The 144179-nt window shown below is 40.4% G+C and overlaps 1 protein-coding gene across 4 annotated transcripts; it reads right to left on the reverse strand.

Moving 5' to 3' along the window:
- Nucleotides 1–9414: 9414 nt before the first annotated feature.
- LOC131237127 (serine/threonine-protein kinase STY46-like) lies at nt 9415–63774 on the reverse strand. 4 transcript variants are annotated; one of them, XM_058234787.1, is made up of 17 exons: nt 63444–63773; nt 62714–62828; nt 58915–59015; nt 58609–58728; nt 43978–44032; nt 43701–43811; nt 43126–43176; nt 41493–41668; nt 41306–41413; nt 21950–22023; nt 21648–21823; nt 21005–21100; nt 18422–18502; nt 18267–18320; nt 11454–11543; nt 10196–10330; nt 9415–9782 (listed from the first exon to the last, which is right to left on the reverse strand). In XM_058234787.1, exons 1-17 carry the CDS (start codon nt 63644–63646, stop codon nt 9705–9707), a joined length of 1824 nt encoding a protein of 607 aa, XP_058090770.1. In that variant the 5' UTR covers nt 63647–63773; the 3' UTR covers nt 9415–9704. The 4 variants fall into 4 exon arrangements, with proteins under 4 accessions (XP_058090770.1, XP_058090771.1, XP_058090772.1 ...); XM_058234788.1 differs by lacking the exon at nt 11454–11543 and having other exon boundaries at nt 63444–63771; XM_058234790.1 differs by lacking the exons at nt 9415–9782; nt 10196–10330; nt 11454–11543 and adding an exon at nt 11582–11620 and having other exon boundaries at nt 63444–63774.
- Between the last annotated feature and the right edge of the window lie 80405 nt (nt 63775–144179).

Genomic DNA, 144179 nt, shown 5'->3' on the forward strand with positions numbered 1-144179 from the left:
CAAACAATAGACTGTTCAAGATTAAACAAGTTAAACAACTAGTCTATGACGAATCGTGTATATGAGTTTGTGTGGGATGTGATTCCTATCAGTTCTAATCATTCAAATAATCATGCATCATTGTAAGCATTCAAGATAGACATTATCAAAAGACTATGCAAACAGCAATCCCAAACACAATCATATATCGTGGGTCGGCTATGCGCATACTCTACTCCCGGCGGATGCACTCAACCCTTGACTGTACCGGATATCACTAACGGAGTTTTCAAATTAGGTTCACCTCAAACCTATACAACCTACACAAGGTTGACATCGGGACCTATATAAGGTTCCTAAGGATGCCTACACAAGGCAAATCGTCCTACACAAGGACTGAATAGTTTATGCCCTACACAAAGAACCTAGGTTTAGTCCACACAGGCAAGGTTCTACACAAAGAACATATGTTTAGGCCACACAGGCCAAGGTTCTACACAAAAAACCTATGTTTAGGCCACATAGGCCAAGGTCCTACACAAGGGCCTAGGTTTAGGCCACACAAGCCAAGGTTCTACACAAAGAACCTAGGTTTAGGCCACATAGGCCAAGGTCCTAACAAGGGCTTAGGTTTAGGCCACACAGGCCAAGGTTCTATATAAAGAACCTAGGTTTAGGCCACACAGGCCAAGGTCCTACACAAGGGCTTAGGTTTAGGCCACACAGGCCAAGGTTCTACACAAAGAACCTATGTTTAGGCCACACAGACCAAGGTCTTATACAAGGGCCTAGGTTCAAGCCACATAGGCCAAGGTTTTACACAAAGAACCTAGGTTTAAGCCACACAGACCAAGGTTCTACGTAAAGAACCTAAATGTACTCTCCCATCGGAGGCCTCCACTGAAGGCTTGGTAAGTTTGAGATACAACCTGCGACCCAATCCTACTCAAGGAATGATCTACAGGATCTCTGGACTTTAATGACTTACTTGTAAGTAAATGAGCCCCATTCAACACCTGATGAAGATGATCTCCCTTGACGACAGAGATTCTTCAACTCCCTTGAACCGCAACACTTGAAGATGCTCTAATATAAGTAGTCGGGGTTGGGTCAAGGTATTTTGTGGAATCTACTCTAATGAATGTTGATCATTTAAGAGACAGAGAGATTCTAGAGTTTATGCATTCAAGAGATTCCAGCTTAATGACATGCCATTAAGAAAGTAGCTGGAGAATCCTTGAATGGCGAAGTTCATTCTTCAATCCAATCTATTGAGTATCAATGATTAAGAGAGGATTGAAGAATGAACACCCATGAGAAAAAGGTAAAGGATGTTGGATAACCAACAACTCTCTCATAACTCACTCTTTTTCTCAATACAGCAACCAGAACCAAGCTCCTCATTATAAAGGTAAAAAGCCCAACGGTAACATAATAGTCAAAATCTGACTACGTTCAATGTCATCGAGTGTAGACTTTGATCGCATCGAGTGTCAGTTCGATGACACGGAATTTACTGATAAAGTTTGATGGACACTTTTTGACTTATGAATGATGTCATCGAACTTGATTCGATGTCATCGAAATTTGAATTACGATGTCATCGAATCTAATTCGATCCCTCGAATTTATGCGTGATTTTTCACCAGAGTTTGTTGGACGATTTTGTGTCCTTCTTTAATGACATCGAACCTGATTCGATGTCATCAAGGTTTCAATCTCGATGTCATTGAATCCAGTTCGATTCCTCAAACTTTTTAGAAGATTTTCCTTGAAAGCTCGCTAGACATATTCTTGTCCTTTTTCAATGACATCGAATCGAACCTGGTTCGATGTCATCGAAGTTTGAATTCCGATGACATAGAGTCTAGTTCGATTCCTCGAAATTTCATAAGGTTTTCCTTTGGAAGCTTGCTGGACATTTTCTTATCCTTTTTCGATGTCATCGAATCTGGTTCGATGTCATCGGAGTTTGAATCTCGATGACATCGAAACTAGTTCGATTCCTCGAGCATTTCCAGAATATTTTCCAAGAAGCTTGCTAGACAAAACTCTAAGTTCTTCGATATCCTCGAATCACCATCGATATCATCGAACACACATGTTCAATGTCATCGAAGTTATGTTCGATGAATCGAATTTTCTGTCCAAATATATATGTGGTTGCTGGACATATGAGGATCACTTTTCCATGTCATCAAACAAGAGTGTTCGATGTCATCGACCCAAGCTCGATGACTTGAAGTGACATGCAAAAAACTTTAAAAAATTACCTATTTGTACCAAGTTTTCAAGCATTGAATTCCTTTGTTGTTCTACGAATTTTAAAGGGAATTATATACCTTGGTGTTTTAGACATGGGTTGTGAGGTTTAATTTACCTTTGACGTTCCTGAATCACCCATTCGGTTGAGACAGCAGCTTATATATTCTTCATATGGGGCTCATTTGACTTACTGACTCAACCGTTATGCTAATTGACAAACAAGGGCACTTTCACGAACAGGTTCTCGAGTCATCAAAAAACGTCTTCAATTTGTCCAGCGACCAACTCGATTTTCCTTCATAAATTCGATGTCATTGACCTATGTTCGATGTCATTGAATGTGTCCTCGATGTCATCGAACGGTGTTCGATGACACAGTCAATGTGTATTCTGCACTTGTTCTTTCGGCTTTGTTCCTTCTCCACTTGGTTCCCATAAATCTTAGGACCTTGAAATCTTCAATCTTTGCCTCCTAAGATCCATTCTTTGCCTTGGTGATCTTTGAGCATCAAATCCATGATTTTAGCACCTTTTTCCAATCCAAGCTCTTAAATTCACCTCGCAACACAAACATGAGTAAAATATGACATTAAACAGTATCATGTTCATAAAACCAATATATAAATGGGGTCCAATATGCAATATTTGACCATCAATAGTTGTTTCCACCTACAATAACTCTCCGTGAACTGAAGAGCTCTTCTACGTTTGAATATTTTTTAGCTTAGTTAAGTAGGTCAGCGAGAGTAGTCAGGGGGTTCTTACCAATTGAGAAGAGTAACTTCCCTATTTAAGATCAGCTACCATAGCAGCAAGAACTATCTGATCGGAGTAACCGTCAACTAGAACTGCTTCAGCATTGAAGCGAATGATGTAATCTCTTAGCAACTCATCCTCTCTTTGAGTAATTATGAGAAGGTGAGTTGCGAGCTTTCTCCTGTCTTTCCCGCCAATGAACTAAGCGATGAATCCCTTGTAGAGCTGAGTGAAGGAACTAATGGACATCGGATTCAAGTGTCTGTACCATTTCCGCGTAGCTCTTGACAAGGTCATGGAGAATACTCTACACATCACGGGTCTAATCAGATATCCCTATCCTGTGTAGGGGGTAATTTGGGACATCCGGAACCTGGATGGTAGCTGGGATCTCATGATGTCATCTATAAACAGGGGCTCAGCTTCCTCAAGCAAAGCATCAACGAAGGTAGGGGCTTTCGCCCAGCACGTTTGTTGGATATCTCCAAGCTGATCTCGGATTTCCTTTAGCTCTGCCTCCCATGGAACTTCGCTTTCTGCTATAACCTCGGAAAATTTTTCACGCCTTCTCTTTTCAAGACTGTGACACAAATCAGACTCACCAAGCTCGGTCATTCCCATGGTTTGTGTGGGGACACACCTGCTTCTTGTTGGTCAATCTTTTACAACATATGAGTCGTGAGGTGCTTGCAGAGGTCGAGATTGCTTGGTTGTAGCCCCCGATTCTACACGTTGGTTGGGGAGGGGATGTTGTCTTTCCAATATCTGCATAATTTGATCAACATTACCAGCCAAAGCCTCAACTTGGTTCTCTAGAGAGACGAGCCAACCCCCTATTCCGAGATCTTTGTGCGACTGCTGGGGAAGGGGGATCAGGTTGAGGATCTGACTGCGGTGCCTAAAGGCTCTCAGGCTGTTCTTCTGGCATTGGGATTGGCTCACTAATTGTGGTCAAAGCCCTTCTTTTACCCTTAGCCATCACAGAGTGAAGGGAAAACACGGATGAATTTCCTTATCGTAGGGGGAACTTCTGAATGGCTTTGTTGTCATTCCAATAGACGATGCCAAAACTATTGTTACTCAAATCTGGTCGATCTAGCCTCACCTCCTGCAAGTCACTAGGTACCTGCAATTTAATAGAGAACAAGGAGACACTAAGGGTGCTGATTGTGATCGGGGACCCTCCGATGCTTTAGTTAGATGTATGGACTCACAGTCGGAGTAGTAGAATCGAGATAGTTATGTGTGTATCTTTTCCTTGAAGAGGGTGATGTATTTATAGGTGTTCTTAGGCAATTTCCTTATCTGAGTAGATCTACAAGATACGCTTGAGGGGCCTGTACTAAAATTGGAATTTGTTCTCGAATATTTCTCTTATTATGCCTCGATTGGCATGATCATCTATTGAGATCTTGCTAGGCAACCCTGCCCATATATGGTGAAGGATTCTCTCTAGATGTTTCTAGTTCCAAGCTTGAGGTTGGCATATGAGGTCGAGATCGATATCTGACCTTGAGATAGGCATTCGAGGTCGAGGTCGATGATTATAGTCAAGATCGAGGTCGGTCAATGAGTCTTGTTTCCAAAACCGGTTTAATTGTTTCAACTCAACCATTGAGTCTTCTTGCTCAACTCATCTTCTCTAGCCTCTTGGTAGTTCAGAGGTTCTGTTCTAATGGTCTTGTCGATACGTGTCTCATACATCAGGTCAGCTTAATTTTACCCATAATAGATACAATTAAAGACGTTCATGTCACTATGAGGAGGAGGAAGCTGACATAATTTTAGAATTATTTTGCATAATTTTCATTCAACGTCAACACAGTGGGCAGTCAATGACATATAACCCTTTATTTAATTTGAAGTTGTCCATAAATCCAATGTGCAACTAACTCGCGACACTGATGCTAGAAGATTCTTCAACTTCATTTTTTTTCTAACTCATATATTTTCATATATTCCATATTTACTGTTATACGGGAGATTTTCTCACATTTAGGATTAAAAGATTTGCATAATCCCATGAAAACATTGCTTTCTATCATTCTGAATAGTTTCTCCTCGACGATTACAAGTCTGGCAAATTACTCTTTTAATTTTTCTTTGTCAAAATTGTAGTTAGAGAGATTGGCTTGATACTTGTTCCCTTCAGATGGGGTAAAAGAAAGTGTTTATTAGCCTTTCCCCGGGTTCCTAAGTTTCATTTTACAAATCTTAAGATGTCTAATTAAATGACTCATTACCCCATTTGCATACAAACTTTTGCAATGTACATATTTAATCTTCACAACACCCTAAATGGTGATTTCCTCAAATCTAGCCATACTGACGATCTTTTCTTTGTGATTTCACTTTGTTCTAAATCTTCAGTCACACTATTTCTAATTATGTCATCTCCTTGTACATCAAGAGGAGAGGTAACTAATACACCGGAACCGGGGGTTTGGACGTCCTCGCTAGCCATCTATTCATTTAAAGTGAAGTAAGGTAAGGACATTTAAATACAAAACATGTCGAATCGTAAAGAAAATGTAAGGCATTCATTTTAATTATAAAGAAAATGTAATGTTATAATAAGAAAGGAATCAACACCGACAAGGATAAGATAAAGAGTGTTATATGTAGTGGTCGATAATTTCATTATCAAGTTTGTTATAATGGGTAGCTAAGTGCTTCTCCGCAAGTGTCAATCCAACTGCATTAACAATACTCTGACCAAGAGGGCCTACGGAGAAGAATAGAATAAAAAAGGAAAAAAAAAATACAAATAGAATTAATACCCATATAATAAAAAGGAAAAAATCAAAATAGCTACACATCTGCTGAAAATAGCTACACATCATAAGACCATTTCTTCTTCATTCCAAATTTTTTTATTTACTTTTGCTGATTTAAAGCAATCAATTCTTAAAAGGTGATTTTGCAAGTACACAGAAATATACATGATCTATAGAAGTCAACATGATCCCTCTTTCATTGGCATATGATAGTAAAGTATATTCTTTTGACAACATGCGTGATTGAAAATTGACTGTTACGTGGACAAAAAATTCATATAACACTCCATTTTTTCAACTAATCCAAATTCGAAGAACATTACAATCGATTATTTTATCAAAAATCAAAGAAAATTTAGAAGGAGATGCACCCACATGAGATTTCTTTCTAGACAACATAAAGTAATTTGTAATAAAATATAAACGGATGTAAAAGAAAGATTTAAAGAGTATAAACCTCATGATTGCACTCCCGGATGCCTTGAGAGAGAGAGAGAGAGGGAATGCAGCTGACGGTTGTGTGGGAAACAAAAAGGGACTAAGAAAATCGCCCTGAGAGAGAGAGAGAGAGAGAGAGAGGAAGGGAGGGAGAGAGCGAGCGACCGGGCGAGCGGATGTGTGTGGGAAGCCAAAAGTCTAGTTTTGGCCTTTTGGGGATTTTTTGCGGAGACTCGAAGAGTCGGATTCATAGTGACCCTCGAATATCGGGCTCGGTACTAGTCAGTCCCCAATATAATGTATATGTTTTATCCACTCCGTCCATTTACTTTACAATATAGTTTGAGTGGATAGACCCAAAAATGAGACAGATCAAATATCAGGTGGACCACGCCACAGGACAGTGGTGATTACCTACCATTAAAAATTGTCTGGGGAGCTATAAAAGTTCTGGATCCAACTGATATTTGTGTTTTCCCTTCATCTAGGTCCATGTGACTTAATCAACAGATTGGATGGCAAATAAACATTACAGTGGGCCCAGAATGTTTTTAACGATAGGCGTTCAATCTCTAATGCATCCTCTGGTGTGGTGCACCGTAGACTCAGATCTATCTCATTTTGGGATCACTCTCAAAAATGAGGTCGCAAAGTGAATGAACAAATTGGATAAAACATATACATCAAGGTGGGGCCCACACATCTTTTCCATCACCGACCAACTAAATCCAAGTCCGCTTGGACTAGTTCTGTTTGGATTTTTCTATGGGCCCACCTAAATGTATGTGTTGTATATCAATGTCGCCCATCCGTTTTTCCTGACCATTTTGGGACATGGGCCCAAAAAATGAAGCAGTTTTAAATCTCATACCACAAGAAATAATGATCATTCAACGACCACCATTACAACTTTCCTTGTGTCTATTCACTATTCGAATTGCTGATAATGTTACACAGACGTGGATAAAGGCGATTGACCATGAAATATTTTGTGTGGGTCACAAAAGTTTTGGATCAAGCGGATATTGACACTGATGATTTCAATAGCGGTCCTTCAATGATCGATGTTTCATGTGGTATGGCCCACCTGATATTTGGATCTTCTTCATTTTTTGGCCTGTGCCATACGATGAGCTGGAAAATGGATGGGCGGTGTGGTTATGCATCACATAAATTGAGGTGGGCCCCACCATAGGAAAATAGTATTGATATGAACTTATGTCCCCCAACAAGTTTGGATCCGTTGTTCTGATCTACCAGAGGTTTGGATCTTCCTTATTTTTGGTTTCATACTGTCAAATGAGCTGGAAATTTTGATAGACGGCTGGATAAAACATGTATCATGTTGGGGCTCACAGAGTTTTGGCACCAGCTATGTAGCAGTTGTTGAGGTCATCGGCCAATTTGAATCCCACTTTAGCTTACTGAGTAAACTTTGTGGGCCCACCGTCATGTATATGTATTATTCACACCGTTCATTTATTTTTACATATCATTTTAGGATATGATCCAAAATTAAATCATATCCAAAGCTCAAGTGGACCAAACCACAGGAAACAATATGCATTCATGTATATGTATTATGTATTATCCATGTCGTCATGTATATGAATTATCCACACCATCCATCTGTTTTTACCTATCATTTTAGCACATGATCCCAAAATTAAATCATATCCAAAGCTCAAGTGGATCACACCACAAGAAACAGTTTGTATACAATCTACAAGACGAATTGAATCAAGTCGAGCTGAGCTGATACTGCCCTGGTTTGAGCAGAGCTTTCGAGCTGGCTTTTTTTGTGTCCAGCTCTTGATGTCTATTGTTTCTTTTTTATTTATTTTATTTTGGTAAGGCCTTACTGCGATGATGTCCGTGTGACATCACTCAACCTATCAGTTTCTCCAGCTCATGTTAGGATGTCATCCCAGAGATGAGGCAGATGCAAAACTCAGGTGGGCCACACCACGAGATTGAATGCTTGTGGCCCACAGAAGTTTTGTATCAGGCGGCTGATAAGGGTCTTCCCTGTGTACTGACGGGAATCACTTTATGAAAGGGTGGGATGTCATATAAACATCATAGTGGGCCCCAATAACGTTTCAATGGTGGAGGATCAATCCCCACTTTCTTCTTCTGGTGTGGCTTAAATGAGTATTGGATCTGCCTCATTTTTGGGAACACCACATCCTAACATGAGCTGGAGAAACTAGTGGACAGAATGGATGTTACATGTACATCGCAGCAAGCCCCACAGAGCTCCGTGTTAACACAACAGATGTCCGTTTGAGAAGGGGTTTTGGGCTAGAGTTGGATGCATAGTAAGCTAATTTGTAAGGGCGATATGGGTTGTAGATGGGCATCGGTAAAAATCAATGTTGGATAAGGATGCCTACACCACTTGGAAGGAATGGTGACCAAGATGGTAATGGAGATGGTAACACGAGCTCAGTTTGCCGTGGTGTTTGGACAGCTAGTAACTCACTTGTCTTTTGCAAAATGAATCCTGCTTCAATCCAATCTTGCCAACATCGAAAACATACGTTTTCCAACAGCACATTTATCCTGAACTAATGGACACCATATCCAGCAGCTCGCAGCTTCGTGAATACTTGCCGAAACAAGGTTCCAGTTAAAACTGGCTGGCCCACAAGTCAGGTAGCTACGCTATAGGCCACGGGTTGGCCACAGGCCTGATTTTGAAGGCTAATTCATAAACGGGTTAGACCCAAAGGAATTCACTCAAACATGCACCGACTTAGGATATGTGCTATGAATCACCCCTTCTTCACGTTTGAGTGAATTGCTCACTGCAATTTTACAGAGGAACCCCATAATCAACATCATGCATCATAGCAGCATTATTGATTTTCAGAATGTTACCTCTATGCCTGAAAAGTTTCAGCGAACAGAATATCATAGCCATAACAATCTTTGGCCTTTGATTAGCCAAGAATGAACCATTCCTGTACTCCTTACCATCAATTGGCATGCCACAAATCCAAGGGGTTAGGAATTTACCATTGTTTCCATGGAGGAGATTCAAATGGCATGGTTAAACAACTTTGGGGCCCGTAATAGCAGATGATCCCGATCATCAAACTACTTTCCCATTTGTACGAACGGAGGGTTTGGAGTTGTTATAACTCCCTAGCATAACGAATAGGAGTACATACTGCATTGAGCAACTCACATCAACTATAAAAAGTGAATAATCAACTGGTTAAAAAAATTTGATCAGTAACTGTGGCCCAGTATGAATTCCTTCACTATGTTACATCACATGTCCACCCACATACATAAATGATTGGTAGATGAACAAGGTTGAAAAAGAGATGGGTGAGATGAAAAGCATTTAAAAAAAAAAAAAAAAAAACCCACCTAAATTTAGGGAACCAACCACTGTACACTACAGATTAAGTGTACCTTAGATGGGAAATGGCCCATAGATGAGAGCATGCATACACACTATAAACAGAAATTCTTCCTTCAGTGGCCGCGCCTAAGGACTGAAAGGAAACCACCTGATGACTTCTCCTTGCGTCGTTCCTCTCCCTCATCTCCAACCTGTTAGAAGAATGTATCAGAATGTGTCAAGCAGCTGACATAGAAATAGCAAGGGAGGCCAGACATATTAAGCCTTGTTTAAGGATGCCAATGGTCTGCCAGTTTAATTTAGCGGTCCGGTGAAACTGGTGAAATTTGGATGACATCAGATCCGGATTTGAGCCATAGAATCTGATTAGTAATCAGGTGATACAACCCAATACAACAGACCTAGAAAGAATAAGGTTTTCAATGGATTGGGCTGACCAACTGTGCTGGCTGACCTGGGTTTGGAGTCAAATTCAGAGTCTGTCAGGTCAGATACAGGTCTAGATATTGGGATAAAGTGAATAACCATAACCTGATCTGATCTGGGTTAATATTGATCTGACCCAGATCAGATCCATTTACAATCTTAGTTCTGGATGCTATACCTCCTTGGCAATAAGCTGTAGGATCTCTATAATTTCAGAGAAGTCAGGTCTTAAAGTAGGGTCTTGCTGCCAGCATCTTTCAAGCAGTTCGTTAACCTTTGGATGAGTGTGCTTCGGAACTGTAGGTCGTAGGCCCTGAAAACCAAAGGAATGATGACAGATTTGTAAGTAGAAAGGTATGCAATAATTTAGAACTTCAACATGCAGTAATGTAGAAAGAGTGTAAGAATATGAAACAGAACACATCATCAATTTGTACACTCAAAGAGGGATGTACCCACAAATCAACATTGGATCAGTTATGGTGAGGTGGGCTAACCATTTGGGGGGAGCAGTCTGCATCTCAAATGGGGTGCATTTCTCCCCAATTTGATAGTGAATTGCAGGGAGCACATCCCATTCACCCTAAAATGTACAAAGACCTATATAGGCCCCAAAACTAATATGAGTATGTTATGACATGATATTACCTACAAGATGATGGGGTTCAAAAACCAAGGTTCTATATGAACTTGGTTGGGTATGAGTCAACTCGAGACGCAGATAATTCTTTTTGCTCTTTAATACTTTAATGTTGAAAATAATGATCACCACAATTTTGCTATGTGGTAGAGATGATGTGCATGTAACATAATAAAATAGATCTATAATCAGACAGTCAACAGAGAATAGGGGAATAAGGTGGGGACTTCCACATGGAAATTTAAATAAGAATAAAATCAATAGAGAATAATTGATGATGATAAAAATGAATAAAAAGGGTGACTCACAAATACAAGGTAATTACTTAATCCAATTGTAACATCACACACATAAAATGATGATCTAGGACAGAATAGATTAAGCCCCAACCTGGACTTGAACAAGTTGTGCAGGGTATAGATCAGGGTAACAACTATTTTTTACACTTCTTTAGACCAAATCCCAGAGGTTCACACACCGATGCCCAAGCCCATTGATTCATCTGATTAGGAATTAGGGAAATATCATCATACCCTTAGGATTGCCATTTGGTAATGTAATGTAAATGTGTAGTAATCATTAAACTACAACACCATTTGGGAAGAAATCAATAAAAAATGAATCCGTCACCGGTTTATGCAGACAGTTTGTCAGAGTAACTGAGATATTTACAGCCCAATCCTATTGTTGGATTTCATTGTGATACACTGCTTTTTGAAACAATCATTCATAAAAGGTGGTCTGCTGGTGCATGGCCTTAAATACACATGCAACCCTCATTAAATACACCACTCACCCATTTCTTAAGTCGACTCTTCGTCTTCTTCTCCATCTTCATTTCCCTTGCTGGTGCATGGCCTTGAAGTGAAATTGCTGACGCCCAAGGCTGCATATTCACATCAACAGAGAGCAGTTCTCTATCATGAGGGGAAATAGCATTCATAGAGGTTCTCCATCTGCTTGCTGCAATGCAGGCGAACAACTGGTGACGACATATTCATCCTCATTCACCTCCATATCTTTCCATGTAGTGGATTGGTTGGTTATTGATACATTGCTTTGCTTCCTACGACGCTGGTTACAATTTGATTTCGAGGACGGGATCATCACCCGTGGGCAGCACCATGCATGTAGTCAAATGTTTCCTCTCTAGGCCTATGTGCTGAAAGTTTGTCTCCTCTGATGTACCATACTTGTAAACCACACAAACTAGTGCTCCTTAGGACCAAAATACTTAAAAGATAAGGTTTGTAATTAAAAGGGAGCTGTTTGTTTCTTTATTTGTAATAAGGCTGTATTATAAGAAGGGACAAATCCCTCTGTTTCTTCAATGCAATGATAATCATTGTCTATTGTCCGAATCTCTCTTCTGCCCTATTTCTTCCTCCAATCATATGCTTCATCATCTTCAAGATGGTATCAGTGCTTAGATCCACTAAACTGCCGACCGTACAATTGCTGTTGAAGAGTGGGGCACACTTATGTTGATTGACTAAGCGATTTGAAGGAGACAAACTTTCAGTACTCCCTTTTCGCTAATCCAATACTCGGTACCCTCATTGGATGAAAAAATCCAATGGATGGAAAGATAAAGACTGGTTTTTTATTGCTACAATTGTCAAGCACGTTAGGCCTCGTTCAAGCAATACTCCACACAGACAAGGTGTTGAATATAGGTATCAGGTGGCATATCCAATGTTGTCACATGCAATCACATAAGTGATTATACCATCGTAAATGCCATTTTGGACCAGTTGACTGCTTATGCGATGGGAGCATTTACAGTTATTGTGCCATTGGGGCTTATGTGGTCGCATAGAGAAATATGCGACCACACGAGTCATAGTTATGTGGTTATGCCATCATGTGCACAGTATGCAATGGCATAACCTCCCAATGGTTAAATTTCTGACTGGTGGGTCATTTTTTCTCACTTTGTTTCCCACTCCCCCCTGTTTTTACAACTCTATTACTCTCTTACTTGTACTCTCACTCTTATACTCTCATCTCTCAATCTTTTAACTCTCTTACTCTCTCACACTACTCTCATTCTCTCCTCAAATGACATGAATAAATTTTACATGTTGCTTTTCACATTTTTTAGTATATGCATTCATTTAAGTAATTGTTAGTTGACTTGTTATAGTCTAATAGTCTGATAAAACTATATAAATAATGAAAAATAAAAATAAATTTCCCTACATGTGTAGTACTTTTACATCTTTAATATATTTTTTTGTTGAATTTTTTTCTTATTTTTTTCAAAAAAAAAAAAAGTTTGGGGGTTGTACCATTGCATAAGCGCACAGCCCCTTTCAATCACATGGGATCGCTTATGCCATTTGACAACATTGGGCGTATCAATTGGGACAAAAAAATGATAGAATATGTGAGATCCATGTCAACCGTTTTTCTTTTCAATTTTTTTTTTTTGAAAAATTGTAAGGAATATTGAAAAAATGTAAATAATCAGAATCGGATTTTTTTTTTTTTTTTTTTTTTTTACAATGTTTTTAACATGTATTCAATGGTGTATCATACCATTATTTGATAAGAATGTTGTTGTTGGCTTGACTTGCTTAAAATCAATTGAATAGGCCCTAATCGAACACAAATCAAGCATGATTTTAGAGACTTAAGGTCCAATATTTAAATACAAAACCATGTTGAGAAACTAAAAAAATTGATAGTTTTCACCTTCTTCTAATTTTTCCCAAAGTGGTTAATTCCGCTTTTCGATCCTTGTGTTTTGATCCCTAAAATAGGCCCAAATCTAGTATAAAATGAGTTAACAAACTTCCACCATGGTTCAATGAAGAAACAAGTGGGGAAAAAAAAAAGGAAGTGAAGTTAGAATTTTTCCGAAAGTGGCCATTATCACTATATTGGCATGTATTTGTCCCATATACGTACCAAAACAGTGTATTGGCCTGTATCAGCCAATACATGCCAATTTGGCCTCTCTTCTTTTTGTGTTGAAATTGACAGGTTCACAATTCAATACAACTGTATTGTAACGGATATTAAAAATCATGAAAAAGGGTTTATCATGTAGCACTAGGAACCCAAGGCCAATTTGAATTGGGAACATTTTCCCTTCTTTCCATCCATGGACTTGAAAATTCATATCTTATTGGCCGATTCTCCATATTGGCGTCCATGTAAATGCAATAGATGCAAGACTAGGAGTTAAAGTGCCCAACTCGTATGACATTAATAAAATAAATTTTGAGATGTACTAAGAAATGCAGGTTATGTGCGATCATTTAGGAGGACATGGGTAAGCAATAGATGCACCATAATGTGTGATGGTTGAACTAGCCCCTCATTATGATAAATTTAATGCTCTACTCTAAGATTAGCATGGTATTTATTAGAGCCATTGATGCATCAAACTAGGTGAAAGATGTATCATATAATTGTAGCCTGATGGAAAGAATGCTGAAAATGATTGATGAGACCGATGTTGTGCAAATTGTTCCTGACAACAAGGCATTCTACAAGGCAGAAGGAAAGATGTTGATGGAGAAGAGAAATCATCCATTTTGGTTACTTTGTGCTGCCCATTGCATCAACCTCAAGGATATTCGGAAGAAAAAACAAGATTGGTTGAAAAGGAAAGGTTATCACAACATACATGTATAATTATAGCTGAATAATTGTCCTAGTGAAGAAGTTTATGAATGTGTAAAAGTTATTAAGGCCAACGCGACCAAATTTACCACAAATTTTATCACCATGGAGAGTATATACACTCATTTGTGTGTGTGTGTGTGTGGGGGGGGTTGGTTTATGGAAAGGTGACAAGTGCCACACGGTGAAAATAACCATAGTTATAAGAGACAAGTGTAAAGAGAAAGTTCACTAAGTTGTGGAAGTGATGGAACCTGTGGTTAAGGTTCTTCAGCTCATAAAAGCTGAGAGAAGGCCGTCAATGGTCTTTATTTATGCAACCACTAATAGAACAAAGTAACACATCTGATGCGACTATTAAACAAGGTGTTCCGTATCCGTTACAAGTGCCACACGGTGGAAATAACCATAGTTATAAGAGACAAGTGTAAGGAGAAAGTTCACTAAGTTGTGGAAGTGATGGAACCTGTGGTTAAGGTTCTTCAGCTCATAAAAGTTGAGAAGAGGCCGTCAATGGTCTTTATTTATGCAACCACGAATAGAACAAAGTAACACATCTGATGCGACTGTCAAACAAGATGTTCTGTATCCATTACGATACGCCCGTAAAGGCCGATACATATAGGTAACGGCCATGATCATTACGCGATACGGGGGTGAAACAGGGCATTTGGCTTTTTGGGACCGTATCGGCCGTTATGGTGGCTGTAAAGGCCATTACTGGGCAAAACAACTATTACCCTTGCAACGGTCGAAAAACAACAACTTTTTTCCTTATTTAAATCTTTTTCTTCTCTTTTTTCACTTTCTCATTTCAAAATCTCTTCTAAATCATTTTACAAGAGATTTCGACCACTCTTACTATAATTTTTAAGATTAAAACCGTAGATTGAAGTGATTTCAGAGAATAGAAACTCCGAGGGCCGTCTTTTTAAAAGATTGAAAAAATAGTATTTATACCTTTTTTCTAGTTCTAATACTTGATTGTGATGTGTAAGCATTAGATACATATTAATCATGTTCACAAATTCACTAGACAGCCTGATGCAACACTCTCACCAAATAGTGGACCGTTACACTCATAAACATGTTCAAAACAAAAAATGAATACATATTTGAAATATTTACATTATTCTAAAATTTCTAGATATTTTTTCAGAATTTTTTGGGCAAAAGAAAATTTTCAACCGTTACGGGGGTTGTAACGGTCGTTACGCCCCCGTATCAGCCGATACCCGTATCGGTAATGGTGGTGACCGTTACGGCCACTGTTACCGATACAGAATACATTGCTGTCAAAACTACAACTACTGGAAGTTGATAAACAGACATTGTTACAATTAGCTTTACCATCAGATAAAAAATGTTATGGCTTCTTAGTGACTTTTTAGTTACCGTTATGAGTTACTTGTGAGTCTTATGATTTATGTGGCTTTTTGAGATGATATCTTTTCTAATAATTGTAAGATACTTTTAAACCTATATGGAGGTACATTTAGGAAGATGATGAGTTCTGTACTGAGCTAAAAATGTTCTAAAGAGCTTGGAGCCAGACATCAATCGAAAAATCGACGCCATTAATGAAGTTAAGCAATTAGAATTTCAAATGCATTGTATATATGTTTATTTAATTTATTATTTTATCTTTCACAGATGGATACATATGCACTTCTGATTCATAGTTTTGCAAATCTAGTTGCACAACACGCTTTAGAGGGAACCATTGCAAGGTTGGTTTAGGAACTTAGGGATGGAATATAGAAACAACATTTATGTTTTTAGCAAACTTATACAAGTTATTTGATATCCATGCAATGATTGACTGGTTGGTCAACTATGGAGAGTGCAGTTAATCTCAAAAAGCTTGTCATAAAAATTCTCAATTAGATGACATCATCCGCCAGTTGTGAGAGGAACTAGAGCACATTCTCACTCGTCCATTTGAAGTAATGAAATATGCTAAAAGCCCTAGAGTTGGAGCAGTTGGAGTTAGGATCAGTTTAAGGAATATGATGAAGGTGAGACGGGTAGTGATACCCAATCACAATACTGTCCAATAAATCTGGACAAATATTTTTACAGAAGACAACCAACTTTTGCCATGGTTGGACACATGGAGGACGAGGTAACTGAAAATGAGGAACAAGAATACGGAGATCTCATCAAGACTTATGCTCAGTAGACCTGAGGTCAGAGTCATCCAAAGATTTTATTTTATTTTTAAGGTAGAGTCATCCAAAAAAGATTGTTGAAGATGTTAAAGAAGGACGCAATAGCAATACTACTGAGCTTGAAGATCCTGGATAAAGCTGTATTCAACATGGTGGTGGAGATGGTGATAGCACAAGTGGTGGTGAGACAACAATGCCTAGCACTTCTCCCCATGATGACATCGCACATGCACGCCACACCAGATCAAAATCATAGAAAGAGACCACTTAGAAGTGCGACAATCGATGAGGATCCTGGGCTGGAAGAAAGTGCAGAAGGTGGTGGTGGCAACAGTGGTAGTGGACAGAAGACACCTGCTAATGATGACCAGCCTGTGCCTGGCTATCAGATGTAGTCTCCATGGTCAAACCAGACCCAGAACCCATACAGTTGAAACTGTTATGTGGAAACCAGTTTTTCCATAGGAACCTACATTTCCTCTGTTTGGTCATGAGAACAATTGGAAATTAGATTTCCAAATCAGAGGGCAAACCCAAGCCTCCCCCTTCCTCATCTCTTTCTCATCTTATCTCAGAGTTGGCAATCAAAGATGGGCCCCACATCATGGGCGGTCCAAATAAGTGACTGAACTATCTCGCTCCATTCATCCTAGCCACTGATTGGATGGATGGTTAGGATCACCTAATCAAAGTAATTTTTAGAAGGGATTGACAAAGAAAGATGGACCCCACATGATAGATGGCCTAGATCACTGATTGGACATTTTCAATTATAATAAATATGGACCATCTACTTTCTAGCCATTGAAGGAATGGTTAGCATTACCTTATCAAAGTAACTTTTTATGAGGAAAACGTAATCAAAGGTAATGCAGGGGCATTTTCACATCAAGCTCGAGTGGGGTGGCCTGTGGGATGCAAGGGCACACTTGGGGTGGGTGGCCCATGTGAGGCGGGTGGCTCGTGTGAAGCGAAACCCATGTGAAGTGGGGCCCACTAGGGGGGTTCGGCCGAGGTCCTAACTCATGCGATGTGGGGCCTGGGCTATGAGATAAAGGGATTGATTCGCCGTGCTCTATCAGTTCAAGCTTTTAGAGCAAGTAGTTAATTGTCCTACATCAAAGTGGTATCAGAGCAGGAGGTCTCGTATTCGAGACTCCTTACCAGGGATGATTAATGCAGGGGCATTTTCATACCAGGCTCAAATGGGGTGGCATGTGGTATGCAGGGCCATCCACATAAATGATCAGACCTCTTTTATAATCAACGGGAACCATTCATTCCTTTACATTGATTAGATAGTTAGGATCACCAAATTAAAGCATTTTTTTTGGGAAGGATTATAACTATAGAGAGCTTCATGAGACGAATGGTCTTGTAATAAACTATGGACCATCCCATTTCCTAAACATTGATCATATGGGTAGGATCGCCCATTCAAGCTGATTTTTGGGATGGATCAGTGAGCAAAAGTGGCCCCAAATGGACAGTCCAAATCAAAGGTGTAGTGGCGGTTTTAGTGGTAATGGAAGGGGATACAAGCATATTCCCAAACTTTGTTACAAAAACAGAGGAAAACAGTTTTCCTTTGTTACAAAAGGTCCATGTCTTTGTAGACATGTACTCCTTGGCTAATGAACTTGGGACCATTGTATTTGCAGTTATATCCACATACGTGTTTGCCATTGAAACAATGCTCAGCTCTCTCATCTCATGAAAAAACTAGAAGTAAAATGACTCCTCAGAATTGGACATGTATATGCATTTTGAATTATTTACAAGAGAATATTGAAAATGATACAAACCTTTTGAACCACGCCTACAGCTGCTTGTAGTGGGGTCAAGTACTCGTAGGGAATCTAAGAAAGCATGAAACCAGTCATAGCATAAAAGGAAGTCAGCTTTGTGGTATGAATGATGCCACCACAATATAATAAAAGTGACAAGTGAAGGCTTTGACCTTTCCCGTGAGTAGCTCCCACAGAACAATTCCGAAACTGAAAACATCTGCCTTGTGATCATAGGGCTTGTGTTCTATTACCTTCAGTGCATAATCATAGTCATAATAAAACATCACAAAAGGCCAACCTTGTATGGAACACAGTTCAAGACAAATATTTAAAAAACGAGGCAATCATATCTAGAAATTCTGAATGAAAGGAAACTGAAATCACTCATTTCATTGAGAACATCTTTTAAAAGGAAAATTAATTCCACCGTCTATTATTATACATTTTCATCTCTACTTATGGAAATCAAGTGGGAGTGGTGAATCTACAATCCCTCGCCCATTAAAAGGAAAAAAAAAAAAAAAAGTTCAGTCCCTGTCTTTGCTCCATCACAAAGGCTACAGTGCGATCGATAAAGAAAGGTGTTCGCAAATAAGATTTACCCTCCTCTCAACATTGGCAAACAAAATGCCTGGCCTTGAAATTAAATCCCATATTTCGTCAAATATAATAGACAATCTCCAGGGGTGGGTAAGTCCATGTGGATTTGAGACCAAGGTATAGTTTGGTTCTTATTACTATCTGCTTGTATTATTTGTGTTTTATTGCTTGTATTGTATGACATTTGAATGATATGAACTCATTTTGAATAAAATTACATCACTTATGGCCAACAAATACATAGTTTTGTCCACTAAACAATGGAAAACTATTGTGCATAATTTTTTTATAATGTTCTGAGTTCAGGGGCATGGAATCATGTGTCTTTTAACATCTCCTGAAGTTTCACTGAAAAATTCCACCACTTTCCTAGAATTTTTCCAATGTTTCCCTCAGACTGCAATACATTACATGATGCGTCTGATATTCCTGATGTTTCCCACAATATAACATAACCCAAGACTAAGATACAATGAAAGATACTGATAATTAAAACATTGGTAAGTGTAGTTAGTGCATATTATTTGAGCAAAGTTTTTAAATGACTTGGTGTATCATGGGTTTCTTCAAGGTAAGGTCAATATAATGGTGGAAAGGGGGTTTCTTCTAGCTTATAGGTCCTTTGGAAACTACTTCCCCTAGACACTCTTTGGGGGATCTAGAAAAAAAGGAAGCAGTGCATTTCTGATGATAATGTGAAGAATGAGATAGGAGTGGTAGAGAGCATCAAAGGAAACATTGCCGAGCAGGAGATCCCAGATAGTATGAAAAGTTGGGTTCTTGATGTTGAGGCTTGGGATTATAGAGGTTGGTAGAGTGCTGGGTTCCTATTGCTCATCTCGAGGCACGACATTTCATTATCCTTGATTCAAGACATGATATGTATCGCATACAGATATGTGCTGGTAATCTCCTTTCTTTTCCTTCTAACAAAATCTCATAATTAATAATAATAAAAATGATGAGGAATGATTACTGCATCTGATGAATAAACCTAAAAGATAATTTGACAGGGAAAATAAAAAAGGATAACAAAAACACTGGCTTTGATTTGTTCTATTTGATGAAACATAGGTTCATTATTAGCTCCAAGCACTGGCATGCATGATGCGATATAGAGCCTTAGTTTTGGTACACATCAAGGTTGTACTTTTATCATACATGTCAACTTAGTATTAATAATTTTCTCAAGTTTTGCGAGGACAACTCCCAACAGAAGATCTAGCATTTTACCCTTTCATATTTGCGGCAAAGAGTGCATCCAGAGGGCCTTTTTATGTCTCATCAGTCATCATTTTTGTCATTCCTAATGGCTTAAGACTTACAGAAAAAAACATACTCTCACATGCTATTGTTTCTCTCATCTACGATCTACCTAATGAGAATCTTCTGAATCTATTGCAGTTAAAGCCCAATATGAAACCCTGCAGACTTGAAAGCACCAAGACCTCTGTGACTGCTCATCTGTCTTCTTATAGTCTGAACAGGTTAAAATAAAAAATTATACATATATAAACATGTCAAAACCCACAGAAAATCTATCATGCTCTCATCCTCTCATAGCATGAGTCCTTTCTCAGCAACAAATCTATCAAGCATCAATAGAAGACATTGCCATGAAGAATTGAAGATACCAACAATTTCAATCCACTTAGGAGCAGATTCCAAAAGGCTCGGTGCTGGAATTTCCTATTCTCAGACCATGCTTATGTGCAAAGTAGACAAAGAAGTTGCTGATAATGCAAGCAGTGAAAGAATGAATCATCCCAATTAGGAAGAAAATGAGGTGGAAGAAACAGCAAAAAGACAGGAACCTAATAATAAGAGGTGAAATATTCCAACGAATAGTAAGTGGGAAATATTCCAAAAAATAAACATATACTTGTAAATTAACATGAATATTTAATATAGGGGAATGATGAAGTAACACTATGAGAGAGAACATGTAGAGGAAGCATCATCTAAGAAATGTGCCTGCATTCCAGAACAAAATGCAAAGGGAAATATCTTAATTACCAAACATTCATTTTGATCAGCATGAGTTACCTCAAAAAACTTCAATGCATTTTACATTTCAGAGTTGTTTAGGTTGCAACAAAGAATCTATTGAAACTAATCAAGTTACCAAAATAAAATTTCAACAAAACACCCACCTCAGGAGCCATCCAACGATATGTTCCAGTTTCTGCAGTCATAACTCCAGACTGAGCTTGCACCCTGGCAACTCCGAAATCAGCAACTTTGACAACCTGCAACCCGAAGCTAAGAATGTTTCAATAAAAATAAACTGGATAAAAGGTCATAGTCATTGATCCACACCACCAAATAAGGTGGAACGAATACAGGAACACACACATGCATGCACGCGCGCGCGCGTGCACCACACACATGGGCACACCCATGCACATATGGGCAGCATTTAGATATTTCCAATGGTCTTGTGTTTAACACTATCTCGCTGAGACATGTTCATGAAAAATCCAGAGTCATTAATCACAAAGACTTGACAACTGCCTCGACCAACTAAAATGTAAAACCCGTTTTTCAGTTTTTAAACCTCATTTTACTAGAACCCATCTGGAGTTCCACCAAATGCAGATGGGAGCATGCATCCACTGCTCTGATGACAATGGGATGATGAAGGGTGCAACATGTTACAATTGCATCAAGAGTACTTAATTGGCTCATAGCAAATGCTTTTCTTGACACTTAATGTGTATATGACAAAGCAGAATGATAAACTACTGAAATACTGAAAGGGATTGATAACTTATAGCACGAATGGATCTTGCTTACCTCATTTTCATCCATTAGAAGATTGGCAGCTTTCAGGTCCCTGTGTATTATATTATTCTGGTGCAAGTAGTTCATGCCCTTAGAAACATCAATTGCTACTCTGATTATGGATGGAAGTTTAAAAACACCTTTTTGTTTATGCAGGAAATCATATACACTCCCACCAGACATGTACTCTGTAGAATAAAAGAACAAGACACCAAAACTAATCATCACCAAAGTACATCATCGAACTCATTCCAAAAATGACAGTTTTTGAGTGTAGTGCTAGAGATTTCCAAGAAGTCTTTTGATTGTCACACCTGTCACAATGCATAAGGTTGGAGGCATGGTGCATGCGCCAATGAATTGTACAACATTCTTGTGACGAACCTTTCTGCAAATAGGGAAAAAGAGTTGAAATATGAAAAGGAGAAATCTCTGGCATGAAGTGGAAAGAGAAACTTCTAATATAGAGAGCCTGATCCCCTGTCAAAAGGAATTAGTAAGTAGCTGTGTCACCAAATGTCATTAACATTCACAAACTATATTTGTACTCCCATTGAAGTTTGGCAAATAGAAAAGAAAACTACAATTAGTTACTTGGCACTCCGATTTTCAACTCAATAACAATTATACACAGAGAATAATCTGTTGAACTAGCAATTTGGTATAATTCAACCAGGTTAAGTTTCAAAAAATTTGGCAAGCAGTCCCAAACAAGGATTTAAATCGGTATCTCTGTATCGGCACAGTACAATATGTGATCGCTCCATATCAGCCCATGTAAAAAAAAAAAAAAAAAACGATATGTATCGCACTGTTACGCCGTACCTGTATCAGTCAGACTGATACAGGCATAAATAGCCCCAGCTGACCTCTTTCTTCTTTTTTTAACCCTTTCTGTCTCCTTTTGAAAAAAATTTAAGTAAAGGATTGTTTTAGACCCATTTCCGACCAGATCTCCAATAGATTTGAATATCAAAAAAGTTTTTTTTTTTTCGCATTGGGGAAATAATTGATATATGTTGTGCGGACCTAAATTATTTGAAAATAGACTTACATTTTATAAGCTGTAATTTTATATTTAGCATATTTTCACTTTTTTGGCAATTTTCAAATTTTTATGTTTTTTTTTTTTTTTCAAAAATCAGATTGGAGAAATGAAAGATATTGTTGTTTGAACATATATCTATGCTGTTTGGACATAGATCTATGAGCTGCTTTTTTTTATGTATTTTTGATAATTTCATAATTTTTTGCATTTTTTAAAATCAATTTGGGGATACGAAAATATTTATCAAAGTGGTAAGATGAATACATTCATCTTCACCTTTTCTTTGTGATATATGATATCAATTATGACATATATCAACAATTTATACCCAAAAGACTCAACCTTACATCTTATTGGAGGTCAACTCAGCATATAGCCTTATCAAAGAATGGTCCGGTACACCATCGAATATATGGTCAAAACACACACACACACACACACACACACACACACACACAAAAAAAAACAAACAAATAGATTCTTGGATATCTCATTTTTTCCTATTTTTCTAATAATTTTCCTTTTCCTTTTCCTTTTTCTTTTTTTTTTTTTCTAAAACAATTGTCCAGTTCGGGCTGATACCAATATGTGACACCATATTGAATCGGCTTTTGGCCAAGCTGATACGCCCACTGATTCTGATATTTAGAACTGTGGTCCCAAACTCAACCACGTTTAACACAGTAGCTAAAAATGAATACCAATTTGCCCTCAAATCAGCAATTTCTTTGATTCCTTCTTAAACTTAACCAAGGTGAAACTTGCCAAGTCAATAATCACCTTGTCTAAGTTCCCAAAGCACTCACCCAATTCATGATTGAATCTGCATGTATTTAAACAATGAATGAGTTTTCAAAGGTAAAAATCCAAAGTTTTAACTACAAAGAATGCAAAGTGGTGTATTTAATAGTGTGTATTTATCTTTTTTCTGCATGTACAGTTGTACACAGTGTTGTGTGCTCATGAGGAGTATGTATGTGTTTCTAGCAATATAATAAACAGTTTGTTAGGGCTTGGAGCTCTATAACACAACAAAGTCTCTCTCAAAACTCTTTCTTCTCTCACATTTGTCCTTCTCTTCACTTCACCCATTCTCTTCCTTCCACTTCCCAAACTGAAATCAACTTGGTATCATAGTAAGAACCTTCACATTGATTGGTGCTACTTGAATCTGCTGACGTCATACGGCTGGCGTTGGCAACTATACATATCATACAATCTGTTTTTTTTTTTTTTTTTTTGAAAAAAAACATGGTTTGATGCATCTCAATTTCAGAAGATTTACAGTGATTTTTGTGAAAATTTTGGAGCTCATCTTTAGGTATGTTTGGACCATTTTTCTCATCCAATGGAAAAACCACAAATTTCTAATTTTCTTCCATTCCGCTCAAATCAGTAGTTGTTTGATGCAGGACAATAAACCACTTGCTCTAAAAGCAAGAACTAATAGAGCATGGCGAATTAATCCCTTGATCTCATAGCCCAGGCCCCAAATCCATAGGTTAGGTCGTCGGCCAAACCCTACTCGTGGCATCCAAATCCATGGGTTCCGCGGGCTGCCCACCCCGAGTGTGCCCTTACATCCCACAGGCCACCCCACTCAGAGCTCGGTGTGAAAATGTCCCTGTATTAATCACCCCTGATGAGGAGTCTTGAACACGAGACCTCCCACTCTGATACCAATTTGATGCAAGACAATTAACCACTTTCTCTAAAAGCTCGAACTAATAGAGCATAGTGAATTAATACCTTTATCTCATAGCCCGGGCCCTAAATCCATGGGTTAGATTATCAGCCGAACCCTCCTCATGGGTCCCAAATTCATGGGTTCCGCCCCCTCGTGACCCCAAATCCATGGGTTCTGCCTCACACGGACCCCAAATCCATCGGTTCCACGAGCCAGCCACCCCGAATGTGCCCCTGCATCCCACAACCACCCCACTCGAGCCCGGTGTGAAAAATGCCCCTGCGTTACTGTTTTTGTGTGTTTCTTCACATGGTGAATTGAATCCACCGCATATAACTCCTCGTGGAGCTTTTTCTGAATGAGAGTGATTTAGAGGTGAGGTGAAGCCAAATTATGGACTGGTGGTGCCATCTTTAGGTCCTGGTGGCCTAACTGTACACCGAAGCTCATGGTGTATGTCCTGGTGCTTGATCTTCTTTTGTAAGGCACTGCTTATACTTGATTTTCCTTCTTTAGCTATTTCTAGACCACCATGCCACCATTTGGAACCCAAAGTCCTGTAAATTTGTGGCTATTCCTATAATGTGTCCCCCTCCTTGAGTTGGTTGTTCTTGGATTTCGTGTTTGTAGACCCTTATGGAGGATAAGTTCTCTTTGGGATTTGGTGTGGGATCTTCGGAATCCCATCCCTCATAAATCACAATAGTAAAGTTGAATGGCAACAATTATTTGCAGTGGGCTCAATTAGTGAAGTTGTTTTTTGGGAGAAGAGATGAGCTTTCTTACATATTGGATGAAACTCCGAATCTTATAGATTGGAATTTTAAGACTTGGACTAAGGAGAAGTACCAAGTCATGGCTTGGCTGATTAACAGTATGGAACTTACTGTGAGTAATTTTGTCATGTTTCTGACCTCAACAAAAAGGTTACGAGACACCCTTCATAATATTTATTCAGAAGCTTAGAATATCTCCAGAATTTTCAAGTTAATCTCAAACATCGGGAGATTTCAACAAGATTCAAGATCCCTAAAGGAGTACTTTTCAACTCTTTGGGGTATGTGGGATGAGTTGGATCCCTATCATCCCCTTCCCTCCAACTATATAATGGACTATGATTGGATCTAATTCTGTTGGAATTGTGTGCTCTTGCTAGAGTTTGAACTTTATTGTTGATTTCCTTTCAACCAAAAGTTGCTCATAAATTGTGTTAATACCGTTGAAATTACATAAGAGTCATTGGGTCCCCTTAAAACACTACACCAAACCACATTAGTAATCATAGGTGGAGCACAAATGATGGATTTACCATCATTAATAGCTCAATTATAATTGATATGGACTATTTATTTCACTGGCAATCAATCCACAATGGTTAGGATTTGATCAAAGTGGTCTTGAACAACCCAATGTGGAATCCACATAATGAACTATCCAAATTGATTATTTGCCTTATTTTGCTATATTTGATCAGGATTGAACATTTTTGTCACCATCGATCTAATGCTCACAATCATCCAATTGAATCAATTGTTGAGGGCATGTGCAATCAACATTGGGTCACACATGATGCATGGCTCTTAACATTCACTGGACCATTATATCTTAAAATTGCAAGGTTCTGATATATAGCACCTGCCCTTTTGGCTGAAAGACAAATAACACCCTCCCTTACATGTTTTCCCAAAAACACTTTTAGGTTTCAATATTCAGTCAAAAGAACCCTGTGGTTAACATCTGTCAACAAAATGTGACAGAACCATGTCAGAGTCGTTATAGTTGACTAATTACCATAAAAAATACCTTTTTACCCCTGGTTTGGTAGAAGTTATGAGTTTGGGTTTGCTAACCTTTGCCTAGATAGTTCTTTCCATCCAAAAGATTAACGCCAAGGTGTTTTTTACTATATTCGGAAAACAGAAGGTGTTATTAGGGAAAATGGGTAAGGGAAGGTCTTATTTGTCTTTGAGTGAAAAGGGAGGGAACTATATGCCAAAACTTCTAAAAATCAATTTGGACTTTAATGGCCATTGATTGGATGGTTCGGATTGTCTAATCAAAGGGATCCATAAAGCACAGAAAAGATTGGTGTGGATCTCTTTCAAAATCAGTGTTTTAAATAGCATTAGCATGTTGCGTAGCGTCTAGCCCTCTATAGTGTGTAGCGTAAATAGCATAGCACGAGCTACACAATACTTCTTTTTAATTCAAAATTAGGGAAAACATGATAAATAGTATTATTTATAATAATGAAAAAAAGTAAAAAATATAAATATGCCTAAAAGATTATTTATTTTTCAAGTATAAGCATGTTCAAAAAAATTATTAATTATCACTTATCAAAAAGCAATCCAGATATATAAAGTTATAAACCAAATCAAATAATTACCACGTCAACAACTTTCTAAGCAAACCACTTTAATTAATAGTCTAATTGAAACTAAAAGTCACAACTCACAGGTATGAAAAAGAAATAAAAATCACACAGGTTAAGTCTTAAGAGTATTAAGTATAATACAAACGTCATCAATACATTCAAAACCCTTTTCTTTTAAGTTTAGTTTTAAAGGTTTTTTAATGTATGAGTTTCACACCAACTTTAGCAAAGGATCACCACCATTTTAAGTGAAAGTTTAAAATTTAAATATATATATATATATATATATATATATATATATATATATATATTTTAAAATGTTTGATTTTAACTTTACATTTTAAGTTTTTCATGATGTGATGTGAGTTTTACACCATTTTTAACAAACAAAGCAAAAAAAAAAAAAAAAAAAAAGCATTGTAGTGTAAGCTACAAATGCTACGTGCTATGTAGTTGTAGCTTGCGCTACGACCCCTAGGCAACGCTATAGGCGATTTACGCTATTTAACTACGCTACGTAGCGTACACTACCACAACGCTAGGAGCACTATTTGAAACACTGCTTGAAATATAAGTTTAGTAGGGCTAACCAAAAAAAAAAAATTGCAAATCACGAACTTCGACAGAGAAATAGACAAACAAAATACTGCCCAATCATAAACTTCCAAGCTCATGAAGGTAACAATTAGTAGGCTAATTTGAAAAGTGGATAATCTGATACATCCAAATGGACCCACTATATCATCACTTGACAACCAAGAAAATCCAACATTTTCAATTGCTATAAACTTTGTGAACCATGCCCAGGAAGCTTGCTTTAGCTTCTGCATAGCCTTCTTCAGATGACATACAAAATGCCCTGAATATAGAAGACCAGCTGAGTCAGAAGGTGGGCTCATGTACACCTTTGATTATAGAAACCATTTTTCACATCGAGTCAGTAGAGAGGTCGTTGTTTAAATACAAAAATCAAGAGAATGCTCCCAAGTCCTAACAGTCATAATTTTGACAACAGATGCATGGGCTTCTGCAAAATCAATTCCCATGTTCTTGTCATTGGGTATGCTTCATACCCTCCAATTGATCCATCTACCCACAATTACACCTTACAGAACCATTTGCAATCTAACCAGTTCTTTCCACTTGGAAACTCCATGACATCATAGGTTTAATTATCTTCTAGCCTACTCAATTCTTTCCTTCATAAATTATTGATGTAGGAAAGGGCTAAGAGGAGTGGTTCCCTAATGGAATGAACAATGAGAACAAAATATTTATGTGAAGGTGGCAAGGATGCGTTATGAATTTTTTTTTTAGCAAATTCTCAATACAACCGAATCCATGGGCACCATACCATTTCAATTCCAGTTCAAGGAAGTCGTGATTTTTGGAACTAAGAGAGAAGAAGGATGATGAATGAGGTCTTCTTCTAATTAGAGCTGGGCATCGGACTGAGTCGAATCAGATTGGGCCCAACTCAATTCGGTCCGAAATCTACATGGGTTGACCCGAACTCGATCCGATCCGGGACCGATTCTGGGACATATGACTCGAACCGATCTGATGCACGGTTGGCCTGACCCGAACCGAGTCCAACTCGGTCAGGGAAACTGAGTCAGATCGGGTTGGGTAGGGTTCGGATCGGGTTGGGTCTGTGGGTCAAATTATGCGGTATGTGTTATATCCAATCCGTCCATCCATTTGGAGAGCTCGTCTTAAGGCTTGAGCTGAAAAATAAGACAGATCTAAAGATCAGTTGGACCACACTGCAAAAAAACAGTTGGGGATTGAACGTTTACCATTGAAACCTTCTTGGAGATCACAGAAGTTTCGGAACAATATGAAATTTGTTTTTCCTATTCACCCATGGATTTTTAGCCTTATTAACATATTAGATGGAAAATAAACGTTATGGTGGGGCCCCTGTAACTTTGCTCTCATTTGAGTCGTTCGTACAACTCGGAGCTCGAGGCGCATCAGGGCTCATCTTTGCACGACACGTATCTACACCAGCCGTATCGTTGGCGTGTCTCACACGGGAATTAGATTGCGTACCGAGTTACTCAGTACGCTCTTATCGTACTGAGTAAACTCTGTTAGGCCCACCATGAATGTACGTGGTTTATCCACGCCGTCCATCAGTTTTGACAGATCATTTTAGGTGTTGAGCCCAAAATTGAAGCATATACACAGTTCAAGTGGACCATACCACAGGAAACAATGGAACTATTAATTTCCACCGTTGAAACATTTCCAAGGCCCACAGTGATGTTTATTTGTCATCCAACATGTTAATAAGATCAAGCAGATATGGATGAATGGAAAACACAAATATCATCTTGATCTAAAACTTCTGTGGCCCCCAATAACTTTTGAACGGTAGAAATTCAATTCACACTGTTTCCGTTGGTGTGGTCCACTTGAGCTTTGGATATACTTAACTTTTGGGCTAAATCTCTAAAACTATCTATTAAAATGGATGGATGGAGTGGATAAAATGCATGAATGATGGTGGACCCCACAGAGTTTACTCGTACAACTGGGAGCTTGAGGCTGTCTCCACTCGTCTTTGCACGACGCGTATCTACACACTAGCTGTGTTGTAGTGCCATGCAAGAAATTGCATTGCGTGTGTAGTCCACAGATTTCCTGCAAAAGCCTGCACCGGGAAGCCAGGTGGGACCCACTGTGATGTTTGTGAGAAATCCTCCCTGTCCATCAGTTTTGTGAGTTCATTTTAAGACATCATGCCAAAAAATGAACCGTATCCAATGCTCAAGTGGACTGAAAACGTGATAATTGAACATCTACAGCTGAAATATTCGTGGGGCCACAGAAGTTTTCAATCATCCTAATATTTGTGTTTCCAATTCATCCCAGTAGGAATGACGTTATTAACAGCATGGATGGCATATAAACATCACTGTCGAGCCCAAGGAGGTTTCAACCGTAGGAATTTCCCTAACCATCTTTTCCTTTATTACGACCCACTTAAGCATTGGATACGGTTCATTTTTGGCATCATGTCCTAAAATGAAATCAAAAAATGGATGAACGGGGATGATTTCTCCAAAACATCACAGTGGGCCCCACCTGGGTTCCCATCGCAGTAACTTCCTACGAAAGGCTTTCGCAGGAAATCCACGTCTGCTTGTGCAATAGTGGGCTCTTATCAACGTACTGAGTAAACTCTGTTGGGGCCCACCGTGAATGCATGTGGTTTATCTACGCCATCCATTTGTTTTTCCAGATCATTTTAGTGGTTGAACCCAAAATTGATGCATATCCAAAGCTCAAGTGGACCATACCACAGAAAAAAGTAGAAGTGTTGATAAGAATCACTCCGGATCGGATCGGATCGGTCCGGATTGACCACGACCCGATCTTAATCTGAAAAAATGTCGGATCTGAATGGCCCTACTCGATCCACACCGATCCAGGCCGTCGGTTCGGTTCGGAACGGGTCTGATCGGGTCGGATCCACCAGATCAGGTCAGACATGCCCAACTCTACTTTTGATTTAGTGATGCCAACATACAACTTGAGAGCAAGAACACTCCACATCTCAATGAAACCAAAAGTGGACAGACAACAAAGGATCAACAAAAAATTGTGAAGGATCAAAATCTTATAATTCCTCCATGTGTGCTGATGGAATCACTCCTTACCTTCTAGATATCAACTCTAGAGATGAAATTCAACAAGGAGAAATCACTACAACCATATTAGGAAATCAGGATGGTTGTTATTTGATATTTTATCCACTTACGAAAGAACATATTCTCATAGAAGGTTATATTATCATCATCATCTTTGCCTTACCCCAAAATTCATGGTTAGCCTTTTCAAAGGTAGATTCAATAATTGTTTATAATTGACTTCCCACCGGAGGTCAACCTTTCTCTTTACCTAGGATCTTGGAAACTAAACATGGAAAAGGCTCACATTGACAACAGTAGCATGCCCCCACCATCCCACCATCACTAATCCCAGCTCAACAATTGAACGCCCACCCCAAAAAGCAAGCAAGCAAAGAAGGGCCATTGAGGACAGGAAGAGAATTTGCAAACGTACTGCTGAGCACGAGCATCAACTCACTAATAACCTTTGTGATAGGAGAACACCTAATGAAAATGAAATGAAAGGAATGGAGATGGAACTTATTTTACCATATGCCAATAGGTGAAATGAAACATAGGCATCAAAACACACAAAGATGATCCTGACAAGGCATGGTAAATTGAAGCATTCAGAGAAGAAGCGCAGGTGTAATCATGTAGTCAAACATGGCCACATAACTGCGTTAAAATCTAAAATGCCTACTAGTACTTGACATGGCATAGCAAAGAAAATAGTTTCTTTCTAATTTTAGACTTAGCTTATAATTTAAAATTTTAAAAGAATCTCTATAACCAACATTCACTGCTCCAACATAAGGTGCAATGGTTCCACAGGATAATCGTTACTTGACAAAAACAAAACAATAGAAGAAAAAAAGGCTTTTACATAATAGTTTTAGAAATTCACAAGAATGTTATTCCAAAATCATTTAGCCTGGAAAAAAAAAAAAAAAAAAAACTGTACAGAATATCTCTAGAAATTCAGAAGAATGTTATTCCAAAATCGTTTATCATCCTTGGAAGATAATGATATTGTTTCATAAGTAGAAGAACAGATACAAGAAAACCATTTTCTTTGCATGAAGGACACAAACTGACAATTATTCAAACCCGATAGGAGCTAACTCTTTGGGGATGTTCATCCACATTTACATAACCATTGACCATTGACATAATTCAATGCATCGCTTCTTGATATATTTTTTTATATTTTATAATCTCATGAACTAACATTTTAGGTTGTTTGGTGCAGGAGAAATTTCTCAACTAATTATCTACTCCAAAACAGGGCTTCATGTTGAAACACCAAAAGAAATGAGTTCTGTTAATCAATAATCAAAAGCTTCTATTACATGTCCCTTTTAAGGAAACCAAACCGTAATTTCCAAACAAATTAGTAAACTAGATAAAACTAGAACTAAAAATGACTCTTAATAGAATTACAAACCTGTTATGACCAATTAAACACAAACCCAAAACCTACCAAACTAAAAAAAGAAAAAAAAAATTGAAAAATTGTCTTTGATCATCATTATTATGATGCAGGACAATTAACCACTTGCTCTAAAAGCTCGAACTGCTAGAGTATGGCGAATTAATCCCTTTTATCTCATAGCCCAGGCTCCACATCTCATGGGTTAGGACCTCGGCCGAACCCCCTTCGTGGGCCCCAAATCACATGGGCCGCCCACCCTAGGTGTGTCCCCGCATCCCACGAGCTACCCCACTCGAGCCCAGTGTGAAATGCGTATTAATCACCCCTAGTAAGGAGTCTCGAACACGAGACATCCCACGTGGGCCCCAAATCGTATGGGTCACCCACCCCGAGTGTGCCCCTGCATCCCACAGGCGACCCCACTCAAGCCATGTGAAAATGCCCCTGCATTAATCACCCCCGGTGAGGAGTCTCGAACACGAGACCTCCCACTCTGATACCAATTTGATGCGGGACAATTAACCACTTGCTCTAAAAGCTCAAACTACTAGAGTATAGCAAATTAATCCCTTTATCTCATAGCCCAGGCCCCACATCTCATGGGTTAGGACCTCGACCGAACCCCCTTCGTGGGCCCCAAATCACATAGGCCGCCCACCCTGAGTGTCCCCGCATCCCACGGGCAACCCCACTCGAGCCCGGTGTGAAATGCACATTAATCACTCCTAGTAAGGAGTCTCAAACACGAGACCTCCCACGTGGGCCCCAAATCGCATGGGTCACCCACCCCGAGTGTGCCCCTGCATCCCACAGGCGACCCCACTCGAGCCTAGTGTGAAAATGCCCCTGCATTATATTATCTTTAAGATAACAAGCCCACCAAACATCAACCATCTTCTTTTACCCGGACTTGGAACTGCCCATGGCAAAGCCTCACATTTATGCGCATCACTAATTAGAATGCAGAAATAAAGTTATCATGTTTCACTTCTAATGCAGACATCAGTGTTGCACCCTTTAGAGTGTACATGAGGAGGAGGCGTCGCCGACAGAGTACCGGAGCGGAGGAGTTGATGTGGATGGACGTTGGCAGTGTTTTAAATATCGACAATATCAGCCAATATATCCCACGATATATCTTGGATCCCACCTATGCGATATGAAAAGCACAAGTAGTGTGATATATCCCACGTTTGATCCGGTGAGCATTTTCAATTTTCGACTCTTTTTTTTCTTCTGTAAATCATGTTCGATTAGCGTCAAATTGTTACAAACCCATTATTTTTCATGTTTTGTATGAAAAATTATGGATTGGGAGCTTCAATTTCGAGATTTAGAGGAGATGGGCCTGGTTCCGGAAAATTGAAAAAAAAAAAATCAATTTCTTGCAAATCAGTTGCAATCTGTGTCCAAACATAAAATTAAACATGTATGTAGCCTGATCTAGTGATTCTTTTTTTGCTTTTGAATGTATTTCTTGTGTTCCCACACTTCTTACATTTATAAATTTTATGAATAGACTTTGAATATGCTTGCATCAATTCAGTTAGACAACGCATAGATTAGTAACCCATACAAATAAAACCTATTATATGCACTTGTTTTTTGTAATGTTTTGATTTATAAGTGTATTGATGTCTTTTTTAACAATTACTAAAGTTTCATTGAAAAATTCGACCAATTTCCCAATGTTTTCCCATGTTTCCAACAACAATGATACATTACGCGATATAACCGATATATCCCATGTGATAACCGATACGTATCCATATCCCAAGGGTGCGATAATTAACGCAATACCAATATGTCAAACATTGGACGTTGGGTCCATCGGGCCCATTTTCTGACGCGCTACGAGTGCAAGAGTGGCATGATCGCACCCTGACCATAGATCCATCAATCGAATTTCACACCCTACCACACGAGTAGTTTAATTTTAGGCATTTTTGTTCTTTTTTCTTGTTTCAGGGGCTTTATTGCATTTTCTTTATTTTTTCGTCTTTTTTGTTATTTTTCTTGTTTTCAGAGGCTTTAATGCACTAGCTTATATATACGTTGTGAGAAACCCTATTTTTATTATTATTGAATGAATAGAAATTCGTATTTTTTCTTCCTCTTTATTCAAAATATTAGGGTTTCAGGATTGGCCCTTGGGTGTTGAGGATTCCACCCCGATTTCAGGTTTCCTTCTTTCTAGATCTTCGAGGTGCAGGAAAAGATAAGAATCATCCTCATTTTCTTTTGACGACAAAAGGACCTATACTTTCTTCATTCTTCACCCCTTTTGTTCCTCTCTGGATATCCCATTTCTATTTTGAACCAAAAAGAGGGATAGTTAATCAGTACAATCATATCCAAACTTGACCGTGGATTGACTTATGCTAGATCTGGGATATCCTCATATCCCTAGGTCCTCCATTTTTACTGTTTACGCTATTTTATGATAAGGGGCATGATCCTGACGGAATGACGTCATCTTTGTGTTGAAATTTACCTAATCCCTTTGATTGGAAACGATTAGTTGATTTGTGTATTTATTTGAATATTCTTTAACCTGATTATACATGCATCTAGAATTAGGTCATCACATGTCCCTGCATCAAATTTGGTATTAGAGCACAGTTTTAGCATAGGTCAGTCTATTGTCAATCCGTCTTTGTGGTGAAAATTTTCTACAAAAACCCTTTACCCAAATTTTAAAAATCGTTTAGGTTTCAAGCACTCCGCCCCGAACCCCGAGCAGGGGCGCGTCGCCCCCTACACCCCCGGCGAGCTGACCGCGCAACTCGACCCGCGTGACCGGCTCTACAAAGGACATTTTGTTGAGTTTAGTCAGCCCTTTTCCTAGGTTTTGTTGATTCCCCATATAGATTTATGCCATATAGGGTAGTTGTATTGCATTGGTTTCATCGTTTTTACCATTTCTCGCACATAGATCTAGGACCATTCACTTGTCATTCCTGGTGTATGCCCGCGCGCACTGGTCGTGGATTCGGTCTCCATTACACCATAGACTCCATCAATTTGCCAAGGCTATAGAGGGCCTAACTAAGAGAATAGATCAATAGTTTCGAACCTTGAGGGATGATCTCGCGCAATAGTTTGCGCATCAGGATGGTAGGTTCATGCGTCTAGAGGAGAGAGTTGTGCGTTTATAGGCTAGTATTCCAACCGCCACTGTAAGTGGAGCCCAGGCAACCCCCGACACCAGGGTTGTCGATCAGTCCCAAGTTGTGGGCCCTGATCCGCCTAGGGATGGTTTGAGCGCAGGTCAGGCCTGTGGGCCTAGCAACAGACACAACGGAGTATATCCATTACCACCCACACACAATTGTGATCCTGTTCTCCCCGCCCAATGGGAGGGTCATGATGGGGTGCGTCGTCAACACCCCCAAAGATATCATGAGCACGAGGACCCTGTTTCTAAGATCATGAAGGGCATCAAGGTTGACGCCCCCAGTTTTGATGGGAGATTGAACCCCAAAGATTTTTCCGACTGGTTAGTAGACATGGACCACTTCTTTAAGTAGCACGGTCTGTCAGACCCACGTTGAGTTGGGTTCGCCAAGATGAAATTGGTGGGCCAAGAAAAACTATATTGGGGACATGCAGAGCGTCGCCGTGAGCGATCTGAAGAGGGGCCAATTCTCTTTGTCAGAGAAGTATGTTCCCCTTTCTTACAAGTAGAGGTTGTTGGATGAATACATCGCCAAGTTTGATGAATATATGATGAGGTGACAGAATACATCGCCAAGTTTGATGAATATATGATGAGTTGCGATGTGGATGAGGACCCTGCTGTGGTTCTCTCCCATTTCCGTATGGGCCTTAGGCCTGAGCTTTAGCGGGAGCTCACGCTTCACATGGTCACCAGTCTAGAACATGCTTACCAGGTGATGCAGGAACTAAAGCACTGTGTACACCAATCCAATGTGAGGGGGATTGATTTTTGACCTACCATGCCTAGAGTAGCTCCGCATGGAGCGAGACCCCAAGTCGAAATTCAACCCAGAGCTCAACCTGGTACCCAGCCAGTCAATAGAAATCGAAGTAATAATATGGTTGGACCAACTACTAAGCCCGCGATGCCAGGGCAGTGCTATCACTGTGGTGGCATGGGTCACATCACTGCCGAGTGTTCAAGGGTGGGCGCATTGCCTTTGTTTCCGAACACCCCACAGAAGAAGTGGCAGATAAAGTTGATGGTGACCAAGATGATAAGGAGATCATTATCCCCTCCCTTGACCTGGCTAGTAATGCCGAGGATGATACTGTGGAGACTATCTCACTTGCAGTGGTAAGGTGCGCCTTGACCTAGATGTAGGAAAGCGAAAATTGACGGAGAACCACTATTTTCCACACTTACGCCAAGTGCGGAGAAAAGATCTGCAAAGTGATCATAGACAGCGGGAGCTGTGAGAATGTAGTTTCCCCAATTACTTTGAGTCGCCTGGGGTTGAAGCCAATCGCTCACCCCAACCCATACAGAGTTTCTTGGGTGGATGCGACATCCCTCCCTATGACCCAGTGATGCCTTGTAACGATTGAGTTTGGACCATACATGGACAAGTTGTGGTGTGATGTGGTCACGATGAACATTAATCATATCATCTTGGGAAGGCCATGGCTCTATGACAAAGATGTCGCAATATTTAGGCGTACGAATAATTGTGTATTTAAGCATGAAGGAAAGATGCTTGTCTTGAGCCCGCTCCCTCCCAAGTCGTCAACAGGAGCGAAAGATGTTGCATCCCTAGGCGGTCCTAAGAATCAAAGGGCGCCTTAGTCAAAGTCTCTCCACATCATAGATGCTAAGGAGTTTGAGAGAGAGACCAAGGCAAGGACTATGGTGTATGGCCTACTAGCTAGGGAAAGTACACCTGAGGTTGTTATGGGGATAACCCAGGAGGCTCGTCCAGTCCTAGAGGAGTTTCGGGATGTCTTCCCTGAGGACCTTCCAGACGAGCTTCCACCGATGCGAGACATTCAGCATGCGATAGATCTTGTCCCATGGGCGACCCTACCAAACCTCCCTCACTACAGAATGAACCCCACCGAGCATGCTGAGTTGAAGAGGCAAGTGGATGAATTGCTTAAAAAGGGATTCATTCGTGAGAGTCTAAACCCGTGCGCCGTCACCGCGCTTCTTACGCCCAAGAAAAACGGCACATGGTGCATGTGTAGATAGTAGAGCCATAAACAAGATCAGTCAAGTATCAATTTCCCATCCCGAGGCTTGATGACATGCTTGACATGATGGCCACCTCTACTATCTTTTTGAAAATCGACCTCAAGAGTGGTTATCACCAAATTCGTGTTCACCCGGGAGATGAATGAAAATTTGTCTTCAAGACGAAGGACAGGTTGTACGAGTGGCTGGTTGTGCCCTTTGGGTTAACCAATGCCCCAAGTACATTTATGAGGGTGATAACCTAGGTGTTGTGACCCTTTATGAGCAAGTTTTTAGTTGTGTACTTCGATAATATCCTCATCTATAGTACGTCCCCTAGCAAGCACATCGAGCACTTGAGGCAGGTCTACAATGCCTTACACATAGAAAAGCTCTATGCGAACCTCAAGAAGTGTTCCTTCTTGACCTCCCGTGTTATCTTCCTGGGGTTCGTGGTATCATCAGAGGGTATGTCTGTAGACCTTGAGAAATTCAAAGCCATTGTCAATTGACCCGAGCCGCGTACCATACACGATGTATGAAACTATCACAACCTAGCTACATTCTATCGGCGGTTCATCCGTGGATTTAGCTCGATTATGGCTCCCATCACAGATTGCATACGAAAAGGGGAGTTTCAATGGACTAAAGCTGCGGCACGGGCTTTTTCAGAAATTAAGAAGATGACGGAAGCGCCAATCATGTGTCTACCTAACTTTACCAAATCCTTTGAGGTAGCATATGACGCGTCAGGAATTGCCATAGGCGGAGTGTTAAGCCAAGAGGGACATCATGTGGCCTTTTTCAATGAGAAGTTGAACGAGGCTAAACAACGCTACTCCACTTATGACAAGGAGTTCTATGCGGTTGTGTAATCATTGCGTCATTGGCGACATTATTTATTAATGCAAGAATTCGTCCTGTTCTCTGATCATGAGGCCTTGAAATATTTAAGCTCTCAAAAGAAGTTAAGCCCTAGGCATGCCAAGTGGGCACAATTTCTTCAAGAGTACACGTTTGCGCTTAAGCACAAGGCCGGAAAAGAGAATAAGGTTGTTGACGCGCTTAGTCGTCGTATCATGACGCTGCGGTCCATGAGTATTGAAGTTACAAGCTTTGAGCAACTCAAGGATGAGTACTCAAACTGTCCTGATTTTGGGATCATTTATGCATCATTGTCAAGTGACCCACCCTCGAGGAGTACGGAGTTCATCCTTACAGATGGATATCTTTTTAGAGGGGAAAAGCTTTGTATCCCACGCACATCCCTTCGCAATTTTCTAGTTTGGGAGCAGCATGCCGAAGGGATGGCAGGTCACTTTGGTCGATATAAAATAGTTGCCCTTATGTCTGATCGTTTTTATTGGCCTAATATCCAGCAAGATGTAGCTAAGATTGTAAGGCAGTGTCAGACATGTCAACTGGTGAAGCAGAGGAAGCAAAATACAAGTTTATATGCTCATTTGCCAGTTCCACATGCCCCATGGCAAGATGTCAGTATAGACTTCGTGCTTGGGCTTCCCAAGACTATTCGTAACCACGACTCCATACTCGTGGTTGTTAATCGATTTTCTAAGATGGCCCATTTACTACCCTATTATAAGACCTCGGATGCCTCCCACATTGCTAAGTTATTCTTTCAGGAGGTTGTGCGACTCCATGGAGTACCTAGATCCATCGTGTCTAACAGAGACACGGGTTCACTAGTTATTTTTGGACGACTCTCTGGCATCTTTTGGGTACGAGGCTCCAGTTTTCTTCAACATATCCCTAGTCGGAAGGTCAAACAGAGGTAGTGAACCGTAACTTAGAGAATTTGTTAAGATGTCTAGTTGGAGACCACCACAAGACCTAAGACACTATTCTTCCCATAGCAGAGTTCGCATATAATTCTTCAGTGAACAGGTCCACAGGAATGAGCCCGTTTAAAATTGTTTTAGGTCTTAAACCCCGATCTCCCATAGATTTGATCCTCATGGCTACCCCATAGCGTCCTTCAAAGTTAGGAGAGTCATTCGCCCAACATATACATGCATTGCATAGTAAGATTAGGAGGAAGATTAATTCAAGTAAGAAACATTATAAACTTTCTGCTGACACTCACGGGAGATTTAGGGAATTTCAACCTGGAGATGATGTCATGGTTCATATTAGGTCTGATCGGTCTCCACCTGGATCCATGAAGAAGCCTCATGCCTGTAGCATAAGCCCACATAAAATTGTAAAAAGGTCGGGGTCTAATGCTTATGTTGTTGATATCCCTGCTACCATGGGCATCAATTCCACATTTAATGTGGAAAATCTAGTTCCCTTTCACGAACCATTACCTCTATCCATTGGTCCCATGTTTCTTCCCATAACCCCCCCCCCCCCCCCCACACATATATGGACCTTGGCCACAGCCTGATCTTCCTGTACCCATCTTACCTTCTCTTCCACCTGCACCAAGAAAAGATGAGATAGAGGAAATTTTGGACTCCGAGGTGGTTTCCACTCGCTCCAGGGGTTTCTAGAAATTCCTAGTCAAATGGAGGAACAGGCCCATTACAGATAACTCTTGGATCACAGAGGTAGAGCTGCAGCGCATCGACCCCGATTTGCTCGAGAGATACAGGAGTTCACTTTCGTTAGTCGCAAATTCTTCCTACCCAGAGAGAATTGATGTGGACATCAGTGGTGCACCCTTTACAGTGTACCAGAGGAGGCGTTGCCAATAGAGTACTGAAGCGGAGGAGTTAATGTAGATGGACGTTAGGTCCATCGGACCCATTTTCTGACGCAATACGAGTGCAGGAGCGGCACGACCGCACCCTGACCATAGATCTATAAGTCGGATTTCACACCCTATCACACAGGTATTTTAGTTTTAGGCTTTTTTGTTCTTTTTTCTTGTTTCAGGGGCTTTATTGCACTTTCTTTATTTTTTTGTCTTTTTTATTATTTTTCTTGTTTTCAGGTACTTCAGTGCACTTTTACTTTTTCCATATCTTATATAGACGTTGTGAGAAACCCTATTTCCATTATTATTGAATGAATAGAAATCCGTATCTTTTCTTCCTCTTTATTCAAGATATTAGGGTTTCAGGATTAGCCTTTGGGTGTTAAGGATTCCACCCCGATTTCAGGTTTCCTTCTTTCTAGATCTTCGACGTGCAAGAAAAGATAAGAACCATCCTCCTTTTCTTTTGACGACAAAAGGACCTATACTTTCTTCATCTCGAAACCCTTCATTCGTCACCCCTTTCATTCCTCTCTGGATATCCCCTTTCTAGTTTAAACAGAAAAGAGGGATGGTTAGTCAGTAAAATCATATCCAAACTTGATCGTGGATTGACTTATGCTATATCCGGGATATTCTCATATCCCTTGGTCCTCCATTTTTACTGTTTACGCGATTTTATGCTAAGGGGCATGATCCTGACGGAATGACGTCATCTTTGTGTTGAAATTTACCTAATCCCTTTGATTGGAAACAGTTAGTTGATTCGTGTATTTATTTGAAAATTCTTTAACGTGATTATACATGCATCTAGGATTAGGTCACCACATGTCCCAGCATCAACTTCCCCTTAAAATGCATAAATGAAGTTTTTTGTGCAAAAAGAAATATATATATATATATATATATATATATATATATATATATATATATATATATATATATATAATGAAACAGTCTGGTTTAGTAGATGTGTAAGGAGTACTGTTTGAAAATTGGACCTTACTTGCACAAAACATGAGAGGAAGTCAAACCAGATATGGATGCAAAAGCAGGAGAACATCTAAATCAAAATGTCAGCATGTGTCAACAGTAGATATCCAAAGAATACTCTTGTTTGTATACCAGACACCCAAGCATGCATTTTTGTCCAGTCATGGTTACATGAAAGCCCAGGGAAATTGTGTTCGTCCTGGTCAAATTGATCCCATAGACCTTGCCTTTTTTCTTTGTAAGAACCTTATTGTTCCCCATCTACATCACTCTCTCCCAGATGGGAGCATGGCTTGTGCCCTTCATGTAAAGGTACTAAATTTGTGGTCTAATGAATGTTGTGAACTAATCGAACTCCCACAGATTTACTTACCTTTATATAACATTCGGGTTTGCTAGGTAGGGGTTCACCATATTTTGGCAACTCAATGTCCGTGATGACACCAGGTTGTGTATATGTACATCTTACATGCTGGGATTGATGAGGTGAACAATATGAAGAGAATGATTTTATACATACATATAGCATTAAGGAAGAAGATGAAGTTGCAAGCACAGTTCATGAAGATCGTACAATAAAAAATCAAAGGACATCTGGTAGCACATGGTATTTTGACAAACCTCATAATATAGACCTCTTGGGCAAATTCTCGCTGCATATCCACATTCACACGCTCAGGTTTGAGGACTTTAATGGCCACGTCCTGACTACAATAGGTTCCTCTGTATCTGAAACCAGTAAAAAGACAGTCATACATGGATTCATATTAGCAGAATATGGAAATTTAATATACAAAGAAAAACTTACAGATCACCAAACGACCCAGATGCCACTTTATTTTCAAATTTCAACAACCTGACATCGATTTCCCAAACATCAGTCCCATCTGTAGGTATTTTAACATGTTCAGGAACAGATTCCATGCTGGTTTGCACATTATTGGAAATAGCAGGCAATGAACGAGGCTTTGACCAAGCTTGCTTCTGCAGTGAATTTCAAAATACGATTCAAAAAAATTGTTTTGCTCATATTTGACCAAAGAGTTAAAAAAACCACAAGTTTATTTAGTAGAAAAAAATATATATATAACATCAAAATAATGTGGTGATATTTGGCACAGTGGCACAGATCCTGCTCATTTTCCCAAAATGTGGACAGGTTTCTTATCCAGTGAATTGACAAACCTGTAGACAGAAAAGAAAATAATACATACAAAACAGCTATAAGAAAAGACTGCTGCACACACACACACACACACACACACACACACACACACAAAATCTGAAATGCTTCAGCATGCTGCCAGCATACCCCCTTTACAAATCAGCCTATCACCCAGGTGTAGCCGTGTAGCCAAGTTAATTGGAAGAGGAGAGCACAAAGAGAGACTTAAAAAGAAAAAGAATTTGTACTACATGAAAGAACTCAAGATCTTACAACTTCTGAGGTTGGTTACAAAATTCTAGCTCAAGGTTACCTAGATCACAGTGGCTTTAGTACATGGTACGGGAATGGGTACACAATGCGCTACTTCCTGCAATATGTGGTACACTAGGGGTGCAGTCATGTATCCCTCCAGTACATACACTAAGTGCAGGCAATATGGTTTACATAAGAATTGATCATGTAAATTATTTATACATCATTAAATGCTATTATTATAGATTCCACAGGCATTGTATTATATTATATGCATGCTATTGCATAAATCAAAGCATAAATCTCCACATTCTAAAAATAAATTTACATTATAAGATAACTTACAACAATGAGAAATAGAATAAAACATTCGGGTTGGTAAAAATAGCAATATGGACCGGAAATGACCAATAAAATTGGATCATGTGATTTGATACAGAAAACGTGTAGGTGTTGACCACTTAGGTAACATTTTTCTACCTACTCCACATCAATGGCTAGGATGAAGCCATGTGGCGATCATCTAGCAGCCAAGAGCTCTAGAAACATTTTAGATGACTCTACACAACCCTCTCTACAAGACTACATTCTAGCTTTCTGTAGAATTCTCTACACACCATGTACTTAGCTTCCATGTACAAGAAAAACAAAAAACAAAAAAAAAAAAAACAAAACAAAAAAATGGCCTAGTCCCTGGAATAGCCTTTTGGGATTGTCCAGTCTGCAACAAATGGCTCAAGAAAGGGGAACCTGTATCCTTATTCTCATCCAAGGTACCAAAAATTTGATTCAGGTTCTCAAATTTTCTTCTTTTTTTTTCTTTTTTTTTTGAATGATTCAAGCATCATAGAGTAAAGCAAGTGCAAATGTAGATGAGAGAAGCAACAAAAGTTGCATAGACAGCATAACTAATCATTATTGATTCATCCTCAATCCATTAACTGTTTAATTCGAACATAATACATCAATTTGCACAAACTTGGAATCAACCAATGAGTACAAGATACAGAAAAGAGAGTACCTCAATCTTTAGAATTTCCTTTTCCAGTGCATGTCTAAGCTGCTCAGTTTCCTACAAATTTTGAAAACAAAGTCGATCATTGTGAATTCAGTGTGAGAATATGGACAAGTCCAAAATGACTTGTAATAAGCTACTTGAATGATATTAACATTTGACAGAATCTCAATTGAAACTAGAAAAGAAGTTGCATTCTTTCCAACCAACTAAAATTACAAGCACCGAATTTTTAACAAGAACAAGTTTGTGCATCAATTGCATTAGACCAAAAAATTATCATCAGGTTCAACTTCCAGTGTCTCCATGGACAAACACGTGGCAGAACTGAAAAATGAAATCAGAAAAAGAAAATTCTCAATTGCTGGATGATCGTGACCGCATATCTTATTCAGCCATAGACTGTAAATGCTATCCTCCGTGAGAAAAATGGTTTACCATGACCGTTTTCCTTGCTGATATCCTTACAGTGAGAACTAGTAAAACTGAAAGGCTTATCATGGAAGACATACAACAAGTAGAGTCCCAAGATTAATCCACCCATGTGTGTGAAAATTAAATGGTAAAAGTTTAATAAATACCTCATATGGCCAACCATCAACAACAAAGACATCTAGTGAGTAGCCATCCACTGTAGAAAAAGCATGTGCCTCTTGGATATTCAGACCAATCTCAGCAAGCAAAGCAGTCAACTGAAAAAATAACAAAGATGAAACTTTTGCAATTCAATTGAAGGAGAAGGTATTGCGATAAGGAGACCCACAATCTTAATTAGTTAAGTGCATATGAAAGAATATTTGGCTTACTCAACAATAAAAACCAGTAATTACGGAAAAAAAAAACAAATAAATAAATTACCTGACTGAGGAGCTTTGGCTTATCATCTGTTGAAAAGGTTATTTCATGCATGGACCTACATATTATCAGAATATGGAAGCATGAATCCAGACTTCAGAGAAATCATAGAAGCAATAATGGTGTTACGGAATACCCACAGAAACTGCAGCAAGTTGGTTCATTTGCTTACCAAAGTCAACCTTGTAAGAAAATGCAACAAATAATGACCATGAAATGAAATTTATAGCATCCCATAATGATACATCGATGGATTGCACAAAGAAACAAATTTCACATCCCAGCCACAATAGAAGATGTTTAAAGTAATGAAAGATGCAAAAGGAACTACAGATGGTCTTGTACTTAAGAGTAATATATTTCATGCTGAGCTATATTGAACATTCTAATCATATTAACAATATTCATGGCAAAATTCAAATGAACATCCAATTCATCGCACAGAAACAAAGAAACATCTCTTGGCAGAAAAGCATAAGAATAAACTACAAAAAGATATTTTCGAACTAGAACCAGGAAAGAAGAAGATACAAGAAATGGAACTATTTATTGATGTGACAAATGTAAAACTTATACCTCAATGAATTTGGCAAAACCACTATAGCCCATAAGACAAGGAACAAGTAGACAGCTGGAAATATATGCAGCATGGTTGGACGGCCGACGAGTTGATTCAGAACTTTCCCGGATCAACCCAGTTTTTGTGCCCCACCAAGTCAAATGGTGCTTTAGTTGTCTTTTTCTTTTTTCTTTTTTTCTTTTTTTCCTCTTCTTTTTTGTTGTTGCAATTTGATCTCGAAGTTGTAACTAATCCACGTTCAAACTCCCAACTTGCAATTGCCTGTAGGCACTGCACATAATGTGTCATCCTCATCTCCCTCCTGAGTCGTAGACTCCGGAGCCACATCTCATATGACTGGTAAGCTCTGTCTTTTTTAAATATTATCAACTTATTAGTCAGCCCGGTTTTCTTACAGTTCTCTCCCACCATACAGTTCTCTCCTATTCTACATGTTCCTTCTTTTCATTGAATCCTCTATAAATTATTACCCTTACAAAGTCATTATATTGTTCAACATTCTTTCCTTCTCATTGTGTATTTCACGACCTCCAAACGAAGCAAATGATTGGTGGGGAACGTGAACATGGAGGGATTTACTTTTTGGATGATCCACTTTTCTTTTTTTTTCACTTGATAATGCTACGAATGCTTTGTTATTAGATAAAGAGCTTGTGTCCAGATGATCGCCACACACCCACCCATCCAACCATACATCCATCCATCCATGGATGAATACATATACACACATACAAACATGCATTTCATCATACAACTATGCACCCATAAAACAAAAATGAAATGGAATTTTTTTTAATAAACAGATTTTTGGAGATATCGATACATTGGCAATATTATCGAAATATCATCGATACACTTGCAATACAAGCAACACCTAGAATTTACACAGTAAAAAATATTGGTGATACAAGTGACACCTAGAATTTACATAGTCAAAAATATTGATGATAGATTGGCAATATCGATACATAGGTGATACTTAGAGACATATTGCCGATAACTAAAATTTCTGATGCTACCCATGTTATCGATATCACTACCAGTGTTGTCGATATCGCTGAGCAAGATATATAGATAATATCAAGTATATTATTAATATATCGAGGATACTCTGAACAATGGATTCATCCCATGATGAATCCGAAAGCAATATTCTAACAATGATGTCGCGGTGTCTGTTGTAGACAATCCATCCCATGATGGCGGGAAAAGCAGGCAGTAACATCATATTGGCTATGTAGATGATCTATCCCACGATGATGGGAAAGCAATAATCTAATAGTCATGTTATGTCGTGCTTGTCTTTGTAATAATTTGGGCATGCTGAGAATTTAGGATATATATATATATATATATATATATATATATGGGAAATGGTACTATGAGGTCGAGTTGTGTGGGCCCCACCATGATGTTTGTCGAACATCAACACTGTGCATTTGATAGGTCCCATTTAGTTTATGGGATATCCCAAAAATCAGCCATATATGGAATTCAAGTGGGCCATACCATCTAAAACCATGTGAAGACATGCCTAAAACATATAAAAGCTCTTGGTGGGGGGCCACCTGAGTTTTGGATGCAGCTGAAACTTGGTCTGACCCCTCATCCAAGTGGGACACACAAAATGGATGGGCTGGATTTGTCAACCACATCTCAATGGGCCTAATAAATGATTACGTATGTTTTAATGGGAGGATAACCCCTCTCAACTGTTGTATATGGTGTGGCCCACCCAAATCATGGATTGACTTGATTTTTAAGCCCGTGGGCCACCATGGAATGGTGCATCTGGCTGATGGGGTTGATGTTCGACACACATCACAGTGGGGCCCACACAGCTCAACCTCACGGGCCCACCATGGAATGGTGCATCTAGTTGATGGGGTTGATGTTCAACACACATCACAGCAAGGTATCCCGTATCGGTATCAGTTGGCGTAATGGCTCTCTGATACCGATACGGATACGGGGGCATAACGTTGCAATTTTTTTTTTGCCAAAAAAATATGAAAAAATATGGATTAAATCCGGAATATTCTAAACATTCCAAATATGCATTCATTTATAAATTGGAACATGTTTATGGTAGTGTAATGGTCTACTCTTTGGCGAGAAGTTGTATCAGATTGTCTGATGAATTTATGAACCAGATAACCTGAATTTGACTACAAAATTCATATATTTAATTTTCTAAATATATAATTTATATACTTAACAATTTGATATCATTTCTCCCAATAGTTTTTAAAAAAAAATTAAATTAAATTAAATTCAAGTAGATGGCGTTGCCAATTTGGGGCTGACTTGGAGGACCAATCCATGCCCCAAATCAGCCTCAAATTCATGTAATTTATTGGCATTATCCCACTTATAAATTGGTGGACATTTATTGGATAGTGAATCATGAAAAAAATCAAAAGGCCCTATTTTAAAAAATAAGCGTCCACAAATTAACAATTATAACTATTCAAACAATTTGATTTTGGCATTATGAGTTAGCATCTATAGTTCATAATTTAATTGGTAAATTTTAAGTTAATACATGTCTCATGTACAATTTTTTAAGGGGCTGAATTAGGCAGGACTTGGATTGTGAAGTGTAGCACACGAGTGTCAAAGTTTTTTGGGCCCCACCGTGATGAATGTGTTATATCCACACCGTCAATCCATTTTGCCAAATAATTTTAGGGCATGAGCCCAAAAATGAGGTAGATCCAAAGCTCAGGTGGACCGCAGCATAAGAAACAACAACAATTAAACGTCCACCATTAAAAATTTATTGGGGGCTACAAAAGTTTTAGATCAAGCTGACATGTGGGTTTTCCCTTCATCCACGTCAGTGTAACCAAATTAACAGGTTAGATGGAAAATAAACATTATAGCAGACCGTGTAACAAAACAGTGCAAGTGCACTGTTCAGCGTGCACCGCAGAACACACAAAAAAAGATAATAATAATAAGTGCATGGCTGTGAAACAGCCACGCAGTCCATTCCGATTTCGACGCTGGAAATGAAAAAGAAGAGAGGAAAACCGAAAAGAAACGAGGGAAAGAAGAGGGAGAGGGAGAGAGAGAGAGAGAGAGAGAAGAAGAAGAAGAAGAAGAAAGAAGCTGCAGCCGAAGCCGCGGCAGGGCCGCAGCTCACAGCCATGCGGTCTATTCCGTTTTCGATGCCGGAAATGAAAAAGAAGAGAGAGAGGGAAACCGAAAAGAAAAGAGGGAAAGAAGATGGAGAGAGAGAGAGAGAGAGAGAGAGAAGAAGAAGAAGAAGAAGCTACGGCCGCAGCCACAGCAGTTCATGAAGAAGAAGAAGAGGAAGAAGAAGAAGAAGAAAGAAAGAAAGAAAAGGTATGTTTTTTTTCCTTTTTTTTTTTCCCCATAACAGCCGTAACGGCCGTTACGGTAGCAAAATCGGGGCATCGCCCATTACGCCCCCGTATCGCGTAACAGACCCCACCGTTACCGTTACATATCAGCCGTTACGGCCGATACGTAACCGATATGGGACACCTTGCATCACGGTGGCGCCCACACAGCTCGACCTCACGACCTCATAGTACCGTTTCCCTAATAAATGATTACGAATGTTTTAATGGGAGGATAACCCCTCTCAACTGTAGTATATGGTGTGGCCCACCCAAATCATGGATTGACTTGATTTTTAAGCCCGTGGGCCACCATGGAATGGTGCATCTGGCTGATGGGGTTGATGTTCGACACACATCACGGTGGGGCCCACACAGCTCAACCTCACGGGCCCACCATGGAATGGTGCATCTAGCTGATGGGGTTCATGTTCAACACACATCACGGTGGGGCCCACACAGCTCGACCTCACGACCTCATAGTACCGTTTCCTATATATATATATATATCGAGAGAGAGAGAGAGAGAGAGAGAGAGAGAGAGAGAGAGATGCTCACACAACTAGTAGGACAATTCAAAATTGGTCCAACTAGCTGTGTCATTTAATGAGCAGTTAATGTTAATAAATCTCTCCATGTAATTGATGAAAAAAGTTGTTTGTTTGGGTGGGCCCCATTGTAACATTACTATGAAATCCCCCCAATCATTAGGTGAGTCACTGCATGTTAGAACCGGTGCAAAAAGACCAGCCCTATCCCTAGTTCACGTGAACCACACAATTGGAACTAGTGTAGATAGAAAGCTTACCTTCCAAACTCTTTCTCTCAGTGTGGCCCACTTGAATTACTTATGAGCCTGATTTTTGGGTACGATGCCTAACATTTGATGTGGCACCTAATGGTTGGAGTAGATTTTACATTCTCATCACAGTGGGCCTTGTAAAAATTAAGGTTGGATGTCTCTTCCAACTGTTTCAATTGGTATGACCCACTTAAATCATTGATTATCTTGACTTCTTTTTTTTTTTTTTGTTCTGAGCCCAACATGGCATTACACATCTAATGATCAGAGTGGATCTATTGAACACACCACGGTGGGCCCTTTCAAAAATTGAAAGAGGTACGTCCATCAAACCATTATTGTTTCCATAAAATTGTTAATTTCTCTCGATAACGGTAAGAAGCGGATTACATGCTACCCGAGCAACACAGGCGGCGAGTGTTTCTCAAACCATATGGTCCACCATGATATATATGCCGTATATCTAGGCCGTCCATCAGTTTTTACATGTCATTTTAGTGCAACTTACTCAAAATATAGCAGATTCAAATCTCAAGTGGACCACGCCACAGGAAACAATGGATATTGAATGCCCACCATTGAAACATTCATAGGCCTACAATGATGTTTATTTTCCATCCAACATGTTCATAAGGTCATATAGACCTGGATGAAGGGAAAACAAATAAGCTTCATTCAAAACTTCTATGGCCCTCAATAAGTTTTCAAATACACACATCATTTTGGGCCTACAAAATTTTGCCATGTCAACCTAATTTATTCTACCGCGCAAATGGAGTCCCAGAGCAGCACATTACAATGCTTCAGGGAGTGGATTGGGTGCGGCCATCCTCACCCAATATGGTGCGTCCCTGACAAAGGGGCCGACCTTGATGCATGTATTTTATATCTACGCCGTCCATCCATTCTCCCAGGTACCTGAGGCAATGAAGCTAAAAGAGTGCCCCTACAAGGGTTTTAACGGCGGGTGTCATTATCACCGCTACTTCCACTGGTGTGATCCACTTAGTCTTAGATTTGCCTGATTTTTTGAAATTTCTCCTAAATAATAATAATAATAATAATAATAGATGGACTGTGTGGATGAAAATCATTGATCACGGTGGCCCCTGCATGTTCCTAGCCGGGTATGGCCGGGATTAGTACCTAATCCGCATTCCTGGACAGGAGGCGTCCGGTTCTAATGGATGCGGATTGCGGCCAGAGCCGTCCGCAGGAACTTTCTTCGATGGGAAGTTAGGTGGGGCACACCGTGATGTCTGTGATAAATCTACCTCTTCCATCTGTTTTTCCAGATCATCTTAGAATGTGGGATAAAAAATGAAGCAAATACAAAACTCATGTGGGTCGCATGACTGGAAAAAGTGGATAGGGGAACTCCTACCGTTAAGACCTCCATGAGTCCATTGTGATGTATAATTTTGATCCATGTCGTTCATGAGGTCATTCCTACTGGGATGAACTAAAATTATAACCAAAAATAATAATAATAACAAGATCCAAAACTTTTGTGGCCGCATGAATATTTCAACAGTGGAAGTTCGATCCTTACCTTTTCTTGTCGTGTGGCCCACTAGAGTTTTGGATCTATATCATTGTTGGGTCCATGTCCTAATATGATCTAGCAAAACTGATGGGGGGGATAAATTTATCACAAACATCACAGCGGGCCCCACCTAGCTTCAAGTTGCAATCGGATGTTTTGGGCTTCGTTTCCAATAATACAGGGGAGAGAGAGCATTAATAAAGGAGGGATAGATTAAATGAAGAGAGAGAAAAGGAGATTGAGGAAGCTTGTTTTAAAAGAAAATGGAATAGTTAGAGAAGTTGTACACTTATGATTTATTGTGGTGATCTATCATATGTGTAATAAATCCAGTCTGTTAAACATTTAGGGTCCCTTATAAGCATATAAGCATGTGAAATATATAAAACATTATTTTTCTATAATTAATAATAAGATATTCTCCTATGAGAAAATTGGGTTGTTAGAAATTCATTCTAATATTCCATATTCAAGTTGCATGTGTAGTTAAAGTAATTAGAATCAGTTACCAATTTTTTACGAATAAAATTAAATTAGTATGTCTTATTTGATAAACGGATGGAATATGTGACACTTATTCCTATTGTACTTATATAAAACTTGATGCCATGTGCTCTCTCACGAGGAGGCATTACATAGAAATAAAAAGATGTTTTTTCTCTATTTAATGCACAGCTAGTTGGACCAATTCGAATAGTCCAACTAGTTGTCTGTGAGCATTTCTCATATGTGTGTGTGTGTGTTACTGAGCTATTTTTTCCACTAGTTAGTAAGAGATAGATTAGTAGCCAGAGTTGGTTTCTTCTCCGGCTCCTTCGCCGGAGAATGCTACTGCAATTGTAATGGAGAAGCGTCCATCACGATCTTCAGAGCAGTCTACACATGAAATAAAGGAGGGAGAGATCTGGAATGTTGTTTCAAGGAATAGAAGGTTTGGGAGATTACAGATTTAGAAAGGAAAGGATACAACTCTCTATCCTACTTTGTTTGTCAGAGACTTCCCGGAAGGATGGGCTCCAGTCAACTTCAAAAGGGTTTTCAGCCGGGCAGGATCTGTAATGGATGTCGTGGTCTCGAGATTCAAGTCCACCGGAGCTTCCAGGGGTTTTGCGCTAGTCAGAATGAGCATGGATGATGCACTCCATAGGGCGATTCAGATGTTGAATGCAGAAGGTTTCGGAGGTGTTAAGCTGAAGGTACAAAAGGCAAAATACGGCCCGGAGTTCAAACATTCCAACAGAGGTGGATTTGTTCAAAAGCAAAGAAGATCGAAGGTCACCCCTCTCGATTGGCAAGGCCACCAAAGTGTGTCAGGTATCAGTAATCGGCCTTCATTCAAGGAGGTTCTTATAACCTCAAAAGTAGATTCTTCGCGATCTCAGAATCAATCGAACAGAGAAGCTTCGGACCACCACTCAAAAGGGGGGGGCAGAAAAGGAGGTAACAAATATAGGGGAAGAAAAGTGGGTTTGCATCACCAAAGACTCTGTGGAGCGATCCAAACAAGGAGGTTGCAACCACCGTCCCAAGAGATTCGATCTCCCAAGTGAGGATATGGTTGGATGATTGTTGTAGATTCCCGCCAGAACTTTACAACATTAAACCTATAGGGTACAACGAGCTATGGATTAATCTATGTCCAGGGTCCAATCCAGATGCTCTTCTCATGGCGGCAGCTATTCACAAAGGAGGTCTGAGATCCAAGATCCAGAGATGGGATGATTTCTCCCAGTTCGGGATGGAAGATGAATGGATACTGATATGGTCAGTACCCCTAGAGTTGTGTAATGACGCCTTCTTCCAAGACGCTGCCTCTCATGTGGGACAGCTGATAGAGGTAGATCCGAATACTAAAACAGGGGAGGAGTTGGCAGTGATTAGGGCCATGGTTAGGAGAAGGAAGGGAGATGCAATGCCCCAGTTCATTCATGTCCTGATCGATGACAAAAAGATTTTTCTGTCGGTTCAAAGGGAAGCAAAAGATGATCGTATCCCTCGATGGGGAGATCTTTGGAGGGCAAAGGTTCCCTCGTCTCCTTCGAAGAGAGCAGCAGAAGCCATGGACATGTCTGAAGGAGCACCATTGGTATCCTCCTCTGGAGTACCATACTCTAGATCAAATACGTGTCAACCGCTAGCGGAAGATGGCAGTGCAGAAGTCTCGATACAGGTGGATCGTGCGACATGCGTCCGGCTACGATGCAAGCGCCGAACGAGCGTCAGCAGTTCTGTCAAGAACCTGTCACATCGGCGCAGGGGTCGGGCAAGAGAGGCAATGCGATTTCTACATGTGGCAGCCTCAGCCGTGATCGTCAGGCTTCGAGCGATAGGGTAAAGATGATATCTACACGTGGCAGCTTTGGACGAGAACGGTAGACCTCAAGTGAGTGCGCCGAGGCGTTTCCTTTACGTGGCAACTTCGGGGTTTATGATGGTACCGAACGGGAGGTTCGAACCTGCTTTATGGCCTCGGGCGATCCTTCTCTCCCTCGAACGGAGTTTCCGAAGCGTCTAAGCCAGACAATGCTTCTTCAGCAGCCTCAACTTCGTCTGAATCCTTCCTCCGAACGTCAATTAGTTTCGACCCACGCTCCATCGGATCCCTCTCCTTCTTTTCAGTTATGCATGTCTCGATCGAGAGATCTGCACCGTTCCTTTTCTTCGTGGTCGATAGGGAGATCATCCCCTCCTGTGTTAGGTAGGCTCTCACGTGTGAATATATTCCATGATTCTAACCAAATGGATGTTTGCTCTCCTTCGACCATAGGCGATTCTTTTCCTTTGTTGTTAGAAGGTGAAGACTGTTGTGACTTCGATAATGACATGCGGTCCTGGACATCCGAGAATGCAGTCTCGCCATAACCCCTTCGCCTCAACCTGCGTCACCTACAGATTCTATGCCAGATCAAATGTTAGCAGAGTTCTTCCAGGACGGTATGAACAATGGAGTAATAGAAGCAGAGCCCCTACAGGTCAGAGTGGGAACACCATTAGAAGAGTAGGAAGAAGAACTCAGGGATCGAAGATATAAAGCAGATCAAATGGCAAAGTTGATCGAAACAATACAAAAGAAATGGATTAGGGATGCCAAGGGACACGTAAGTAGATCCATCGGAGTCTCCTTCAGGGATCATCCAAAAGATTTCTTAGCCTTATTTCACTATATCGAGGAACACGGTCGTCCATTACAGCATAGTAGATCTCCCAGGAAACTTCCCCAACGGTGCAATAGCAACAAGGAACTTCATAGTCTAATCTTAAGCCCCTTTCCTACTTCTCGGTCCGATCACACAGGCGGGACTCAAGTCCTACAGGGAAGTTCAGTTCCAAAATGAAAGTTTTCAATTGGAATATTGGAGGTGCGGGATCAAAGCAGAAGCGTAGATTAATCAAGGACATTTGCGGTAGAAGTAAAGCAGAGGTGATTTGTCTGTAGGAAACAAAGGTAGAAAACTTTAATGACAAGCTGATGAGTTCTCTGTGGAGTGCAAAAGATGTTAGGTGGATTGCTTTGGATGTTATAGGCAGTTCAGGCGGTATTCTGGTCGCGTGGAAATCCTCTGTTTGGTCTCTGATAGATAGCTGGACTAGTTTGTTTTCCGTCTCAATTATCCTGAAAGATGCCTCAACAGGCTTTTCTTGTCTCATCACTTCAATTTACGGTCCCAGTCAAGAAGTCGGTAGATCGGTCTTTTGGGGAGAACTGAATAGCTCCGAGCAAAGATTCAGTGGGCCGTGGTGCTTAGGAGGAGATTTCAATATCACAAGTTACGCTTTCGAAAGATCTCAAGGAGGCAGGGCTACCACTAGTTTGCATCATTTTTCGACGTGGATAGAAGAGTAGGAATTTGTGGATCTCCCGCTACTTGGCGCTAGATTTACCTGGTCTAACGGAAGGGAAAATCCTATTACGTCTAGGTTGGATAGATTTCTTGTTTCGCCTGCCTAGTTGGAAAGATTCCCGCTTGTCTCACAATCCATCCTCCCAAAGCCTGTGTCGGATCACAGCCCCATTATTCTTGCAATGGACGATCAAAATTGGGGTCCAAAAACATTCATATTTGAATTATCTTGGCTGAAGATTGAAGGATTTCATCATAAAATAACGGAGTGGTGCGAAGGTTTCAGAGTAGAAGGTTATGTTGGTTTTAAACTCAGTAATAAATTGAGGATGCTTAAAGAAAAGCTTAAGATTTGAAAATCTTTAGAGCTCCGTAAAAGAGAAGAGGAGAAACGCCATCCTCTGAGATATTCAGGAGATTGATCGTGTTGTGCAAGATGGTGTGTGCTTAGCTGAGTTGGGTTCCAAAAGAATAGAATTAATTCAAAATTACTCGACAAGGGTTTTGGAAGATGAAATATTGTGCAGACAGAGATCCCGTTCCAAGTGGATACGCGAAGGAGACAAGAACACAATTTTTCCATTCTATAGCAAATGCACTCGCCAGAGTCAATAAAATAAGCAGCATAGTGGTGGAGGGGGTCCATTTAGAAGATAAGGAATCTATTTTGGAAGAGGTCGTTCGCAATTTCAGCAATTTACTTCTGGGAGAAGAATGGGATAGGCCAAAGTTGGATAATCTCCATGTAGACCAACTATCCGAGCATGATGCAAGTGTAATAGAATCGCCTTTCACGCTCATTGGGGTGAAAAGGGCAGTGGCGGAGTTGGGAGGGGATAAGGCCCCTAGCCTTGATGGATTTCCGATCTCTTTTTCCAAACTTTCTGGGAATTGTTGCAAGGGGATTTAATGGATTTTGTAAATGAATTCTATGAAAGAGGGTGGCTCTCAAAAGATTTAGGGGCATCGTTTGTAGCTCTCATTCCCAAGATTCCGGGTGCGAATTCTTTAAAGGATTTTCGGCCGATCAGTTTACTTGGCAGCCCATACAAAATATTGGCTAAGGTTTTGGCGTCTCGATTAAAAGGTGTGATTGGTGCTCTCATCTCAGATAATCAAAGTGCTTTTATTCGGGGGCGTCAGATAGTGGATAGCGCACTTATTGCTCTCGAATGCTTGGACTCTAGCCATAGATCCAAATCAAAAGGAATTATTTGTAAGTTGGACATTGAAAAGGCGTATGATCATGTTGATTGGGGATTTCTTCAATATATGCTAATGCGGATGAGCTTTCGAGATAGATGGAGAAGATGGATAAGCAAATGCATGGGAACAGCGTATTCCTGGGTTCTTATCAATGGATCCCCAAAAGGTTTCTTCAAAAGCTTTAGGTGTTTACGTCAAGGAGATCCCCTGTCCCCCTTTCTTTTCCTAATAGTGGGGGAAGCTCTTTCAAGAATGTTGAGCAAGGGGCAAGCCGAGGGTGTGTTCAGTGGGTTGAGAGTGGAAGGGATGGCTACCCCGATTTCTCACATTCATTTTGCGGACGATACTGTTCTATTTTGTGAGGTAGATCAGATCAAAGTGAGTAACTTGCGGATTATCATCAGGTGTTTCGAAGCAATTTCGGGTTTGAGAGTGAATATGGCCAAATCAAAGTTGTTTGGGGTAAATATGGAGGAAGAAGAAATCAAGAACTATGCAGATTTTTTTCGGTGTTCAGCAGGCCGTCTCCCAGCATTCTTTGTTGGTCTCCCCTTATGCATAGGAATGCCCCCAAAGTCTCTTTGGGATAAGGTGATCAATAGATTTGGGATATATCTTACTAGATGGAAGTGTAGATATTTATCTTTGGGTGGCCGGTTAACTCTCATCAAGGCAGCATTGTTGACCCTTCCTCTCTATTACATGTCTCTATTCAAATGTCCGACGTTGATCTTGGCAGCTCTAGAAAAACTTAGACGGGACTTTTTGTGGCATGGAAAAGAAGATTAGAAAAAGTTTCATTTGGTTAGTTGGAAGGAGGTGTGTAAGCATATTGATCTAGGTGGGGCAAGTATAAAAGATCTCAAAACTATGAATCAGGCTCTCCTAGGTAAATGGACGTGGAGACTTGGTACAGAAAGTGGCTCTCTTTGGAACAATCTAGTCAAAAGCAAATATGGTGCTTCAGAAGGGGGATGGTGGACAAAGGACTCTTCCAACTATAAAGCTTCGGCGCTTTGGAAAGGAATTCTATTGATGAAAGAGAAGGTGATAAAACGTTCTCGTATTGCAATAGGTAATGGCAATCGCACCCGATTCTAGGATGATATTTGGGTGGGAGAGGAGGCCCTTAGAGTTGCATTCCTGCATATTTATAGTCTCGCCGCAAATAAGATCGTCTCTGTGGAGGGGTCTTATTCAGTTATTGGAGTAGTGGTGTGGAACCCGAAGTGTAGACAGAACCTTCGAGATTGGGAGATAGAAGAATTTGTAGCGCTTCTGAGTCAAATCCAAAACAGCAATTTGGATCTTTCTAGCTCCGATAGGCTATTCTGGCATTCCAATAAAACAGGGGTTTTTTCGGTTAAATCGTTATACAGTATCCTTTCCAACTATTCCCCGTCAAAGGAAGAGGCTTCGCTTTCTCATGTCTGGAAATTTCACATTTCCCCCTAAGATCGCAGCTTTCGGTTGGTTGGTGGGAAAAAACACGGTGCTCACGGTGGACAATTTGAGAAAAAAGGGAATGTGTATTACTAACATCTGTGTGTGTGTTGTATGGCTGATGAAGAAACGGTCGATCATCTCTTCATTCACTACCCTTTCTCCTACCAGATTTGGACTTACAGCCTCTCTCGGTTTCACATGACCTAGGCTTGTCCAGGAACAACATGCAGTTTTCTCCAAGCTTGGTATGGTTCTAGGTGTGGAAAGTTTTCATCCATAATCTGGATATTTTCTCTATTGGCGATTTGGTGGGCTGTATGGGAAGAAAGAAATGGAAGATGCTTTAATGGAATTTCAAAATCGGTTGAGTGAATTGTGCAAAGGGTGATTTATCTTATAGCGGAATGGAGTTCTTCCGTTGTTAAGTTGCAGAATTGTAATTTGTCTTTTTTGGGCTTTAGTTGATCCGCTTTCTCAGCGGATTTCCTTCCTTTTCCTTTTGTACTCTCCTTCTCTTTTTTAATAAAGTTTTCGTTACCTCTCAAAATATATATATATATATATATATATATATATATATATATATATATATATATATTGTATGTATATATGTATACATACATACATACATGTATGTATGTATCTATGTATGTATGTATAAAATCAGTGTTTTAAATAGCCAATAGCATGTAGAGCAGCATTCATCCCTACGAAGCGTGAGGCGTAAGCTATAAAGCGTGTAGCATAAGCTACATGCTACTTTTAGATTTTTAATCAAGGTTGCGCTTGGTTGCACCAATTCTTGATATTCTGCACAAAATTAGACTGATTAATAATGAAATCTAACAAACTTTCATGATATTTAGTGCAACCAAATACAACCTGAAGTAAAAGAAAAGGGCAATGATTAAATATAAAGGTAAAGAAATAGCAAGGAAACTTATTTAATATTGTCACTTATATTATCATACTAAAAGCATTGAAAAGATTAACTGATTTTTATCGAAATAGAAAAATGTAACCAATTATTGAAAACATTAATTGATTTTAATGTAGTAGTGAAAAATTACTTGTAATGTAAGCTATGTATTGTGTAGTATAATCTATGTAGCATGTAGTATACACAAATTGTCATGTGGGGTAGGCTACACACGGCTTGAGCTATTTTCATGAGATTCATAGCATTAAGGCTAAGCTACACTATAAAGCATAAGCTACACACTACATATAGCTATTTAAAACACTTGCCCAGGATAGTTGTAGGATCCTTCTAACTAGGTGCCTCTGTCGCTTTGGAATCTTGCTCTCGCTCCCGTTCCCGCTCCCGCTCCCGCTTCCTATCTATTCATACTAGTTTACATTTTGAACGAGACACTTCCCAGCACTTGCACCTAAATCTATTGCCACTTCACGTCACAGTTCGTGCAACTATACCCATGACATCAACCTTCCCCTTTAACCCAAGCTCCAGACCCACCCATGGCAGCAAAGGCTCACATGAAAGATGTTTTCTTTTTCTTTTTCTTTTTTTCTCTTTTTCTTTTTTTCTTTTTTTATTTTCCTTTTTCTCTCTTTTTGCTGGAGATGTTCACATGAAAGATGTTAACATGTAATTGAAAAACAAAAGGAAAGAAAAGTCTAACACTTTAAAATGGATATTGGAAAGATGGCAAATTTTATTCGCAAAACATGTAGTACTACGTCAAGCATATTGGCAAGATTTCATTAAAAATCTAGTGTAATAAACTCAATAGAAATGGAGGGGAAAAAAAAAAAAAAAAACAATCAGCCTAAACAACTGATGAATCTATTCACAAACATGACGAGAAATTCAGAGAGAATACCTAGGAAAGAGTGGATTGGCATTCACAACACTATCGCCATCCTGAACATTTGGCTTGTTGACTTCAAGAGCAAGGGCTTCAAGATTAGGAGAAGAACCAAAGGCAGGAGGCGGATGAATGCTGAAGAATAAATGAAGACAGGTGTACCATCATAATCAGTAACATTTAGAGCAAATCTAAGGAAAATGTGATATCTGAAGAAAAAGAATGGCAATGAATAAACAGCATAAACTGAAAAGGTGTGAAAATATGACAAAAGGTATGACTAACAAAGCAAAGACCATACGAGTGAATAAATAAAACTACCTCTGTTTGCTAAAGTTACTCGAAGAACTTTGACCGTCTTCTTTACTTGAAGAGTTTGAGGGAAAAGAATCAACCGGATTTCCATCAGTCACAGGAGGGACCTGCCCAAAGAAATAAATATATGTATCACCATGACAAAATTAGCCATGTATCTAACTTATCAGAGCAGTATACATTGGTTAGGGGTGGAAATGCATTGGGTCAGGTTGGGTCAAAGGGAATATAGAATCCAACCCATTAAATAACTGGATCGGTATTTTGGACCCAAGACCAATCCATCAATATTTGGGTCTGGTCCACATCAAAATAAGCCAACCTATTTATGTAACGGGTCGGGTCTGGTATAAGAGGATCCAGACCCAGTCCATTTATCTAGTAGGTAGCACTTGGGTTGGGTCTGCATCCAGGAAGGTCAGGACTAAGAAGCATAGTCGGGTTTTCCCACCAATGATGCTCAAAATACATTAGTTGTATCTACGCTCAAATTAAATGAGCTCCAAAAGTACACAGTCTAATGTCATCTTCAAAAGAAGTTGAGAAGAATTTAAGAATAAATCCAAGTATAAATTGCCTTCAATAAACTAATATGCTATTCGGTATCAATATATATATATATATATATATATATATGAATAGCATATAGCAGTCAAAGTCTAACTAGAGTGTAAGGTCATATACGCAAAAAGTCATAAACCTCCTATCTCTGAACATAAGAAACAGTGAAGTCTTAATATAATTGGAATTTAAGGGTTAGCTCTCGGCTGGTTCTTGGTCAGTCAGGCTTGGTGAGGTCCAAGTCAAGTTCATTTTTGGCCCTAACCCATTTAGTAACCAATGCACACTATTGGAACCAAACCCATTGCAGTGAATCCAAATTAAGATCCAATCCCATTTATTGTCAGATTGGAGTCCAATGACCTGTCTGATCCACTAGACCATTTGCATCACTAACTACACTGTGAACTATTCAATATTCAAGGAAAGGGGAAAACAATGTGAAAACTAAAACATCAAGCAAGGGAGGTATGCCAAAGTATGTTTTAAATGTAATATATCGAGAAAAGGGGAAAAAAAAATCAGCATCTTCTCAAAAGCAACTTCAAGCATGTAAGCATTAACACCAATGGTGAATCTTGATAAATATTAGCTTGTTGCAATAAATAAAGGGATGAGGACCAAATACCGCTACCCCACTATTTTCTGGATCAACCATCCCCACTTTAAATTTTTGTTCCAACAAACCCTAGTTTAGCAAATCCCTCTAAACACCCTAATTTCAAGAGACCACTATTAACATTAGCATTAACATTAGCATTTTTTCTATTTTTTCCCGATTTACCCTTCACCTTTTTCTTAATCAATTAAGAGCAACAAAAAAAAAAAAAAAAAGTGAAAGTGTTGAGCATGGGACCAATGGAGTGCATCAATGGTATCCAACCCATTAATTGCTTGACCTCATCATGAAAGCTGAATGCCCAATAAATCAGGCTGATCCAATCATCCAACAATCATGGGCCACCATATGAATTTGGATGTTTTCAGATGGTTGCCCATTTTTTACATGGCTGGACCCACCTAATATAATGGCCTGATTTTGGGGGCATCGCATGATCATGGTGAGGCTCACTTAATGCAGGGGTTGGATAGCACATGCACAACGTGGTGGGGCCCACCATAGAAAACAATGGACAATCATCTGAAAACCTCCAAATTCATGTGGTGAGCCACATGTTGGTTGAATCTGCCTATTTTTGGGGTCCGGTCTTCGTAATGAGGCAACCTCCCAGGATAGGTTGGATGCCATACACGCCGATGGGACAACACTTGTAGAATATGCATATTCTAATATTCTACTGGCTTTGACAGAATAAGGCACCCATTGTACATTTGTACCACAACTACCGTGCCACAACTATGGTATAGGGTGGTTTTGTAGGCCCGGATTGCATCATAGATATGATCTGAACCATTCATATTTGGATTGTATGCTATAGGAGTCATCCTAAGAAACATTTAGTTGAATTGATGAAAATGTGAAGATGAATTGTAAATTAAAAATGGATGATTGTGTGAAGATGAATTTGTAAAATTGAAAACTAAAGTTGGAATGACTCATATTTAAATACAAGAGTAAAAAACTAGCATCATCAATGAAGCATGATTAAAGTGTCAATGCTTCTATAAAGCTTAATGGGAACAGGAATGGTTGCGACCATCACCTAAAATGTTGTCATAGGTGAAAAACCCATCAGTTCAGTTCTGCATATGGAGCACCATATCCTATCATATTCTACAGTGCAGTCTAGTACGCTGACCTTGTAGAGGAACTGAATTTAGAGAAAGGTTTGCTTGAATGCTTCCCCATGTATTACAATATGTTATTTCAGGAATTTAGCTGTTAAATCTGTGCAATATTTAGTACTCTGGCTACATATGACGCTCGATATGTGAGCACTTGGAAATGGTACACATAGCATATATTAACTCAAGTGAAACCAGTTAAATTGTGGAACTTACAGTCGCTAAGTCAGTTCAAAATAAGATTGATTAAACAATTCTAACCTCTGATTTGTGGAAATTTGTTTCTTGAAAATCGATCATTACATATTTTTCATTTTTTACTGTCCAATAAGTGCCGACCAATATGATAGTCACATAAGTAAATAAGCATAATTTTCAGTTAGTTATTGAACTAAACTGTCGCACATAATTTGGATAGTTTAATTCGAATTATTGTATGCTATGTATATAGTCATTCAGTAATTTCTAGGTGCCTGCATATCATCTATCACACTTTGCCTGAGCATCGAAGTATTTCTGTTAGAGGAAACAGACTCCAGGGTATAATGGGACCAAAGAGAAACATTAACGTCCTTCTACTGTTTACATTAACCAATATGGATATCTCGGGGATAGTTAGGGGTCGTTTGGATGACTAGAATTGATTACATGTTATGGAATATGGTACAATGGGCCAGTGAGTGATTTTCTGAAGTCCAAGCCATTCATCGGGTCCCAACAAGGATGTTGGAAGACCACACGGATTGGACAATCCAACCTGTCCACCGGTGGAATTTTACCAGTTCAATGTTGGGTGCCGCCAATGTTCTCTCCTACCGAACAGTCATACGTCACTGCAATTTAAATTCTCATTCCACCATGGCCATTCAAGACAGGGCCCACCAGATGAATGGCCAGGATCATATACCATGTTCCCACATGTCTAATCTGTTCTGCAGCACACAAGATAATTTGACTTTTGCTCAAGACACAAGTTATATTTCCTAGCTATCCAGAAGGCACTTGTCCCAGACAATAATCAACAGATTTTTCTTTCAATGGTCAAGAAAGAAAATCTAAGTCAATACAAGCAAACAAAGCATCGATATAGGCAGCAAAGTGAGCACTATCTGATCTGCTGTTTATTAGGTGGGTCCCAATATGGATCAGCCATAGGAGAAAACTCTCATTCATCATACAAACTTGATGGTTCAACAGCAACCTATAATGGACCATGGAAATGATATTGGCATCGTCACCATTGGACGCAACAAGCTCCAGCAATTGAACAGGTAAGATCATCCCACCCATGGCATTTTGCTTAGAGCGATCCATTGACAGTGTGACCCATCCAACAAACATTCCGGATCATGGAATGCAGTGCCATTAGCCATATCCAATTTGAGTGCAGCGAAACAGATAAGGAATCGGTGAACTACACTCATTGTAAATAACACATCAATGAAGAAAATAACAAGCACTGAGAAAATCTAATAACAAGTCCAGAAATGCCTTTTACCTGAACAACACGAACTTCGAAAACTGGTCGATTTTCAGGGTCATGAGCCAATTGCAGTAACCTTTTGTGTGTGAGAACATCTTCCGCCCTCTCCACATTAACATCCAACGCATACCTACAATAAAACAGTAGGTATCATATGTACTAAAAGAAGCAGAATTTTTTTAGCCAGAAATGGTACAAGTGGGACCCACCATTCAGTTACTCATGCAGATGATCTGGTAGGCCCTATGATGATATGGGGTCATCTCCCTATCAGATGATCCTAGCCGTCTGACAATAATGGAAAATTACTACCAATGTCCACATTTCAACTGGGGACAAAAATTGGAGGCTATGATCATCTGAATGTGGAGAATTTCCAGGTATCCACACCCATAATGGGATCACTCGTTTGAACAATTCGAATCAACAAAGGCGGACCCACAGGTACAGGTTTACTGGGCCATACCAAAGCTCGATTGAGCATTTTATATTTCCTCACAGAAATTTTTATTTTTTTTAAACACAAATTTAAAAAAAATAAAAAAATAAAAAAAAATAAAATTAAGAAATTTCCGGATAAAGCCTGAGAATATTTTGAGGATATGAATAACAAAAGCAACAAACAAACACCGAAAACAAAATAACAAAAGAAAGAAATGCGTTTGCCTCAGAAGCAAGAACAACCCAAATCGAATCGTTGGGCCCGCAATTCAACGGTGCAGATGGAGGGAGGGAGAGATCAAACCTCGGAGGAAGGCGATTGAAATGGGCCCAAAGTTCGTCGTCGAAGCCGGGGAGGTGGGCCTCCTCGATTTCGGAATCTTTGAGGCGGCGCAGGACCTCGTTGTAGACATCGAGCTTCTGCCGCAGCTGCTGCTGCTGCCGCGGGTGCGTCGGAGACGAATCCACGGATCTGCTGCTGCAGCTCTCGGTATCTTCCATCGCCATTCAACCAACGGAAGGGGGGAGAGAGAGAGAGAGAGAGAGAGAGAGTTGTTTTTATTTGTTCTCTTTTGTTTCGTTCTCTCCCCTTCTTTTCCTTTTGCATGAGAGAGAGAGAGAGAGAGAGAGAGCAAAACGCCTTCTCGAGTGTATCTGTTTTGTTTTGGCGGAATGTTTAGCGGCGGAGGTACTACTGCGTTTTGTTTATATGATGCTACGATCGAAAGAAATGGGCTTTTTCTTCGGCCCATCGTATGAGTGGGGGCCACGTCTGGGCTAATCCAAGACAAACTGGCCGTTTACAGGCTAGGCCATCCCCCTGCGCCTCAATGTCTCATAATGCGGCTTTGCCTCTGTTGTCGCTCACGCTCAAGTATCTGTCTCTGTCATATGTTGTCATACGTTTGAGTGTACGAACGATCGGAACCGTCCATGTTGCGGACTCTGCTCTATTATAAGAAACTCATTCAGACTGAATGAATTATGCCTCTCTATCTGTACGTAAATTTCGAGCAATGAAAAGATAAAGTTTCACTGGATCACATTAACTCTAAAAATCAAAGGTGAGGATTACGATTAGTGTATGATCACAAGAGAATGGCTTATTTTACAGTGGTAAATAGAATTTGGACGGTTCAAGATCTCTACGCCCCCGTGGAGGTGACACACGCTAGATCCTCAGTCGCGACGGAGAAAAAACGGACACATACGTAATGGGGGAATTTTACTTGGAAAGCGAGTTTTTTGATACTGTCGAGAGGGTGATAGTTATACTTAGGCTCAGAATTTATACACGTGGCATACATTGCCTTAATTTCAACCGTCCAAATTGCGGGATCTGCTGTAGGTGGGTCATAATACGAAAGTCATATTGATTGGGTAATTTTATCTTCTCATTAATAAGCATTTCTTTGGTGAGTTTTGACATTTGACTATCTTTTATCTCAACCGTCCATTAAATTTCAACTAATCACCTGGTTAGGAAATCAAATAAGTGTAATTTTAGTATCGTGGGCCATCTATCGTGGGACCTGCGTTTTGGATCGTTTAACTTAAGTAACTACCACGTGTGCAAATTTTAAGTGCATGCATATCAACCATTACCGTTTGCCGAGTTTATCAAAAGTTTCACTGTGAGAAATACTAGCCAGACTGCCCTCACTACAGGCGCACGTGTGTGATATCACAGCCGCTCATTGGGAGCTCCCAGTGGGTGTATGCAATGTCCTAAATAAATCAGGCCAATCGGATCATACAACGTACCCTGTTATTACTTCGAATCCAGACCATTGGTCAGTTTCTCCAGACAATTCATTTGTTTTACATATGTATGGACCAGCTGGCGATTTTAGTAACCTAAATTTGGGCGGGCCCACTGAATGAACGATTTGGGTTACAAAAAGGCGGGTCCACAAGAACGGTTTTGTGGGGCCACTCGACCGAACATAGCATGCATGCGCACTACGCACCCCTCGAAGGGACGCGGATTGCGTCCTACCCCCGCAGGGATCTGTGGGGCCCATCGTGATCTAAGTGTTTTATCCACGCCGTTCATATCTTTTCTAAGATCATTTTAAGATATGATCCAAAAAATGAGATAGGTACATAGCTTAGGTGGACCACAAAGTGGGGATTGAACGTCCACGATTAAAAACTTCTTGGAAGCTGGAGAAGTTTCGGATCAAGATGATATTTGTTTTTTCACTTAATCCACGTCTGCATGACCTTATTAATAGGTTGGATGGTAAAAAAAACCATCACGGTGGCCGTTAGAAAGGTTTCAACGGTCGGTGTCATTATCACTGCAGCTTCCTCTGGTGTGGTCCACTGGAGATGTTTACCTACTTCATTTTCATAATAATACACTTACATCACGGTGGGCCCCACAGATCCATGGACGGATTACCGTCCGGGTGGGGGTAGGACGCAATCCACGTCCCCCCTCGATGATGTCGACGTGGGGTCGATGTGGAGTCCACCCAATGCAGTGAACTTAGGCTGTTTTGAATAATCGTCCGAAATCCGCGCACGCATTTTCACATCCAATACGCTTCAATTCCTCTCCCTCTCCTTTTTATTCCATGACCGTAGATGTACGTATGGCTGCCGTATAAATAAGGACGGTTACTCGGCGTCTACTCCACTTTTGGCCGTTGATCCCTACCGGCGGTGTCCCGCCCCATGCGTGCCTCACATGTGCACCAACATGGAACATTTGAGCCGTCCATCACGTTTGTAAGATGTTTATCAGTTTTGCTAACTTATTTTAAGGTATGAGCTACAAAATAAGGTAGACCTAAATCTTATGTAAACCTTATTACACAAAATAATAGTGTTTTAAGTGTCTACTGATAAAAACTACTCAAGGCGCAAAAGTTTCAAATCAAGCTGATATTTCTATTTCCATCCATCTAAGTTTATGTGATGTAGTCAATAAGCCCTAATAAGATTTTAATAATGGCCATTTAACCACCATTATTTCTTATGGTGTGATCCACCTTTAGATTTTTATCTGCATTATTTTTGTGTCATGCCTTAAAATGAGCCAGAAATGGATGGACACCATAGATAAAACAAATACCACATGATAGGCTTATAAAGCAGGGTACACATCTGCAAGATCTCAGCTGTCCATCAGGTGGGCCACACTGCATGGAAAAAATGGAGGATTAATATATATATATATATGGACTCCACTCGACGCATCAGAAAAAGACAAATTAACGGTTCCATTTGTGTTTGGCCAGAGCATGTTTCAGGTGGGCCTCCCCTTATTAATTTCACGGGTCTCGCATGTGTGCACCGTGTCGGTACACGTGGAATGAATCACCCTTCAACCTCTCCTCGCTTGAATTGCGTTAGGGGTTGTTTGGCACCGTGGATTGAAGGGGATTGGAGGGGGTTTCAAATCCCCATGGTTGTTTGGCAGTATAAAGTAACTGAGGGTTTCAAATACAAGAGTTTCTAATCCTGAGGGGTTTGTAATTCACAGTGAGAGCTTGGATTACACTTAAAATCATTTCAATAGTTGCATGTGTAACATGTGTGTCACTATACACTATCATTCTATTGGGCACATGGCCCACTAATGATGATTAGCACCGTTCAAACATTGTCCATGTAAATTAACACCGTCCAAACATTGTCTGGCACCGTCCAAACATTGTCCATATTAATCAACAATAAAAAAATCGTTGGTTAGTCACTCAAACATGATCTTGTGCATGTGATCCATTCGAGACTTGGAATTTCATCATTTTCAGGCAAAGCATATATTTCAGCGGGCTTATCACAAACATAGTGTCAAAAATTATATATCTCACTAATTAGGGATATTAAAGTTGATTTAGTAATTAAATTCAAACCCCCATAAATATACATGCATAGGTATTTTTGAATTAAAATTGATTCACAATCTAAGGTGCCAAACACACTAAGAGGATTGCCTATCCAAGGGGTTCTAAATCCACTCCCAAACAGGCCCTTAGCATTTATCACCTACGCACATCCTTTCGCTAGATGCACCCTTCTTTTGGCTATTACTGGTGATGCAACCATATGATTTTGCAATAATTGATTGCCAAAAGTATGAAGTTTGCATTACCGTATCATAAAAAAGATAAGAATAAGTGCGTAGCCAAAACAAGTTGGGTGAAAATATCAAATATCTGAAAGGGATATGTAAGATAGCAAGGCCGGTGGCTCATTGTCTCCTCCGACCATTAAGACGGGTAATATCCCAACCAGAACCTGGCTAGGGACGGACAGACGGACCTGTCAGGGGCACTATGGAGCCCACCATGATGTATATGTTTTATCTACACTGTTCATTTATTTTAACAGATCATCTTAAAGTATGAGCCTAAAAAGGAGGCAGATTGAAGGCTCATATGGACCACACCACATGAAGGAATGGAGATTAAAAGCCTACCATTGAAAACTTCTTAGGCCTACGGAAGTTGCCGATCAAGCTAATATATATGTTTTCCCTTCATCCTAGTCTATGTGATCTTATGAACAAGTGGATGGAGAATAAACATTATAATAGGCCCTAAAAAGTTTTCAACCGTAGGAGTTCAATCCCTGCTTTTTGCAAGATGGTCTACTTGAGCCTTCGATCTACCTTTATCAATGGGCTGATCAGGTTGTCATTGGCCCAAATTTTAAACTGTTTGACAGCCCTTCCTTTTAGGCTCATGCCCTAAGATGATTCGTCCAAGTAGATAGGCAATGCAAATTAACACATACATCAAGAGTAGTCCCTATAAAGCTTCTAATAAAATTAGTAGTCTCTATGTACTAGGTAGGTTGGTAAGGCTAATACACCATCCATGCCCCTCATAAACGAGCAATGATCAGGCACTACCCTGCAGGTCCCCCTTGCATAAGCAACAACTTTGAGGGGCAACTATGATGTATGGATATTATCCTCATTGTCTGTTTGTTTTAACATATAATTTTAGGGTATAAGACAAAAAATGAGATAGATTGACTATCATATTAATAATGATGCCCACCAATGATACCCACCATTGAAATTATCCTAGACCTTATATGATGTTTATTTTTCATCCAACTTTTTTATAAGGTCACACAGATTTGGATGAAGAGAAAACATGAACATTAACAAGATGAAAACCTCTGCGACTCCTAAGAAGTTTTTAATGGTGGGTATTCAATTTTTACCGTGTAGTTCACTTGAACCTTGGATTAGCACTTTCGAAGATATGAGCGCCCGTGTCAAGTATGGAACCCCGAAGAAAAATGAGTCCACCCAACACTCTTTGTATGATATTTTCTTATTAATGTTAAAAGGAGTATATATATGTTAGACGCAATCCATGATTATATAAAACTTACCACATTTGTAACCCGCTAATTCATAAATGCGAACACGTAATCCATGACCAAATAAAACTTGCGGCATTTGTAGCCCACTAAGGTCGGTTGGTTATTTTCAATTCGGCTGGTTGGTTATTTTCAATTCAACCGTCCAATGAATGTCCACAAATCTAATAGTCAGGTAATCAAATGATCTTAAGTTTTTGTTCTTGTCACATTTGAACTAGTTACTCTAATTTGGACATTTTACAATTTGACTATTTGTATGCTTGCGTATCATCCATCACTCTCAGCCGCAATGTCAATATTTTCAAAAAAGAGCCGTAGACATGAACTGAGAAATTATTTAAAAATGCGAATTTCAGAATACCCATTTCGAATTACATGTGGGGATTCCCGCCCACCACCATTGGATGAAGATATGTGCCCACACCGGTTCTGGTGCACACAACATCTTTCAGTAATTTAAGACCATGGATTGTTTGAGCTCACGAGAGAAGGGTACGACGTGGGTAGCGATGGAGACGAGTCTTTCCACTTTTGGAGGTATGCGTTGCTTTTTCAGATATTTTTTCCACTGATGCAACCATCTACGGTCTAGGATCAGTCTAAGTCGGATAAGAACGCGACATCATGACTGAAGGCTCGGCCAACCCGTTCCACCTTGAGTTGAGTCGGGACTTGCCCGAGTCCGGGTGACCTGTCCAGGTCAGGCTAGGGTGCAACTTGGGTTTGGGTCATCCCAAACCTAACGTCCCGATTTGAATTTGGGTTAGGTTCGGATTGAGTAAGTTCTAGTTGGATTAGCTTAGGTTGGGAATAATCACATGTATTTAGATCTGAATACATTGTGTTAGTCTAGATTGAGTTAAGTGCAAAGGACTTCGATTCGGGTTCACCCTTTAGTTGGAATTTGGGTTTAAGTCCTCTTGCGGTTGGGTTAGGCTTGGGTTAATGCTCAACCGGACCCAACCCACCTGAGTGGCACCCCTAGGTAAGGCATATCTTTAGTGGTAGCTCATGGTGATGAACTGGACCGACTCGACTAAGTCCGAGACGACTCGGATGAGTTGCATATATCTCAAACCATTCAATAATCCATGGTCAAGACTCCAACAAAAGAACCTAGCAAGGTCACGTGTTTCATGCGTTCACGTGATTAGCATTGTAATCTGGTGAGGATTCCACGCAAAGCACAATATACATTTAAAACACAAAAAATTAATGTTACCTTCCAACATTCAATGCATGGTTTTAGCACAATGCTCTACTTATGGGTTTGGTCAAATACATCCAACTCAAGCTGTTGGATATGATACTTTTTGTTGAAACATTGATGCGGCACCCTTGGATGAATCATGACCGAAAGAAAAAAAAAAAACTTTCAAATTAAATATTTCAACCCATTGATTGTATAACCGTTCATGTTCAAAGCAAAAAAGCATCCTACCATTGAAAGGTTGAAAGGATCTAATAGAAAACTTTTTTTTGTTGTCTTTTAACTAAACAAAGTGAAATATGTCTTATAAACAGTTCGGATCATTTGAAAGTGACTAGATTTATAGGCTAAAGTCCTGCCTTATCTTACTAGTATGTTGGGATGTATATTCAAGCAACCATATACAATCGGTTTAGATTTGCATAAGATAATCTCATACAATATAGGTGGGACTTATGCAATGAGTTCAATGACGTAACTCATTAATGTGATGGACCATGGCATGGATGCCCCATGTGCCCTAAATCTAGCCGATAATCGATAATCGAATATTTTTGCCAAATATAATTTTTTACTTTTCGAGTTAGGTGTGGACCGTCACAACCAATTGGACGGTTAGGTTGTTCCCATTTGGGATATTTCAGTTGTGGTCCATTAACAAGTGGGTCCCAATGGCACATATCACTTGATGGAAGAATTTTCTTATGTCATTCAAGGTCCTAGAGAGGGATTATGTACACATGAACTACACAGCTGTATATGCCAAGAGCTTTGATAAGTGCACACACGTGTGCAATAAAGCTCATGTAATTCCACACTTGCAAGATCTAATCCATCCATTCGGTTGGTCCAAGCTTGTATATGTTTTCCGGCCTCCTAGCCCTAATAGGACACAGGTGGATGAATTAGAAAACTTCAACCAAGATTTTCAAAGCTATACATTTGTTTTGCAAACTGGGGCCCACTTGACCATGATTCTTGGACCAAGGAATCAATAAAGTCGTGCCATTCTGATGAATAGATTGAATTCTGGACCTATCATAAAATGCTGGCCCATGTGTGGCGTGTACACCTGCTTTGTGGAACTTGCGTGTGGGCTGAGCATGGGGAAGGAGATTGCATCATGGAAATTGATCCAGACAAGGGCTTTGTGGAGCCCACTGTGATGTATGGGTTCTATCCACATGGTTCATCCTTTTTTTCCACATCATTTTAGGGTATAAGCCCAAAACTGAGACAGATCCAAGGGTCAAGCGAACCACATTATAAGAAACTGCAATGAAAATGACAATCACCGTTGAAACCTTCTTAGGGCCCACCATGATGTTTATTTGCCATCCAACCTGCTCACAAGCTCACAAGCTCATATAGAACTAGATGAAGGGATAATACAAATTTCAACTAGATCCAAAACTTCTGTAGGCCTCACATAGTTTTTAACGGTAGGCATTCAATCTCCACTATGTGGTCCACTTGCCATTTGGATATGCCTCATTTTTGGGCTAATACCTTAAAATAATTTTTTAAAATGGACGAACAGCATGGATAAAAAATCATACATCATGGTGGGCTCCACACAGCCCTTGCCAGGCCAAGACGCAATCCACTTCCTAAGCGAGGCTCATATGCCAAAATATAAATTTTATATCTAACGCAATCCTTATGGGCAAACCGTAGTTGTTTTGGGATGAAGAATTGTTTAATACTTGTAGTTATAATCCCCACGAGAAAATTGTTTCATTCATTTGTTTTTCTTTTCTTGTTGACTTGAAATAAGGTCGAATTTAATAATGCAATAATTTTCTTATTTTAATCTGATGTTTCATTTTAAATAAGATCGGGTATAAGCATATTCGAATTCTATGATACGGTTATGCTGCATTCAACTCATGGTCTTTATGATGCCTGATAATTTGTGATTTTGGATTTCTACTCTTAACAAAATTACCAAACATGCTAAATGGGGCTCATTTGTGTTGTATTTGAAATAAATATATCTTTCATACTCATGCAGTTATTTTTCTTGATTTTTTTTAAAAAAATATTCTTGGCGGTAAAATTTTCATAAATCCCAAATTATTTTTTCCTCAAATTGAGCCAAACAATGCCTTAGATATATTTATCTTCCGAACAATGACTGTTGTTTTGTTATTTATTTTTTTACTTTGCATGTGGGCTTGTTCTAATTTAAAATAAGAATTAATTTTTAAATATTTAGTTTGCATGTGAGCTTGGTCATAATTTAAACTCCTTTCATTTTATATAACTATGGAAATTGTCATATGTTTGGGATTCGAAGGATTCAAATACTTGATTTTTTTGCTATTTGGCCGAACTATGACGTTCCCCTAATCATTCTAAGCAATTTTCATGTTGGCACAACTCCTAAAGCCCAACGGATGAAAATTTATACTCAAACTAAAACTTATTAAAAATAGTAAAAATGAAAATAAAAAAGGAAACGACCATCGATCTGATGGTACTTCGCCTCGGCTTGCACAACCTGATAAGGTCGGGTTGGGTGGCTAAAGTAACTCGTCTTGTCCCAAAATCATATATTTTACGTCCGATAACTCGTTTCGGTTTGCGAGATACATCCGTTTTAAGTTATAACGGTCTAGATCATCTTCGTCTTTGATTGGGCCTCTCTGATCCATCCTGGCCATGAAATTATCTCCAACCCGCTCTACATCATAGATGAACATGGCAAAGATGCTTAGACGACCTAAAAATCAGGCCTTAATGGCCCAATATATCATCCAAGCCAGCTAGCTATGTTTAGTTGTATCTTTTTAAAAAAAACAAAAATAAAAAATTACTCTCAACACTGAAAAAAATATTACTTATTAATATGTAAGTTTAGTATGTGTTGATGCAAAAATCTGGTGCGCCCTCCTCCAACCTTGATCCTGCACACGAAGGAGACAAAGGAGACCCTGGCTAGAGCCAAGGACCCTCCGATGCCAAAGTCAGGACTAGGATCGTTTAGAAGGGTTTTTAGGGAAAGTTTTTACGTACCTTTCACCTTGGAAATCTCTTGTATTTATAGGAAGGGGAGGATCCCATCGTGCAAGGATTCTTCTCCTGATATCTTGGAGATTTGGTGTCAATCCATTTTTAGACTCCAGTCGATCCCGAGATCTTCGGGATCGGGGATCCTTTTACTAGATTTTCAGGATAGTATTTCACTTTACACCGTTTTTACCTTGCTTGGATCGGGCCGGGCTGACTCTACTGGTGAGTGAGTCTCGACCGGCTATAAAGGGTAGAGCTGCTTGCCTTCTGTTGGATGAGATGAAACTGATTCGTAATCAGTATACATTCTTAATCCGATTGCTGACTCTGCAACTGACCTAAAGATGGGTCGGTTTTATGGTCGGTCGGATGGATTCTGAGCTTTGGGCCTTAGTCGACCTCTTTAGATGTTGTTACCTCATTTATCGAGTCGACTGTATGCATCTTGTAGATTTTGCCTTATGGCTCTAGACTTTGTAAGTCTCGATTGGGATTCATCCCTTATAATCCGAGCTAAGTCTCTCCTCTAGGCATCTGGTATGCTTGCCTCGGTCGGGCTCGTTGCCTCGGGATCCCGAGCGATCTCAGTAGAGTTGGTCCATTCCATAACCGAGTCTCTAGACTCGTTCTATTTTTTCCCCAATAGTAAGCCCCCTACTCATTACATCAACTTTGTTGATGCTTAGGAGCAGAGAATTATTGAGTCGACTTAAGCTGGAATCGACTTTATGATGGAGCATTTAATGTTGGCAGGCGTCCTGTATCGTCCAGAGCATGCGCCGGTTCGTTGATCGAGACCACACGAGCGGGAAGCCGTCAGAACGTCTTTTCAGCTTATGAGAGCCAGACACATGGTGAGGGCGGCGCTCGCATCATCCAAAGTGTGCCACGTGTCGGGCGGGGGAGTCGAAGCAGCCGTCGACTCGACTCCCCCTTAAATGCCCTTGCCACGTGGAAGGGCTATAAAAGGACGAGCAGGACGCTCTCCTCCCATTTTCGCGTGCACGTTTCCCTCCCCGATTTTCGTTTTCGCTGTTTTCGCCATTCTCCACCATCTTCGCCTTTCGTTTCTGATTTTTGCTTCCATGTTTGCCTTGTTATCGGTCATTCTTGCTGTCTACGGTGAGTTTTTAACTTTCTCCCTCCCTTTTGCTTTCAAATTCAGCAGCAATGCGAGGTTCCCTGAGCCCCCGGGAGGGAGCTTCCGGTGACGAAGGTGAAGCGAGGCGTCTCTGGGACGTTTCAGAATCACTTTGTTGCTGGCGGAGATGGCTATAAACACCAATGAAGCCTTCCAGCATTCCGAAAGGATGGCTGGAAATTTGGCAGAGTGCCCTGTTTCGGCAGGTCCCTCTCGCGGGGGGCATCATTGGCGACTGCCCCTGGCAGGCTCAATCCTCCTGGGGAGGAAATGGAGGAAGAGGATGAGGCAACTGAAGGAGTCAGTGAGTCGGTCTCTGCCCGGAGATCGGCAAATGCTACTAAGTCAGCTGTCGAGGGAGGAGAGACTGGAGATAAGCAGAAGGGTCCCATTCCCTCGGTTTTAACCAAGGCAAAACTGGACAAGATCAGGGCCGGGTACCTTGTCTCAGACTTGATCATTATTCGCCTTCCTCTTCCGAGTGAGTTACTTGACCGCCCTCCTGCTGGGATAGTCGCTATTTTTCAAGTCGCTTTGCAGTGCAACTTGCGTCTGCCCCTTCAGGGGATAGCCCGGGATCTACTTTTCCGATTCTGGATAATGCTTGGGCAGATAGTCCCGAACGGGTGGAGGAACTTGTTCGGATGTGTGGTGCTGTGAGCTGAGATGGATCAACCCTCACTGACTGCCGATGAATTCCTCTATCTGTTCCAAGTACGGCCGAACCCGCAGTAGCTTGGCTGGTACTTCTCGTGTGCTTGGCGGAATAAGAGTGGACCTTTGATAACTGACCCTCTGTAACATCTCGAAAAAATCTGTACAATGACCCAAGTACCACCCCAGGTAGAAATCACTAAGGACCGAATCCTTTAGAAATTAGACAAAAATTAATTAAGTACTAAACTGAATTAATTAGTAGATTAGCTTGAACTGCTTTCTATACGAACTAAAAGATCCAAAACTAGCAGAATCGCTAACTTTACATTACCTAAAACCTAGGATTAATCTCAAAATCCAGTTGCTCTTGGGAGCACATTGAAACTCCGTATTGGACCTGGACCACGCGTCAAAAGTCCGATTACCGCGAAACTATACGGTTATGACCGCCTTACTGGGCTTGACTACCATTTTGGGAATCAAGTCTAAATAGTATCCAGAAACGCACAACTTGAGCTTGGAGCGAAGTGTGAGAGAAACACGAATATCTTTAGAAAATAGACTTAAACTTAAGTGAATTGGGTCATTCGCTTGCAGGCTAAATTTAAGATTTCAGACCGTCAGATTCTGACCCCAACTTTACCCTTGGATTAGAAAAATTTTCTTACATATGTCAGTGCACTAGTGGCCTTGATCGAGTGATGATGGTCGTTAAACTGAAACTGGTCCTCCATGGTCGATCTACAAATCCGATCGGACTGAAACTTTAACCTGACATAAATCCATTTTTAGGAAACTTTCTTCAGACCGTAGGTGGGCAATGGACCTCTAGATGAGCTCCGTTGGCCCGAAACAGATAAATTTTGGCTATAACCTAAATATACCATAGCCTTGGGGCCATTGACATCAATTTTGGGCCTATATAAGGGCCTTAACCCACCCCTGTCTCATTCCATACGAATTTTCAAACCTTAAGAGAGAGAAGAGAGAAAAAGAGAAGAAAAGAGTGAGGAGAAGAGAGAGAGAGAGAGAGAAAGTGAGAGATAGTTGCTCGGATTCGCTCCCGCCGCTCCATGTGCCAAATCATCCTGCCTGCATCGCTATACAGGCGATTTCAATTCCATTTTTAGGTAAGAAACCCTAACCTTAATTTGTTTTAGGTATCCAAGTAAAAGAATCGACGAAATAGCTAACATATTTCATGATTCAGGTAGCCGTTGTGCCGTACATGAAGGCATAATGTTCGAACTGAGTTCGATACGAGTTTACCAACGGAAGGTGCGGACTATAAACGTTTAGGCTATGGTTTTCAAGGCTTTCAATATTAGTTAATGATTTATGACTGACTTGATTGCTATTACATATGCTTCGATGAAATGTTTTCCACGTATTACATATATATATGAACTATGTTGAAATTAATGCATTCCATGTGTTTGTTGAAATGTTTGTATGAATATGAAATTATGATTTGTGCTTGCCATGATTGTTTTTTGGGAATACATGATTGTTGTACGTGTGGTAACTCCCTTGTGAAAGGATTTGCTATAATATACGTTATAACTAATTTATTACATGTATGTTGATATGTGTAGTCTAAATGTTTGATAAAATGTTTGAATGAGAAAATGCTTATGGAAATGTATTTAATGAGGGTGTTAAGATATGATTCTTAATTACCTTATCTATAGCTACAGTTTCCTTTATGTAACCTCTTTTACTATTATGTGATTTATGGATGAAATACCTATCTATAATAACATGTGTACTATGTGTTGTTGAAAGGCTCAAATGAGATTTATGCTTAAATTGGTTGTCACATGCTGCTTGGACTATCACATATGAATGCCTATTATGTTTGAGTACGATTGAGACTAATACGTAGTCCAGGCAATCGGTAATGGTTTACGATCAGTGGCCGAACTAGTTTCGCCATGACGGATACGTTTGCTGAATCCGAGTCGTACGGTGATTATCGTCAGTGGTTAGGCCACAAGGAGTGCGCGTGTGCTCCATGTTGATTAATTCAACGTATGCTCGTACCAGTCGAGCTTGTCAAGTAACTCGATTGGCTTAATGTATGTTCACCATGTATGGACGCTACTGCTTGAATCTAAGGTACCACGAACTGCCAATACTCATGAGCCGGATATGGTGGTATGGGACACCGTGGTCGAGCTATCAGCCTACGTTAGGGTGACGAGCCCCCCCGTAGTGACCAGTGAGCAACCCAAACTCGTGAACCAAATACAGTGGTATGGGACACCGTGGTCGAGTTGTCGGCCTACGCTGGGGTGACGAGCCTCCCCGTAGTGACCGGTGAGTAACCCAAACTCGTGAGCTGAATACGGTGGTATGAGACACTATATTCAAACTGTTGGCCTACGCTAAGGTGACGAGCCTTCACCATAGTGACCTCGAGTATAAAATAGGCCTACAATCAGGTGACGAGCCTCTCGTAGTGACCTCGAGTATGATTTAAGCCTACGCTAAGGTGACGAGCCTCCCGTAGCAACCTATAGTGTAAACTCGCGAACTTGCCTATCGTATGTGATTAACTAGGATTAACAACCCTAGATGGATCATTGTTTGGGTCAATGATATAAAGGAAGGTACCTTAGCTTCCCAAACCTGCTATCTGAATAAGTCCAATTAAAAACTTAGCTAATCACGCATATGCACCGCATTGCATGTGCCTTTGGCATTGGAGTTGAGCACGGCGGGAGTGTTACATGTGCGACCGTGAGATGATGTTGCAGAGGGAGTGCAGGCGAGAGCATACATCATTATCACATCCCATCCTTGCATTAACAAGAGTACTTAGGGCATGATTGTTGTACTGCTTGATTGAATTGATAACATATTAACCTTTGCCTTACAGCTCTACTGAGTTGATCACTCACTCCCACTCTGGGACGGTGTTTTAAAACAGCAACCAGACTCTGTTGTAGTTTCAGATGACGGCGAGGCTTACGAGACGGAGCCTACCTTCTATGACGACGAAGAGTTCTCCTATATGCAACTCTCTAGCGGGTTTATGTAGACTTGGAGTTACGTCGATGGGGCTACGTAGTTACGGACTAGTTGAACATTACACCTTGTCATTTTATAAATTTTGGAATTATACATATAATTATTTAACCTGGTGATGTTCATACTCTGGGGACTTACGATCACTTATATGCTTTATATACTTATCACAGTCTTCTGCTTACGAAATCTAATTCTCTGGAGTATGATATACTGATTTGGTATAATCCTATTCATGTTTAATGCACTAATACGGACAACATTTAATCATCATTATCTATGTTGCATGAGTGATGCGTTGGAACTCAAGAGTTGAGCTTCTGCTCGACCCTCAATTTTCAGGGCATTATAAGTTGGTATCAGAGCATAATTTAGATTAAACTAGACTAGGGTTATGGTATCACGACGCACCTTAACATACTTTGACTTAGGAGGGGGTGATAAAATGTAGAAATGATCATAGGATCCCAGGTTTTTCCCGACGGTGATCATATGACCATTGAAGCGAAACTAACCATTGAAATTGGACCCGTAGGCATCTGCGATCATGCGAGATGGCCCTAATCCTTTTTCAGACCATCCATCGATGGGTTTAGGCAACGATTCAGCCTATTTCACACTCAAACGACCTGAAACGTGCGAATATACGTAAGATGGGACCCGAAACCACATCGAACGAACATCGGGGCACAAACCAGATGAAATAGTGGAATCCAAGGCAGGCCCACACATTTTCGACACCCTAGGGGGGGGGAGCCATCGCCCCTAGGGCGATACCATTGTCTTAGGTCCAGCAGACCGCGATGACATCGCCCCAACGACGAGGCCTAGCGGTCCAACGACAGTTGGCTGACCGGGTCGCAGCGAGCTAGTCGGGCCGACACTTGTATACACTAGTGGGGCCCACGAAAACGTGTGGGGGGCCCTATAACCCTCCCATTTGCTTCATTCCTCCCCTCTACACCACTCCAAGTTTTCCAAACCTCAAAATGATCCTATTTTCTCTCTCAAATTCCCCTTCCATTCTCATACTATCTTCTTCTTCTTCACTGCATATCCATTCTCCATCATATCCCTCAAACCCATCTCCTATCTCCCTCATTTCCGTCCATTTGAGCACACAAACCCTCCTTTGTGTCTTAAAAATCTCAAGGCCTAGCAATCTATCCTATCCCTCCGTCTTGTCTCTCCCTCATGGCTTTTTTTGAGCTCGTGGTGGCCATATTTTCCCTTTTCACACTTCTTTCTCTCATGGGAAAGAAGAGGGCTTCCATGGATGAGGCCGGGCTTAGCCTCCCTACCTGTTCAAGGAGGCAGAAAGGCGTCGAGGCTAGCACATGCGCCGATTGGGAGCTAAGGACGAAGCGAGATCTCGATCCCCGGCTTCCTCTCGAAAGAGCTCTAGTGGCGGATATGGCTCACGGAAGGTTTCAAGGCCGTAGGGTTTTCTTTGAAGCACATGTGGACGAGAAATTGTTTGGGCTTGTCCGGCAGTGGATCTCCTGTTAGACGTCAGGTGGGGTCCCGTATTTGAGGGCAAGTCTCATGCAAATGAGGGCACTGTCCGTGCCTTCTACACACATATACGAGAGCCGCTACTAGAGCCTCTACAGTTCTCTATCCCCGTGGGAAGGCAGGAAGCCATTATCAATGTGGACTTGATAGGCCGGATCATGGGGATGCCGCGTGGAGATGTTCATGATAGCGAGAAGAGTCTCAGGAGTGTGTGTGAAAGGGATCGCCGTACGTGATTTCTTTGTGGCCGATTGGTCCACTGAAATCGAGGCAACTGCCTCTCAGCGACCAAGATGACTCACGACTTCCGCCTGCTCCACCACATCTTCATGCACAATGTGTATCCCAGGTGGAGCAATCGCAATGAGTGCACGCGTCTGATGGTAGACTTCTTATACCGAGCTGGGCAAGGGGACAAGCTGTGCATGCCTACATATGTACTATTACAGATAGTTTAGATAGCACGTTCTCCTAGGACAGACATTTCACTCTCATTCGGCCGACTTATATGCAAGCTTGCTCATGAATTCGGCTACAGACTTGGCTCAGAAAGGCTTGTGCCGATCCATTTCATCAACGACACCACTCTCAACAACATGAATATTGGGCCATGACAACGTCAAACTCGACTTGATGAGAGTGGGGATGAGACGGAAAGTGAAGAGGAAGAGAGTGAAGAAGAGGGAGACGGAAATGAAATAGAGGAAGAAAGTGAGGAAGAGGAAGAGCAAGAAGAGGAAGAAGAGGAGGCCTAAGACACTGATGTGGGCTCTCCTCCTGCTACACATGAGCCCCACCATGACTGAGTTGCTTTAAAAGCCCGTTTGGCTCAGATCGAGGAGGGCCAGGTCGCCCTGTGACAGGAGGTCAGTGAGACCCGGGCCAAGCTTGAAGAGGGTCAGGCCTCCATGAAATAGAAATTTAAGATGGTGTCTCGCACCTTGAAGGCTATCATGTGTTGCCTATAGGACAAGGGTGCTCCTCCTCCATCACCAGATTCTCACGACTAGTCCTATGTTGTAGTCCTCTTTGAGTTTTCTTTGCTTTCCTATTTCCTGTGTTATAGCCTTGATAGGCTTAGTAGTAGGGTAGGTTTGATGGTGTGTTTGGTGTTTAAGGCTTTGCTTAGGTTAGCTCACATGCGTTTCCTGTCATGATTCATGTAAAGTTATATCTCATGTATTGTGATAATTTTGGTTAAATGAAATGCATGTAGCTCCTTTTATTATGAAATGTGTAGAATGCTTGAGAAATTGAGTGTTGTTATGCAAAATCTTACACGTGTTGCACCCTATGTTGTATATAGGGAATGCCACCTAAGGCCACACGGAGTACGGCACGTCTTACACTTGGTGACTCAATTGATGGGGCACCTCCCCTCAGCGATAGCCATACGGACCCCAGTTTGGGCCCGAATCATGAGACTATGGTGGATTCTCAGCTGGCTACTAGCCCCACAAATGGGCCGACACCCCACATGCATCAGGCTCCTCCTAGTGATAGGCTAGAGCAGATGATGCCCCTTATGCAGCAGCAATAACAGATTTGGACCACTATTGCTGGGGCCCTTGCCCAGAATATGAGCGCGGTTCCACCTGCACCACCTGTGCACCCTACTGAAAATGTGGGTGCTAGTGGCTTGTTTGACCGATTTTCGACAGTGAGTGGCAATGGGATGACTCCTTCAGAGAGGGTTTGTCCACCAGAGAATTCGATCAATGAGGTGTGAACTGGTCGTAATGCCGACCGTTCGATGCCCATTTTATCGAATGCTTGAGTAAATAGTACATCTGCGGACGATCCTGTATCAATGAGAATATGGAACACCTTACAGTTTGCTATAGTGAGGGTGACGACTAATGCGTCATCATGTGGATGATGAATACCTCGAGCGTCTTCATCGATAAATGATATGCAATACTTCTCCTTTTTCCTCTTTTTCAAAGGCCGAGCTAGAATCAGGATCTCGGACTCAGGTCGACTGATGCTCCTTGCATGATTTTTTTGAGCATTTTTTGAGTCACCTCCACCTCGGGGACTACCGACAATAGTTTGAATTTCTTCCATGGGTCGGTTGTCGCTTGAGCGTTCTTCCATTGTCCCGGTTCTCTCGACATGTTCTCTGAGACAGCCTTCTCTGATGAGTCTCTCGATTTCTTCTTTCAAGTGATAGCAATCACTCATATTGTGCTCATGATCGTGATGATAATGACAGTATTTATTCTTACTTTGTCGGTTCAGATTATTTCAGAGTCTATCTGGCCAATTGATGAATCCTTCGCCCTTAATTTCCATCAATATCTGCTCTTGTGGCTGATTGAGCGGGGTATACGTTGAGAATTTGTGGTCAGACTGCTTACCCGACCTACGTTCATCGTGAGACCGATCGTCATTACGCTTCTTTCCACTAGCTGATTTAACTTCTCTTTTTGCTGACTCTTTGGCCGGAGTTTTTACGTTTTGGACGGCCTTATGCAAGATTCGAGTTTCTTAGGCGTCCTCATACTTATTCGACCGAGCCATGAATTCTGCCAAAGTAGTAGGTGGGTTATTGTCTAAGGATGCGAGAAATGGCTTATCTCTGACGCCTTGCATGATCGAGTTAAGAGCTGTTTCGTCCAAATGTTTCCGGACTTGGAGTGACTCAGAATTAAAGCGCTTGATATAATCCTTCAGCAGCTCTCCTTCTTTCTGAATTATGTTGTTTAAATGCACATATGGCTTTAATTTTGTCTTCCCACCAATGAAATTAGTGAGGAAGGCGTCGCTGAGCTCTGTGAAGAAACTAATGGATTTTGACTTTAATTGTTTAAAACAAAGCCAACCTATGTTGGCCAAAGTGAGGGAGAAGGCTCGGTACATCATGGTGTCTGAGGCATCATACAATTTCATGTACATCCAAAAGGATTTGATATACTTGGTTGGATCGGCTTTGCCAGTAAAAGGGGTAATCTGAGGTAAGTAGAATCATTTCGGTTGCCGAGCTTGCATAATTTCCTCTGTAAACGGGGATGCCTTCACCTCGGGTCATGTCTGACCCAGATTACAGTTTTGCCTCATGTCTGCGATCTCTTCCTGCACTTACCTCCAAAAATCTTAAAGGTCAGCTTTCCAAGGTTCATCGCTATCGGTCGTACCCTCAACCGGGGGCCTGTTGCGCCTTCTCCGATCTATTTCGTGTCGAAGATCAGTGGCAGGCAGTGGGGCGGTCATGGAATGAGCGGGTGCAGACTCGGTAGGACCCTGGTGTTGGCTTTGTTGAAGAACAGACCGTGGAGCAACAAGCTGAGGGTTGGCGAATTGCTGTGGGGCATTTACCCGACCATCAGCATGCTGAGGCGGAACTTGCTGGCGATGGATCTGCTCCAGCATTTGCTTCATATAGTTCATGTCGGTCCTAAGTTCCTGGACCTCCTTGTCTAACCGTCCGTTTCCTCGGTTCCGTTGAGTATGCCTGGTCGAAATGGAGGTTGCCGGACAGGATGCAGAACCTTGTCAATTATCGGGTCGGTTCTGGGCCCCTTGGGCTCCATTCATACCTGGCGGGCCTTCTATCGCAGGTGGTCCGGTGACAGTGACCTCATTAGGCTCATTTTGGACGGTTCTCCTTATTCTTGCCATTGGAGATTTCGTTGAAGCTTTTAATAGAGATAGGAAGATGACTTTTCGTATCGCTTCCCATAGACAGCGCCAAACTGTTGATGCAAAAATCTGGTGCACCCTCCTCCAACCTCGATCCTGCACACGAAGGAGACAAAGGAGACCTTGGCTAGAGCTAGGGACCCTCTGATGCCAAAGTCAGGACTAGGATCGTTTAGAAGGGTTTTTAGGGAGAGTTTTTGCGTATCTTTCACCTTCGAAATCTCCTGTATTTATCGGAAGGGGAGGATCCCATCGTGCTAGGATTCTTCTCCTGATATCTTGGAGATCATCAATCCATTTTTGGACTCCAGCCGATCCCAAGATCTTCGGGATTGGAGATCCTTTTACTAGATTTTCGGGATGGTATTTCACTTTACACCATTTTTACCTGGCTCGGATTGGGCCAGGCCGAATCTACTGGTGAGTCTCGGCTGGCTATAAATGGTAGAGCTACTTGCCTTCTGTCAGATGAGATGAAACTGATTCGTAATCAGTATACTTTCTTAATTCGATTGCCGACTCTGCAACTGACCTAAAGATGGGTCAATTTTATGGTCGGTCGGATGGATTCCGAGCTTTGGGCCTTAGTCGGCCTCTTTGGATGCTGCTACCTCGTTTATCGAGTCGACTTTATGCATCTCGTAGATTTTACCTTATGGCTCTGGAGTTTGTAATTCTCGGTCGAGATTCGTCCCTTATAATCCGAGCTAAGTCTCTTCTTTAGGCATCCGGTATGCTTGCCTCGGTCGGGCTCGTTGCCTCGGGATCCCGGGCGATGTCAGTAGAGTTGGTCTATTCCATAGCCGAGTCTCTAGACTCGTTCTATTTTTTCCTCAACAGTATGTTTTGTACCAATGCTATTAGCTGCATTTAGATATAATGGAAATCTGACCATTCGCTCCGAACCATTCATTTGTTCCAACCTACTCTCCATAAGCTATTAAGCAAAAGACACTGATTGAATGATTGTGTGGTGTCCATCTTGGATTTCTCTCGCTTTTAAAGAATCACCTTGATTCAAACGATCCTAGCCGTCCCATCCTAGCTCAGAGGCTATAAAATTAAGAAGGGTGGCACTCACATGTACAGATTGTCCAGTCAGTTCAGATCTTTGCAAAGTGACCCACAACAGTAGATTGGATCTAATGGACGATACAAGTTGATTTTATCCATGTCGAAATGCAACTCATGGCACCACAATGTACAGTGTTTTGAAATCATGGAAGCATCTCACTTTCTGAAAGAATAGAAAGGAAAGAAACCGTGAGGTTGATGTTTGCATATTCTTTTTAATGGACACGATCCAATGTCCTCTTAGATACTTTGTCAATGTACATGTGGCATGGTTAGATGGGTTTCAAACCATCCATTGGGGTGGGCCTTGCCACAAGATCGGCTTTCCAGCAAAATTATGCTAGTGTTGGAAACCACACACCTTTCTCTTCTGTGTGAAAATCAGTAGGATTAACTATATAAAAAGATGAATTAATGTTAATCACTTCCAATACAAGCAAGTAAATTATCATGTATGTAAGATGTAAGAGAGTTTTTTGGTTTACGAGAAAAACTCTATGATCTGAAAGAAAAACAGGACTTAGTTGGGTAAAATTCACATTAATAATAATAATGAAAACACAAGTCTTTTCTATACCAGAGGATTCCAATTATCAAGAGAACAACCTCTCTTAAATACTTAAACTACATCATCCAAAAGTAGATTATAAGTAATAATGAATATAGATTTTTTTTTTCCACCAGCTGAGGATTGTGCAAAACCCTCAAAACAACCCTTGGAGAAGACAATTGAAGAATCTAGCATTGTTGATGGAGCCTTACTAACCTGGATGTGAATATTTCAGTGATAGAAGACCCTTGATCCTCTTCTTTTACAAAATTCCTTCTCTCTTATCCTTTCTCCTCTTTTTTCCCATTCTCTTTCTCTTAAAATGTCACAACAATTATCTTAAGGTAAAAAAAGCTATTTTTTCTCTCATTTACTTTGCTTTTAAAAAAGATAATGCCAAAGACCAAAATGGCCCACCACACATATGGTAAAAGAAAGACCATTTAAGCGCACACACATGTAGTCTCACCTCCACATGAGGAGGGACCCCCAACAATTTCCTCCTCCCGACTCATGAGGAGGCTCCAACATGACAAAACCTACCATGCTTATGCAAAATTCATGTTTTTCTTTATGTAAGGCCTTAGACATCATATCTAAACCGTTCTTGTCGATATGGATCTTATCAAGTTGTAACAACTTTACTTCAAGAGCATCTAGAAGCCAGTGATACCTTACATCTATGTATTTTGACTTGAAATGGAAACTTGGATTTTTACGAGGGTGGGTGTCACTCTGCCACAATAAACAATATAACTATATTGCATCAATCTAAGTTCTTGAAATAATCTCTTCATCCACAACATTTCCTTACAAGCTTCTGTCACTGTAATATACTCAATTTCTATAGTAGATAAGGCTAAACACTTTTGTAACTTGGACTGCCATGACACTACTCCCCTTGCAAAAGTAAGCATGCACCCGATGTGAATTTTTTGAAGTTAATATCTCCTACCATATCTGCATCTATGTAACGTTCTAATATAGACTTACCACTTCCAAAGTATAAACACACCTTGGATAAATCCCTAAAATATCTGAGAATTCATTTAACTGTTTCCCAGTGCTATTTGCTTGGATTTACAAGAAATCTGCTAACAACACCAATTGCATCTGCGATGCTAGGCTTCATGCACACCATGACATACATCAAACTTCTTACCGGTGATGCATAAGAAATTCTCTTCATTTCTTCTTTTTCTTTCTCACTTGAAGGGCTTTGCTTACTACTTAACTTGAAATGACCTACAAGTAGAGAATCGACAAGTTTTGCCTTGTCTAAATGAAAATTTTCAAATACTTTCTTAATATGCATTTCTTGTGATAACCAAAACTTGCCGACGTTCCTATCACAAGAGATCTTCATGCCCAAAAAATTTTGTGCATGTCCTAAGTCCTTCATGGCAAATGACTTGCTTAACTGCTTTTTTAATCTATCAATTTAGTTAATATCTTCACCAACAATTAACATATCATTAATATAGAGAAAAATAATAATAAAATTATTATTAGATTTTTTTAGTAAATACACAATGATCTAAAGTGAATTTTTAATACTCATGGTCTACCATGAATTAATCAAACTTTTTAAACCATTGCCTTGAAGCTTGTTTTAACTTATTTAGGCTTTTTGTTTTTTCAATTTGTAAACCATGTGCTCATTGCCTTTAACTTCGAAACCTTCTAACTGCTTCATGCATATTTCTTCTTCCAAATCACAATGAAGAAAAATTATTTTGACATCTAGTTGCTCAACCTCTAGATTTATGCCTGTAGCCAAACCCAATACGACCCAGATGGATGACATCTTCACCACTGGCGAAAAAATTTCATCAAAATCAGTGCCCTTCTTTTGCAAAAACCTTTCGCAATCAACATAGTCTTGTACCCTAAATGTGAGTTCTTCTCTTCAACCTTTAACCTAAATACTGACTTGTTCTTAAGTGCTTTCTTGTCCTTTTGCAACGTCAACAAATCATAGGTGCGGTTCTTATATAAAGAATACATCTCCTCTTGCATAGCTTTTAGCCACTCCCCTTTATATTCATTGGTTTGAGCTTCTTAATAGTTCAGTTTACTTCTATTTGTAAGCGTGACATACTTATAAGGTGGGTATCTCTTTGATGATTGGTGTTCCCTAATAAACCTCCTCAATTGAGGCTCAGTTGGTGATTCTTGTGGGGCCCACTCTCGTTGTTCTTCCTATTCAACATCATCTATGTGGACATCTTCACCAAATGTATCATTTTGAACTTCTTGTACACCTCCCCATTCATCATATCATATCAATGAGGTCTTTAACATTATGTTGAGATTTGAATGTTTGCCTGTCAGTGTGGTCTAATGCAAATCGTGCCAAAAGGGTCACTTCAGTCCTCTCTTATTTTATTTTATTTTTAAACTTTAAGGTTCTCCTTTGGACCATGTATAGAGCGAAATATAGACAACTCAGTGAATTTTGTACTGCCAATATTTCTTTAATTAACAGATCTTCTCACAGGGAGCCACCGTGAAAAGGCCAAGCTTAACAGTCCTGGGGGGGGGGGGGGAATAGGATTATGCTAAATAAAAATTTAAAGTACTAAAATAATAAATAAATTAAAAATCTCAATACCATTAGTATTGAAAAATTGATTCAAACTTAGTTCGTAGGACAATCTTGCATCGAAAACAAAGTTTTAGGTAGGACAACCTGATTTCATGAATATTTGTAAGGATCAAGATCTCAAATCAAGCAAGAGACAAGAGAGCTATCTATTACAAGCATTCACCACATTTGCATAAATAAATTACAATCATTCATCACATATATAAAAACTAAACATCCACCACAAACACCAGGAGTTATAGTGGTTCGGTGTGTACACTAACTATTCTCAAATAGTCACACCTACTCCACTCCCAATAATCACAACTCACGTGATATTGGCGTTCACTAAAAATAAGGTTTTCATAGGTTCACCTTAAAACCTTATACATTTGTCCTTTTAGAAGGGTTATCACAAACAAAAACCTCACGCTGAGATTTTCTGGATATCTCAATCAAAACCAACACATGAGATTTTTTGGCTATCTCAAAGAAACCAAAAATACAAAATATAGAAATGTACTTATCTTCTTCTTGAAGACAAATATCTTGAAGTAGCCAGTATAACCGTTTTGCTTGAAGTAGAACGTTCAATGTCCAGTAATACAAATAAGGGTTCTAGGTTTTATATTGATTTTAAATTAATTCAAACCAAAGGCTACTTATTTGAATTCCTTTAGATCTCATAGAAGAGTGATTACTCTCTTTTAATAAGTAAGATTCATGAAAAGAGATCAAGGAATCAAAACAAAAAAGCTATATAAATAAAATATTAAAACACTATGCAATAGCTTGAAGATAATAGGGACTTCTCTCTTTCTTGGTGAAGAGTTTTTTTTAGCTTGGATGAGTAATTTTGGATTGAGAGAAGGCCTCTATTTATAGGCTGAAAAGTTGTTGCTTCAACTCGTCTAAGATCTAACCAAATTTCAAATTTTAAGTGCGATCGGATAAAACTGTTATTCGACTGGTCGAAGGCCCTGCTCGATTGGTTGAGGGCCCTGCTCGACTGGTTAAGCATGAGCTTCAATTGGTCGAGGGTGCCAAATTTTAGTTGCTGGACTTTGAGTCGAGCAACCCTTGACTGGTCGAAGGTCTTTCTTCGACTGGTCGAGAAACCACCAGAAATATTCATTTTTGGATTTCAAATTTGGACTGGTCGAAGATTATCTTAGATCAGTTGAGCCACAGTTTAGACTAGTCGAATCAAGGCTTAGACTAGTTGAATTAAAGCCTAACCAAAGTATAAAAACCCAAATAAGTTTATCTTTTGAAAGCACCTAAGTCTGAGGTCTTTCTAGGGTTAATTATACCTGAGAAGACTGGACATTGAAGTTTATCGCTTGTTCTTCTTCTTAAATCTTCAATGGAGCATAGTAGATCTTCAATTTGAGTGTATTGAAGGTGGAGCTTGATTTTGTACTTGAATAGTAGAACTTGAACTTTAGCTTAAACTTTCCAACTTCATAACTTGTACTTTCCAACTTCATGACTTATACTTAAGCTTGGTCTCCATAGTAGGTGTTAAACTTAAATGACTTGAGACTTGAACTTTCCATCTTGATCCACATTAGACAAACTATAACTCAAGCTATTTTGTTTAAACAAAATTTGACAAACAACGGTATGCTTTATACAATATAGCACTTACAATATCCCCCTTTGTCAAATTCGTGACAAAATACTTAGTACAACAATTACAAAAATATCCTGAAATTCATGTTACTGAATTTGTTGCTACTCCCATAACATATGCTTCCAATGCACAACTCCAATAACAACATTTTCTATTCATTCATTCAAAGTAAATAGCATATTAGCATCAATCATTCGTTATTCACATCATTCTAGTATTTTCTTCCCCTTTTTGTCACAAATTGACAAAGGAAAGAGTGAGCATGTGAACACAATAAAATTGAAAAATAAGAACTAGAAAATGCATAACTGAACTAAAAGATAATCATTATAATTAAGTCTAGGAAAAAGAGTTACTAAAGTATAAAGAGAGCATAATTCAAGAGTTAACAAGTCAATCAACCACATAGTGAAAATTAATACAACCTAAGTTAGCTGGAAAAAGCATAGTAAACAAACTAATCGGACCCAGAGGAAGATGAAGGAGGTATGGAAGGTTCAATTTGTTGAAGTCCTTTGGTATGGTAATGCAACAAAAATATTTGCGCATGTATTTCATGTAAGCTTTGTAACTTTCAGCTAAGGTATCTTGAGATACCTTCAACTTAGCAACTTTCTCTTCTAAAAACTTAAGCCGATCATCAACCTGAGAAGGCTGATAGTTAGGATCAGCCTCATCGTCCGATTCTAGCTCAGTAAAAATGTCATCCATGGATGTGTCTTCAAGCAAAGGTGTGTCCACTTCTTCTACTTCATCCTCATCTCACTGGCCAGGTAGGTAATCCAGATTCATCTTGTGAATGTTCATGTTATCGAATGGAAGGACTGCCTCAGGTGCCTTAGTAGGAGGAATAACAACATTACAATGAATGACAAAGCTAGTCATGAGATAAGCAAAAGGAACAGACCCATGGCCAGGATGGATACGAAATTGAATAATTAAGTAGCATATTAGTGAGGGAAGACAGATAGGAATGCCGGACACAACAGCATGAAGAACACGGGACATAAAGGGAGTAAGTTCAGACTTATTCCCGAACATAGGATAGACATTAGAAGTGAAAATACGATGAAGAACTCTATATTTGGGCAACATCTTGTTGGCATGAAGGGCATTACCCGAACTCCATTTGGCATTAAACCGACATAATTTACAGGTAATTTCTTGACGTTCAGTTTCATTCATCTTTTCAGCAAGGGTAGGTATGGAAATACTTTCATCATTGACATTAATGTCCATCAACCTTGAAATAAGATGCCTATCAACAGGGAATGTCCCTTCTCTAAAATTAATAGAGAATGTCAGATTATCTAGAGACAGTTCACCTATAGAAGCATACATCCCTTTCGCTATAGAGCGGTATATCATTCCGTCCCAATTAAGAATGTTGTCCCAAACGACTGAGGTAAGGATTTGAAGGAACTGGAATGGAGCAATGTGATCAATGTTCACCATCCTTTCTATGATAATTTTTTGATTGCGGAGATCCCTAGCATGCTCCTTAAGGTTCTCACCCTAACTGGAGTTGACCTGGAGGAAGCGCCACGAGTAGCTTTTCTCTTAGTGCAATGTTCCATTTAGAGATTGCAATAGAGAAAATTATAAATAAAAGATGGGTTTGGCAAGGATTAGTTTTTTGTACAAAACTCATTATATAAAGGGTGTGAAACTCAAAATAAATCACAAAGGAATGATTATCTAGCAAATATGAACTCAAATCCAGAAGAAAAAGTGAAATGAACCACTTACAATGAGGGAATGGGATGGGTTTGACGAGTGGAGTCATGGCTTGTTGAGGAAGAAGAGAGAAATTGGGTGAAAAAGGTATTTTTACTTAATTTAGTGAGAAAATCCGCGATCCTCGACCGGTCGAGTGTGGTCCTCGACTGGTCGAGGACGTACTTGACCTGTCGAGCATCTGAAAAAAATCTCTTTTTTATTATTTGTAAGTGTTTTGCATTTTTTTATTAAATTATAAACATGCAAATAACAAAAAAAATAAACAACATGATTTAATTAATTAGAAGTACACATACCAATATTATGTTTTAATTTGGAATATATATTTCTGTCAACCAGTTTAGTCATAATGTCAACAAGCTGTTTGTCAGTCTGGATATATTCTAATGAAATACTTTTATCGTCAACCAATTTTTGAATATAATAATATTTAATGTCTATATATTTCATACAAGAATGTTGAATAGGGTTTTTTGATATATTGATTGTGTTAGAATTATCACAGTACAAAATCATTGTATCTTACACAATTTCATAATTATCTAACATTATTTTCATCCAAACGAGCTGGGTACTAGCTGTGATGTATTCAGTTTCGGTTGTAGATAAAGATACATAACTCTGTTTCTTGTTGTACCAAGAAACTAAGCAATTTCCTACGTAGAAACATCCATCACTAGTAGATTTTCTATCGTTAATGTTTCCTACCTAGTCTGTATCGATATATCCAGCAAGTTGTACAGTTGTATCATAAGGATACCATAGACCGAAATTAGCAGTACTTGCGACATATCTGATTATACGTTTAACAACAATGAGATGAGATTCTTTTGGATCAGACTGATATCTTGCACAGATTCCAACGCTAAAAGTAATATCTGGTTTACTAGCAGTTAAGTATAAAAGACTACCAATCATACTTCAATATAAGTGAGAGTCTATACTTTTACTTGTTTCATCCTTTGAAAGTTTGAGAGTTGTACTCATAAAAGTATCAAACTTTTTACCGTTCTCGAATCTAAATTTCTTTACCAAATTTAAAGTATATTTGGTTTGAGAAAATACCATCTTCTTGTTGTTTTACTTGTAAACCAAAAAAATAATTCAATTCTCCAACCATACTTATTTCAAACTTGGATTTCATAAGCTCTACAAACTCAATGGACAAGTTAGTGCTTGTAGATCCATAAATAATATCATCAATGTAGATCTGTACAATTAATATGTGTTCATTATATTTTTTGACAAATAATGTTTTATCAACGCTTCATATGATAAAGTTGTGACTGAGTAAGAACTTAGTCAACTTTTCATATCATGCCCTGGGAGCTTGTTTTGGACCGTAAAGTGCCTTTTTAAGACGATATACATGATTTGAAAATTTAGGGTCTTCAAAACCCATAGGTTGTTTAATATAAACTTCTTCATGTAGATCACCATTTAAAAATGCCCTTTTAATATCCATTTGATATATTTTAAATTTTTTATAACAAGCAATAGAAATAAATAATCTAATGAACTCAAGGCGCGCAACTGGTGCGAAGGTTTCATCGTAGTCAATTCCTTTTATCTGAGTGTAGCCTTGTACAACCAGGCATGCCTTATTTCTAATGATATTTCCCATTTCATCATATTTATTCTTAAAAATTCATTTGGTTCCAATTATATGTTATTAAATGGTCTAGGAACCAAATACCAAACATCATTTCTTAAAAATTAATTTAACTCTTCTTGCATGACCACTATCAAATTTTCAGCGGCAAGTGCTTCTTTTACATTAGTCGATTCAATTTGAGAGGTGAAGCAAATATAGTTACAGATATTTTCTAACTATTTTCTTGTTTAAACACTAGTAAGAGGGTTACCTAATATCTAATCAGTCGGATGGTCTTTGACTGTTCTCAGTTCAGCATTATCTGGATTAGATGAAGAGTCAAGTTTCTCGATAAAGTTGACTTCATCATCATCTAGACTTAGTGAGGGTGTGATCAGGTGATCGTCAACTACAACATTAATAGATTCCTGGATCACTCCTATTCTTTTGTTAAGAACACGATATGCTCGACTATTCAGAGCATAACCTAAAAATATTCCTTTATCACTCTTTGCTTCAAACTTCTCTAAATTTTCCCAATCACGTAATATGATGCCTTAAACTCGAAAACCGAGCTCACAAAATTTTCGATCGCCAAATTTGGTGCCGACAGCCTCCGTAATACCTCATTCTTGGCTCCTAGCGCCCATACGCCAGATGCCAATCCTGGGATCCTATAAGGAGGATTTTCCAACATACATTTGTCTCATAAGAAGCATAACTACAAGTATACCCAAATCACAAGAACAACATCATCACCACATATCCACTAATATAAACATTTGAATACAATGTTGAAAGGAAAATACATATGTCGAAAATCAAAGCTTCAAAAGACCGCTGTATGCTCCAAGCTCAACGTTGCTGCGACCTAACGCCACCTGCACGCATCTATCGTGCATAAGCTTATAGAAAGCTTAGAGGATAGTGAAAGTGTGTGCGATGCACGTGCCAAGCATATAGAATCAGGGTAAGTGAAAATATTGGCAATTCATAAATCGTACAATATCAGAGTAATGCACAAACATGCTTGTAAGTTCATAAATATCATCAGCCTTATCTAAACTATGTGATGTAAAAACATAAAGGCCAATATCATATGCTGACGAAGCAATGTAGATCAGCTATGCAATGCGGAGACATAGTAAGCCAAATATTAGATATCGAGTCCATGATTACCGTCAACCTTAATCAGGTTATGCAATATAGAAGCACAATAAACCAAATGCAATGTGTTAAGGATGCAATGCAATATGTGATGCAAATGAAATGACCAAGCTGAAGTGTGAAGTCGGGATGATAGTACGTAGTATCATAAGCTACGGGGTCCACCACAAGGGACTTCTATCCAAACCAGTCCCATACCTAATTTGGATAGTTAGACTCAATGCGCTAAACTCCTAATCTCGGGTTAGTTGTACGCCCAACTGAAATCCTGGCCATTGCGAAGGTACATATAACAATTAGTTATGCACCACCAGCCCGAGTGGACAGTACGTAGTATCATAGGTTACGGGGTCCACCACAAGGGACTTCTATCCAAACCAGTCCTATACCTAATTTGAAAAGTTAGACTCAATGCGGTAAACTCCTAATCTTGGGTTAGTTGCACACCCAACTGAAATCCTGGCCATTGCGAAGGTACATATAACAATTAGTTATGCACCACCAGCCCGAGTGGATAGTGAATGAATGGCTGAATGAGTATGTAACTCCTTCTCAATAAGTCCATATATCAGTACTGTACATCTCTAAGATCATCATTGTGGTCTATTATATCTAGCCAGCTTGTTGCCCCTATCCGAGCGCACAATTGGGTAAGTGAAAGAGACCTCACTATTCGCTTGTCAATATCGGGCCCGGCTCATCGACCCATTTCTCAAGCTGGTCAAATTCAGCCTAACATTGCCTACTTCCTCAGGTGGGTAAGGCCACACCCCCTCTCAACCGACCACGGCATAGTGGGAGACGCGGCCTACTAGTATACAACCCTCATGTGCTCATATATATCCACTCGATTTAGACGTTGGGGCGTCCTCTGGTATTAAGAGGGTTTAGGAATTTTCACCTAGGGCCATCTATGGTGGCTCGATGCTAGTAACAGATTTTCGGTGTCCCATGTGGCCATCCACAATATGCTTGTGGAGGCTACGACCCTGATGTCGCTAGGGCATATAGTGGTCATATCACAAAATGCAAGATGCATGAGTCATATGATCAAGTGATGCATCAAACCTACGCATACCGTGCGCTCATGTGGGATGACTTCGCCTATCAGGGAGTCCCTTAAACAACCTACCTAATGACATATGTAATGGCCAACCACATCTCATATCAAACATACAGATAATGCGTATGGGCATATGTCATGATGCTATACTATCACGTACTCATAATCGGTATCGATAATCGACCTAACAAATGGACTAAGGGAAGCTCACAATGTGGACATTTAACCATCATTATTCATCAATGTGGACATTTAACCAACATTGCTCCTAAGGAGTGACCCACATAGAGCCAAACATATAGTGGGCTCATGGCCTTACACAATGGCCCAATATACATCACCATGGGCCTCTCTCAAGAGTCTAATACACATCACGATGGGCCTCACTTATGGACTACATATGCATCACATTAGGCCTTGCATATGAGCCCCATATATGTCAAATAGGCCGCAATATATAGGCTGAAAAATACATCTCATTGGGCCTTACCAAATGGGCCGAAAATACATCACAATGAGCCTTACCAAATGGGCCAGAAATACATCACAATGGACCTTACCAAATGGGCTGAAAATACATCACAATGGGCCTTACCAAATGGGCTAGAAATACATCAAAATGGGCCTTACCAAATGGGCCGAAAATACATCACAATGGGCCTTACCAAATGGGCCGAAAATACATCATAATGGGCCTTATCAAATGGGCCGGAAATACGTTACAATGGGCCTTACCAAATGGGCTAGAAATACATCACAAAGGGCCTTACCAAATGGGTCATATAAACATCAAGTGGGCTGCACTAATGGGCCTTATATACATCAAGTGGGCCGTATCCCATGGGCCACACCAATGGGCTTTGCCAAATGGGCCATAAATACACAACAATGGGCCACAACCCATGGGCTTCAAATACGCAACAGGTGGGCCCCATCACATGGACCTCAAATATACAACAGGTGGGCCTCAAATGCATCAAGTCGGGCCTCATCATATGGGCTTTAAATGCAAAATAGGTGGGCCCCATCACATGGGCCAAAAATACAAACAGGTGGGCCTTAAATACATCAAATAGGGCCTCATCATATGGGCTTCAAATACAAAACAGGTGGGCCCCATCACATGGGTAAAAAATATAAACAAGTGGGCCCTACACATAGGCCAAAAATACATCATGATGGGCCTCATGGATGGGCTGCACCAATGAGCCTCAAATGGGCTTGGACCACACCAAAAATCATTTCACTAGTTGCAGGTGTAACATGTGTATCGCTGTACACTATCATTCTATGGGGCACATGGCCACTAATGATGATCAGCACTGTCCAACATTGGACGTGCAAATCAGCACTGTTCAAACATTATCCATGTAAATCAACACCGTCAAAACATTGGACAACACCGTCCAAACATTATCCATGTAAATCAGTACCGTCCAACCATTTGACAGCACCGTCCAAACATTATCCATGTAAATCAGCACCGTCCAAACATTGGACAACACTATCCAAACACTATCCATGTAAATCAGCACCGTCCAAACATTATCCATGTAAATTAGCACCATCCAAACATTGGACAACACCATCCAAACATTATCCATGTAAATCAACACCATCCAAACATTGGACAACACCATCCAAACACTATCCAATAAATCAGCATCGTCCAAACATTGGACATCACCGTCCAAACATTATCCAGTAAATCAGCACCGTCCAAACATTGGACAACACTGTCCAAACACTGTCTAGCACCGTCCAACACCATATATCATGGTGGGTCCCACATTGCTGGGTGATGTCAATACAGCAACTATATAGTTGATGTAAACGTACACCGGCCAATCCCCCTTTCCAGGAGGTGGGTCCCACATGGGACCCACCATATATACTTTTGTATATATATAATATATTATATTATTATTATATTTATTTATTTTTATTTTCTTATTTTTACACTGATCAGCGTCTAAGGGTGCAGCATCCAGGACGGTGTGAATTTACATACATCACGATGGGTCCCACAAACACGACCCACCAGAATTTGGATCTGCCTCACGTCCAGATGGACGGTGAGGAGAATACATACATCAAGGTGGCTGCCACACACGTGGCCCACCAGAGATTTGGATTTGCTTCATTGCAGTCTCAAGCCATAGGATGAGCTCACCAAATGAATGAACGGTTTGAATGTAACACATCCCTCACGGTGGGGCCCACCGTCCAGTCAGTGAATGGCTGGGATAAATACATAAATTAAGGTGGCCACATGCTGGACAACACTCAGGTGGGTACCACTGTCTAGGGCATCTAGACAGTGTCGATTAATGTATACATCACAGCGGTCCACATGGGTGGACGGTGTGGATCAACATCATGGTGGGCCATAAAAAAGGGAAAAAGAGAGAGAGAGAGAGAGAGAGAGAGAGAGAGAGAGAGAGAGAGAGAGAGAGAGAGAGAGAAATAGAGAAAATGAGAGAGATTGGTAGAAATATGAGGGACCCCGCCACTATGGGCCCTCCCCATACAATGCATACTTCAAGATGGGTCCCACCAATGTGGGCCCTTAAATCACAAAAAGGGTAAATACGAGATCACTCACCTTTTTCATTTCTTCTTGGTCTGATGAAATCCCTAGCTCTTCGGCTTCTATTTTAATGGAGGATGATGGAGATTGGATGGTTAGATTGGGTGGTAGGGAGTGGGCCACACCAAGCTTCTCCTCTCTTTGGGAAGCCATGGACAGTTCTCTCCTTTGGGGTTACTTGGGAGAATGAGAGAGAAAATGAGAGAGAGAGAGAGGTGATGGGAGAGAGGGATGGTGAGTGATGGATGGGTGTACTTGACTAGGTATGGGTTGTAAGAGAGAGTTAACTTTGGGGTTGCTTTTGGGGATGAGACATGTACTTGACATTTGATGTGATTGATGGGACATTCTCTTGGGTTTAGCAAATGCACGGTGTTTTCCTTGAACTGAATGTGGGCCCACATCTCCTGGCCCGGGTATCGCCTCGGCGCGTGAGACGCGGCCACGGCGCAGTCACAAGGGTACAAGTTTTGAGTCGAGCCAACTTTGATATACGAGACACGACTCAGGATCATGTGCAAATGCCGATAACAGATCGTGATTCGCCTGAATTCGATCAGGAGGACTGCAAAAGCCTACGGAACCGTACGGGCTAGGATACAGGTCTTACAATTTACTTTCAAAAATTTGATAGTATTTGACAGTTGGTTTCTTATTGAACCAAAAATCATAGGCTATTTTATCTTTTGATTTTCTAACATACACACGATATATAATGTAGCATGTGGTATTAACAGCTACAACCCATAAATTTTTTAGTAAATTCATGCTATTTAGCGTAACATTGGCCATTTCTTGTAGCACTTTGTTTTTTCTTTCAACAAACCCATTCTGTTGAGGTGTTTTAGGAGCAGAGAATTCATGCGATATACCATGATCTGTATAATACTTCTCAAAATTACTATTTTTAAACTCAGTACCATGATCACTTTTGATCTTGATAACATTTAGTTCTTTTTCAGTCTGAATTTGTCTAGGAATTCTTTTAACTTCATCAAGAGTCTCAAATTTCTCTCTCAAGAAAGTTACCCATGTATATCTGGTAAAATCATCAATAATAATAAGAAAATACTTCTTTCCACCTCTACTCTCCATTCTTATTGGTCCAACCAAATCCATATGGAGAAGTTCACGAGGTTTGGTTGTGGCTAAGGAGTTCACTTTTTTGTGACTACTTCTAGTTTGCTTGCCAATCTGGCATGCGCCACATATCTTTTCTACCTTTTTTAATTTGGGTAGGCCACAAATAAGATCTCTTTTGCTCAATTTATAAAGATTTCGGTAGTTAACATGTAACACCCCGCACCTCTGGTACACGGGTGTTACCATCAAAACCATCGTTAATGTAATTGCTACTTAATAAACATTTCTAACCTAAACTAAGATAGTGAGAATGAACTTCAACCACTCATCAGGATTGCTCAAAACATCCACTAATCTCATGGATTAATCTAACAATCAAATGTCCTTACCCCGACCATTGAGTCCAACCACCATTTTCTTAAAAAAGTAGACATACCTAGACTGGAATAAAAAAGTAGACGTACATGGACTGGAATAGACGACCCACTTCGATGGCTCGGATCAGAGGTGGACCCTATGAATAAGAGTCACAGACAGCTAGGTGTCTAAGCGTACACCAATGGCAATAACTCATGAAACAAAACATTGTTCTAGGTCTGCCCAATAGTCAAAATGGTTGGGCCTGGACATACCCATAACTCTAGGGCCCTTTGGGCCGTTAATACCTTGGCTTAGGGGAATCTAACCCTTAGATCAATGGAAATCCATTTGTAAGCACCCTGATCATGACTTACGAGCCACCCAAGTATTGGATCGTTCCGATCATTTGTCAAACCCCTCAACTGGGACCACCTAAAAGAATGGACGGTGCGGATTGCACAAGTCCATCGCGATGGGGCCCACACGGGAGTGTGTTGCACCATAGTCAGCATGTGTGACGTGCATCGGACCGCCCAAGCAGTCAAACGGGCGCTGACCCGTGGAAATCCAAAAAAAAAGAGAGAACTTCTCTCTATTCATTAGCGTCGGTTTGGATGAAAGGTGGCCCACTTCGGGCCACCATCCGGTAGATCTGGACTGTCCATCGAGTAGGAGAGCTCCGGACGACCAGGTCCATGTTAGCCAAACCAACCCATGCAAATGTGCATGTACACGAGTAAGGGACAGATGGCAACATGCGGTAGGGTCCTTTTTTCCTGAAAACAGAAAGCATCGGGGGATTACCATGAGGGCAATCCGTGTCACGCCCCAAACCCAGAAATCGGATTCGCAGGAATCCCGATCACCGAATCCGGTGCCGACAGCCTCCGTAGTACCCCATTCTCGGGTCCTAGCGTCCATACGCCAGATTCCGATCCTGAGATCCTACAAGGAGGATTTTTTTTTTTTATACATTTAACTCATAATAAGCATAACCACAAGATTACCCAATTCACAAGGCAACATCATCATCACATATCCACTAATATAATCATTTGAGTACAATGCTGAAAGGGAAAAATACATATATCGAAATCAAAGCTCCAGAATACAACTGCACGCTCCAAGCTCAACGCTGCTGCAACCTAATAACACCTGCACGCATCTATCGTGCATAAGCTTATAGAAAGCTTAGAGGGTGGTGTAAGTGTGTGCACAAGGTAAGTGCCAAGTATTCAATACAATGCCATTATCATACAAACTGGAAGTACTGGTAATCCATAAATCGTACAATATCGGAATAAGCAAAGATACTAGCAAGATCATGAATTATCTGAGTAAGCAGAAATACTGACAAGAGCAGGAATTATCAGAGTAAACAGAAATACTCACAAGATCATAGATCATACGATAACAGAGTAAGCGGAAATACAAACAAGTCCATGAGCCAATCAATATCAGAATATGCAATATATAACAGCTACGCAAACGAGGAGTCATAAAGAGCCAAATATCAAATACCGAGAATGCAATGGGGTATATAATTCCTTATGTGTTCACAAATACGTCAGTCATATCTAGACCATATAAATGCAAAAGCACAGTAATCCAAAATGTCATATGCCGCAGATGTAATGCAATATGCGATGCGGATGGAATGACCATGCTCTGGAGTGTGAAGTCGGGATGGTAGTACGTAGTATCGCAAGCTATGGGGTCCATCACAAGGGACTTCTATCCAAACCAGTCCCATACCTAAATTTGGATAGTCAGACTCAATGTGGTAGACTCCTGATCTCAGGTTAGTCGCGCGCCCCAACCGAAATCCTGGCCATTGCGAAGGCACACGTAACAACTAGTTGCGTACCACCAACCCGAGTAGATAATGAATGAATGAATGCATGAATGAGTATGCAACTCCTACTCACTAAATCCACATATCGGTACGGTTCCTCTCTGAGATCATCACCGGGGTCTATTACACTACGCCAGCTTGCCGCCCCTATCCGAACACACAACCTCACTATCCGCCTGACCAATAGTCTGCCAGTACCTATCCGGCATGTCGATAGCGGACCCATTCACGAGCTGGTCAAACTCAGCCTAGTAATGCCCCCTACCGTCGGGCGGGTAAGGCCACACCCCCTCCCAACCGACCACGACACAGTGGGAGACGCGGCCTCCTGGTATTCGGCACTCGGGCGCTCATGTATCCACTCGGTCTCGACGTTGGGGCGTCTCCTGGCCTCGGAGGTTTAGGGATTTTCACCCAGGGACATCTATGGCGCCCGTATGCTAGAACCAAATATTTTCGGTGTCCCATCTGGCCATCCACGATATGCCTGTGGAGGCTACGGCCCTGCTAGGGCACACAATGCAAGATGCATGAGTCATACAATACAGTCATGCATCAATCCTACGCATACCGTGTACTCATGGGAGGTAACCTCTGCCTATCAGGGAGTCTCATAACAATCTGCCTAATGACATATGCAATGATCAACTATATCTCATAGCAAACATGCAGATGATGCGTATGGGCATGTATCATGATGTTATGCTGTCACATACTCATAATTAGTATCAATAACCAACATCAACAATCGGCCTCGACAATGTGAACATTAAACCAACATTACTCCCAAGGAATGGCCCACATAGAGCCTAACATATAGTGGACCCATGACCTCATACAAGGACTTAATATACAACACCAAAGGCCTTACTCAAGGGCCAAATGTACACAACAGGTGGGCCCTGCTCGTGGGTTCCAAATACATGGCATGTGGGCCTTACAGATGGGTCTCGAATATATCAAATGGGTCATGCATCATGGGCCTAATACGTATCACAATGGGACTTGCCCATAGGCCACGAATACATTGCAATGGGCCATGCCCATAGGCCTCAAATACATCATAATGGGCCTCAACTACAGGTCGCATATACATCATATAGGTATCAACAATAGGCCTTGGCAATCGAAATTGGTCACATCAATCGGAATCGGCAATCAGTCACGTCAATCGGAATCGATCGATAATCAGAATCTGCAAATTGGTCACATTAATCGGAATCGGCAATCGGTCACGGCAATCGGGATCGATCAATAATCAGAATCAACAATAGGTCACATCAATCAAAATCGACAATCGGTCATGATAAACGGCCTCGATCACTAATCGGTAATCGGTCAAGTCAATCGGAATCAGAATTCGACCATAACAATTGAAATTGGCAAATCGGTCACAGCAATCGGTCATGATAAATGGCCTCGATCGCTAATCGGCAATCGGTCAAGCCAATCGGAATCGGCAATCGGTTATGACAATCGAAATCGGCAAATCGGTCACGGCAATCGGTCATGATGAATGGCCTCGATCGCTAATCGGCAATCGGTCAAGTCAATCGGAATCGGCAATCGGTTATGACAATCAAAATCGGCAAATCGGTCACAGCAATCGGTCATGATAAATGGCCTCGATCACTAATCGGCAATCGGTCGAGTCAATCGGCATCAGAATTCGGCCATGACAATCGAAATCGGCAAATCGGTCACGGCAATTGGTCATGATAAATGGCCTCGATCACTAATCGGTAATCGGTCAAGTCAATCAGGATCAATCGATCAAGGCTTAAGGGAAGGTCATAATGTGGACATTAAACCATTATTGTCCATCAATGTGGACATTTAACCATCATTGCTCCCAAGGAGTGGCCCGCACATAGGCAAACATAAAGTGGACCCATGGCCTCACACAAGGCCCAATATACATTACATGGGCCTTATACAAGGGTCACGTATACATCAAGTGGATCGCATCCACGGGCCACACTAAAGAGCCTCATAGACATCAAGTGGACCGCGTCCTTGGGCCGCACCAAAGGGCCTCATAGACATCAAGTGGACCGCGTCCTTGGGCCGCACCAAAGGGCCTCATATACATCAAGTGGACCGCGTCCTTGGGCCACACCAAAGGGCCTCATATATATCAACTGGGCTGCATCAAAGGGCCGCACTAATGAGCTTAATGCATATCACTACGGGCTTTGCCCATATGCCACGAATACATCATAATGGGCCATGCCCATGGGCCTCAAATTCGAGCAGGTGGGCCCCATCATATGAGCCTTGTATACATCGCATCGGGCCTCACCCACGGACTCAATATACATCACAATGGGACTCAAATCGGCCCAACATACATCACATCCAGGTGGGGCCCACATATCAATTAGACGTTATTTTAGAGCATTGCCAAAAGTAAATCTCATAGAAGGATCATCTGGGATATACCATAATAACAGTGAAGATAATGATTTCACCGTTTAAATTCATGGCCCACCGTATTATTTTCCGTCCAACTAGATCATATGGTCACAAAGTCCAGAGTTGTATGGAAAAACGAATATCATGATGATTCAAAATTCTTGTGACCCAAATAAAAAGAGGGTTTCAGTGGTGGACGTTCAATCTCCACTGTTTCTCCTGCAGTGTGGTCCACCTGATCACTAATCTGTCTTATTCTTCTTCCCAAGCCATAACATTATCTCTCAAAATAGTTGGATGTTGTAGATACGACACCTGCATCATGGTGGGTCACAGCAAGGACGGTGTAGATGTAGAACATTAGGGTGGGCCGTACAAGGCAAATGGAGGGCGTGGATACCATATCTAAGGTGGGCCCCACGTGTGGGCGCCACACACATCAATAGGCCCCACCAGCAAACAGATGAACGGCGTGGTGTGCAAACACGTGCATCACGATGGCCTGGCACCATCCAGCACCGTCCGGAGGTCTGGACGGTGTGGATGAAACAAATACATTACAGTGGGCTCCACCCGCACATGCAGGGGTGGGCCGCACAAGGCAGATGGATGGACGGTTTTGGTATAACAAATACCTCATGGTGAGACCCATGTACTGACGCCCGTGTACAGCAGCACCTTGCTGCTGCTCGTCCACCAGGTGGACAGTCTGGATATACCTCACGTCAGAGGTGGGGCCCACGACTCACACATCACGGTGGAGTCCACACGTGTGTGGGTCCCACGTTACTGGGTAGCATGGATGAAACACATATATCAGGTGTGGCCCACCGTCCAGCCATCTGGACAGTGGGGATAAAAAAAATAGGTGGACAGCTTTGGTGGAACGCAAATGAACGGTCTGATCAAACAGAGGCACCACGTGATGTTCACACGTGTGTAGGTCCCACGTGGACCACCCTATAATAAATATACTATTATTTATCTCATTTACAATATATATATATATATATATATATATATATATATATATATATATATATATATATATATATATATATAAATTACAAAGGGAGGCAGCGTCCAGGGCAGATACAACAGATACATCAGGGTGGGGTCCATACGGACCGAACTGATATTTGTTTTCTCCCATCGTCCAGGCCTGCTGGACGGTGGGCAGCGATGCACATCAGGGGTGGGGTCCACGTGGTGTGGCCCTACCAGCTTTGGATCAAGGTGATATTTGTAATTTCCCTACATTAGGGTCTGTCCCAGGCCGGCAGCAAGGGTGGGCCTGGTTGGACAGCGGGGATGGCCTACTTGATGGATGGTCCGGATATATTGTACATCAAGGTGGGGTCCATCCGAGTGGGCCATACATCACACAAAGAAAATGAGAAAGAGAGAGAGAAGCACCCACCTATGATTTTCTCCTCCTTCCGCCAAAGCATGCTAGAGCTATAAAGGATGGACTTCAACGGTTGAGATGGGCTTAGGGTGGTGGGATTGGGTGGTAGGAAGGTGGGCCACACTAGCTCACTCCCATGGAGCTTGAACGTGGGTTCTCTCATGAGATTTGCTTGAAATGAGAAAATGAGAAAGAGAGAGGAGATGTGAGGGAGATGGGATGGAAGGTATGGTTTCTTTGACTTTTGGTAAAAGGGGATGGTTAGGCATGGGTATTGTTGACTTGGTGAAGAAAGAGGTATGGGTGAGTGATGACTTGTGATGGAATGTACTTGATTTGTACATTGATTGATTGATGGGATTGATGTGATGGATTCTCGGGATTGCAACGCGCGGCATTTTCCTCGAACTGAACGCAGGCCCACATATCCTAGCATGGGTATCGCCTCAGCGAGCGAGACGCGGCGTCAGAACCGCGGCGACGGCGCGGTCGCACTGGTATAAGTCTCAGGTCGATCCGACTCAGACATACAGGACACATCTCAGGATCGCGCGCAAATGCCGATAACCGATCGCAGGTCGCCGGAATTCGACCGGGATGACTGCGGAAGCTTACAGAATAGTACAGGCTAGGATACGGGTCTTACAATCCGTGTCTGCCCTTTTCCCTCCATCATAGCCATCCTTCTGAGCTTTGATCCGCGCTCTCCTTTCATTGCTGAAAATGGGCGGACAACTGGCTGAGAAGCAGGAAGTTATTGGGAACATTATCATTTCAGGAGAATTTGTTGGCGCGATCCAAACCTTTCACCAGGCCACGAGGAGTAATCCTGCCGTTCATTGTAGGGCTGCAACAACTCTCTTAGAGGAGCCTCCCATCTCGCGAGAAAACCTTGGAGGCACGAAAAAACTTGCAAGGTGCACGAAACGCCAATGAATGGCTAGATTAGTGGCCCCTGCGGTGATCAGAGGTCCCATCTGAGCTGTCCAAATCGACCAAATCATCTTAATACTCCGCAGATAAAAATCTGCCATGTCGGCCCATCATCTTCCCCGTTAGGTCGAAAGACCCACTGTGATGGGGTGTGCCCCATAACGGATAAAAGTTTGCTTTTTGAGTGGGCCATGGCAGAAGGAACACATCCCTGGTGATGGATGGGTCCCATGCATGCGAAAACCCAAGGATCATATGTGAATTCGGTCACCTATTCATAGCCATTGGATGGCACGTTCCAGCGTGCTCCACGGCTATATAAGGAGGGCGTCCGTGTTGAGATTCTCAGCAAGGAATTTGGAGAGAAAACGGGAGAGAGTAGAGGAAAGGAGAGAGAGTGGTCAAGTGCAGGGTTTGTGCGAACTTGGTGCCACACTGCACTAACTCAGTCCATTTAACTTGGACCGAGTTGGGTCAGTACAGACCTGTAGCACCACCGCCAGAGTAAGAGGGTGCAAGAGTGAGAGAGAAAGAGAGAGAGAGGAGGGATCAACGGCTGGACTCCAGTCCATTCACGTGCTCAATCGACTGGACCGAGCCAGGGCTGTCGAGTCTCTAGCATAGCCTTGGGCCTTCTTGCAATCATCCCTTCTCTCCAGATTGCCGATGATAAACTAGGATCCGATCGTGTGCTACCAAGTAATAAAGCTTGTCGAGTTTAAACCAAGTTTATGTAGATGTCATTTCAACCCAGTGACTTAGCACTGGTCACAGCCGAGTGGGACCAACCGTCCAACGGCTGAGTCAGTGACTCGGTATCCCTCTCTGTGGTGATCTGGTCATTGACCGAGTGTGGGCTGCAACAACTGGCCACTGACTGAGTGTGGGTCGCATTTGAGTAAAGCTTAGTGGGTCACAGTAGCTGGGCTAGGCCAGACCTACCCAGCCACAGCAATGGGCCACCTTTAAGATAAGCTTAGTGGGCCACAGATCTAGGACGAATACAAGCTGGACCTAGCCACAAGTTTTGGGCTGGATCTGAACTGAATTCAGTGGGCCACAAGTACTGGGCTGAGTAGACAGGCCACTGGGCCCATTAGAGCTGTGAATTGACAATGGGGTCCCCAGCTAACTTAGTCAGTCCAGTCCAGTCCTTGTGTGGTTGATAAATGAAGGGTACAAGCCCTTCCCACTCATACGCTCCTTCTCACCATAGAGATGGCCTCAACTAAGCCACTTCGGCTAAATAGACTCAGGTCTGAACTAACCTAACTAGCCCCCTATTTCAGGGCAAGGTCTAGTTGACCTAATACTTAGAATTATCAATCCCAAGCATAGTAGATTTGCACAACGGGTAAGCCTAATCAAAACAAGGGATGTAGAGTCCTAAATAAGTTTGATCGCTAACTCCATCCTGGCTACAGGACCTCCATCCCAACTCCCCACCAAATCAGATACTATAGAGAGAGCATGGTTGGGCCAAACTTCATTATAACAAACCCTTAGGACAAAGGATAGTCTTGAGGGTCAAATATTACATATTAGATCCCAGTTATTACCTGATTTTATGAACATGATAATGTTTAACGTCCTATTTTAATAGTTTTTATGTTGCAAGGTGAATTTAGGAACTTGGACTGAAAAAGGGTACTAAAGGTATGGACTTGATACTCACAAATCACCAAGACAAGGGACGGATCTTAGGGGACCAAGATTGAAGAATTCACACGCCAAAGATCCGAGAAAGTCGAGTGATTCATAATAAAGAGGCCTGAAAGTCACCCTGAATGCAAGATCACAGGGTTCCTACTATCAGTTTGGCTCAAAACTTTATATTTGGCCTAAGGACCCTAAATTAACCGTACACGTCAAAATTCAGCTTTTGGATCCCTGTAGAAGTAGCCTAACGGACAGATCAGCCCATAAATCACTGATTTGGGGCCCACCTGATATATGGATATGATTCAATTTTGGTATCAACCCTTAAATCGGATGAGAGGGAGGATGAACAGAGCAGATTTCTCATAAGCATCACAGTGGACCCCACATGGGGGCATGAGAGTGCATAACTGACGCACTGCTACGCCACACTAGACCGCCAAGACCGGTCAACAACTGAAGACCCGATCTGTTTTCTCCTTACACACAGCGTCCGCAATTAATGGACGTTGTGATGATTAGTGGCCCACTATAGGGGCCCACATGGCCAATCGGGACCGTCCATTCGACTCAGGGGGTGGGGCTGACCGTATCCATGCTCTCCTTTTGGTCCCATGCACACATACACACGCAATCGCCATCAAACGCAGGATGAACGGTGGGGTGATTTGATATAGTGGGCTGCACCAAAACTCGACCAAAACCACTCCTTTTCAATCTAAATTTCGCCAGGAATCCATTGAACGGGGTGGATTTCTCCGAAAACATCAATGTGGGGCCCACTGAACACGTCAGCGTAGGTTTTTTCGTAACTTACGGACGTCCGAAAAAACGTCCGAAAAAACCGGACATTACGGGGAGTTGTATGGCCCAGATCACGATCGGATCTCTGATCCAAATCGTTCAGAAGTCTAAAAAGGGGGTCTTTACCCTAACCATGGAGAAAAATCAGACTATGGGACGATTTTTTGTCCGAAATTTCAAGCCGAACGCAACTCGATTTTGTGTTTCACGGCTACGCACGCTGCCTTCTACTGCATAAAGAGTTCTCCACCGACTCCCAGCCTTCCATGCACCGCCCTTCATGCCTATAAAAGGAGGAGAAACGTGGAGAGATTGGATTCACCTTGGGACGTGAGCAAGGAGGAGAAAGAGGAGAGAAAGAGAGATCGTGGCCGGCCATCCATCTTCCTTCCTCTTTGGTTTGCTTTGTTTATGTTTTTCCTTTAAGAGTCTTTAACGTCATCATGTCAATGATAGGCTAAACCTCTTAGCTAAGGCTAAGAGGTGAAGCTTTTAGTGTGATGGGGCATTTTCTACAACTTTGATTCATGTTCAATGAACTCTCTTTGATTATAGTTTGATTTTAAGGAATGTTTTTATTTTTTAATGGTTTATTGTGACTGAAATTACAATGGATCTGCAATAGCTCTTAGCATGTCCTTTTCATTATTATGAGTGTGAAGTTAGAAGCCCTATTGTTCACCATCGTCTCATGGACATGGTTGGATGATGGAATCCTTCCTAACGTTCATAACTCTCTCAGATTGGATGTGGATTAGTTAAATTCTGTTATTTACTTTGTCTCATGGGCATGATTTTGTGATGGAATTAATTCTAATTCTCATACCTCTCATCTCTTGAAAACTGGATTAAAGGAAGTTCAAATTTGATTTTTAATGTTATATCCTTCAACTAGATGAAGATGAGACTCTAAATCCAATTGTGTTCTTGAATCAAGTATAAATCTCCTCGATCTCTACAAGTGGATCCCTGACACCCTAGTTTTCCACCTTTGAATTTACAAGTTTTGGTTACTTTAATCAAAATTACTTTCTTAATTATTTCAGATTTAGATTTCATCTTTTTCTAGTTCCAAGTTCTAGTTACTTTCAAAATACGTACAAGGTTCAATCCCTATGGATTCGACCTCGGTCTTACCGAGATTATTACTACATCGCGACCCTACACTTGGGGTTGTGAACAGATAGCCTAGAGGGAAGGTAGCCTGTCACGAAACCTCGATCAAGCTACAGGGTTAGGTGATGGCTTTTTCCTCTTAGGCTTTCCATTTCCAAATTAGTTTAAGTAATAGTCCTTATTATAATCACAATTGTTATCTCGTAGCATGCGACCTCTTGTAAGTACCATAGTTTATAGCCCTTTGTGTTGTCAAATTTATGGTGCCAAAGATACTGTTATGAAGTTTGCATCTGTGAAGAACAATGCTCTACTTAAGATCAACTTTGATTAACAAGCATTATTCATATGTCAAGACTCGAGAAAGTGAGATTGTGCGACTAGATTCAAGAAGCTTTCAAGTTCAACCTCAAGATCTCAAAAAGCTCTCAAGTTTAAACGACAGCAAGACTTCAAGCTCCATTACTTTCAAAGGTCACTCTTCTCTAAAGTTTCAATGTCCTTACTTCACTATTAAGGTATGACTAACCTTAGTTTGACCTTTAGAGTAGGCCATTTTGGATACATAATTCATATATTTTATATAAGTGAGTTTGGTCTGTTCTAAGACTAGTCTTGGACTTTGTTCGACTAGTCCTAACACTGCTTTGACCTGTCTAAACATTTTCTGGATCGGTCGTAAGTTTGTTACAAAAATTGAAAATTTTCTGTTAGGCTTCGACTAGTCTTGGGGACTGTTCGACCAGTCGTAGAAACAGTGTCGTAGACCTACGACTCAATATACAGCGCTGAAAATCAACCTACTTTGACTAGTCGTGAGAGCCTAAGACCAGTCGAAGGGATCCTACGACCAGTCGAAGGAGACCTACGACCAGTCGTGAAACTGCCAAATCTTATCACGCCCAAATTTTCAAATATCTATTGGTTCTACAACCAGTTGTAGAGGTCCTTAGACCAGTCGAAGATGTGATTTGCTCACTTATAAATAGAGCACGAATCTTAAAATAAAATAGGCAATTCAAGTTAATTTAATTCGGTCTTCTGAGAGATAAGTTGGTGCTCCATTTAAGCTAAGTGTGCATATTAAATATTCTCTTTCTTTAGCTTTGTTAATTGATTTTGTTTCTTGCATTCCAATCTAATCTGAAAAGAGGAATTGTTGTTTTCCTTTTTCTGGAATCAAAATCAATTAAAGCTAGCCCTTTTATTTTAATTTAAAATCTATTAGAACCTAGAACCATTATAAAGTGAGTATTGGACATTGAACTTTGACATTCAAATCTCTACTCCGACTTGGTTCTTCTGAGCTGCTACAACGAAGGAGAAAATCAGGTATTTTACAACTTGTGTAATCTACATTGTTTTGGTTTTATTTGAGGTTAAGCCAAAAAAATCTCAAAGTTGTTGCTTATCTGAGGAGAGCCAGAAAACTTAGAAGTGAGGGTTTTTTGAATTGTGTAAGCCCTTTGAAAAAGACACAATTATGAAGGTTTTGGGTGAACCTGTGAAAACCTATTTGATAGTGAACGCTATTATCCCCTGTGTGAGGATATTAGGAGTGGAGTAGCATTCTTTGCGGCTGTTGTTTAACAGTTAGTGAACACACAGGCGAACCACTATAATTCTTTGTGTTGTGGATGTGTGATTTATATTTCCTATCTTTTATCATTCTGAATTGTGGAATGTATGTGTGAATGTGAATGTTGTAATCATTTCATTTTAAGCACAGTAGGGAATGTTGTAATAATTTAGATTTACATTTCAACACTATATTTTTGCTATCTCTTTATTACGTTGAGCTTCAATTTCTCTATTTGTTCTAGAAATAAGGTTGTCCTGCCATAAACTTTAGTTTTTGGTGTAAGGTTGTCCTTAGAACAATTTTTATTTCTATTTCTCTATTTTAGGTTGCTTTTCATTCCTATACTGTGATTGGTGTATAGTGCTATCTATTCTTTGGTTCATATTTCGCTGTATTTATTTTAAATTTGGCACAGTCCTATTCCCCCTTCCCCCCCTCCAGGACATATAGCTTGGCCATTTCACCTCTTACACTAGTTATGAATTCTTAAGACATGATTCATAGTTGATAGTTGTGAACCATGATTACATGCGATAGTTACTTACATGATAAGTCTCATTTTAATAGATAGTTCACATCATGACCAATTGCGATTATTATGCTTAACATATATTTACCATGCTATAACTATATATTTTCACATGAATTGTTGTAAGTCACTTATGGATCTATATTCACTACACTTACTAGTGGGTAATCCCCCTTGTGTATGTAAACCCATACTTAGGATGTAACGAGATGAAGTATGGTAAGAAATAGACCCTCGATTTGGAGGTTATATAGGATATGGAACTTTAATGTGGGATTTACCATCCATAGGTCATACGGCTTGAGTGGATTAGAAATGACCCATTTAACTACTCTGATTTAACCTTGCCTGACCCCTTGCCATCTTGATTTAATGTTCCGAATACCCTTTTACCGTTGTGGTTTAATATCTGTCTCATGTTTTGATATTTGCCCTGCGTGGCTTCGATGGCCTATACCTATGTGATGGTAGTCCCTACTTATTGAATTTAATTGGCCACTGTCGATGGACATCTATTAAACATCCTAAGATGGGAAAATCTCATGGGCCGGGGATGATGGTCATGGAGTACTATGCCCGAGCTATTGGCCTACGCTGGGTGATGAGCCCCCCGTAGTGACCTTTGAGTTTATTTAAATTGGCTGATTGTAATTGGGATAATAAAAGTTTGGCTAATCATGCATTCATGACATACTAGCGATAACGGGTGGCTAATTCTGTATGTTGTAGCACGTGCCCTTAGGCTTAGTGGGCTATCATTTTGCTAGCTCCCAGACGATCGACTATCAACCTACGTACGTGATGTACGATGGCTTGGTCATTACGTTGTACGTGATGTACGCATGTGATGTGTTGCGCTGGTGACCAGTCATATGCATGGGTGAAGAGTCCAAGTCTGCCTGGATGACCATCCCCAAGTCGATGTGCATTCACGCATTTAAATAAGACTGCATCATGTACTGTTTTGAATGTCTTATTGTTTTTAACTATGCTTAGCTATGGCGGTGGTGTGTAATCTTGAGGGGAATTCACACTGAGCTGGTCACTCATTCATTGAAAATTCAACCATATAGAGCATGTAGGTATAGATGGAGGTGACTGCAGTGTAGGCCCTAAGGTCGTGGCGGCCAGATCAGAGGATGGATACTATGAAGAAGAGCCGTAGCAGGAGGCGGCTGAATATTATGAACTCATTCAGTAGATGTAGTATTTTCCTTATAGTTTGTTTTGATGCCCTGGAACTTATGAATTTTGTAATTAAGGTCCCCAACTAGGTGGACCAAAGTCTTAATATTTGGTTTCATGATATTATCTACTCTTGGTTATGCTATTGCACTCTAATTTTGCAATATTGTACATTAGTTGATCGTTAACACTCGAGTTTTTGGAAACGAGTCCTATACTCGGGTTCTGGAAATCGGGGTGTTACGTAACATGTCCAAGACGTTTATGCCATAGTTCTATATTGTCTATTTGGACCATGTAACATGAAAAGTTAGAAGAGCATGAGTCATTAATAATATAGCAATTCTCAGAAGTTCTACGACCATTTAATATCACACTCCCCTTCTCATTTGATATCTCACATTCATGATTTGTAAATTTCACACTATGTTTGTTATCACAGATTTGAGACATATACTTAGAAGGTTATGTTTTAGACCTTCAACATCCAATATATTCTTAAAGGGATGGAGATTAGAGATTTGAACAGTACCTTGGCCTATAATTCTGCAATTGTTTCCATCACTAAAAGTAACTGAACTGTCGTTTACTTCTCTGAAGTTGGTAAATATTTCTTTGTCACTTGTCATGTCTTAAACATCCATTATCTAGGTACCATTTTGAAATGCTAGTGGCTTTGAAGGCCATGTGGGCAACAAGACATGTAACTTTTGGAACCCATTTCATTATGATTTTGGGTTTAGGAGTTCCATTGGTTTTTCTCTATTTTTGGGAGTTGAAATTTGTCCACTGTCTATTAACTCTGATTTTATTTAAGTTAGATTTTAGAAGCTCCTTGAGTAAGTCCACTATTTTATCAGCTAAAGGATGTTTATTATATCCTTGATTTTTATAGCTGATGGCATTAGAATTAATCTTAGAAGCTTGAAAAGATGTTGGATTTTTGAAATTATTTTGACTAAAGTTTCTCAAATTCTTACCTTTTAAGTTTGAGGATTTACCTTTTACAAATGTAGGAGATACGTTTTTATTTTTCAATGAACTATCTTTGATATAGCCCAGACCCGATTTATTGCCACATTTTCTGGATGCGGTTAATAGTTTTTCCATATTAGGGTCTCCATGGGCATATCTCTAAGTATCCTCAGAACTTAAAAGAGAAGAAATTTCAAGTTTTAGATTCTCATTTTCAATTCTGAGTTTTTCTAACTCTGAGGTTTTGAAATGTAAATCAAGTTTTGTTTTTTCAAAACAATCAGAAAGACGAGATTTTTCCAAAATATTGTTTTCAAGTTCTTCTTTTAGTTTAAGATAATTTTCCTTTTGAATTTTTAGTTTAACAGTAATTTTGCAACTTTCCATGTACAGGGCATTGTAGGCGTCTTGAAGATCATCTTCATTCTCATTTTCAGGGTCACTCCTGAGATTATAATAATTAGATAAGTTACAACTATCTGAGGAGGTGACTCTAGCTATAGTCATCAGGGCTTTTATTTCATTTGAATTTTCTTATTCTGATTCATCTGACTCAGAAAAACTTTTAGAGCTGGATGATTCATCCCAAGTACCTATCATGCCCTTTCTTTTTTATCTATCCCTTTTAGGACATTTATCTACCAAATGCTCATATTCATGGCAGTTGAAACATTAACTGTCTATTTAGATTTTCCTTTTCTTTTGTCAGATGGTTTTTGAAAATCAGTTCTTTTCTTATTTTTGAAAATTTTATAAAATTTCTTAGCAAGTAAAGCCATATCATGTTCTGTATCTTCAACACCAGAATTAACACTGTTATCTTTTGAAACAGATTTAGATTTAAGAGCAATGGACTTACCTTTAGGAGCTTTAAAATTTAACTCATATGTTTGGAGAGAACTAATTAACTCCTCAACCTTTATTAGATCAGTGTCTCTTGATTCCTGAATAACAGTTACTTTGGAATTGAATCTCTCAGGAAGAGATCAATGTATTTTAGCATAGATCTTGCTTTCTGGGATTCCATCTCCTAGACCCAACATGAAATTTTACTATATCATTTAATTTCGTATAAAAGTCAATGAAAGTTTTATTTTCTTCCATATGTATTTCCTCAAATTTTGTAGTGAGGATTTGAACTTTAGATTTCTTAACTTTAGTAGTTCTTTCATGTGTCATTTCAAGAATATTCTAGGCTTATTTAATTGTATCACATGAAATGATTCTTTTGAATTCATCAGGTGATAGAGCACAAGTTATGACATTTAAGGGCTTAGCATTTGCTCTGCTTTTGCTTTTCTGAAGTGTAGTCCATAAATAAAATGGAGTTTTTTACAAAGATTTAGTTCCATCACTGCTTAGAACTTCCGATATAAGTGGTTTCTGTTTAGTTATAGTGGCATGCCACACGCTTTATGCATAATTGGAGCCATCAAAAGGTGGTAGCCTAGTAATAGACATGTTATCAAAATTTGACATAATGAAAGCTATAGATCTTTAAACTCAAGGAACTTAATTAAAAAAATATGAGCAACTTAGCTTTGATACCACTTGTAAAGGGCAAGCTTAACAGTCTTCGGGGTGGGGGGAATAGGACTATGCCAAAAATTTAAAGTTTTGAAATAATAAATAAATCAGAAATCTCAATAACATTAGTATTGAAAAATTGATTCAAACTTAGTTTGTAGGATAACCTTACACCAAAAATAAAGTTTTAGGTAGGACAACCTGATTTTATAAATGTTTGTGAGGATCAAGATCTCAAACCAAACAAGAGACAAGAAAACTATTATTACAAGCATTCACCACATTTGCATAAATAAATCACAATCATTCACTACAAATGCAAAAACTAAACATCCACCACAAACACCAGGAGTTATAGTGGTTCGGTGTGTACACCGACTGTTCTCAAACTGTCACGCCCCAAACCTGAAAACTGGGCTCACAAAATTCTCAATCACTGAATCTAGTGCCGACAGCCTCCGTAGTACCCCATTCTCACTCTCACCGCATATACGCCAGATTCCGATCCTGGGATCCTGCAAGGAGGATTTTTCAACGTACATTTATCTTATAAGAAGCATAACCACAAGTTTACCCAAATCACAAAGGCAACATCATCATCACATTTCTACTAATATAAATATTTGAGTACAGTGCTGAAACGGAGATACATATATCAAAAATCAAGCTCCAGAAGTCTGCTGCATGCTCCAAGCTCAATGTTGCTGCAATCTAGCATCACTTGCACGTATCTATCGTGCATAAGCTTATAAAAAACTTAAAGGGTAGTGTACATGTGTGTACAAGTGCTAAGTATTTAATATAGTGCCATAATAATATAATATCAGCATTACTGGCAAGATCATGAATCATACGATATTAGAGTAAGCGAAAATAATGACAAATCCATAAGTCATACAATTTCAGAGTACGTAATACAGTCAGCTATACAAACGAGGAGCCATAAAGAGCCAAATATCAGATGCCGAGGATGTAATGCAATATATAATTCCTGATGAGTTCACGAATACCGTCAGCCATATCTAGACCATATAAATGCAGAAGCACAGTAGCCCAAAATGCCATATGTCGCAGATGTAATGCAATATGCGGTGCGAATAGGATGGCCATGCTAGAGTGTGAAGTCAGGATGATAGTACGTAGTATCGTAGGCTATGAGGTCCACCACAAGGGACTTCTATCTAAACTAGTCTCATACCTAATTTGAATAGTTAGACTCAATGTGGTAAATTCTTGATCTCAGGTTAATCGTGCGCTCCAACCGAAATCCTAGCCATTGCGAAGGCACACGTAAACGTAGTTGCACACCACCAGCCCTAATGGATAGTGAATGAATAAATGAATGAGTATACAACGCTTGCTCCACAAATTCATACTATACATCTTTGGATCATCACCGGAGTCTAGTACACTCTACATGCAAATCGCCGCCCACTAACGTGCGACCATGCAAGTGGAAGAGGCCTCACAATCCGCCTAACCAGTAGTCAGCCAATATCTACCCGGCATGTTGATAGCGGACCCATTCACGAGCTGGTCAAACTCAGTCTAGCTATGCCCTCTACTCTCGGGTGGATAAGGCCACACCCCCTCTCAACCGACCACGACACAGTGGAAGATGTGGCCTCTTGGTATTGGCACTTGGGCGCTCATGTATCCACTCGATCTAAACATTGGGGCATCTTTTGGCCACGGAGGTTTAGAGACTTTCACCCACGGACATCCAAAGTGCCCAGATGCTCGAACCAAACATTTTTGGTGTCCCATCTAGCTATCCAACACATGTCGGTGGAGGCAACGACCTTGATGTCGCTAGGGCGTACAGTAATCACAACACATAATGCAAGATGCATGAGTCATACAATCCTGTCATGCATCAATCCTGCACATACCGTGCGCTCATGTGAGACAATTTCCGCCTATCATGGAGTCTCATAACAACCTGTCCAAGGACATATGCAATGGTCAACCACATCTCATAATAAACATGCAGATGATGTATATGGGCATGTACATGATGCTATGCTGTCACACACTCATAATCGGTATCGACAATTGAAATCGACTTTAATGAGAATGGGCCTAACAAGGCCTAAGGGAAGATCACAATGTGGACGTTCAACCATCATTGCCCCTCAATGTTGACATTTAACCAACATTGCTCCCAAGGAGTGGCCCACATCGAGCCAAACATAAAGTGGGCCCATGGCCTCATACAAGGGCCTAATATACATCGCAATGGGCCTCATACAAGGGCTACATACACAATAGGTGGGCCCTACACATGGGCCTCAAATACAACCTATGGGCCCTACACATGGGTCTCGTATGCATCAAATGGGTCACGTATCTGGGTCTTGAATACATTAAATGGGCCATGTGTCATGGGCCTAATACACGTCATAATGGCGACAAAATAAGAGCCTAATACACATCATAAGGGGCCTCATGTTCTTCAAGTCGGGCCTCATCATATGGGCCTCATATATGCCAAGTGGGCCGCATTAACGGACTGCACCAATGGGCCTCATACATCACATCGGGCCTCACCACTTGGGCCTGATATACACCACATATGGGCCTCAAATATACATTAAGTGGGCTGCATCAATGGGCCATAAATACATCACATGGGCCTGATACAAAAGCCATAAATACATCACGATGGGCCTTACACAAGGGCCTTATCATATCAGGGTGGGCCCTGCATAAATGGGCTCCATACACATCATCTAGGCCTCACGTGGCAACCAAAACGGATGGACGGCGTGGCTGTGAAGTACCTCAAAGTAAGTCCCACCGTCAAATGGGTAGTGAGAATATTGTGCATACATCATGGTGGGCCATACTTGTCCAGCAAATGGAATGGACAACATGGTTGGAAATACATAATGTCAAGGTGTGCTCCACGACAGACGGACAGTGTGGAATACATTATAAGGGGCCTAATATGAAAGGGCCTAATACACATCATAAGGGGCCTCGTGTTCTTCAAGTCGGGCCTCATCATATGGGCCTCATATATGCCAAGTGGGCCACATCAACGGGCTGCACCAATGGGCCCCATACATCACATCGGGCCTCACCACTTGGGCCTGCTATACACCACATTTGGGCCTCAAATATACATTAAGTGGGCCGCATCAATGGACCATAAATACATCACATGGGCCTGATACAAAGGCCATAAATACATCACGATGGCCCTTACACAAGGGCCTTATCATATCGGGGTGGGCCTTGCATATTCTAAATGGGCTCCATACACATCATCTAGGCCTCACGTGGCAGCCAAAACGGATGGACGACATGGCTGTGAAGTACCTCAAAGTAGGTCCCACCGTCAAATGAGCAATGAGAATATTACGCATACATCATGGTGGGCCACACCTGTCCAGCAAACGGAATGGACAATGTGGTTGAAAATACATAATGTCAAGGTATGCTCCACGACAGACGGACAGTGTGGAATACATTACATAATCAAGGTGGGTTTCAACAACGGGCCCTATACACATCAAGGTGGCCTCAACAATGGGCCTCATATATCCCATCGGGCCTTATCAAATGGGCCCCAAGTACATCACATCGGGCCTTACCAAATGGGTCAGAAATACATTACAATGGGCCTCATCATATGGGTCGAAAATACATCACAATGGGCCTCAACCCATGGGCCATAATACATCACAATGGGCCTCAACCCATGTGCCATAATACATCACAATGGGCCTTAACCCATGGGCCCCAAATACATTACATCGGGCCTCATCAAATGGGCCCCAAATACATCAAATAGGTCGTATCAATAGGCCGAATCAAATGGGCCGATTCAAATGGGCCGAATTAAATGGGCTTCATGTATATCAATTGGGCCTACCCTTATGTATTTTTGAGATCTGACCTATTCATAAGTTAACATAGAGGTAGATGAAGTGAAAGCAAAACATCAGCTTGATCGGAACTACTGTGGCCCTTAAGAAGTTTTGAACGGTGAATGTCACTGTCCCCACTATTTTCAATGGTGGGGTCTACTTGAACTATAGATCTGTCTCATTTTTCTTATATCACAAGCCTTAAAATTATCTTTCAAAATGGTTGGACGGTTTGGATGCAACTCATGCATCATGGTGGGTCCCATAGGGGTGGACGGCATAGTAAAGTACATACCTCATGGTGGGGTCCACACTGATAAAAGGTGTGGATTACAATACATACTTCAGTGGGTCCCATGTGGGGCCCACCATAACGTTTATCTACCATCCAATCTGTTAGTAAGGTCATACAGACCCGGATTGAAGAGGAAAAACAAATTTCATAATGATCCAAAACTTCTGTGATAACCTAAAAGGGTTTCAATGGCAGACGCTCAATCCATACTATTTCCTGTGACGTGGGCCACCTGAGCTCCACATACAACTGATTATGGGGGGGCCCACTACCCAAAAAGGGGGCCACCGTATGCACGGTGTTGATGTCCACACACATCATGGTGGGGCCTATGTTTGGGGACCCATTGTCCCTGCCTTTGAAGCACGCAGTAGCAGGACGCTGCTGCGCATCCTCTGAACATTAGCAGCAGCACCTGCTGCATCATATTTTTTTTTTGAAAAGGGGTTTTTCCGTGGTTTTTCTCAGGTGGGGTCCGCATCAGTAAAATCCAACCCAGCCATTGGTTTCTATGGCCCAAGACAGACCCATCAAGCATAATATTCGACATGTTTTGAGGTACAAAAAATCAGGGTGGATTTCAATGGTAAGAATACTGTTTTCTATGCTATGGCTCGCCAGATAGTCAGATTGGCTTCATTTTTCGGCTCAACGCCTAAAATGATCCGGGGAATGAGATGAACAACATGGATTGGACCCATACATCAAGGTGGGGCCTGCATGAGTGGTCCACCTAAAAGTTTAGAGTCAAACTAATATTTATTATTATTATTATTTTTTATTAGTACACCACTGTCTGTTCACACTTTACTCGTCCCATGTTCAGCGTCCTTGGACACTAGACGGACGGCGTGGGTATTACATCAAGGTGGGTCCCACATGGACGTGGCCCACCTGATTTGAATCAATCTGATACTTGTGTTTTCCACCACCAAAAGGTTGGGTCCACATGACTTGGACGGCCATGGGGTCCATTTGATGGACGGTTTAGACACCACATACACTCACTAAATGGGCCACAAAATAGAGAGAGAGAGAGAGAGAGAGAGAGAGAGAGAGAGAGAGACGTGATGATGGAGGGCTTCGCCACTATAAGCTCTCCCTTTCCATGCATCCAATCATACATCAAGTGGGTCCCAATACATGTGGGCCCACCAAATCAAAATCAAAGATGGAGATTACTTCTCCACCAAAATGGAAGGTCTAGATGACCCTTATCAAATTAGAAAGTAAACATCATGATGGGGTCCATGGAGAATGGCCCCATTATGGAATGATCATGTGAATCATAGTAGGCCATCGACCACATCTAGGGTCCAAAGTGAGATCCATACCATCAATCGGTAGGCCTCACTTGGTTCATCATCAAAACAAGAAATCTAGGCCTATAAAAACACTCACCGATCATCTTCTTAGACTTATTCTCCCACCGATGCGTCCTAGAGCTCCATGTAATGCTTTTCAACGGCCGAGATGAAGCTTGGATGGTGGAGATGGGAGGTAGGAAGGTGGGCCACACTAGCTCTCCTCCTCTCATGAAAATGTTGGACGTTGGAGTTGCTTGGGGATAATGGGAGAGATGAGAGAGATAAGAGAGATGAGAGAGAGTGTAATGTAAGAGAAGTGATGGTTGAGTGATGGGGAGTGATGGGTGGAGAGAGAGAGAGAGAGTTGACTTTGGGCATGGGTAGTTATACTTAGGGATGGGTGTGAGTGATGAGAGTGATGTGTACTTCATTGAATGATTGATGGGATTGATGTGATGGATTCTTTCAGGATTTACAACGCGCGGTGTTTTCCTCGAACTGAACGCGGGTCCACATCTCCTTGCCCGGGTATCGCCTCAGCGCGCGAGAAGCGGCATCAGAACTGCGGCGACGGCGTGGTCGCAGGGATACAAGTCTCGGGTCGAGTTGACTCTGATATACGGGACACGATTCAGGATTGCGCGTAAACGTCGATAACAGATCGCGGGTCACCGAAATTCAATTAGGATGACCGCGGAAGCATATAGAATGGTACAGGCTAGGATACAGGTCTCACACAAATAGCCACACCTACTCCACTCCCAATAATCACAACCCACATGATATTGGCGTTCACTAAAAATAAAGTTTTCAAAGGTTCACCTTAAAACCTTATACAGTTGTGATTTTAGAAGGGCTATCACAAACAAAAACCCCACGCTGAGATTTTCTAGCTATCTCAGTCAAAACCAACACGAGATTTTCTGGCTATCTCAAAGAAACAAAAAATACAGAATATAAAAATGTACTTATCTTCTTCTTAAAGACATCTCTTGAAGTAGCCGGTAGAATTGTTTTGCTTGAAGTAGAATGTTCAATGTCTAGTAATACAAACAAGGGTTCTACGTTCTATATTGATTTTAAATTAATTCAAACCAAAGGCTACTTGTTTGAATTCCTTAAGATCTCAAAGAAGAGTGATTACTTTATTTTAAAAAGTAAGATTCATGAAAAGAGATCAAGGAATCAAAACAAAAAGCTATATAAATAAAATAGTAAAATATCATGCAATAACTTGAAGATAGTGGGGACTTATCTCTTTCTTTGTGAAGGCTTTTCTTAACTTGGATGGATAATTTTGGATTGAGAGAAGGCCTCTATTTATAAGCTGAAAAGTTGTTGCTTCGACTTGTCTAAGATATAAACAAATTTCAAATTTTGGGCGCGATCGAATAAAACTGTTCTTCGACTGGTCAAAAGCCCTGCTTGACTGGTCGAGGGTGCTAAATTTTAGTTGCTGGATTTCGATTCGAGCAACCCTCGATCTTCGACCAGTCGAGAAACCATCAGGAATATCCATTTTTAGATTTTAAACTTAAATTGGTCGAAGATTATCTTAGACTAGTCGAGCCACAACTTAAACTAGTCGAACTAAGGCTTAAACTAGTCGAACTAAAGCCTAACTAAAGTATAAAAACTCATATAAGTTTATCTTTTGAAAGTACCTAAGTCTGAGGTCTTTCTAGGGTCAATTATACCTGAGAAGACTAGACATTGAAGTTTAATGCTTGTTCTTCTTTTTAAATCTTCAATGAAGTATAATAAATCTTCAATTTGAAGTGTATTGAAGGTGGATCTTGATTTTCTACTTGAAGTGTAGTAGAACTTGAACTTTCCAACTTCATAACTTGTACTTTCCAATTTCATGACTTGTACTTAGGCTTGGTCTCCATAGTAGATGTTGAACTTAAATGACTTGAGACTTGAACTTTCCATCTTGATCCACATTAGACGGACTATAACTCAAGCTATTTTTTTCTAAACGAAATTTGACAAATAACGGTGTACTTTATATAATATAGCACTCACCACCATCGTTCAAACATTTTTCTAATAGGTCATCTTATATTGTTTTGTCGGTGAACTCTCATTCGTTTTGGACGGTTTGTAGGTTTGCACCTGGGATAACCATCTTGGCCTTATGTTTCTTATTTGAATTATTCACCCATGTCCAATTTCAATTAAAATTTTGTCGACTATGGACAACATGCTATTTTGGTCGATCATATGTCAGATTTTGCATTTCCATACCATTTTTTGCCGCTTTTTGTCATTGCTAACGATGTTTTTGCATTCTTGCAATTCCATCAGGTACTATGGAAATTTAGGATGAACGACCATCTTCCATTTGTTTGTCGTATTCGCAATTGGTTTGGCCATTTTGTATCATTTTCCATCATATCCTTCGGCAAAGTTACGCTGCTACATGCTTCGATTAGCATTCTTTGGGTGAACAACTTGGTATTTCCGAATATTATTATACTTATTGTATCTATTACCCTGATCCTTTGGTGGATGGTACTCTTTCGCCGATCATTGCTGCTGAATATCCTCATGACATCTTTTATACAGATCATTCTCTTTAACTACTAATTTATTACTAAAAAAACATTGTCCCCCTAGTGTTTCTTCTGGGCTTGCCTCTCTTGCTAGCATAACTTAACTAATAAACATGTTTTTTTTTTTAACCAATGCAAGGTCTATTTTCTATTTTGGGGCGTTCATGTTTCTTAGATTTGTAGTGACCATGTTGATTCACAAAGTCAGTAGAAATTGGTTAGTGTTGACTAGCATAGCTTCATTCTCCCTTTCTGGGAACTTAAGCATTCCATAATCTATATTGTGCTAGTTCACGTTCCTGAAAGCAATGCAATTCGTAGTTAAATGAGAACATATGCCATTTGCAATATTCTATTTTCTTTAATTCTTCTGCTAAATGAATCCTTTGCTTGGTAGAAGTTTTATTAGTTTGGCAACTAGTAAGAGATCAAAATATCTCATTGGCCTTTGTGATATCAAAGGAATACCAGCTGCTTTGTTCTGTAGTTCCTTTAGCCACATTGGAACCTTGATGAGATGATTCATCTTGTACTTCTGTTAAGGCTATGCACACGAATGGTTTGCCGAGACTTATTTTGGCCAAAACTATTTCATAGTTTGGATCTCGATAACAAGTTCCTGACCAGGAATTTTTCTTTTGATTTTCTTCGCGTAAAAGCCATTCATATCTGGTCACCCTATCGAATAGATTTGCCAAATCTTCGAAGTCCATTCCTTTAAACTTCTTTCGAAGTTCAATGTCCAGACCTTCTACAGCTAGTTTACTGAATTGAGCTTTTACAAGAAATACTCGACACTTGTTCTTTGCTTTTTTTGAACCGAGTAATGTATCTCTTAGCTAGTTCGCAAGGTTGCTGTGTATTATGCATGATAAATCGGTGAAAGAAAATTCAAGTTTAGTTCGACATAATTAAGCATGGAACAATTCCTCCATGTCTTATCATGATTGCACTTAATTCACTGGCAAATTAATATACCATGTGAAGACCGTATCAATCAGCGAATTTGCAAACCATTTGAATTTTACATATTCATTTGACAATAACTCATCGCATTGTACAGTGAAGTGGCCAATGTGTTCCACTGTGGACTGGCATGTATCTTTAGAAAATAATGAAAATTCTAGTATTTTTGTACCTATAGGTACTTTGGCAAATCTATCTACCCAGTCTGGACATGGCATGCGAACAGGTCGGTTAGTATGTCAACAATGGCAATGGTTGGTTACCTCGTTTATCAAATTAATTATTTCCTCTCAGCCTGTTGGAGGCGATATGAGATTAACCATTGGTAGCAATTATGCAACTCGGGCAGGCTACTTGAACTTGCTCCCCAAGTGGTTCATTGTTCGACATAAATGACCCTGCAATAGGTATGTTGTGATTCATATCATTTTCATTTAGACCGTTGAATTAGCTATTTTGTCCATTCCTCCTAATTCCTATTTGAGGTATCATGTTTTAGCCTCCTAGGTGGTTTGACCTTATGTTACGTGGAGGCATAATCAGTGACTTTGGAAAAGCATTGTTGAATCTAGGTAGTTCTTGATTATGCCGATGGTGATTAGGTAACCTGACGTTAAGAACATTTAAAGCTTGTTTATAGCCACGGTTTGAGCCTGAGAGAATTTGGCTTATACTTTGCCTTGTTCAGTCAGCTCTCGTAAGCTAACCTTAACATTTCCTAAAACTCCATTAGCATTAACGAAATTAATTTGGGATGATGATCCTACTTCTAAAATGGCCGAAAGTGGAGGATTAGGGATCTCTGGCTTGGCCTGCATTGAAAATGCCTCAGGGGCTTGATTAAGATCCCGTTCTTCAATACCTTTACTAATTTGAGTAGATCGCCTACTCATCTTGTTATAAAACTTCAATTAACAATTGCACGCTTGTCCCACCGGTGTGCCAAACGGTGTTGGTCTTGAATTCGGCCACGCGGAACACGTGTGTGGATTGCGGGGGGTGTCAGAATTGATTGTATCCAATTCAAACTGTGACCACCGACTCCTAGCATCAAGATAAAGAGATGTTCGCTCGACCATTCGTCTATTTAGGCAACTGTCATGCGCTCATTACTTAGGCAATTGGCGGAGATTGGAGCTTTTCCTCCGGTGAACTCTTTTTTATCTTAAGAATTCAAGCACTTTCAAAGGTGAAACAATTGTATGGTCAAAATGAAAAATATTGGAGAGAGAGGGATGCGGTAAAAAGCATGTGACTTACCGTTATAGCTGGATCACTAGCTTGATTGAGAGTAGCAGGGTACTTCTGAGAGCAATATGCTGATGAGCAAGGTAAAATTAATGCTGGAGATTACAACTAAGGTCGGCCCATTGTATGAGCATAGGGGGACAAATTCCTAAATTAAGGTGTTCCTTCAAATCCGGCACGCAGGTGTAGATGGAAGTGAATTACGGCTAATGAATACAACTAAAAATCAATCTGGGGCATGTGCAAGGACAAACTAAGACTAAATCTACAGTAAGGTTCCGCTACTATTGAGCATGGGAGAACTAAACCTAGATACACAACGTTGCGCTGGATTTGTAGTTGAGTTTTGGATTCAAATAGGGGTCATTTGCTTTATATCTGCTTATGCTATTTATAGCTTTCTGGGGGAGACAGGCGCCTTTATGTACAACCAGTTGGGAAAAGAGCGATTACATTTCATCGATTATAACCTTATCTTCATTGTATGTTTAAAACATCCTTTAAGGTTGATGTGGTTGGAACATCGCCTTTATCCAGAGAAAACCAAAATGTCGAAAATACTAAAAAAAAGTGAGCTGATCTCTAAATTCTATAATTCTCAGATATTTGCTTTGCCAGTTCATATGAATTTTGGTATAAACATTATCTAAATATATTTGATGTAATTCTGCAACAAACAACTACAACCCAACTCATAAAATACAGATTTGGCATCACCAATTATTTACAAAATAAGCTTCTCCAACTCACCGAGCCGGTGAAAATAATCGTGGGTGGTCGCTCCTACTTTGAACCTCAGCTGTGGCTTGTCTAAATTTTAGATTGACCCTAGGGCTGATGAGCTGACGGACCTGATGGATGAGTTGGATATTGTGCACGTGAGATGAATTCTTGAGAAGTTATTTGACCGATTCCTTGTAGATCATTATCCGTAGCACCCTTATCCTCCTACGTTTCGCTGTTCCCTCTCCCTCTCTCTTCACGTCCCCATCGGCAGGCGTTATGTGGACGGTACAAAAGGAAAGAAGTAAAATAATCCGATTTGCTTACTAATCGGATGATTATGAAATGGGAGTTTTCAATTCGAGGCACATGCCACGTCCACGGTAGGGCCAGGAAACGGATTGGCTACTCCCCCTGGCAATAGCCCGGTGGCTAGTTGTAGGTGCTCTGTGGGACCCACCATGATATATGTGTTTCATCCATGCAGTTCATCCATTTTTACGGATCATTTTACTAAGTAATCCAAAAATGAGAGGGATATAAATCTCAGGTGGACCACACCATAGGAAAACAATAGTGATTGGATGTCCACCATTAAAATCCTCCTAAGGCCTACTGTAATGTTTATTTGACATCCAATCTGTTGATTAGCTCATACAGACCTAGATGAAGGAAAAAACAAAGATTATCTTGATCCAAAATTTTTATGGGCCTCAAAATGTTTTTAATGGTCGACGTTCATTCAACACCGTTTCCTGTAATGTGGTGCACTTGAGACTGGGATATACCTCATTTTTGGTCTCGTACCCTAAAATGATATAGAAAAATAGATGGACGGCATGGATGAAGCACATACATCATGGTGGGGCCACAAAGCACCCACCAGAAGCCATTAGGAGAGTAGCCAATCTGTTTCCGTCCAATCCCAATCCAAGGATCAAGGGTCAAGATCCTTTTTCTAGGATTGAGTGCTGGCGTGGAACTTGCGCGGAAGAGCAGCGCGGATCAGAGCGTCCGACGTGGAAAGAACGGCTTTTGCAGAGCCTCAAGCGGCGAGTAAGAGCTAAAAGAAGGGGATGTGATAAGGTAGAGGTGGTAGGACCGGACTGTCTCAGAACCATTTTTCCACAGTACACATTCCAGGATGGCTTATCATTTTGGATCGTCCATCCATTCTCCCCTACTTCGTTTCACATATTACTTCAAAAAGAGCACAGATTGAATGAAACTATCCTTCTGATTCGTTTCAAAACAATCTAACGGAGCAATGTTAATAAATGGTGGCTAGGATTTTCTAGTAGGTTTAAGATTTGAAACATGGATCATCCATGTTAGGAAAAACCAGATTCACGGTCCTGATTGATGCATAAACATACCAAATACACTATATAAAACCTGGATCGACCAAATTCTGGTACTACCAGTTCCACGAGATGAGGATTGACAGCCAGGATTAGCTGTAGGTGGCGAGGGGGCGCCGCTGAATGGCTGATAGAATATTAATTAAAAAAAAAGGTCAGAAAGCTTATCCAAAGCCCATTAGATTAGGCAGTCAGCTTGGAAAAAAAGTAATTCTATCAGTAACGTGCACCTGGTGGGCCCCACATCGAATCAACCGCAGCCCAAAAATGGATAGCTGACGATGCATGATCAGACCAGCCAAGATGTACCCGACAGTCGTTACGTATAAAATACAAAGAGATCTGCCAGTGGCAGTTGATGGTAGCAAGTTAAAGCAAAAACCTGGATACTCCGGCAGAGAGTGATGAATGATACGCAGGCGCTACGAGAATGCATACGTGGCGTATATTCAACTGAGAAATGAGAATTAAATTGTCTAATCATGGGTCCCAACTTAGACAGCTCACAGACCAGAAGTCACATTGGTGGACAGTTAACATCCAGAATTCAACGAGCAAAGCTAGAATAGCAACCTTCACACCCGGATCCTAGCTGAAGTGGAAGACCGAGTGAAAGATACCTCGTTTCAACACTCAGGTCTTCGCATCGAGTCCCTAGTGGGGGTCGCTAACAGTGATGTGTGATCTGCCAGTGTTGTGTACTCACAAGCTAGAAAAAAAAAAAACAAAGAGAATAGCAACCTTCGCCCTCTGCTAGAGTATGAAACCGCTACTAGCATCGTATATTTGCGTAGCCGTCGATCCAAGATGGGCCTACTGAATGGATAAGACCAGACTGACCGTCAGATCGTCCTCATGCATCGTTAGATTGACCACACGAGTTGAATGATTAATGTTCCACAAGTGATGTGGTGGTGAACTTGACGTCACCCACGTGGGACTGAGATGGGACCACTGACGTAAAGAACACATGGAAATGGGAGGGGACGAACGTATGACATCTGGCAATATGTCGCGGTCGTCCACACACGGAGCCTGATAAGCCCCCATATGGCCGGCCTGCTGTGGGGCCCATGTCAATTGTGCATCCTATCCATCCCGTCCATTAGATGTGCCCTACAATGTTGGCCGATGATGACAAAAATCAAATAGAATGGATACTCAGGTGGGTCACACCACCAGTAAAAGTTAGGAGAGGACACCCAACCAATAAAACCTTCCCCACCATTTCTGGCCCCCACCATTTTGTGATATTTCATATATAATCCATTCATGAGGCACCCCCAGTGATGAAAGTACAAACTAAAAATCGGGCCACTCGAAAACCCAAGTGGGGCCACACCACGTGAATTTAGACCTCATACGCATGATTTTACTCCGCGGTCCACCTATGTTCTGGAGCAGCATGATTTTGATATCTGCTGACAATGTGAGGAAACACGATCGATCGACTGGGTGGATTGTATGCACAGTTGAGGTGGGCCCCACAACTGCTTGCTACCACCACAACCTGTGGTGATACCAGTGCCACATGAGCGCACCTCCACTAAAATAGGACCACAGGGGACAGTGACAAAAGGAGGCTGAAGACATCGACTCATTTCCACAAGAAGCTAGGGATATTAATGGTTCGGGTTCAGATTGCGTTCGGGTTTGGGTGCTTTTCGGATATTGTTTTGTGGTACCCGGACTCGGATTGGATTAGTTTCGTGTACTTATCGGGTCTTTAGACCTTGGTTTCTAGTCAGGTCCCAGTCAGGTCCACATTAAGTAAGCACATTTACATGATTGGGCCCACCTAGCAAGAATAATTAATATAACATCTAATGTGTGTGTGTGTGTGTGTGTGTGTGTGTATATAACTGGACCTGAACTGATTTGACCTTGTACTGGGAAAAAGATGGTGGGTCCGACCGGGACCCGAGTAGAAGCAGCTTTGTAACCAGGTCCAAAATGGCAGACCCAGACCATTTGAGAAATCGGAGCCAGACGTTAAAATTAAGTCGGGTCCATCGGATACGCACAGATCAGGTTGAAGAAGTGGTCACAAAGGAAGCCCATCTAGAAGCCCATTACAAGACTCAACGTGACCCTAGGCCCAAACCCATCACAGGCCCAACGTTTCATCCCCGTGCCTGGACCTGATTTACTTCATGGGCTGGAGCCTGTGTCTGTATCCAATTAAACCCGGTAGATATTATAAATATTGAATGGCCATGACAGTCCAGCCGGGGTCATTCCTTGCTCGATCGAGTAATTCATACATATAAGGATCTGGTGGTCCTGAATAACTAGTCCACAACCCAGCCTGATGGGCGGTCAGAATTAACGTTTCGAGATCAAGGCCGGTCACACGATTGATTATCAAACTCGAGCCTGCTAGCTAGCTCAGGAAAGACGCACGGTCAGATAGCGCACAATTAAGAATGGGACCTCCATGTGACGACTGCCTGTGATGTCAATTTAATCCAGCACAAGGCCACACGTGTGATTGAGGCATGTATTCATATTTCGTGTGTGATTATGCTGCTGCATGCTAGGGTCTACTCGACTCAATATTTGATTGAACCACTGGTGTCCATGCGTTGAGTTAGACTGATTGGAGATTGGATGCTCGATCTAGCTATCCTCTCCATCATCGGTTGTGATTAGTGATTAGGTTGTGAAAAGACAGGGGTGAGCTCTTCGGAATGAATTCGTTTTGCCTTGTGTATAATGACTTATTCTTTTTCACTGGTACAATCGCAATATATTTCTTAAAAGAATGAAGATGAAAAAATAAATAAAAACGGCTAAATAATACCAATTTCATTAATTAAATATGTTGCCTATTATTGAAAAATAACCTAGAAAGCAAGTGAGAGATAAATACTTGATCGATCTATCGAAACAAATGATCAAGGCAGATGGTCAGCCGAATGTGACTGGATAAGTGTGATTGCCTAAGTAAGAATTTAGTTGATTAAAATACATCAACTTAGGGTTGTGGATGTTTAAACTAATCTTACAGTACTATAGCGGTGGACGCTAGTAATAATGATTTATGATATAGCTAGGCTAGGCTAGGCTATGCTATGCTAAGGTAAAAGATGATAAATGAAAGATAATTTGAAAAGTAGAATGATGTGTTTAGTGCGGGGGCTCGAGCTCTTCTTCTGTTGCCCATTTTATACATTGTCGAGGTGGTTAAACCCTCGCTAGATTTCCTTATTGATGATGGATCCTCTTTGTTTACAACATGCATTTTAAATAAAAATGATTCCAGATAAATCCAGATCTTCTTCTCGAAGTTGATCCCTGCATGAGATATGTTTGTGGCCCGTTATGGGATAAATCAGGGGATCACTAATCTCGGATCTCAAACCGATCATGGACACTCATTTAGTGGTCTCTTTATCTCTTCCGATGTAGGTGTTGGACGGACCGGATCCACCTTATACCAATCTGTTATCGAAAAATGTTTGATCTAGTCCTCCCATTCTCTTAATTCTAATTATTATATGGCTTGGGACTTGATCTAGCTGATGTTTGCTCTCTCTTGTCTTGGGACCAAACCATAACCAAATTTACTTGGATACATATTTAATTTTTGGATATTAAGAACCTTCTCAAACATCACAAACTCTTCGAACGTCTCTGAAAAGATCTCATATTTTGTGAGATATGGCCTCATCTCAAGTGTATCATAGCTAGATATGTGATTAGATACTTTCTCTCGACAGGTCTTTCGTAGACATGCTCGGCACACTGCCTCATTAATTGATTCGCTTATCATGGTCACATGGCATGTGACGATTCATTCCCTTAAAGGGCATGCTGTCACGCCCTAGTCTCGGTAACCGGACTCACAAGGAACCTGATGGCCGGTTCTGGCCGCAATCGCCTCCATAGTACCCCATTCTCGGCTCCTAAGGCAGGTTCCGATCCTGGGATTCTACTAGGAGGATTTCCATAATAGTATAATCATTCCAATATGAGCATATCCAAGATCACAACAAGTATATCTGAGAATAACAAAGAAAACACATCACAAAATCCACTAAGAATTTGAACTTTTACAAGCTTACATAAGGCCCAAAAGGACATACATAGGATAATAGAAGAAAGAATGGAAGTTTGCAACACTGGGTCCTCAAGCTCAGCTCTAATCCAAACTCTGCCACTGCGACACCTACTAAGGATCTCCTGCACGCATCAATCGTGCATAAGCTTATAGAAGCTAAAAGGGTGGTGTAAGTGTGTGATAATAGTGCACAGAAGAATAATAAAAGATAAAGGAAGGAAACATGATCAAGGCCAACACCACCAGCCTTACCAAGGGTGTCAAGAACGCAAGAAGTTATACTAAGGTAGTACAATAATGCAGGAAGTCATACTAAGGCTATATGATCAATGAATACTATAATGCAATGGGTACTGGGCGCCATGCCAAGGCGATGCAATATGAGACTTATACAACCGATGTAATGCAATGTGAAGTAATGCCAGTGCTCATATCCAATCCACATATCAAGTTCATTTCCATTATAAGGAAATTACCGGGATCTATTACACTGCTGGATGACTGCCGCTCTACAAACCCCGCATAGTCAAACGAGCGTAAGAGACCTCACTACCCTACCTACGGACAGCCAATCACCAGCAAGGCCTGAAGGTAGTGGACCCATTTACGAGCTGGTCAGACTCAGCCTAGCAATGCCTCCTTACATCAGGCGAGTAAGGTCACACCCTTATCCAACTGACTACACGTCAGTGGGAGTCGCGGCCTAACGGTATAGGGTCCTCGTGCACTCATATATTCCACCCAGTCACGGCGTTGGAACAGATCCTTGGTACCATGAAAGTTTGGGAATTTCACCCATGGGCATCCTATGCACCCGGTATACTCAAGTAATATTTTCGGTGTTCAAACATGGCCATCCACGATGTATCTGTGGAGGCTACAACCCTGAAGAAGTAAGGGCGATAATGCTCACATGTTATGCAATGCCAGATGCATGAATCACACAATTAACCATGCATCAATTCCAAGTATCCAACGTGCTCAAGAGGGAGTACTACGTCCCTCAGAGAAGGTAACATGTAATGCCCAATGACACAATATGACCACACACACAGTATCAACCAAGCATACAATGATGTACATGACTATGAGGATGAATTTAATCATACTATATGACGATATACAATGTATATTACATTCCTCGTATCCAAGAAGGAACCAAGACTAGGTACTTAGACAACATCCTTAAGGAACCCAACTTCTAGTGGGTGCCCATTTACTTGGGGTAGCCCATGAGACAAAGTATACAAGCTATGGGTCTAAGTAATGTAGAAATGAGCCTAGCAAGAGTCTAAGATGAGTGTCCAATCACTCTTAAATACAACCGGGCCTAGAGGGGTCCATAATGGGGACATTTAACCACCATTCTCCAAAAAGGCATATCAACCATGAATTATATGGATAGAAGGCCCCAGGCCTACATTTAAGATAAAGGCAACAATACACATATATTCCTCACAATAAGCCATAAAAAGATATAATACCACTTAAAAAAAACATGGGCCCCAAGAGGGGAATTAAGGCCTAAGGCTCAATTCCCAATGGGTATAGAATCCATGCATTGAGTTGGACTTGGTGGGCAGCCCGCGTACACAATGTACGGTCAAAAAAATAAGTTTAAGTTTGGATGAAATGGGCCCAACTACATAAGCTCAATAATTAACAATTTAAGTGGACAACCAAGGGCCCAATACTATCCTTATCTCAGCCCATAAGTCCATCAAAATGGTGGAAGTCGGCCCAATATATGGATGGGCCAAGCTGGGACGTCCCAACCCATGCTGGGCCCATGGGATGCCCCAAAAATCTGATCTAAGATGGGGTCATCATGTGAATACTAAAGGTGACGTAAAAGAATGCACTGATTAAGCCGAAGATTATAAGAAAACATAAGCATGTAATACGTACACAAGTTCTCAATATGGTGAGCCCCATAGCCAGATAAAGTTTTGACTATAAAACTGTACATTTAAGGCCCTCTGATAAACTTTTGGCCCGTTCGACTTTTTGGACCTTAGTAGGTCCAGAAATTAGTTAATTATGTGAAAATAATCTCATGAAGGCCTACTATACTCGCTGGGGGACCCCACCAGATGGAGAGTGTATATATATATCATGAAAGGATCAAGTGGGCCTGCTACTGGATTGTGAGTCCAGCAGCAACCCAAGGCAGAAAGTACTTCCATAAACGGGCGATCCAAGGCTTGGACGACCTGGACCAAACATGCGTTAAGGTAGGTTCCACATACATACACATTGAGCCTTAAATAAATGGCCTAGGGTCTATGGTGGGCCTTTAACCATCCATAGAGGAACCTATGGGCCTACCTTAGAATCACCTAAGAGGACATCTAACCTCAACTGGTTTCCAAGAGGTAGCCCGTCACTACTCATATAATGTAAGGTCTAAAGCCTAAGCAATGCATGGCCTAATGGGCCATACACCAAGCCCAACTCATAGGCCATATGGTGGGCCCTCAAGTAAGGTTTAGGCCCAACCACAAAGGTCATAATTCCACATATTGTGGTGGGCTTCATGGGCAGCCTAGTAGTTCATTTACATGGGCAAGTTTGCATTTAACACAAGCGAGTTGGGCCTCACCTTTGGCCCAAGTACGAGGTTAATTTAGTGGGCAGCCAAGGGCCCAACTTCTTGTGTATTGTTGCCCCTAAACCCATCACAATAGATAGCAGAGTATAGGCCCAAGATCAATGGGCCTATCTAAAAGGTCTTAGTCCACAAGGCCTAATTACCATCACAAAGAGAGCGGCCATATACATTATATCACATAATGGGCTCTAAGGAAATGACCGAAAAACAAGAGCTACCTAATTCATGCAATATGGTGGACTTGTCCATTAATACACATGATCAACTTATAGACAGCCCATTGGGCCTGTAAATCAATAAGGTCAGCCCTTACACAATCTTGAGCTCAAGAAAGAAGTTTCCAGCCCATTAAGCCTATAAAACTATCAAAAATTCTGGTTAAGGCTAGCCCATAAAACCACCACAAAGGTGGGCCTCAAGGAGGTACTCATTAAGCCCAAAATATCTAAGGAAGGAGGGCAAAGAGTGTGTGCAACACTTCCTTAAATCTGGTGGGCTGCCACGGCTCCAAAAGATCAACTATGCAGCAAATTTGGGCCCTTGCTGGAATTCCAGCTCACCCACTTCCTGGGCTTGCTGGAATCTAGAAATTTATTTAATTTAAATGGGTTACTGACCCATGGTGACCTACACATATTACAGTGGATCCCACCAGATAAGAGGAAGGATATACAACACGTACTTCAAGTTAGCCATGCTATTAGAATGCAGGCTCGGCAGCCCAAGGTAGGGGCGTCCCATGGTGGGTTGTCCTACAGGCCTGGTATTTGACCCAAAACTGATCCAAATTGAAGAACACACCACGGTCGGTGCAGGGACCTGATGGCCCTAAAAATTTTCAGGGTGGTTCTTCCATGGGTGAGTCATAACTTTACAAAATTTTGAGATTTTTGAATAGCTAAAAGTATTTTAATTAATTTAAATAAAATAGTTTGTCTAGAAAATCGGACTGACCTGGATGTCCCAACATGGTGGGCCAGTCCGGCCCTTATTGCAGTATGCACAGGGTTCCATTGGCCCTAAAATTTGGTAGGTGAGTCCTACCATAGGTGGACCATACTCCTACGAAATTTTAGAATTTTTGGACATGTAAAAATATTTTAATTAATTTAAAGAAATCAATCTGTCCTGAAAATCGGACTGATCTGGACACCACATTATAATGGGCCAGTCCAGCCACCACCATGGTGTGTACAGGTGTCCATTAGCTTCAAAATTTTATAGGTGAGTCCTAATATAGGTGGGACACCTTTATATAAATTTTTAGATTTTTTAGACATCCAAAAGTATTTTAATAAATTTTGGAATTCCAACCTGTCCAGGGTGGAATGTTGCTGGAAATGTAACTGTCCTGAAATTGGGCCATCCAATGGGTGGGTTTTGGGCTTCCAAAATTCCTGAAATTTGGACCCGAGGTCCCTCATCAAGCCTAAAATAAAGTGGAACCTATAAATATGGTTTACCTTTTAAAAATATTTTTAAAATTTTATTTTTATGGGACCATGCTGCTCGACTGCACAACAGAAATTTCTGGCAGCCCACTATGTTGGCCCATCCTTTTGGATGCCCAAATGGGGTCCATTGGGGCTGAAATTTGGTATGGTTGTAGGTGGTTCATACAGATACAAGAATCACATATAAATTTGTATCAATCTTCCCATCAAATTCCCAGAAATCAGGCCCTAAGGTGGCTTAAAAATCTACCCAGACAGTTTCTGGACAGCGACATTATATTGAAATAAAATAATTTTAATCAGTAATTAAAATGAGATTTAATCCCAGAAAATTAGAGGATGGACCATCCTAGCGGCCCCCACAAATATCTCGATCATCTTACCATACAAAACACCTTTGCATGTGCCCCAATTAGTTGGGTTTTGGGGACACATGTCATAGGATGAGATGCCATGGGCGTCCTCTCCTTTTTGGGTGGCTTAATTTTTTGTTGGCCCATAAGGTGGGCCACACACCATGATCAGGGATGGAAATAAGGGAAAAGAAGAGAAGGAAGGGAAATTCGGCCATAGGGAAGGGCTCTGCCACTATTAAGCCATCCCAAGAAAAAATCTAACCACACATCATACTCCAATATACATCTACACTATGAATCTCATACATGCATGACTAAAAATTAAAACGGATGGTTGGGATACTATCCCCACCATAAAATGAAGTTCTAGATGACCTTAGAATGATTTGGATCATGAGATACACCATGATGGGGTCCATGGAGAATGGCCCCATCATGGAACAATGCATGCATGTAGGATGGGCCAAAGGCCACATCCAAGGGATCAAATGGGATCCCCACCATGGATTGGTAGGTCCCACATGTTCCATACATGAAGAAATAAAAGGATCAAGATAGAGAAGAAAGATCAGCAAGTTGTAGACACCCACCTTCAAATCAAGCTCTCAATCTCCCACACAAGATAGATCTTGGACCAAGGAAGAAAGTGTAATGTCTAGGATGAATTTCTAAGGGTGGGATTGAGGGATTTTGAAGCTTCAAGGGGCTGGAGTAATGGAGAAAAATGGGATGTTTGGGAGAGAAAATTGCTAGAAAGAAGAAAATGAGAAGGAGGGAGAGAGATAAAGAGAGAAAGAGAGTAATGATTTGTTTGTAAGAAAAGAAATGATTACCTTAGGGAGGAGAAACCAAAGTTGTTAGGGGTAGGGTAGGTTTGGGTAGTGTGTGAGGTCTTGGTAGTGTGAGTTATGTAGATTTAGGTGGTGTGTGTAGTGTATAGTGGAACTTGTGCAAAAGAGGGCGTGTGAGCCACATGCACCACTCCAAGTGGGCCACATGATCAAAATCAAGGGCCATAGAATAAAACGTACATAACTTATGATATATACATCGGATGGACGCATAAGACACACCATCGGAACTGCAACAACGATGCGAACGAGATGGCATAGGTTTTGGCTCGATCCGAGTCGGGTCTATGTGACCGGATTCAAGGATGACCGCAAACATAATCCGAAAGTCGCGGGTCACCGAAATTTGACCGGTAGGACTGCGGGACCAAAATAAACGAAATGCATACTCACACACACACATGCACACATGCGAACTTAGGTCGGATCTCACATATGCGTAAGGTTTCGTGCCACCAAATTAATAATAGAATGAGTATTGTCAAAGGAAGATTAATCGAAAATATCTTCGAGCACAAGCAAGATTTTCTTGAGGACCAAACTCGTAATGTCAATACATGGCATTTTTCCATTGATCCACGTCCGGGTACCAAAAATGGGTGTAAACAATGCTCTCCATGTCCCTTTGTATTGAGAGATGTGTTGGAATATTTGACATTTGAATTTTAGTGACTGCTTTGACGTGTGACACGTGGTAGTATGGGGTTTCCATTTGACCCTTGTGCAAGTTAATGTGACCATCAGAATTTTCCTAGCATGATTGCCATATTTTAATATGGATGTAAAACCCAACATTTCATTTATTAATATGAAAATGATGCTATCAATGGGTGGTGGGCTAAGCTTAAAGCTTAACCATTGTTGAGAGTGAAATATGTATATTTCCCCCTTGTTATGCTTTGGTTTTATGAACATGGATAATTACTTACGTTTTCTCTTTATGAGGAGGTGATTTTGAGATCTAAGGAGAAAAGGACGCTTAAAGCAATGATTTAGTGCTCAAAGAATAACCAAGTGAAGGATTGGATATATGGAGGTCAAGATTGAAAAATTCAATAGTCTAAGATCCAAGAAAACCAAGGAAGGAAAAAAATTAAGGATTCAAAGTGGAGAAAATTGAAAGTGCGAAAATCAACCATTCGATGACATCGATGACACCTTCGATGCCATCGAAGTAAGCGTCGATGCCATCTAAGCCATCTTTGATCCCATTGCAAAAATCACAAATTTCTAATTTCATCATTGGACAAATTCAGGCACTCTTTGATGCCATCGAAGCCAAGTTCGATCCCATCGAAGGCGGTTTGATAACATCGAGAAAATATGAGAATTCAAAAGTTTGTTGTTGGAAAGTTTCCTGATTTCACCCGGACTCTTCGATGGGAGTTTGATGTCATCAAAGGTGTTATCGAAGATGCGAAAGCTGCATAAATTCAAGCCAGTTTTGAATTCGGTGCGATTGAAGGCTATATAAAGGGATGTTTTAGGATCTTCTAAGGACGAATTAAGGTATGAGTAGAGCATGGTGTTGTGGAGTTTCAATGGGTCCTCCCTCATCTTTAATCATTCATTTCTAATTGGTTTTTATGTTTTTCTGTTTGAGTTTTAGTTCAATCATGTCTATGGTTAGCTAATCTCTTAGCTAAATCTAAGAGGTGAAGCTTGTAGTTCTTCTTAATATTTAGTTTGCTTTGATTCAACTTATTTAGTTTTCACGTTGAACAATTTATAGATATGAATGAAGAAGTATTTTTAGTTTATTTTGATCTATTGTTGACTTTGGGCACATTGGATGCTTAAGAAGACCAAGAATATTTTCTTACATGTTTTATAAGAGATTGATATGTAGATTCCATTGATCTATCGTTGACTACGGACGTGATAGATGCTTTGAAAATATTACAATCAAGTCGCTGATGCTTTATGAGGGACCAATTCAATAAAAGTTCAAATCTATTTTGAAACATATGAATGATGATTTAACTGCTATATTATCCAATTGGATATGATAGGACTTTGATTCCAATTGATTTATCTATTTAATTAGTAAATCAAGTATTGATATTGCTATAAGTGGATTCCTAGATCCTTAGTCTTTTATTTATTTATTTTTAATCTTAACTCATTCGCTAGATTAAAAATCCAGATAAACCATTAGACTTAGATTAGTTCTAAGCTGTATTCCCCATTCCTTGTGGATTCGACCTCGATCTCACCGAGTTATTACTATATCTCAGTCCTGCACTTGGGGTTGTCATAACAAGTTTTTGGTGCCATTACCGCATAGTGGCATTAAACACAGTTAGGTTTATGTTTTCTAGGTTTGACTTCTTTTTTTTATATTAGACTTTTCTAGTTTTCTGAAAATTTCTAACTTAGGTTTTTTAGGATTTTCTAATCTTCAAAATCTTATTTTTAGGGTTTATCGTATTTTTTTTCTAATATTACTAACATTGTTTATTGTTTCTGTTTTATAGTTTCTTCCCTTTATTTCCTCTCTTCTAGTAACATCCTTCCTTACTGAATCTACTTACTTTTCTTAATGCTGTTGGATTTTTCTATAGAATTTTTATATATAAGGGTTTCATCATGTTCATGCTGGAGTGGACATGTGAATACTCTAATTAACTTCTAAGCAATGAGATATTGGTTGAAGGGCTGTCAAATCATCATATTAGGAAATGCCATATGTCTTGTAAATTAACTGAATCTATGATCGAGAAATGACCAGGATATGATGATCCACTAGTTAAGAAATCACTACGTGATTATATAAGGGAGAATAATTCTCGTCCACTGGTTAAAAAGACAATGCGTGATTATTATATGAGTGGTAATGCTTATCAACAACCACCAAATACTCTCACAAATGACCCATATGATTTTAATTGGTGGAGTCATCAGAGTTTAAATTAGAGAGGTGAACCAACCATGGATTCTGATAACTATCCCCTTTGATCCCCTACTTATGACATCCAACTAGAAATAACCCAAGAGGATTCACTTTAGAAATTCATGGATGCTCAAGAACAATTCAACCAAAACACTATACAAACGTTTTCAGATATTAGAACATCATTAGATATGTTTGAATCCTCTATTCAAAGAATTCAGTCACGCCTCATTGATGAAGAAGAGGCTTGCCTAGTCCAACTTCAACCTAATCTACAAATACAATGTGAGGAGAGTGATCCCACTTCGCTTGTTGAGTATATTGAATTTGAGAATGAGGAAGAATTGGAGTATGCTCAAGAGCTCATGGTTCAGTTTTTCGAAGAGAAAATCTCAAGTAAGGTCCCAGTTAATGATCGAGAGGAGCAGGTAATTTTCAAACATAGTGATGTTGACCCTCTCCACTTACATGACACGCTTGATTTCAATGTGGTGAATGAGTTCCTTTTGACTGAATATCCCGACTCTATAGAAGTTTTCCTAGCACAATTTGAGAATTCTAATGATAATATGATTAAAAACATAGTGGATATCTTGCAAGAATGTACCTTGGTAGTTGACACTGATTGGGGGAATTATTATTGTGAAGAGCTCCATTCCACAGATCTTGAATGTTTATAATTAAAGGTGGAAGAGCTAGAATGTGTTGAGACTACACTGGCTAAAGAAATTTTCTCTAATTTACAATTAATTGTAGTATCTGATTCATCATGGTGTACTAACATTGATAATTTTTCTACCATAGGTGAATATTATACACTTTGGAAACCTCAAAATATTAATCAAATATTTTTTTACTAAGGTTCATAAATTTCTTTGGACATCCAAGCTCCAAGACATCCAAGCTTACTTTAAAATGAGATTTTGGATGATCTTGTTAAGAAACCTGTTGAGAAATTTATCAAGTTACTGACCAAAAGAAGAACCGATGCCTCTAGATAATTGATAGTTAGGATTATGAATTTATTTTTTTCTCAGGATTAGTTTGATTTATATTGCTTTAGTTGAGTTATTAAAACCTCTTTTGATAGGAAATTCGCACTAGCTTATTTGTTTATCACCTTCCAGGTACTTTTCATCTACTCCTCCTTATTTTTTGTTGCTCTCAATATTTTTCTTATTACATATGTTTATACATTGAGGACATTATAGATTTTAGGTTGGGCATTGAGATTAGGTGAATTAATCAATATTTTATGACTTGAGCAAATTCTTGAAAATTTTCAAAACTTTCAGTTTCAATACTCTTTTCGAAGATTGATATTATGTGTAATTGAATACATTTGAGTATTATGAAAAGATATAAAATAACTTTTAAAAATCTGGAGTCTAGTTAATTAATAGATTTTTGAATAAGTTCTTCTAACTGAATTGATTAATAGAAAGTTTATACATCAATTGAGTTTAGTTCATAATTCACATTTAACTCATATTCTGTGAAGTTAACTTGAACTCCTAGTTTTAGCTTGATGATTACTTAAAAGTGTTAGGAACCAAGTCTGGAGATCCTTATCTACCTTAAGTATAAAAAGAAGAAGAAAATGACTAGCTAAAAAAATAGTGAAAAAAATGGCTACTTATTGTATGTGTTTATGAGAAACAATGAAAAAGAAGAAAAAGAAGAATGAAAATAAGTGTGAAAGCCATTGATATAAAATTGAAAAGCTGAAAAAATAAGTGAAAAAAGAGATAGGTTTGGAATCAGTAACTTGTGTTGATCTATCCACTTTAAAGTAATGATTATGGTTAATGTTATGGAGAGAAGGCTAACTTTTACAGATTATAAGTTGGAAGCTACTAAGCACACCAAGAATTTAATGTTTAGATGCATTTTATTGATTAAATTGTTGAAAGGGAACTTAGTTCATTTGTTTACTAGTGATGTTAGGCTCTATATTATTAATGTTTCATTCTTTTATCTTTGAATTTTACTCATATGTTTAGGATTACACAGAATGTTGTTTTCTGAGAAATGTTTGAAATTCGGAAGATTAGTTTCCATACATTTTGGCCGAGACTAACAAAATGTTGGTTGGGGTGTGTGTTGAGAGTGAAATATTGTATATTTTCCCTTGTTATGCTTTGGTTTTATGAACATGAATGCACTTAATTGATCTAATTACTTATGTTTTCTCTTACGAGGTGATTTTGAGATCTAAGGAGAAAATAATACTTAAAGTGATGATTTAATGCTCAAAGAATAAACAAGTGAATGATTGGATCTATGGAGGTCAAGATTGAAGAATTCAAGAGTCTAAAATCAAAGGAAACCAAGCAAGGAAGAAAGAAAACTTAGGATTCAAAGTGCAGAAAATTCGAAGTGTAAAAATCGATCCTTTGATGACATTGATGACACCTTTGATGCCATTGAAGTATGTGTTGAATCACTAATTTTTTATTTTGTTGCTGGACAAATTTAGGCACTCTTTGATGCCATCGAAGGCATGTTCGATGCCATCGAAGCCAAGTTTAATCCCATCGAAGGCGGTTCAATGACATTGAGAAAATACAAGAATTCGAAAGTTCATTGTTGGATGATTTTATAATTTCACCCAGACTCTTCGATGGGAGTTCAATGCCATCGAAGATGTTAAAGTTGTATAAATTCAAGTCAATTTTGAAGTCGGTGCAATTGAAGGCTATATAAAGGGATGTTTTAGGATCTTCTAAGGATGAATTAGGGTAGGAATAGAGAAAGGAGTTGTAGAGCTTCATTGAGTTCTCCCTCCTCTTTAATCTTTCATTTCTAGCTGGTTTTTATATTTTTCTGTTTGTGTTTTAGTTCAATCACGTTTATGGTTAGCTAATCTCTTAGCTAGAGCTAAGAAGTGAAGCTTGTAGTTTTTCTTAATGTTTAGTTTACTTTGATTTAAGTTATTTAATTTTCATGTTGAACAATTTATAGATATTTGCTTTGAATGAAGAAGTAATTCTAGTTTATTTTGATCAATTGTTGACTCTCGGCACAGTGGATGCTTAGGAAGACTATGAATATTTTCTTACATGTTTTATAAGAGATTGATATGTAGATTCCATTGATCTATCAATGACTTCGGGCACGATAGATGCGTTGAAAATATTACAATCAAGTCGTTAATGCTTTATGAGAGAACTAATTTAATCAAAGTTCAAATGTATTTTGAAGCATATGAATGACTATTTAACTGCTCTATTATCCGATTGGATAGATAGTACTTTGATTCCAATTGAGTTTTCCATTGAATTTGTAAATCGAATATTGAGATTGCTATGAGTGGATTCCTAGATCCTTAGGCTTTTATTTATTTATTTTTACTCTTAACTCATTCGCTGGATTAAAAAAATCCAGACAAACCATTAGACTTAGATTAGTTCTAAGCCATGTTCCCTATTCCCTATGGATTCAACTTAGTCTCATTGAGTTATTACCATATTGCAGACCTGCACTTGGGGTATCATAGTAACCACTATTTTATCAGTTCAATGAGGACATAATGTTATAAATTAGATCAGCCTACGACATGTCATATTAAAATTTTGCAACGGTCAATCTTTTACTTTCCTTATTATTTCTTCATTTCTCACTCTGGTTGGCTTGGTCAACAGTTGTCATTTCTTCAATTTGCATGGACTCCTGTAGTGTTGGATAATTGTTTTTTAGATATCGGCCGTTGATAGGATTTTTACTCTCCCGACCGTCCATATCTTACAGCAAATATGCTCTTCTGCGTAGGACTTTCTTAACTTTTAATAGTCGTTTCCATGTTTGCGACAACTTTCCATATTTTTTGTCATTCACTTTAATGGCAGCTTGGTTTTCCACAATATTTCTCCTTTAAAAAACTTTTCCCCCTTACCTTCTTGTTGTAGGCTTTAACAACTTTCAGTTTTTGAACATTCATGTTATCTAAGGCCTACAAAACTATTCAGCGGGCAAGAACATCTCACCAACCAAGACGGAACATGATAATATCATCAGTCTAACACAACGATCTTCCCAAAAATGTCGATACTGACAATCCATTACGGCATACTCTAATAGCAATCTGAGTAAACAATATCCCTTGGATACAAAAAGGGTGCGATGCACCAAAACACAAGACTTACATACGGAGACAAAGAGAATACCCATAACGACTCCCCTAATAACTAAGGATCTTGCTGAGTCACGCAAAATCAAGCCTAAGGTGGCTGGGGAGGTGTCCGTCTCCTCTGCATCTGCGGTCTCTGCTGCTACTACGGTCGCTACGAAGGTCCATCCTGCTGATGGGGACACTTGCGCCTACGGTGTCCCGTCTGCCCACAATCAAAGCAAACTCCGGCAAATGGTCTAGAAGAAGGGATTGCTGGCTGCGTCGATGATGAAGCTAACTGGGTAGAAGATGGCATTGGCTGTGCTGCTGGCAGTGGAAACCCTAAACGTCTGACGCTGATAGTAGCCACTGGAATGGGCCTTCCTCTTTCAGCCTTTTCCCTGAAGTAAATACACCGTCATCGGGGCTCACTGTGAAGTCGAATCTCATAAAAGGGGGCTTGCACGCTCCTGCTCTGCCTATCTGGGAGCCTCAGGAACGGGTCGACGGGTCTGAAGAACATTAGTGATGACCTGCATCAACTGCTGAAGATGCTCAACTCCTACAAGAATCATCAGATAAGCGGGGGTAGCACTGGCCTCTGATGGAGCCACATGTACGGCGGGAGCCTCAGGAATAGGTACGACAGGCTCCACAGGGGAAACAGGAATCTCAAATGGTGAAGCAAAAGTCACTTGGATCGCTGGAGCAGAATGAGAACCATGTCCATGGGTACCACGGCCACGGGCGTCACAATCATGGGCTCCTCGACTATACAGCATGGTCTAAAGAAAGAACAAAGGTGATGGACACCTAGGAATTAGAATCCTTGAAGGCTCAAACGGAACAAGGGAAACGCACTCGAGACACTACTTGTCCTAAGCTCGTAACAGATATGTGATACTATCCCAAGTTATTCCAAAATTACTTGCTATGCTCTGATACCAACTCATGTCATGCCCCAGACTCGGTAACTGGGTTCACAAGTAACCCGATAGCCGGTTCTGGCCGCAATAGCCACCGTAATGCCCCCGTTCTCGGCTCCTGAAGCAGGTTCCGATCCTACGATCCTACAATGAGGATTTCCATGTCAGTATAATCATTACCAATACGAGTAGACCTAAGATCATAGCAAGTATATCTGAGAATAATAAAGGCACATATCACAAAATCTACTATGAATTTGAACTTTTACAAGTATCCATAAGGTCCAAAAGGACATACATAAGATGATAGAAAAAGGAAAGGAAGGTTTGCAACACTGGGGTCCTCAAGCTCAACTCTACTCCACGCTCTGCCACTACGATGCCTGCCTATGATCTCTTGCATGTATTAATCGTGCATAAGCTTATAGAAGCTTAGAGGGTGGTGAAG

Source organism: Magnolia sinica, chromosome 2 (assembly GCF_029962835.1).
Source record: "Magnolia sinica isolate HGM2019 chromosome 2, MsV1, whole genome shotgun sequence".
In the NCBI taxonomy this organism is placed as follows: Eukaryota; Viridiplantae; Streptophyta; class Magnoliopsida; order Magnoliales; family Magnoliaceae; genus Magnolia; species Magnolia sinica.

Excerpts from the sequence above, each read along its gene's own strand:
- LOC131237127 (XM_058234787.1), bottom strand. The coding sequence starts at position 63,646 with ATGGCGATGGAAGATACCGAGAGCTGCAGCAGCAGATCCGTGGATTCG. Across the intron at positions 41,414-41,492 it reads TCTGGGTCGTTTGGTGATCT|ATACAGAGGAACCTATTGTA; the intron begins GTAAGTTTTTCT and ends TACTGGTTTCAG. Across the intron at positions 18,503-21,004 it reads ATCGTTGGATGGCTCCTGAG|GTAATAGAACACAAGCCCTA; the intron begins GTGGGTGTTTTG and ends TATGCACTGAAG.